Source organism: Hevea brasiliensis, chromosome 14 (assembly GCF_030052815.1).
Source record: "Hevea brasiliensis isolate MT/VB/25A 57/8 chromosome 14, ASM3005281v1, whole genome shotgun sequence".
Lineage (NCBI taxonomy): Eukaryota > Viridiplantae > Streptophyta > Magnoliopsida > Malpighiales > Euphorbiaceae > Hevea > Hevea brasiliensis.
In genome coordinates, this window is record NC_079506.1 from 86076578 (window position 1) to 86185202 (window position 108625).

At 36.4% G+C, this 108625-nt stretch overlaps 4 protein-coding genes and 6 pseudogenes across 6 annotated transcripts; all 10 read left to right on the forward strand.

The window, feature by feature from the left end:
• Positions 1-18880: 18880 nt before the first annotated feature.
• LOC110667106 (cucumisin-like) lies at positions 18881-22735 on the forward strand (annotated as a pseudogene).
• A 3790-nt stretch (positions 22736-26525) lies between these two features.
• Positions 26526-30006, forward strand: LOC110667057 (cucumisin-like; annotated as a pseudogene).
• A 3400-nt stretch (positions 30007-33406) lies between these two features.
• LOC110667053 (cucumisin-like) lies at positions 33407-38835 on the forward strand. The gene is made up of 10 exons (XM_058133669.1): positions 33407-33505; positions 34130-34221; positions 35907-35998; positions 36088-36331; positions 36426-36936; positions 37047-37150; positions 37266-37484; positions 37580-37691; positions 37777-37990; positions 38303-38835. Exons 1-10 carry the CDS (start codon positions 33407-33409, stop codon positions 38833-38835), a joined length of 2220 nt encoding a protein of 739 aa, XP_057989652.1.
• Positions 38836-48131: 9296 nt separating this feature from the next.
• LOC110667059 (cucumisin-like) lies at positions 48132-51678 on the forward strand (annotated as a pseudogene).
• Positions 51679-55211: 3533 nt separating this feature from the next.
• LOC110667104 (cucumisin-like) lies at positions 55212-58539 on the forward strand. Its single transcript, XM_058133670.1, has 10 exons — positions 55212-55307; positions 55400-55491; positions 55640-55731; positions 55836-56079; positions 56175-56688; positions 56802-56905; positions 56991-57209; positions 57305-57416; positions 57501-57714; positions 57838-58539. Exons 1-10 carry the CDS (start codon positions 55212-55214, stop codon positions 58362-58364), a joined length of 2214 nt encoding a protein of 737 aa, XP_057989653.1. The 3' UTR covers positions 58365-58539.
• Positions 58540-61358: 2819 nt separating this feature from the next.
• Positions 61359-64314, forward strand: LOC110667101 (cucumisin-like; annotated as a pseudogene).
• A 16961-nt stretch (positions 64315-81275) lies between these two features.
• On the forward strand, positions 81276-83876 carry LOC110667080 (cucumisin-like; annotated as a pseudogene).
• Positions 83877-84983: 1107 nt separating this feature from the next.
• On the forward strand, positions 84984-91770 carry LOC110667056 (cucumisin-like; annotated as a pseudogene).
• LOC110667079 (cucumisin-like) lies at positions 90876-96880 on the forward strand. Of its 3 annotated transcripts, none has more exons than XM_058133672.1 (10): positions 90876-91097; positions 93408-93496; positions 93740-93831; positions 93947-94190; positions 94285-94795; positions 94896-94999; positions 95076-95294; positions 95405-95516; positions 95613-95826; positions 96218-96880. In XM_058133672.1, the coding sequence occupies exons 2-10, from the start codon at positions 93423-93425 to the stop codon at positions 96748-96750; spliced, it is 2103 nt and encodes a 700-aa protein (XP_057989655.1). In that variant the 5' UTR covers positions 90876-91097; positions 93408-93422; the 3' UTR covers positions 96751-96880. The 3 variants fall into 3 exon arrangements, with proteins under 3 accessions (XP_057989655.1, XP_057989656.1, XP_057989654.1); XM_058133673.1 differs by lacking the exon at positions 96218-96880 and adding an exon at positions 95975-96206; XM_058133671.1 differs by lacking the exon at positions 90876-91097 and having other exon boundaries at positions 93402-93496.
• A 3349-nt stretch (positions 96881-100229) lies between these two features.
• On the forward strand, positions 100230-104221 carry LOC110667058 (cucumisin-like). The gene is made up of 10 exons (XM_058133674.1): positions 100230-100328; positions 100955-101046; positions 101274-101365; positions 101457-101700; positions 101800-102310; positions 102421-102524; positions 102640-102858; positions 102954-103065; positions 103151-103364; positions 103689-104221. Exons 1-10 carry the CDS (start codon positions 100230-100232, stop codon positions 104219-104221), a joined length of 2220 nt encoding a protein of 739 aa, XP_057989657.1.
• Positions 104222-108625: the final 4404 nt, after the last annotated feature.

A 108625-nucleotide genomic window follows, 5' to 3' on the forward strand; every position in this document is an offset into this window, starting at 1 on the left:
CACCCGGCAGAATAATTACTCTCCACTACCTCAAAACAATTATCGGCCATATCCTCCCCCTCCTGGCCAGACAGTCGCAAATATTCCACCTCCTTTCCATCCACACCCGCGCCCACAATACCCTCCACCTACAAATTACCAACCAAGACCATCTCTTCCTCCCGCTCAATCAAGACCACCACTAAACAACCCAAGACCCCCACGAAACCCTGATCCACCTCTTCCCCTCCCACTCAGTGAAATATACCGATACCTTGTCGGTATAAACCAAATCGTACCAGTTCCCCTAGATCCAATTCAACCTCCATACCCCAGGTGGTATGATGCTACTGCCCGTTGTGAGTATCATGGAGGGGCACAAGGGCACTCAACCGATAACTGCGGGGCACTCAGGGGGAGAGTGCACGCTTTGTCGTAAACGGGTGGTTGAAGATTGAGGGAAATGGTTCCCTCCCCAATGTTACCTCAAACCCACTGCCTAACCATAATGCAGGCAGTGGTGTAAATATGATAGAGCCTGATGAAGAAGGATCAACGCTGGAAGTAGACAAGCTGGCTCCTTACTTCAATGAAATTTTTGTTGTGGAAATGAGGGAAGGCTACCTTTGCCCTCAGGTAGCAGGATTGGAAGAAAGTATGGGGTGTCCTTATCATGGAGGGGCAGCTGATCACGAGCTGCAGAGCTGTGAGGGATTTAGGCAAGAGGTTCAGAACTTATTGTCTCTCAAGGTTCTGAGATGCCAGACGAGGTCAAAGATGGAAGAGGGAGTGAATACCACTAGATATAGCCAAAATGCTCCCCCCCTAAACCCAGAATCACTTTCTCACCCCCGGTAGCCTCACCACCGGTAACGGTTATCCGAGCCCCATCTCAGCTCCCTGTTACCAACACCCACGCCATACCTTGGAACTACAATTTCCAAGTCTTCACTCAAGGAGCGTCAAGCAGTACACCGGCTCCAAGCCTTGCTTCACCTCCAGCACCTCCTAAGCCATGTTTCACTCCTCATGCACACTTTCAGATGACTTATGCTGGACCCACCACCAGTGCTACTCCCCAGATCGGTCCCCAACCCGTTACTGCCACAAAGCCTTTCTCCCTTGAGCAAGAGGTTGAGTTCATAACTCGAAGTGGGAGGTGTTACAGTAACGAAGAAAAAGAAAAGAGAAAAGGGAAAGTAAAGGTGGGAGAGTCATGGAAGAATGCAGACGAGGATGTAGAGAAGACAGAGGAAGCAGAGCCTGATGAGCATAAAGAAGAGGAGGAGTTGTTACTCCAAATAATGAAGCAAAGTGAGTATGATGTAGTGGAACAATTGAGGAAGACGCCTGCACGGATTTCACTGCTGTCACTGATCTTGAGCTCAGAGGTGCACCGTCAAGCCCTGCAGAAAATTCTGGATCAGGCCTTTGTAAACCCCGACATTACCCCGGGGCAGTTTGAGAAGATAGTGGGACAAATCCAGGCATCCAGCTTTGTTACTTTCTCGGATGACGAGATAGACCCTGCGGGTTTAAGGCACACTAAGGCTCTACATGTAACAGTGAAATATAAGGGTTGTATAGTAGCCAAGGTACTTATTGATAACGGGTTAGCTCTCAATGTACTCCCTAGCGCTACCTTAGCTAGGTTGCCAGTTGACCAATCGGACATACGTCAAAGTGCTATGGTGATAAGAGCCTTTGACGGTACCAGAAGAGAAGTGTTGGGAGATATTGACTTGCCACTTCAGATTGGCGCATGCACTTTCAACGTCACATTCCAGGTGATGAACATTGAGCCTGCCTATACTATGCTGCTGGGGAGGCCTTGGATCCATTCTGCGAACGCCGTTCCCTCAACTCTGCACCAGAAAATAAAATACATCAGGGACGGCAAAATCGTCACAGTAAAAGGAGAGGAGGCCTTGCTAGTCACCAAGCCGCAATCACTGCCCTATGTGGAGGCAGCTGAGGAGTCATTAGAAAGCTCCTTCCAAGCCCTCGAGTTACAAGAAACCATCTCAGAAAATGGAGGGGCTATGGCTATGGTAGCCAAAATAATGACAAGGAGTGGGTACGAAGAAGGCAAAGGCCTAGGCGCCACATTACAGGGAATCGTTGAACCCATACCAACTATCCAGAAGGTAGGCCGCTGCGGTTTGGGTTATGAGGAAGATGCCCTTATGGATGGGCATTTCTGGATGAGGAAAATGCTCCGGGATCAAAGATTCGATCGGAAAGTGGGAAAGATGAAAGTAGTCCCGGGAATTACGGAGATCTTCACTAAACCGGTCATTCAGCATCCGACAAACACAGAAGAATCACCCGATGATCCATCCATAGATGTCATCCAACTGGATTCCTTGTATGAGGCCCTAGTCTCGCCAATGACTGAGGGGCAAGAGCTGAACAACTGGACAACCGAGGACGTCCCTGTACTCAATTTCGAGTAAAGTACCTTTGGTTATCTACACTTGATCATTTTGTCCATAGTGACAAGTGTAATACTGTAAATGGACCTTTTCTTATGGCACAAACGTTAATGAATTAATAGCGCATTTTAAATCCAATTCTCTCTTTCTTTTGAATTCCATCCTTATAATACATTTTTTTATTCATTCAGGACCATTCATCAATTAACACCTAATAATCTAATAGATTCAGAGATTCCTCTGGTTAATTTTGAAATCCCCATAACTGCCATTACTTCAAATGATTCTGAGGAAGACCCTACACAAGAAGACAGTGAAAAGGATGAGCCCTCCCTCGTGCCTTGTGGAGACGGAACGCGCACCATAAATTTAGGCACAGAAGAAGTAAAAAGGGAACTCAAGGTAGTGGAGAGTGAAGAATTGGGAGATGTGATCAGTCTGCTTAAAGAATTCCTCGACGTATTTTCCTAGAGCTATGATGATATGGTGGGTTTGGACCCTCAGATAGTGACACACAAAATTCCCCTAATTCCAGGGACAGTCCCGGTAAAGCAGAAGTTAAGGAGAATGAATCCCGACACACTGCTCAAAGTTCGGGATGAAGTCAAGAAACAGTATGACGCTGGGTTCCTGGAAGTGGTCAAATATCCCCAATGGATAGCTAATGTGGTCCCGGTAATGAAGAAGGACGGGAGAGTTCGGGTGTGCGTCGATTACAGGGATCTCAATAAAGCGAGCTTGAAAGACGATTTCCCTCTCCCTCACATTGATGTGTTAGTTGACAATGCTGCAGGATTGGGCAGGTGTTCGTGTATTGATGGGGCATCAGGGTACAATCAGATCCCGATGGACGAGGAAGATAAGGATAAAACTGCTTTCATCACTCAATGGGGAGTATTTTGCTATCGGGTCATGCCTTTTGGGTTGAAGAATGCTGGTGCTACCTACCAGCGTGCAATGGTCACATTATTCCACGATATGATGCATAAAGAGGTGGAAGTATATGTGGATGATATGATCATCAAATCCCGGGGAGAAGAAAGTCATGTGCAGGTACTGAGGAAAGTATTCGAGAGACTCAGGAAATACCAGTTGAAACTGAACCCTGCCAAATGCATATTCGGAGCTAGATCGGGAAAGTTGTTGGGATTCATAGTAAGCGAGAGGAATAGAGGTTGATCGGACAAGGTTCGAGCTATTGAAGAGATGGAATCCCCAAGAAACGAGAAGGGAGGTGCGCATTTTAGGAAAGTTGAACTACATTTCGAGATTTATTTCCAATCTCACTGCCAAAGCTGAGCCAATTTTCAGGCTACTCCGGAAGAACAACTCCACCCAATGGGATTCAGTTTTCCAAGAGGCTTTTGAGAAGATCAAGCAATACTTGTCAAGACCACCAGTATTGGTCCCACCCGTGGCAGGAAGGCCTCTTATCACGTATATGGCGATCAGTGAACTCGATGGGATGTGTTTTGGGACAACATGATGATACCGGGCGAAAGGAGAGGGCTATTTATTACCTGAGTAAGAAGTTCAATGATTGTGAGTCAAGGTACTCTTTCTTAAAAAAGACTTGCTGCGCGTTAGCCTGGACAGCAAATCGCCTCAAGCACTAAATGTTGAATCACAAGACATGGCTCATCTCCAGGATGGATCCTATCAAATATGTATTCGAAAACCCATTCGTGCCAGGTAGGATAGCCAAGTGGCAGGTTATACTCTCCCAATATGACATAGTCTATATGACCCGGAAAGCGGTGAAAGGTAGCGTGATTGCTGACCTCCTAGCAGAAAATCCTATCCAGGATTATGAAGCTCTGGATTTTGAGTTCCCTGATGAGCATATTAATGAAGTGGATCATAAGAGGAGGGGCCACCGATGTATGGGAAATGTATTTCGACTGAGTCAATTTGTCCGGGAATGGAATTGGAGCTGTATTGATATCCCCAGATGGAAAGCACTTCCCGATAGCCGTTAAGTTGAGATTCTACTGCACCAACAACGTCGCGGAATATGAAGCTTGTGTGATGGGTCTACAGGCTGCCATAGAAATGAAAATCAGGAAGCTGGAGGTATACGGAGACTCAGCCCTGATTATTTATCAAGTCAAGGGAGAATGGCAAACCAAGGATCCCAAGCTAATCCCGTATCAGAAGTACCTATTGGAGCTGATCAAGAAATTCGAAGAAATTTCTTTCACTCACCTTAGTAGGGACAAGAATCAATTTGCTGATGCCTTAGCTACTCTAGCTGTTATGGCTCAAATCGAAGAGGGTCAGATGGCTCAGACATTGAAGATTAAAGCAAGAAGTGAGCCAGCATATTGCTTCATGATTGAAGAAGAGCCCGATAGAAAGCCTTGGTATCATGACATCCTGGTCTACTGTAGAACCAGAGAATTCCCTTTGGGGGCAAGCAAAAATGAAAAGAAGATGATTCGAAGATTAGCATTGGGATACTTCCCCAGTGGAGAAACCCTATACAAGAGGAGCTCCAACGGCGAATTATTGAGATGTGTGGATGCAAAGGAGGCAAAGAAAATCCTTTTTGAGACTCATGAGGGAAATTGTGCAACCCATGCCAATGGGCACATGATGGCTAAGCAAATCATGCGACGTGGGTATTTTTGGACCACAATGGAAAAGGATTGCGTCGAGTATTTCCGAAAATGCCATAAGTGTCAAATCTATGCCGATCCGATCAATGTGCCACCTCACAAGTTGTTCAACCTCGTCTCACCATGGCCTTTCGCAATGTGGGGCATCGATGTGATTGGTCCCGTAAATCCCAAGGCATCCAATGGGCACAGATTCATCCTTGTGGCCATCGACTATTTCTCCAAGTGGGTCGAGGCGACATCCTATGCGCATATCACACAGAATACGTTTCTCAGATTTCTCAAAAGCAATATTATCTGCCGGCATGGCCTCCCTAATGAAATCGTCACTGATAATGCTAAGAATCTGAATGGTCCAAGGATTCAGAAATTGTGTGATCAATACAAAATCCGACACCTCAATTCCTCCCCATACCGTCCCCAGATGAATGGAGCGGTGGAAGCTGCAAACAAAAACCTCAAGAGGATAATCCGGAAAATGACAGTCACGTATAGGGATTGGCATGATATGCTTCCTTACGCTCTCCACGCATACCGGACTTCTGTGAGAACCTCAACCGGGGCAACTCCATACTCGCTGGTTTACGGCATGGAAGCAGTATCGCCTATTGAAGTTGAAATTCCTTCCCTAAGGATTCTGAAGGAGTCAGGAATTGATGAGTCAGAATGGATCCAGTCAAGGTTGGATCAGTTAAACTTGCTTGATGAGAAAAGGTTAGCAGCAGCATGTCATGGGCAGTTATACCAGATGAGAATGGCTAGAGCATTTGACAAAAATGTTCGCCCGCGCGAATTCCAACCCGGGGACTTAGTTCTGAAGAAAGTACTGCCGAATCAAAATGATCCCCGGGGCAAATGGTCACCAACCTACGAGGGGCCCTATGTAGTTAAGAAGGCATTTTCTGGAGGAGCCTTGATCTTGACCCACATAGACGGTGAAGAGTGTCCGAGACCTGTGAATGCTGACACCGTCAAGAAATACTATGCCTAAAAAAAAATAATAAATAAAAGTAGGGGTGAAAACCCAAAAGGGCGCTCCTAGCAAAATGTGTGAAAGAAGGCGAAAACCCCGAAGGGGCGCTTTCTGTAAAACGAGTGAAGGATGAAAACCCGAAAGGGCGTCCTGAAAAGTGAGTCAAAAAAAAAAACTAGGGGTGAAAACCCGAAAGGGCATCCCGAAAACAAAAAAAATAAGGAATGGGGGGCATGAAACCAGGATGAAGAGGAAACTGTCACGGCATGAGACTTCAGAGAACTTGAAATAATGGCAGTTAAGGGATTTCAAAATCAGCCACAGGGAATATGTGAGATCTATCCTTGTACCCTTCTTCTTTGAAACTTTTTCTTGTTTATGTTAAACCATAATAAAATCACACTTCATTCCCCATGTTTCTATCTTTCCCTTATATTTATCTTTCTGCAATCTCGTTATTTTATGCGCTATTTAAATCAGTTAAAATTTTTGCCATAAGATTAAGATTTGACAATTGATAACCTCACGTACTTTACTATGAGATTTGCAGGGAATGACCAGGAAAAGGGTACACAAAAGGAAAATAAGGATGAAAACGCGAAAGGGCATCCTAGAAGCGCAAAAAAAAAAAAAAAAAAAAAACTAGAGGTGAAAACCCGAAAGGGCATTTCTAGTCATATAGACGAAGGGGAAGTGAAAACCCGCAAGGGTGCTTTTCGGGGAAAAAGTCGAAAACAGAAGAAGGGTATTTGAAAAGTAGGGTCATAGGTCAAGTCTTGCAACTCGTCCTCCATTGATCTTTGGCCTTCGGGTTTCTGTTAAGTACACTTCATTGGGGAAGAACTTCTTGTGTCCGGATTAGGCTTGCTTTGTAAGTGCAATTCAACCTCTAGTTCCTTGATCTAAGTTGATTTTATTTTCCTGCAATTTAAATTTTCTGTTATCAACCTCTGGTTCCTTGATCTAAGTTGATTTTAAATTTCCTGCAATTTAAATTTTCCGTTATCAACCTCTGGTTCCTTGATCTAAGTTGATTTTAATTTTCCTGCAATTTACATTTCCTGCTATCAACCTCTGGTTCCTTGATCTAAGTTGATTTTAATTTCCTGCAATTTAAATTTCCTGTTATCAACCTCTGGTTCCTTGATCTAAGTTGATTTTAATTTCCTGTTATCAACCTCTGGTTCCTTGATCTAAGTTGATTTTAATTTCCTGCAATTTAAATTTCCTGTTATCAACCTCTGGTTCCTTGATCTAAGTTGATTTCAATTTTCTGCAATTTAAATTTTCTGTTATCAACCTCTGGTTCCTTGATCTAAGTTGATTTTAAATTTCCTGCAATTTAAATTTCCCGTTATCAACCTCTGGTTCCTTGATCTAAGTTGATTTTTAATTTCCTGCAATTTAAATTTCCTGCTATCAACCTCTGGTTCCTTGATCTAAGTTGATTTTAATTTCCTGCAATTTACATTTCTTGTCATCAACCTCTGGTTCCTTGATCTAAGTTGATTTTAATTTCCTGCAATTTACATTTCCTGCTATCAACCTCTGGTTCCTTGATCTAAGTTGATTTTAAATTTCCTGCAATTTAAATTTTCCGTTATCAACCTCTGGTTCCTTGATCTAAGTTGATTTTAATTTTCCTGCAATTTACATTTCCTGCTATCAACCTCTGATTCCTTGATCTAAGTTGATTTTAATTTCCTGCAATTTACATTTCTTGCTATCAACCTCTGGTTCCTTGATCTAAGTTGATTTTAATTTCCTGCAATTTACATTTCTTGCTATCAATCTCTGGTTCCTTGATCTAAGTTGATTTTAATTTTCCTGCAATTTAAATTTCCTGTTATCAACCTCTGGTTCCTTGATCTAAGTTGATTTTAATTTCCTGCAATTTACATTTCTTGTTATCAACCTCTGGTTCCTTGATCTAAGTTGATTTTAATTTCCAGCAATTTAAATTTCCTGTTATCAACCTCTGGTTCCTTGATCTAAGTTGATTTTAATTTTCCTGCAATTTAAATTTCCTGTTATCAACCTCTGGTTCCTTGATCTAAGTTGATTTTAATTTCTTACAATTTAAATTTCCTGTTATCAACCTCTGGTTCCTTGATCCAAGTTGATTTTAGTTTCCTGCATTTATATTTCCTGCTATCAACCTCTGGTCCCTTGATCCAAGTTGATTTTAATTTAACTTCTGATACTGATCCCTAGGTCTCTGACTTAGGTATGCTTTAGTTTCGGACACCTAATCGTCCAAAATATGGGTCTAAATCTTTACATAATTCCTACACGGGAAATTTTTCCCCTTAATAGAAATTATGTAAAGAGGGGCAGCTGTCGACACCATATTTTGGCCGATCCCCAGAATCAATAAACCTTGAAACCGATCCCCAGAATTAATAAACTTTGAAACCGATCCCCAGCACTAAATTTTCATTTGCCAGCCAACTACATTTCCAACCTCTCTTTGCCATATTACCGATCTCTCTTCACAGAGAATTGAGTCAACGCTAAGCCTTACCGGACTCTCAATCATTCACCGATCTCTCAAGCCAATTGTCAAATATCCTGACCAGTTAACTACATTCCTGATCACTCTTGTCGATTTAAATTGAACTAACACTAGAACCTTGCCGCCAATATTTATGATCGACCCCTCTTTTAAAAAGTTTAGGAGTAATCAAGCTAAGGTTCTAATCCGGTTTAATGAAGATCCCGATCTTAGATGTTCAAGCCAAATTTTCAATTAAGTTCTGTTTAATGTTGGTTTTTTACCAATCTCATGCATATTGTGTTTTCCGATCTCTCACACTTAGGATAATAATCGCTTCCAGTTATTTCAATATACTCAGACAAACAAGGGTTTAGAAATTTTTCGATCACAACCATTCATCGAACAAAAAGGCATTCTATTTCATTTCATCGCAAAATTTGTACAAGTTATTCGGCTGGGGGATCACCCCCAGCCTGATCTACATTTTGCTCATCCTCTCCTTCCTCTTCACTATCCTCAACCTCACCCCCGGGAGCCAGGTCGGCCATCCAATAGAAGTCCTCTTCTGGGCAACGCTTCTGGAGTTCGGCCAAGAGGTCCTTGTGAGCATTCACATAGGCACCAGCTATCCCTGTCACCATTTCTTCGTCTTTCGCCTTAAGCTCCTCGATAAGTTGGGCGACCTGAGAAGCTTCGTTGGCCCGGAGCGCCTCGACTTCCCTGAGAGCACGATCCCTTTCAGCCAGAACATGATTCTGTTTGGCCACTCTGTCTTCATAGAACTTCGCCCGCCCCTCAACTTGAGATATGTAATCCTGAGCGGATGCGAGTTGGGATCGAAGGGAAGCCATTTCCTGATTCTTCTTCTCGACCTCCTTGCCCAGGCGATGAGCCTTTTCCCGAACTATGGTCTGGTTCACCAGGCACTCCACGTTCAGGCTCATGGAGAGAGTTAAGATATCGTCAAGGCTGTCAGGATAGCTGTCCGATCCTCGAAGGCGGATGGAAGACCCCAAGACTTTGGCAAAACCGGGTTCTCCGACGATCGGTTATTCTTCAGGGACTCGATCAACGTTTGAGCGCCACGAGAAGAGGATCTCACAGAAGATTGAGAAGGACCCCTTTCTGTGCTTGGAGCAACTGGAGGGGGTGGAGCCGGCTCTTCCTGTTGAGGAGGAGATCGGACAACCGATGATCGCGGCCCCGAAGGTCGGGACGGGCCTCCTTGTGTCTCCCCTGGTTCATGGCCGGGAGTTCGAAGCTTTTCCGAACGCTTCATCTCCTTTACTTTCCGGGAGATCTCTCTTTCTTTCTTCCGCTTCCTAGAACCCTCATCACCCGCCATACCTGCACAAAGAAGAGGTCAGTGAGATCGCTAAGGTCCTGAGATCTGAGATGTAGAAAATACCAGTGCCGAGGTCAGAGAGCGGAAGATCGCGATCTTGGCTGGTGAGCAGCTGTATGGTCCAATGGTACAGCTTGGCGGTCACCGCATCTAAACAGGAATACTTTTGAGTGGCAGCCTGATTCTTCAGATCCATCACTATTAAGCTTTCCTCCTGGTTCAGGTTAATACGCTTCGGAAGCAGGGGCCCCTAGTGCCACCAGCTACGGGGAAGTCCTCAAAGCAGGTCGGATTTTTGCTCCTCAGAATGAAGAAGCGGTTCTTCCAATTTTTAAGGGAGGAGGGCAGATCGGTGAAGAGCCCGCAATGAGGCTTCGCCTGAAAGAACCAGTGCTCGTCGTCCTTTCGGCGAGTTAGCCTGTGCAGTTTGGCGAACACCTTAGCCGTAGGTCTGATTCCCTTAGCTCGGCACAGACCTCGGAAGGCTACTAAGATCCGCCACGAGTTAGGATGAACTTGAGCAATGCACACCCGGTGAAGTTTTAGGACCTCCTTGAAGAAGTCATCCAGAGGGAACCGAAGACCGGCCTTTAACTGTTCCTCGTATACCATAACCAGGTCATTCTCTTCAAAGAAGTGATCGGCTCGGTGATCGCCATGGCACCGGATAAGTTCATACGAATCAGGGCGAATATTGTACTCCTGGCTAAACGATTGTAGATCGGACTCTTGTAAGATCGATGGCAGCTCGTCCATAGGGAGATTCTCCCTCCCTGAAGAAGGTACGTGCCTTGATGGTCCGATCCGCCCCCGAGCTGGAACAGAGGCCCTAGGAGGTTCTGTTTGCGCGTCTGGCTCGACCACCTCTTCTTCGTCAGACGACCATGAGAACTGAATGGAAGGAGGACTCGCCGCTCTTTGACCTTCGGCACCACTCATTTTTAAAGAAAACAAAGAACTTAAACTAAAAAGAAGATCAAAGCCCTTACCGGAGTCTGATCGGCGTCGGAAGAACTTGAGCAAACGAGAGAACTTTGAGGTTGTGAGCGAGAGATTGAAAATGACATACAGGAGCAAATGGCTAACCCCTCACCCCTATTTATACTTGTCTGAGCATTTAATGCTCACGAGGTTCTAGGCAACGCATCGATTGGTGGGACTCGCCAGCTGTTCTGACACTTCTCTCAAATATTCGAACATTCCAAGGAGATCGGTTAAATGGAGATCGGCATAATAAGTTGAATATTTTGAATGAAGGATTAGTTAAGAGTCGTTTTGTTAGGAACCAGATCGGACAAATATATCAGAGATCGGAAAATAATCAATAAGATAATAATTGGAGAAACAAGATTTTTATTTCCAAAAGATCGGATTACATCATTTGGGCGATCTCTAGGGATCGGATTACAATGAAGGTCTAACTACATCATTTGGGCGATCTCTAGAGATCTGATTACATTGAAGGATTATATCATTTGGGCGATCTCTAGAGACCGGAGGAACATCCTATCTAAAGAGTCCCAGGTTTATAACTGATCCCAAGGGTGTCGCCGATCGGAGCTTAATCCGCTGTCGGAACACCCAATGTGGAAGGAAACCGCTGTCGGAACACTCAATGTGGTGAGAAGCCGAATGAACTTGAGGAAGCAACCGCCAAGGGTCAGCGGAGCATCAGCAATTTGCTCGGCCAAAATCAATTTGTCGATCATGCCAGTTGAACAACTCGGGATCGGCTCGGTCGAGGTCCGCAATCCAGATCGGTCAATTAACCCAGTCCTCTCACCATCATCAGACAAGGTTATGCGATCACCGGGGTCGTAAATTTTCAGTTGAGGAATAAGGAAGTCCATCGGAGAGGGATCAAAAACCACAATCATGGCCGGAACGACCGCCGGAGCAGCTAGAACTGGAAAAGAAAGAAGGAAGAGAGGAAAATCAGATGAAGGAAATGTCTCTATCGTCAGGGGTATATATAGGGGAAAACGGGCATTTATTGTCGAGCGTAAAACGGCTTAACGCCGAATCGAGGAAATTAATGCTTTGACCAGACCGGACCTGAGAAAGGGAAAGATCGAAATAATAGATCGGAAGATGGGAGACCAGATGAAAGATCGAAAAGAGCATGTAAAAGAGATCAGAAAGAGGGAAGATCGGAAGGCAAAAAGAATAAGACAAATCCCAATAACCGTCGTCAGAATCAGAGCCGAGGTAGTTAAAGCGTTGCAGAAGAGATCTCCACCGCACGCCTAAGAATCGCCCGCAATGCTGACAGGTGCCAGGGTATGTCATGACAGTCCTGTACATCCCAATCCCCACCGTTAATCTCACTGGTAAGGACAAACCCGGAACCCTTGGATCAAGAGAGAAGACGATAATACCGGTTTTCGCTCTTAGCCCTCGATCGTTCGGACGAGAAGATTTGGGACCGTCAGATTGAAAGAAGAAAAGGACAAATATTCTGAAGAGTGATCTCAGCCATTCATTTTGATTCTCTTTAATTCCTGAACATCCGATCATGTCCTTCGAAATCTTGACCCTCCATCTCCCTCAAAATAAATCCTGACCCTTCATGGGGAGCACCCGATTCCTATAAATACCTGCATGAAAAACTGTTCAGGGGACGGGCAAAAAAAGAGAGGTAGTTATTATAGCAGAAGAACTCTGAAACTTGATTCAGTTTGTTACTCTGCTACTTTGAAGTTTTGATTAGAAAGACTTTTGAAACTAGTTTTCTGAAGTGTTTTCTTGAAAAGGATTCTGAATACTGGAACTCTACATTTTCAGTTTGTTCATTATCTGGTCACACTCTCACTTTCAGCCCTTTATCATCTCTGTCTTCGTTCCCATTATTCAAGCTCAATTTCATTTCACTCGGTTTTTATCTTAATCTGATTGCATTTTAGCTAAGCACCCTTCAGTTCACAAAGAACATCAGCCCTCAACCTAATCAGTCTGCTGTCTTATTACTATTTGTCACCCCGTAGTCATTTCAATAGATTTGGCTCCTTACAGGTAAGAGCTCATATTGCCGTTTTGATAAGTGTTTACGTTTACTTTTCGCATTTTCTTTGCTTTTTTTATGCATGTGATTTTCTCCCAGTTCATTTAGTGCCAAAGAACCTTAAAGAATGTTACTCTCGAGTTTATTTCTTTAGCGATCAGTCTATCGTTTTATTAACCTTCGTCGTTTCTGAATGCAAATTTTCTAGTTCCTAGTAGCGTGTAAGTGGTTGGGTAAAATGTAGATAACTGCAACTTAAGGGTCTCTTTTAAGAGAGAGAGCCTGAATAACACGCCAGGAAAATAGCCAAACTATTAGGCTGACGTAAATGGCAATTCGGCAAGATGTCATAAAGTGGAATAAACCAAAGTAAACAAAACAGAATAGATCGGACATTAATAGGTACTGGTAAAGTGACCTTAGGTGAAGTCAGCAAATTTCAGTCCAGCTTCTCTTATTTAGTCACAAAATATCAATTAGTTAAAAGAAGCCTTATCCCCGGCACCTTAGGACGCCAGAATCCTTAGCTTTAGGACCTTATGACATGTAGCTGAAATTAAAATTCGGGAGATCGGAAAGATCCCATTCAGGTTCCTGTTATTTTAAAAGAGATCGGAAGAGAGTTCTTATCTGATTCTCAACTCAAAACTTTAATTAAATAGAGATCGGAGGAGAGTTCTTATCTGGTCTCAAATCAAAATTTTAAATAAATACTTAATAGAGATCGGAGGAGAGTTCTTATCCGGTCTCAACTCAAAATTTTAAATAAATACTTAATAGAGATCGGAGGAGAGTTCTTATCCGGTCTCAAATCAAAATTTTAATAAATATTTAATAGAGATCGGAAGAGAGTCCTTATCCGGTCTCAACTCAAAATTTTAATAAGCATTAAATAGAGATCGGAGGAGAGTTCTTATCCGGTCTCAACTCAAAATTTTTAATGATTTAATAGAGATTGGAGGAGAGTTCTTATCCGATCTCAACTCAAAATTTTAATAAATATTAAAGAGTTCGGAGAAGAGTTCTTATACAACTCTTAAATTAAATTTTAATAAAATATTTCTTTTAGATAAGATTAACCTACAACAGTAACTCACTAAGGTTGTCTCATTTACTTATGTATCTGGGTGATCCAAATTTAGTGAAAAATCAAATGCTCCTTTAGTCAAAAGGATCAACATGTCCATTCAAGCCCTTCTAACTAATGCAAAGTTAAATCTACTTACCCTTATTAAGGGACGAGGTGGGGTGCCTAACACCTTCCCCACCCGTTTACGGACCCCGAACCTAGAATCTCTGTTTTGAAGTGGTTTTATTTCAATTTATCTTCACAAATGGTTTTCTTTAGTTACCCTCAAAACTAAGGTGGCGACTCCTCACTCTTTCCCACTTCGGTGAGCGATCGTCCAGGCGACCGCAAAATCTCTTGCGACAAGAACTAAACTGTAATTTTACATATTGTGATTGATGACTATTTGGATAGGCCCAGGAGGGGTTGTGTGATGTGATTGAGTTATAGATGTATAGTTTGTGGATATAGAAGTGCGTTTTAAACCCATTTATAGGTTGGGTAGGTCCTAGGTATAGGGGAGACTCTGCCGGATTTTCTGCACGACTTAAGACATCTTTGGTCTTTTTCTTAGTTTGTATTGAGTCAAATTTATTAAATGATTGTAATAAAATTGTCAGGTGAGCCGGGACAGCCTACCTCCTCCGCGCAGCCACCATAATGACTGCTGTTAAGTCTGTGAGTAAAATATTAATTTTAATTATAATTTCGATATTATTATATGTTCAAGCATGCCCATGCATCACTTATAAATATGTATCTATGTAGTTAAACTCTAGGCACATTTTATGTTGCATTCACATTTGTTAAAGTGCCATGGATATTGTTGTGGTAATTTGGAGTAGTGTGCGTGAGTTGGCGTGCGTGTGGTATGGTGTTGGCTATGGACAGGACGGGTAGACACGGCTTGAGATCTTCGCTGGGACCCGGTCCTTCGGGGTAGACACAACTTGAGTTCTTCGCTGGGACCCCGATTTGGTTTATTAAGCGAAAGTCCGGCTTGAGTTCTTCGCTGGCACAGGTTGGATTAAGAGGGCTGTATAGGGGATCAGCTCCCATATATGTATTGTTTGACTTTATCGGGTGTGTGAGTGCTCCAAATTACCTTTTTGCTGTTATGATGTGAAAATATTGACGATGTTGCATTTCACTCTACAGGGTGCATTAGCTTTAGATAGCTATAGAGATTGTGGTTAAAATAGATATTTTACTCTCTGAGTCGAACACTCACTCCTGTTCATTATTTTTCCAGGCCACAGGAGGATTATTATTGTGGTTAATCTGCTTTTCTTCTTTGCAGGTCATTTATTAATGTTTGTATAATTCTATTGACTTCTAGAATTTTCGCATGTATTAAAAATATTTATTTGATTTGGGTCTGTAATATAATTTGCCAAATTGGACTTGTAAACTTATTATATACATGTATGTTGGACTGGATGAGGGAGCTGAGCTCCCATTTGACTTTATGTTATTATGAGTATGTGGAGGGTGAGCTGAGCTCTCCAATTGATTATATATTGTGTTTACAGGTCGGGTGAGTCAAAAACTCCCCGTTAAAAGGTCTATTTTATGGCCGGACTCTGTCCGGTTGAATTCTTGAAATTGAGCCCAAATGGGCCTTAGATTTGGGTTAAAGAATAGTTAGGCTTACTACGGGCCTCGGGGGCTTTAGGCTGGCCTAGGTCCTAGTGGCGGTCCGGCCCATAGGTTGGGTCATGACAAATGTGGTATCAAAGCTTAGGCTCCAGATTCATAGGGAAAAATTGTCTAAAGTGTTGGGAAGAGTCTAATAGGAGTCACATGCGGAAAATAGGGTCCACATTCGTCTTGCATTGTCATCTTTGCTTTTAGTTTCTGCTTCATATATTGTGTGTAACTATGAGTCTATAGAGTTGTGTAATATGCAGTTTTGAAATTTTGTGGGCTAATGCCGTTGAATTTCAGGAAAATGCATAGAAGCAAGAGAGCTGCCACTACACTAGAACCAGATGTGCCTGACGAGGTGTCGGCACAGGATGAGGTGCTTACCCCGAGGAGGCGGGGTAGGAGGCCTAGAGCTGCTCAAGTAGAAGAGCAACTGTCACCAGTTCAAGATCAGTCTTTTATAGCGCAGGGTCCCATGGACCCAATGGCAGCTACTCTAGCTGGTTTGCAGAGAACCATCAATATGATGGCACAGTATATGGTCCACCCTCCCCAAGAGGAGAACCTTATAAACAGATAATTAATTTCAAGAAATTGGTGCCTATTACCTATGATGTGTTAGACGATGCCTATCGGTTTTTGGATTCTTGCAAACAGGCAGGGATGGAGTTGCAGTTGACTGATAGGAGGCTCATAGAGTGTGTGCAGCATGTCATGGGGCCTATGCCTAGACAATGGATGAATGACTACATATTACCTCGGATGGAAGGTTTGTCATGGACCCAGTTTGTGGAGCTGTTTATCAACAGGTTTGTGCCAGAAGGTTTCAGAGACCAAAAGCAGTGGGCCTTTGAGGCCTTAAGGCAGAATGGCAGGTCTGTAGATGAATGTGCTACAGAATTTTTGGAACTGAGCAGATATGCCCCTACAGCTGTGGCTACAGAAAGTATGAAGGTGAAAAGGTTCCTAAAGGGGCTGGACAGGAGGTATGCAAACCTGGCCATGATGTCTAATCAGTCCTTTGATATGGTAGTTGATCGAGCCCGACAGATTGAGATTAGCTATACTGGAGATAACAGTGGAAGAGCAAAGAAAAATAGAGCAGAGGGTTCTTCAGGTGTTCCCCACATGGGTACTACGGATAGCGGAGGCCAAGGTCATTACAGAGGAAGAAGTAGGAATAAGAAGAGTGGTTTTAGACACAAATCTCAAGGATTCAGACCAGGGTACGTATCCAGCAGTGGTCACAGTTCGGGGTATAGCAGTTCTGGGTCTAGTTCAGGATCCTCCTTTACACCTTGTGCACAGTGTGAAAGAGGACATTCAAGACCTTGTATGATGGGTTCAGAAGTATGTTTCATGTGTGGCCAACTAGGTCACTTTGCTAGGAAATGCCCTGTGTTCAGCAAGCCACAAATGGGGTCACAGGGTTCTGTTGCAAATGTTCCTCATCAGTTGTATCCTGGTGCTTCTAGCATGGCAGGCAGTCAGTTCAGTGGCTAATAGGGCCGAGGACAAGGGGGACGTGGATTTTGAGGTAGATCAGGAGGTAGAAATCAGTATCAGGGTTCTGCAACCCAGGGTAGGGTTCAAGCTCGGGTTTTCAACCTGACCCACCAGGATGCTCAGGCTTCCAATGTAGTTGTAGCAAGTATTCTTCTAGTCTGTTCCTATGAGGCTCGTGTTTTAATAGATTCGGGTGCTACGCACTCATTTGTCTCCCTAGTGTTTTCCATGAGATTGGGTAGGAAACCTACAACTTTAGAATGCCCTTTGTCTGTAGCTACCCCGCTTAGTGACAACATAGATGTAGATATGGTTTTTCCGGGTAGCCCAGTAGTAGTGGATGGAAGAATCCTCCCAGCGGACTTGGTTCCTCTACCAGTAATGGATTTTGATGTAATTTTGGGAATGAATTAGTTGGCAACTCATTATGCCACTTTAGACTGCAGGAACAAAAAGGTGTATTTCCACATACCTGGTGTGGAAGAGTTTAGCTTTGATGGTGACAGGAGTGTGGCTCCATATAATTTGGTATCAGCAATTAGTGCTAGAAAAATGTTAAGGCGTGGATGTCAAGAGTATTTGGCATTGGTGAGAGATACATCTGTAGAAGGTGTCAACATGAAAAATGTTCCCGTTGTCAGAGAATTCATGGATGTCTTCCTTGAGGAGCTTCCAGGGTTGCCACCAGGAAGGCAAATAGAGTTCTGCATTGATGTTGTATCGGGTACAAACCCCATATCAATGTCGCCTTACAAGATGGCACCAGCAGAATTAAAAGAGCTAAAGGAGCAACTACAGGAGCTTTTGGACAAGGGTTTCATACGTCTGAGCACTTCACCCTGGGGCGCTCCTATTCTATTTGTGAGAAAGAAAGATTGGTCATTGAGGTTGTGCATTGACTATAGACAGCTGAACAGGGTGACTGTAACGAACAAGTATCCACTTCCTCGGATTGATGATCTGTTTGATCAGCTCCAAGGAGCTAGATTCTTTTCCAAGATAGATCTGTGATCAGACAACCATCAATTGAGAATCAGGAATGAGGATGTGTCCAAAACAGCATTCAGGACAAGATATGGTCATTATGAGTTCTTGGTGATGTCTTTTGGACTCACTAATGCACCAGTAGCCTTCATGGACTTGATGAACAGGGTGTTCAGGCCATTCTTAGACCATTTTGTCATCGTATTCATAGATGAAATTTTGGTATACTCTCGGATTCATGGACTTGATAAGTTTACATGTTGGACCTGTAAACTTATTATATGCATGTATGTTGGACTGGATGAGGGAGCTGAGCTCCCATTTGACTTTATGTTATTATGAGTGTGTGGAAGGTGAGCTGAGCTCCCCAATTGATTATATATTGTGTTTATAGGTTGGGTGAGTCAAAAACTCCCCGTTAAAATGTCCATTTTATAGCCGGACTCTGTCCGGTTGAATTCTTGAAATTGGGCCCAAATGGGCCTTAGATTTGGGTTGAGGAATAGTTAGGCTTACTACGGGCCTCGGGGATTTTAGGCTGGCTCAGGTCCTAGTGCCGGTCTGGCCCATAGGTTGGGTCGTGACATATGACAATACCATATCCTTAGCATCTGATATGCATTGTTGGCCAATTTCCTAACAATTTAAGTATTTTGGACATTCATCATTTCCTTGTAACATATCATGTTATTATGTGGAATTTTCATATCCTTTTTCAACTAAACAAGAAAGAGTAACTAGCAGGCTTTGGAAGTAGTTTTCTTTGTTGACGTGCTTAACAAAACATTTCTGAGAACCCTATGGGAGCAAGTTGACATTTTTTGCTTCCATAAAATTATGTTCTGTTCTTTCACATGCACTAAAGTACTACTTAAATGGCACTTCAACTTTCCCATCTTACTTGGTTCCTCCTAATAAGCTTCACCTTTACTCTGGTCACCACTTGCCATGGAACATCTGAAGAAGATCGGAAGGCATTTGATTATATCTCTTATGATTCTTGTGTTTCCTATTGATCAATTTGATGAATTTTGTTAATGCTTTCATTTAGTTATTATTTTTGTCTTACGTACAGCAACTTTTTGAGCATATAATAACACATATAATTGTTGCCTTATTCACAAAAATCATGCATGAATTTGATGACTTTGCTTGCCATAGCTACGTATATACGCTTTCATTCCTTGATTAGGCATTGTTAAATTAATGAAACAGCAAAAGGTTACTTGAATTACTTGATTAGCACTTAGCAATGCTGTGTTGCAGGTCTATATTGTGTACATGGGGGATTGTCCAAAGGGTGATCTTTCTGCAGCATCTCTTCATGCCAGCATGCTACAAGGAGTTGTTCGCAGGTTAACATTTTAACCTGACTTTAGATTGCATGGGCTAAACAAGTCGTTTAGGATGAATTTTTTGAGGTAGCAGACTAGGGTGGTGCCTTGAAATATGTCAATTTCAAATTGATCATGGTTGGTGTGGTAGCATACGTCCTCTATACATGTTGGAGATAATTGAACATTTATTTGAGATGGTCATTATCTATTTGTTAAATTTACATTTACTTTCATAATTATGTGATTCTGTATATAATATGTTTAGGTATTATGGAGATTTTTTAATCCATTAGCTAATGATGCTAATTTATGCAACAAAAATAAAATACGAGAGAAAAACTTACCTAGACTTAATTTATCATGGATTCAAAGGTAGGTTTTATCTATTTTATATGTGAGTCTCACCATATATATTATGCCATGTATTCACAACAGGTAAGACAGACTATTATGGTGTTATATAAATAGGATCTTTTTACTAAGTTTTTGAGTAAGAAGTTGATACCCCTTTCATTACTCATTCAATAAGATACTTCTCCTTCATTAACATAAATTTTTTTTTCAACACTCAAATAGATAAATAAAAAATATATAAAAATAATTGAGGCTAAGGAAGAAGCTAACTCTCTAAAGGATTGCATCCATCAGCGGTGCTTCAGACCTTTTGCTGCACAGTTACCATGGGAGTTTCAATGGTTTTGTTGCAAAATTGACTGAAGAGGAGAAGCAGAAACCGGCAGGTGGGCGTTCCCTTTGATGTACATGCAGATATTATATGTTAACATGTTGTAACAGAAAAGGACACCTGCAAGAATCTTAATGTAATTTATGTTGCTATTATATTTCGGGCATGAAAGGTGTAGCATCTCTGTTCCCTGGTCAAAAGAAGAAACTCCACATAACAAGGTCTTGGAACTTCATGAGTTTCTTCTTGAATTCAACAAGATCTGTAAATGAAAGTGACATCATTATTGGGATGCTAGACACAGGGATTTGGCCAGAATCCGAAAGTTTTCTTAATTTAGATTCTGATCCACCCCAGCCAAATGGAAAGGCACTTGCCAAGAATCCTTCAATTTCACTTGCAACAAGTAAATCCTAACTGCTACAAATTACGATAGGACACATCATGCCCGACAGTATTGGTTTTAACCTTCTAATGTTTTTGCATGCACACGCAGCAAAATAATTGGAGCTCGATACTATATCATTGAAGGAATAACCCAAGGAGAATTTGCTTCGCCGAGAGATTCAGAAGGCCATGGGACTCATACAGCATCAACAGCAGCAGGGCTAGTACTTAGCAAGAAAACCTTACTAGGACTTGGCTTAGGGACTAGGGATTGCTTGAGGAGCAGTTTCTGCTGCCCGCATAGCTGTAGACAAGATATGTTGGTCTTTTGGCTGTTCAGACGCTGGCATTCTTGCGGCATTTGATGACGCTATTGCCGATAGAGTTGATATAATATCTCTTTCAGTTGGAGGGTGGCCTATGGACTCTTTTGAAGATTCAATTGCAATTGGAGCTTTTCATTCAATGAAGAATGGCATACTCACATCCAATTCTGCAGGTAATGAAGGCCTTACTGCTAGATCAATCTCTAACAGTTCACCTTGGTCCCTTTCTGTGGCTGCCAGTACCATAGACAGAAAGTTTGTGACCCAAGTGAAGTTAGGTAATGGAGAAGTTTATTAGGTGAGTATGTATGCTTCAGTTTATTGATACAGGCCAATTGATACATTAATATGCCTTCTCGTTGAATTGGTCATTCAACCATGACAATCATATGATTTGCTTCTACTATAGGGACTCTCCATAAACACTTTCGATCCTGTAAACTCTGTGTATCCCATCATCTATGCTGCAGATGCTCCAAACGTAACTGCAGGATACAATGGTTCTTATTCTAGGTAGAATGAAACAAAATTATATATGCTGAATCCATAAGACTTTGATACGCACTTCCACTTTCTAAGTTTATTACGGACTGCAGATATTGCTACCGTAACACCTTGAACAAGACTTTGGTAGAAGGGAAAATAGTTCTTTGTGATTCTACCAATGATGGGGATTGGGTGGCAGCTGCTGGTGCCGCTGGCTTCGTTATGCAGCAAGGATTTTGCACAGATGTGGCCTTCAGTTTTCCTGTACCAGTTACCCCAGTAACCACAGCGGATTCAGCTAACATTTTGAAGTACTTGAACTCAACAAGGTAATTTCAAAATTCTTTGACTGGTTCACTAGTGAGAATGCAGATGAGGGTTCAATATAGACAATTACATTATGTCAATTTTGTTCGATATTTACCAGTGAACCAACAGCAACAATATTGAAGAGTGTTGAATATGAAGATAAATCAGCTCCATACGTGGCTTCCTTCTCTTCAAAGGGACCTAGTCCAATAACAGATGATATTATCGAGGAAAACTGAAGGATTTCTCCATTTTGTTTCTATTTATCTTATAAATTTTTTTCTCTTCATCTATTTGTGACTTCTTTACCATTTGCAGCCTGACCTAACAGTCCCTGGAGTTGACATTTTAGCAGCATGGTTTGAAGCTACTACTGTGACGGGATCAAAATGGGATAATAGAGTAGTTCCATTCAACATAATCTCTGGTACATCCATGTCTTTCCCGCATGCATCTGGTGCTGCTGCTTATGTCAAGTCCTTTCACCCAACATGGTCTCCTGCTGCTCTCAAATCAGCTCTAATGACGACAGGTAATGGTTTATTTCCAACAGAGCACATCTATTAATCTATCAATTGTGGTTGACCCTTCTTGCTAATTTTTTTTTTGCAGCATATCCCATGACTACTGCTGCTATCAGCGTAACAGATTTTGCTTACGGATCAGGTCATATAAATCCTGTAAAGGCCATTGATCCTGGACTAGTATATGATGCTGGAGAGATTGATTATATTAAATTTTTGTCTGGACAAGGGTATAACTCTACACATCTTCAGCTTGTGACTGGAGATAATAGCACATTTTCTGAAGAAACAAATGGAACTGTGTGGGATCTAAACTACCCTTCTTTCGCTCTATCGACCCAATTAGGGCAACCTGTAACTCGCATCTTTCATAGAACTGTCACAAATGTTAGGTCCTTATCAGCTACTTACAAGGCAATTATAAATGCTCCAGGAGGACTTAATATCCAAGTTCAACCAAACGTTTTGTCCTTCCATTATCCTGGCGAAAAGCAATCCTTCGTTGTTACAGTTGAAACTGCATTAAATACAACTGCAGCTGCGATCTTTGGTTCCTTGACTTGGGATGATGGAGTGCATCAAGCGAGAAGTCCTATTGTAGCATATTATGTCTATCCTTTACCATAGTTTGGAATTGTCATTTCTTCCAAGCCAACCAAACAAATAATGGTCGGGTGCACATCACTCACCTGCAGTTGTAAGATTCAAATACCCACTCCTCCAATCCTCTATCAATAATAATAATAATAATAATAATAATAATAATAATGTACTATCTTTGGTTTCAAATGTAACACAGCATGTGAATAAAACTTTGATAGACTTAAGTGAGTCTCACTTCCATAATTAAAAAGAAATTAATTATTTTTATAAATGTGTGATACATTATTAAATTTGGAGAGGATGCAAGTTACATGTTAATTCATTTTTAATTTGAACTTATATAAGTAATTAATTATTTTATACACCAGACAAGTGAAATGTTACAATCTAACCACTTAGAGTTAACCTTTCATTTTTATATTCTCCAAATATGAGTTAGCACCCTTAGTGTAACCACGTGATTGTTACTTGATAATTAATCTATATTTTTAACCTAATATGAGTCTAATTATACAATTTTATAGTGGTTAAAACTTATAATTTAGTCCAAACTTTGATATCATTTTAAATTTGGAGACGGTGGTAGTCAAATTACATATTAATTAATTTTAATGTAACTTAAATAAATAATTAATTATTTTACACATTAAATCGATTAACTAAATCAATATTACATTCTAACTACTTAAATTTAACCTTTCATTTTTATATGTTCGATGTGGGATTTGTAATCCTAACATAAACCATTTTATAAACAACACTACCAAGAAGAAGATAAAACTATCATGCTGTTAGTATTTGGTAGAATTTATTGGGTGCATAGATTTTCATCATAGGAAAATTATAAAACTATCGTGGATACAATAACATATCAGTGTATATAATAATTGATGTAATATACTCAGTATCCTTGAATATATTATTCAGTCGTAACAGAATCAAATCTATAAAATTTTATTCTTCTGATAAAAGTGAATTATATTCCATTTAATTTTTAATTAATAATTTTATAATTTTTGAGTTTTAATTCTCAATTTAATTCAATTTAATTTGATAAATAAATTAATAATTAATAATATAAAATATATATTATATTTTTTAATTAATTCAATGACAAATAATTAAAAAACCAAATATTTTATTTTATTTTGATTTAATTTGATTTTTTCTCCATTTTAATTCAATTACTATTTTTAAAGTTAATAAAATTTCGGTTTAACTCAAAATTGGATTGATTCGGTCCGGTTCGGTAAACTTACGCTCGCCATCTGAGTTTGCTTCACGCACCTCATGTATTTATAATCTAATTCTAGTCTGAGTTTCGTTCAAATGAGCATTCACTTTCTCTGATGAATGCCCACTAGCTTGTTTGAATAGGTTGTCATTGTGTGAGGGAAAACAACCCGGCGCTTACTGTCTTTCGTTTATAAGTAAACAAGTGCTGCAGCAATGCAGAATGGAGATGAAGATGTGGCCTTTAGCTGCTCTTTATCAGTTTCCACGTTAAGTGGCAGCGATGGAACTGATATTTTGGAGTTTCTGAACTCAACCAGGTATCCCTTCTCTACTAACACTTGTGAGATTGCACTTAAAGATTTTAATTCAGTTTTATTTCTAATGATATTTCACCAATGGCATGAACTGTTATGGAAGACTGAGTAAATTTGTTCATTTAGTTTTCAAGAATGGAAGCCCTAACTTTACCTTCTGTATGTTAACCTGCAATAAATTTTATCTTCCTAATTAGGTTACCACTCAGCAAACCACAAAGAAAAGAACTGAATTTGATGCTTGGTGTTGGCCAAGTTCAATCACCAGTAGAAATAATCCTGCACCTTCGATAAATGCCTAAAGGAATAATTCCTATTGGATGATAATGTTTATTTTCTATTAAGTTTTTAAGAAACAAATAATTTTATCCTATCTACTTTGTCTATAGACTGGCAAAAGTGATTTCCCCATGTAGATGCAGCAAAAATATTTTGTTGCCAATGGCTTTAGGAGCCAAATTTACTGCCTAAGTGAATGAAATATGAAATTTGCAAATACCAGCTGAGAAGTTGCACCTTAGATAACAACAATATATTCTCGTCTTATAGAGATTTTCCAACATGAATGCTTGGCCTACGTTCGAGAAAACAAGCAAATACAGATGACAATGCCAGAGTTTGAAAGGGTAATCTCATATTAATTAGAAGTACAACTGTACTTTTATACTTTCATTGGGGCAGGCATTGTGGCGTTACACTGCTATATATAATTTTTATCTTTAACAGGTTACAGACTTCAGTATTTTTCATTATCGTCGTCTTGATAGTGTCAACACAACTTGTTCAAGAAAAATAAAAAATGTAAAAACCAATGCAGATCAACAGGGCACTTCAAAAAAGCCAAATACAAAAAGAGTTAAAGAAGTATCTGTATGTAGATGACATAATATTAGCACAGAAAAACATATCAATTGATACTGACAATATGACTTGGATGTCTTCAGATTCAATTTTATTTAGGATTATTTTGCTAAATTTGCCTTTTTTTTTTTATTTTCCTTTTGTTATTGTTACAATAGAAAAAAAAAGAAGAAAAAAAAGTAATATCAGATTATACGCATTTATAATCCATTTCCTAGATGTTCAAACTTTTAGATTGATAATGAACTAATATGATATCATAACTTAATGAGCTCTCTGGTTCTACGTTCGACCTTGAACACCTACTCTTATGTTGTTTATCAGTGCAGTCTACCCCTTTCGATTCTTCTACTTGTGATTTGGACATGCAAGGGAGGGGCATTAAGATCCTTATAATCTGATATGCATTGTTGTTCCCTAACAATTTAAGTTTTTGGGACATTTGGCATTTCCTCCTAGCATATGATTATTAAGTGGACTATTTGTCATATGCTTTCTAAATTAAAACAAGATGGTATAACTAGCCAGCTTTGGTAGGCATTTTCTTGGTTGACGTGCTTAACAAATAAACATGTCTGAGAACCCTATGGGAGGAAGTTGACTTGTTTGCTTCTATAAATTAAGTCATGTTCTGTTCTTTCCCGTATGCACAAAAATACTCTTATGCAAGGGAACCTCCTAAAATGGCATGTCAACATTCCTATCTTACTTGGCTTCTCCTAATAAGCCTTACCTTTACTCTTGTCATCAGCTGCCATGGAACATCTCAAGAAGATCGGAAGGCATTTAATTACATCTCCCATGTTTCTTGACATTCTCTCCCTTGTTTCTTGATGTTCTATTTCAATTTGATGGCTTGTGTTAATACTTTCATTTAATTATTGTTTTTGCCATACTGCAACTCATTGAGCATATAAATACACATAATTGGTGACTATTTGCAGAAATCATGCATTTATTTGATGACTTTGCTCAAAATAGGTACTTTCACCCTTGATCAGGCACATTGTTAATTAATGAAGCTTCAAAATAGTAAACCTACAAGCCCTATGGTTTATTGGTACACCTGAAAGAAATTTCATGTGAAGATATGGGTTTCAATATTTTATATATCTTTCATTGAAAGCCTAGAAATGTTGGTTGTTACTGCATTGGTGAATAATTAAGCTCGGTGACCAAAACCATTAGCCTTATATATATTGTTTCTAGGTTCTATCTGCAGGCGGCTTACTTCTTATTCTTTTATTTTTATTTTTTTAATATTTTAGATCTAATTTTTGAACTACAAAAGTTTTAGTTACCCTTATTAGTAATAATGATGAAAATTTATATTATATTTTCACTAGAAAACATATACCACAAAGGTTACTGAATCACTTGATTAGCATTTGGCAATTTTGTTGATGCAGGTCTATATTGTGTAAATGGGAGATCGTCCAAAGGGTGATTTTTCTGCAGCATCTCTTCATGCCAGCATGCTACAAGAAGTTGTTGGCAGGTTAACATTTAACCATACCTTAGATTTCAAGGGATAAAGAAGACACTTATGATGAAAAATTTTTCAGGTAGCACTTGGTTGCTGCCTTCAAATGTGTCAATTTCAAATTGGTCATGATAGTTGTGGTCGTATGTCCAGTAATAGATATCTAAAGAATAAACAAAATAATCAAATTTGTCCAATTATAACAAGTAATTGAGGTTAATGAAGAAGCTAACTTTCTAAATGAATTGCATTGTTCAGTCGTGCTTCAGATTTTTTGCTGCACAGCTACCATAGGAGTTTCAATGGTTTTGTTGCTAAATTGACTGAAGAGGAGAAGCAGAAACTGGCAGGTGGGTGTACCCACTGTTGTGTGTACAAATATTAAATGTTGAAAGTTGAAACAGAAAAGGATACCCGCATTAGATTTAGTAATGTTGATGAAATTTTTGGTGCTATTATTTTCAGGCATGAAAGGCGTGGTATCTGTGTTCCCTAGTCAAAAGAAGAAACTTCACACAACAAGGTCTTGGACCTTCATGGGGTTCCCCCTGAATGTTACCAGATCAACTAATGAAAGTGACATCATTATTGGAATGCTTGACACAGGGACTTGGCCTGAATCTGAAAGTTTCAATGACAAAAGTTTTGGTCCCCCTCCAGCCAAATGGAAGGGCACTTGCCTAGAATCCTCCAATTTCACTTGCAACAAGTAAATCTTAACACTGCAACGTAAGTTACAAAAGAACACATCATGCCTATATTGGTTTCTAATAGCCTTTCAACATTTTTGATTGCACTCACAGCAAAATAATTGGAGCTCGATACTATCACACTGAAGGAAAAATACCCCCTGGAGAATTTGCTTCACCTAGGGATTCAGAAGGCCATGGGAGTCACACTGCCTCAACAGCAGCGGGGGACATAGTTAGCAAGGCCAGCTTACTAGGCCTTGGCTCAGGAACTGCTTGAGGAGGGGTTCCTTCAGCCCGTATAGCTGTGTACAAAATACGTTGGTATTTTGGCTGTTCAGACGCCGACATTCTTGCGGCATTTGATGATGCTATTGCAGATGGAGTTGATGTAATATCTCTTTCAGTTGGAGGGTGGCCTATGGACTATTTTGAAGATTCAATCGCAATTGGCGCTTTCCATTCAATGTAGAATGGCATCCTCACATCCAATTCTGCTGGCAATGAAGGCCCAGGTCCTCGATCAGTCTCTAATTGTTCACCTTGGTCGCTTTCTGTGGCTGCTAGCACCATAGACCGAAAGTTTTTGACTGTGGTGTGGTTAAGTAATGGATTATTTTATGAGGTTAGTATGCATGCTATGGAGGCCAATTGATTAATGTGTCTTATCTTTTAATTGGTCATTGAACCATAACAGTAATAAGATTTTTTTTTTCCCCAAATATAGGGAATTTCCATAAATACTTTTACGCCTGAAAACTCTGTATACCCTGTCATCTATGGTGGAGACGCACCAAATACAACTGCCAGTTACAATGGCTCCTATTCCAGGTAAAAGGAAGGTAAATTGAAGAAGTTGAAACCATAATCCTTTGATATAACATGCAAATTTTATCATGGAATGCAGATACTGCTATCCTGATACCTTGAACAAGACTATGGTAAGAGGAAAAATTGTTCTTTGTGATTCTCTCAGTGATGGAGAGGAGCCAATAGTTGCTGGTGCTGTTGGCTTCATCATGGAGGAAGGATTCTACAATGATGTGGCTTTCAGTTTCCCTTTACCAGTTTCTGCAGTAACTGCAGGGACTTCAGCTGCTATTTTGAAGTACTTAAACTCAACTAGGTATTTTCAAATTTCATTGGCAGTTTGACTAGTGAGACTACAGAGAAAATGTCCCATAAATGGCTAGTATGAAATATTAGTTGAATGGAGTTTGTTTGATATTTTACCAGTGAACCAACTGCAACGATATTGAAGAGCATTGATTATAAAGATGAATATGCTCCATATGTGGTTTCCTTCTCTTCAAGGGGACCTAGTCCAATAACAGATGACACTCTCAAGGTGAATTGCAGAATTCTCCATTTTCATTCTTATATCCCATGCTTTTATTTATTTTTTCTTCCCTCTGTTTGTGAGTGACTTCTTTATCATTTGCAGCCTGACCTGACAGCCCCTGGAGTGGACATTTTAGCAGCATGGTCCAAAGCTGCTACTGTAACTGGATCAAAATGGGATAAAAGAGTAGTTCCGTACAACATAATTTCTGGTACATGCATGTCTTGCCCACATGCGTCTGGTGCAGCTGCTTATGTCAAGTTATTTCACCCAACATGGTCTCCTGCTGCCCTCAAATCTGCCCTAATGACGACAGGTAATGGTTTAGTCTCAACTGAAAACATCTATTAACTTGCACCAATTCAATAAAATTATGGTGTTTAAACATGGTTAAACGATCAACACTTCTATTCTATGTTGCATATTTTGATTTAACTATTTCCTACATCTTTTATGGGTTAAAGTCCTGGAAACAACCTCTCCAAAGAACCAGGGTAAAATACGTATATTGTAGATGACTCTTCCTGACTACTGCAAACGGGGAGCCTCATGCACTGGATGCACCCTTTGTGCAACTAAGTTCTAGTTCAGATTCTTACTAGTTCAGCATTCAAAGTTTTTCAAAATGCTCATCAATTGGGCTCAACTATGGCATTAATCAATCTATCATGCGTGGCTGACCCTTGCTGCTTTACTGTTCTTTGCAGCTTATCCCATGACCACTGCTGCTAACTCTGATGCAGAGTTTGCTTATGGATCAGGTCATATAAACCCTGTAAAGGCCATTGATCCTGGATTAGTATATGATGCTGAAGAGATTGATTATGTTAAATTTTTGTGTGGACAAGGGTACAACGCAACACAACTTCAACTTGTGACTGGAGACAATAGCACATGTTCTGAAGAAACAAATGGAACAGTTTGGGATCTAAACTACCCTTCTTTCGCTCTATCTACCCTGTCTGGGCAATCTGTAACTCGCATCTTTCACAGAACTGTCACAAATGTTGGGTCCTCATCATCTACTTACAAGGCAATTGTAAATCCTACGGAAGGACTTAATATACAAGTTCAACCAAATGTTATTTCCTTCCAGTCTCTTGGCGAAAAGCAATCCTTTGTTGTTACAGTTGAAGCTGCATTAAATACAACTGCAATCTCTGGTTCCTTGACTTGGGATAATGGAGTGCATCAAGTGAGAAGTCCTATTAAAGCATATGTTATCCATCCTTCAGTGTAGTTTAGAATTGCCATTTCTTCCAAACTAAACAAACAAATAAACTCAGTATCTTCTGTATCAAATGTAACACGCTATTTGTAATAAAACTGTCATTGATTCAATACAACTTGTGAAAATTGGCCTGCAAGAATCAACCAACTGCACTACCAAGAAGGAGGAAATAAATGACTTGGGATGAGTTGAAAATAATGGTTCTGTTGGTGTTTGAGAGAATTATTGCGTGCATGGACTACAACTTAGGAAAATTATAGCGCTATCATGGATTCAATAAATGTATCGGTGCAGATAATGTGACGTACAGATACATTCCATAGCTTCAAAATAGACATACCACATTAACATATTTCAGAAAAAAAAAAAATTTCATGTCACTATTACAGTATCTCTAGACATTTCTAATATTTTTTTTTTCTGTTTAAATTTGGTACCAATTCTTGTCTTATTATATGAGACTTGAGTATTTATAAACAGATTTGAGACGAGTATGGATGACATAATGTGTGGAGATTATCATGAACTGCAGGTATTGCTACCTAGTACAACTTTAACAAGACTCTGTTAGCAGGTAGAATTGTTCTTTGTGATATTGACAATAAAGAAAATCCAGCAAATGGCAATAGACAATATTGCAGCTGGAATGCAAAATGGATATGAAGATGTGGCCTTCAGCTACTGTTTATCCATTTCTTGTAACATCCTGTGCGGAAAGGGAAGGTCTCGGCTGGAGCGGTCCTCTGGGAGGGTAAGGCTCGCTGGTGCTCTTATCCAAATGGGGGGCATGAATGAATTGAAACATACATTAAAATGAGAGAAAACTAATTACTAGAAACGCCTTTTGGTGGAATGGCCTGGAGAGTTGGAAGAACTCCGGGGTTAAGCGTACTCGCTTAAGAGAAATCCTAGGATAGGTGACCTCCTAGGAAGTTCTCCATTCCACCTATGGGACAAACTGTGAGGCTCAGGATGGGGTGGGCCAAAGCAGACAATTCCTCTAGTGGTTGAAGCAGGGGCATTGCAGATGGTATCAGGGTCGGACCCTCTCTAGTAGATATGTGGTTTGGGGATGAACCAGGAGGAAGCTGGTGAGCTTGTAATATCCCGTGCAAAAAGGGAAGGTTTCGGCTGGAGCGGTCCTCTGGGAGGGCAAGGCTCATTGGTGCCCTTGTCCAAATGAAGGGCAGGAATGAACCGAATCATATATTGAAATGGGGAAAAACTAATCACAAGAGGCACCTTTTGGTAGAATGGTCTGGAGAGTTTGAATAACTCCGGAGGTTAAGCGCTCTCGCTTAAGAGAAATCTTAGGACGGGTGACCTTCTGGGAAGTTTTTCATTCCACCTATGAGACAAAACCATAAGACTCAGAATGGAGTGGGCTAAAGCAAACAATTCCTCTAATAGTTTGAGTAAGGGCATTACAGTTTCCATGTTAAGTGTGAATGATGGAACTAATGTTTTGGACTATCTCAACTCAACTAGGTACTTCTTCAATTCTCGTCTCTATTTCACCAGTGAGATAGCAGATATTATCTTGATTCAGTTTCATTTTTATGATGTTTTATGATAGTAAAATTTTGTGAATTTGAGTTTGAATATAATTGAGAAGAGTCTACCTAGCGAAAAAATAAAAAATAAAAAATAAAAGGGGCAAGTGTGTATTGAAATAAGCTGTCATGGAAGACTCAGCTACTTTGTTATTTAATTTGCAAGAAATATCAACCCTTTTGGCAATCCACCCTTGCATCAGGTGCATGAAGAAATTATTGCTATTAGATGACAAAGTTCATTTAAAGATTTTATCGTATGAACTTTGTCTATAACCTTTGGCAACAATGATTTCTCCATGTAGATGCTACAAAAATATTTTGTTGCCAATGGCTTTTGGAACAAAGTTTACATCCTTAGGCAATGAAATTTTTCCAAAGCTAGAAAGCTAAACAGTTGTAGTGGCACCTTAGATACCAATGATATATTATTGTCTTTATATAGTGATTTTCAATCACTATTGCCTGGCCAATGTTGAATGCAGCAGGATCACCTGTTAATAAGCAAGTACATATGACAATACCAAAGTTTGAAATGTTCATCTCATGTTAATTAGATGAATCAAAACTGTAGTCATATATACTTTCATTGGGGGCATTGTTGACTTGTGTTACAATGCTGTATTTAACTTTTAGCTCTAACAGAATATAGACTTAAATATATATTTTTCACTGGTATCTTGATAGTTTCAAGATATTGATTCAAGGAAAATAGAATTGATCAACTGGATGTTTAGCAAAATCCAAATACAAAGAAGTTGGTGATTTGTCTATTTCATTATTTGCACACAATATTAGCAAAGCGAAAGATATAAATCGGTCCTGACGGTACGTCTTGGATATCTTATGATACTCTTTTATTTCTGACTTTTGCTTGGGGGTATTGTTATTTGTTACTATAACATAAAGGGGGAAAAAGTCAAACAAAGCCCTATTACTTAATTTGATTGCATAAAGGAAAATTTATAAAAAAAAAAAGGTCAAACAAAGCTTTTTTTACTTAAGGAAAAATTATTATTTAGCCCCTCTATTTTAATAAAATTAATTACTTAGTCCCCCTATTTTAAAAAATAAATTAGTTAGTCCCTAAAATTTTATTCCATTACTCTTTAGTTCCTCTAATCATTTCATTTAGTTTCTGTAGTTTGAAAAGGACAACTATATAGTCCTATTTTCTAAGCCTTGGAATATTTAGTCCCAATAAAAATAATTTCTTTCTCCTTTGAATACATTGATTAACAAATAATTTGATTTAAACTAGAAGGAAGAACTAAAAAGTAAACAAAATAAAAATATAAGGACTATTTAATGTATTTTTTAAAATGAGATGATCAAGTAGTTAGTTTCGTTAAAATAGAGGGACTAAATAGTAATTTTTTCTTAACTCAATTCATCATGTTGAGCTACAGGAAATTAAATTCTCAAAAAACTGTTATCTCATCTGGCAGGCAGAATTGAACATGAGACCTTCCAACAGAAATGCTAAGCCTTTACCACCGGGTTGTGCCCTTAGAGACTGCTGATCATAAGCTTTTATAATCGAATTTCTAGCGGTTTAAAAGATCGTTGATTATTGATGAACTAATATGATATAAGAACTTGCTTTGCTTTGCCCTATGGTTCTGTGTTCAACCTTGATGCTTACTCTTTCCGATTCTTCTACCTGTGCTTCGGACATGCAAGGGAGAAACATTAAAATCCTTGATATTTGATATGTCTTGTTGGCAAGTTTGCTAAAAATTTGACTTTTTGAGATACACTTTAATTTCCACAAATCACATCATACCTATGTGGAATATTTGTCTTTTCCTTTTCAAACTAGAATGGTTTTGGAAGGACTTTCAATTCCTTAGGTTGACGATCTTAACAAAACATGTCTGAGAAACCTATGGGAGCAACTTGAGTTTTTTGCTTCTATAAAAGGACTACTCTATTTTCCACATATGCATGAAACTCCTACACAACAAAGCAATTCCTATTACTCAAATGGCATGTCAACATTCCAACCTGATTTGGCTTCTCTTAATAAGCCTCACTTGTACTCTGTTCATCAGCGGCCATGCAGTATCCGAAGAAAATCGACAGGCATCTAATTATCTCTCATGTTTCTTGCTGTCTTTCTATGAATTCAATGACTTCTACTTTTGTCCAAGTGGAACTCTTTGAGCACATAAACATTTACAATTGTCATCCTAGCTGCTTTCAAGAATCTAGCATGAATTTGATGACTATATATATTCTTAATATATAGCTAAGCTTTCACAATTTTTCTTGCACTGTTGATTAAGCTTAACAATAACACCATACCCCTATGGCTTTATTGGCACACATAGAAATGGGTTCAATATGCTCATACATGAAAGCTTTTTGTTACAAGTCAGTACATTGCTGATTAGTTAAGCTCATTGACTAAACCTCTAGCCTTGTAGCTATTCCTCGTTGGTCCCCACTGTAGGCTGCTTAATTTGGATTCTTTTTTCTCCCCTAGATCAAATGGTTGAACTACAAATGGAATTCTTTCTCTGATAACAATCTTAAATGTTACCACCTCACTTATCCTACGGGCCATCGCATAAGAGCCAACAAAAATTTTAATTTCACTTCATAGTAGCAATAGTGATCATGATATATTATATTTTCACCACAAAACAAATAGCAGATACTCGAGTCAACTCACTTGATTAGCACTTTGCAATGTTGTTCATGCAGATTTATATTGTGTACATGGGGGACCGTCCAAAGGGTGGTTTTTTCGCTGCATCATCTCTTCATGCCCACATGCTACAAGAAGTTGTTGGCAGGTTAACACTTTAACCATACTTTAGAATTCATGGGCTAAAGAAGTAACTTGGAATTTGTTGTGCATTGCGGAAGTGTGTAGACTGCAAATAAATAAAGCAAACACACAAAATATCAATATTTATGTGATTCACCCTCTCTATATAGGGCTACATCCACGGACATCTGTCTTCCACTATCAACAATAATAAATCATCATTACAAGCTCAAAGCTATACTATCCATAAACATAATTACACCCAAGAGAACCCAAATTACATCAAACTGCTCATAGTAAATATATTAGTTAGTCTCTTTCGGTCTTCTCTTGACATAACTAATATATTTACTATTACAACATTACCTTCAACTATATGGGTAAGAACCCTCTCACCAATAGACAATAATTCCTTCCTCTTGAATTCTATATCCTTACTCCACCTTAGGCAAGTGCCCCTCATTAATGGGTAGAGCCAAATCCTCAGCAATTGGCAAAACCCCTCTCTACAATGGGTGACAGCCTCACTCCATGGGCTGAAAGCCAAATAATTTTGTTCACCATTCTCCTATTTATAGTGTTAATTCCCCCAGTCCTAATCTCGCTCAATTTAGGAATAACACTAAAAATAAGCTTTATATAGAAAATATTCCTCTATCTTATTGAGAAATATTTCTCTCACTCAAATTAGGAAAAAGTCTCTCCAAATCCTACTAGGATTTTGAGTCATAATTCTAACAATCTCCACCTTGACTCAAAATCCATAAACCATTGTATACCTCGAATTCTTGGGTTTCATCAAATCTCAATGCTTGAGCTTGAACCCTTCAAATCATCAATCTCGCCAATATTTATCTTGGGTGTAACTTGTTTCTTTCTTCAAAAGATTTTTTGCGCCATCAACCATCTTAATTTTGCATCAAGAGTTCCACCTTAAATTCAACTCTCTACCATCACCATTGTTGCATGTGCAACTTTCTACATGTCGCAGCAGCTCCACCTTTAACCAAACTCACCAAGATCATCCTTGATACCAATTTGTTGTGTACTACGAAAGCTTGTAAACTGCAAATAAATAAAGCAAACACACAAAATATCAATATTTATGTGATTCACCCTCTGCACATAGGGCTAAATCCACGGACATGCCATTTTCCACTATCAACAATAATAATTCTATGTCCTTACTCTACCTTAGGCCGAATTCTCTTTCCACTGCAATGGGCAAAGCCAAATCCTCATCAATTGGCAAAGCTCCTCTCTATAATGGATGACAGCCTCACTTCATGGGTTGAAAGCCAAATAACCTTGTTCACCATTCTCCTATTTACAGCGATAATTCCCTCAATCATAATCTAATTAAGAGTCCCACTCAATTTAGGAATAATACTAAAATAAGAGTTCTACTTTATATAAGAAATATTCATCTATTCTATTGAGAAATATTTCTCCCACTCTAATTAGGAAAAAGTCTCTCCAAATCCCACTAGGATTTTGAGTAATAATTCTAACAGAATTATTATTATTATTATTATTATTATTATTATTTTTTGGCAGCAACAGGTTTTTGCCTTTATATATGTTAATTTGAAAGATTACAGTGTGGTAGTATTTCCTATAATAGACAAAAGAATAAACAAAATAATCAAATATTTTCTAATATGACAATTGAGGTGAAAGCTAACTCTCTAAATGGATTGCATTCATCAGTGGTGCGTCAGATTTTTTGCTGCACAGCTACCATAGGAGTTTTAATGGTTTTGTTGCTAAATTGACTGAAGATGAGAAGCAGAAACTGGCTGGTGGGTGCACCCACTACAAATATTATTTTAAAACAGAAAAGAAAACCCATATAAGATATAGTAATCTTGATGTTACATTTTTTTTCCAGGCATGGAAGGTGTAGTGTCAGTGTTCCCTAGTAAAATGAAGAAACTCCACACGACAAGGTCTTGGACCTTCATGGGGTTTCCCCAAAATGTTACAAGATCAACTCAAGAAAGTGATTTCGTTATTGGAATGCTCGACACAGGGATTTGGCCTGAATCTGAAAGTTTTAATGATGAAGGATTTGGTCCACCTCCAGCCAAATGGAAGGGCACTTGCCAAAACTCCTCAAACTTCACTTGCAACAAGTAAATCTTATAACTGCTACAGAACTTACAGAAGCACATACCAAGCATGTATTGGTTTCATATCTTTTAACTTTTTTTTTTCTTACATTTACAGCAAAATAATTGGAGCTCGATACTATTACGCTGAAGGACAACTCCCCCCTGGAGACTTTGCTTCACCCAGAGATTCAGAAGGCCATGGGAGTCACACTGCATCAACAGCAGCAGGGAACATTGTTAGCGAAGCAAGCTTACTAGGTCTTGGTTCAGGGACTGCTCGAGGAGGCGTTCCTTCTGCTCGAATTGCTGTGTACAAGATATGTTGGTCTAATGGCTGTTGGGATGCTGACATTCTTGCAGCATTTGATGATGCTATTGCCGATGGAGTAGATATAATATCACTTTCAGTTGGAGGGTGGCCTATGGACTATTTTGAAGATTCAATAGCAATTGGAGCTTTCCATTCAATGAAGAATGGCATACTCACATCCAATTCTGCTGGTAATGATGGCCCAGAACCCGGATCAATTTCTAATTGTTCACCTTGGTCTCTTTCTGTCGCTGCTAGCACCATAGACAGAAAGTATGTGACCCAAGTAAAGTTAGGTAATGAAGCAGCTTATCAGGTGAGTATGCATGCTCCAGTCTCTTGATGTAGGCCAATTGATTGATTTATCTTTTGTTTTAATTGGTCATTCAACCCTACCATAATTAATACGATATTCCTCCTATATAGGGACTCTCCATAAATACTTTTACGCCTCAAAACTCTGAATACCCAATCATCTACGGTGGAGATGCACCAAATGTGACTTCAGAACACAATGGTACCTATTCCAGGTAAAAGGAAGCTAAATTAAAGATGTTAAATGCATAATCTTTTGATGCAAACTGTTGATTTACAATCCATGGCATGACAATTTGCCTAACATACAAGGTTGATCGTGAATTGCAGATATTGCACCCTAGGCTCCTTGAACAAGACTTTGGTGCAAGGAAAAATTGTTCTTTGTGATTCTCTCAATTTTGGAAGTGGGCCAATTGCTGCTGGTGCTGTTGGCTCGGTTATGGAGCAAGGATTTTACACTGATGTGGCCTTTGCCTTCCCTTTACCAGTTTCCCCAGTAAGCTCAGAGGATTCAGCTAACATTTTGAAGTACATAAACACTACAGGGTATTCTCAATGTACTTTGACTCGTTCATTATTGAGAAACATATAATTCTAATATATAGTATTGATTCAATAGAGTTCGTTTGATAATTTGCCAGCAATCCAACTGCAACAATATTCAAGAGCTTCGAAGAAAAAGATGAATTAGCCCCCTATGTTGTTTCCTTCTCTTCAAGGGGACCTAATCCCATAACAGCCGACATTCTCAAGGTGAATTGAAGAATTTCACCTTTTCTTTCTTATGTATTGTACTTTTTCCCCCTCTATTTGTGAGTGACTTCTTTATCATTTGTAGCCTGACCTAACAGCCCCTGGAGTGGACATCTTAGCAGCATGGTCCGAAGCTACCACTGTCACAGGATCAGAATGGGATCATAGAGTAGTTCCATACAACATAATCTCTGGTACATCCATGTCTTGCCCACATGCATCTGGTGCAGCTGCTTATGTCAAGTCCTTTCACCCAACATGGTCTCCTGCTGCCATCAAATCCGCTTTAATGACTACAGGTAATGGTTAGATCTGCAATGAGAAAAAAAATATATCAATAATATTATGATGCATAAAAATGATAGACAATCAATGCTTAAACATAACTATTTCTTACATCTTCTCCTGGTTCAAATCCTAGAAACAATCTCTCTAAAGAAAAGTAGGGGGGTACTGGAAACAACTAGCTTCACGCTGGAGAGGCCCTTTCTGCAAGCGAGTTCTAGTTTAGATGCTGATTAGATTCACCACTCATTGAAATTTTTTCCAGATACTATGGTGTTATTCTATCATGCGTGAATGACCCTTCTTTCTTTTACTGTTCTTTGCAGCTTATTCCATGAGTGCTACAACTAATATCGATGCAGAGTTTGCTTATGGATCAGGTCATATAAATCCTGTCAATGCTACTGACCCTGGACTAGTATATGACGCTGAAGAGATCGATTATGTTAAATTTTTATGCGGACAAGGGTATAATGCTACACAACTTAAGCTTGTAACTGGAGACAACAGTTCATGTTCTGAAGAAACAAATGGAACAGTTTGGGATCTAAACTACCCATCTTTCGCTCTGTCTGCACTGTCAGGGCAATCTGTAAGTCGCATATTTCACAGAACTGTCACGAATGTTGGATCAGCACCATCTACGTACAAGGCAATTGTAGAAGCTCCATCAGTACTTGACATCCAAGTTCAACCAAATGTTCTTTCCTTCAAATCTCTTGGGGAAAAGCAATCCTTTGTTGTGATAGTTGAAGCCGTATTAAACAATTCTGCAATCTCAGGTTCCTTGACTTGGGATGATGGGGTGCATCAAGTAAGAAGTCCTATTTTAGCACATGTTATCCATCCTTCTCAGTAGTTTGGAATTGTCAGTCCTTCCAAACTAAACCCAACAAATAAAAGTACCTTTTGTATCGAATGGAATAAAATTGAATGTTTATGAGATTTTCTGTAATATAAAAAACTTTCAACAACCAAACTAATTAATCTTTTAGTTATAGAGAAGACAAAAAAAATCCAACAAAGGCATCACTGCTGCCATAATCGACAAATGAAAAAGAAGTCACAAGTTCCAGTTCAATGATAGGACTAAGGAGCTGGTTTAGTTGTTGATATATTGCTATTATGTAAAATAACTAACAATAACATATACCATATTATTTATAATATTATTAAAAATAAACGTATTATTTAACATATAAAAGAATTAAAAATATAATTATTCTTTAAGTATATAAGAATGAACACTGTAATTATTATTTATAACTTTTTTATTTATTATATATTATAATTCTAAATAATTTATAGATATAACAAATTAATTTAAAGACACAAAAATTTTGTAATTAATAAATTTTACAATATAATATAATCTAAAAATAAAATAAAATCAAATCAATTACGAGCTGATGATTCATCAACTCTAAAAATATTGCTGATATAAAATAGTCTATTCGCTATCAACTGCAGTTTTTAGAGTGTCTATCAAATATCTATTTTATTCAAAAGGTGAATCAAACACCATTAAGTAAAAGAGTTGAAAAGAAAGTGAATTACCACTTAATCTAAAAAGAATACAAAATATTAATGAATCAATCTTTATATTTTTAAAGTCGAACTAATTTATCCTTATAAAAGTTTCATTATTGCATTATTCCTTCTATTACATTTTGCATTTTTCCATTAGTCCAAGCAGTAATGTGAAATTTCAAAAACACCCTTTACCAACAATAATAATTAAAAAATTAAATAAAATAATCAAATAAAGTTGTCAATGAGCTTTTAATTCAATAATACTCGAGTCATTTTTTAAGTTATCTTAAGTTCAGCTCCCAATTGGAGCATTTTATCGCAAAAAAAAAAAAATAATCAAGTTAAACAACATTAAAATCTTTATTTTTTTTGTTTAACCTGATCATCATCCTCTTTCCATCCTCCCCTTACTTATCCACTATCCATTAGAATTTTCCCCTCCATCCTAAACTTGGGAAAGAAATTGCTCCATTTCTCTTTTATTTTTTGACTTTATCTTTAGAAAAATTGTGTTAGCCAAGGTTGAGAAAGAGGGAGGTTGAGATTAGGGGAAGGGTTAGGTTTTAGGAGTTATATGAAAGGCAATTAGGTTCATTCTTTTATTTAATTATTTACTTTTGATATATTTTTCTAAGTTATTTATGATTTATCTTCTTAATATTCATTTGTAGTTTTTTTTTATTATATTTTCAAAATAGGTATAAGAATTATTATTTTCCAAGATTTTTTGATAACTTCACATGTTTTTATACATTTGACTGCTTTAACTAATGAAGAAATGTGCAAAACTTGGATGAACTGATTAAAGTGTTTGTGTAATCCTTGTACAGAGACCAACTAATTTGATTTTAAAAATACAGAAATTAAGTCATGAATATTAAAAACTTAAAAAACTAAATGATAGAAAATGAGGATCCAAATTAAAATTGCTTAGAACATTATAATGAAGGAAAGTACATTTAATAATAATAGTAAAAATGTATATTTTATCATTAATCAAAATTAATATGTATATATTAAATAAAATTTATTAATTTTATTATACCACTCATTAATATGTATTTTTAGTTTCTAGATACTTAAAATAAAAATTTAAATAAAATTAATAATCTATACTTGTGACTTATAATTGCAAAAAATGTATATATTTATCATTAATAATACTCCCTTAAAGGTTTTTGTATGATGATTAAAAAAGTAATTAAATCACTTAAACTATAATAAAATATTCTTTGATTTTGACACAGCGTGAAGCTCAAATAGAAACACACTCCATACACAAGAGTGAAAATAAGGAGAGAAATCTCTGCTGAATTTTTTTTTATTAATAATACTCTTTCTCTAAATTATAAGTAAATAAGAGTATTTGTAGATATTAATCTCCTAAACCTAATAGAATGTAAGACTACTAAATAAGAATTTTAGATAAACTAAAATACAATACGGAGATATAAACTAAATAGGAAAACTAAATCCTAAATAAAGTAGGAAAATATTAATAAGTCCTAAATAGAGTAGGAAACTTCCTAATTAATTTTAATATAATCTCTATAGCTGCTGAAAGTCTTCGCAAGATGTCCTAAATAAATTAAGACTGTTGGAAATATAAATTAGTTAAAAAAACATTCTACCTTGTTGTCCAAGCCCCACATTATACTCCCCCACTTGAAAAAAAAAAACTCATCATCGAGTTAAAATAACTTGCAACAATCCAAAAACATAGCCATAACAACTCTAGTGCTATTCTCCCCCACTTGGAATAATTCCTTCCTCAAATTTTAAAGTGGAAAGGAATGAAGAACTTCTTTGGAAAAGTACACCATATAGCTTTCTTTGATGAAGAAAAAAATGGAGATTTAAACAAGATTGAGTTGATCAACTTCACCCTCGCCTTTGTCTCTATAAGAACATCTGGACAAATAAAATCAAAGGAAACAATAAAAATTAAGGAGTTAGAAAAGTCTTCGATCTCCAGTGCTTGATTTCCTCCAACTCCAATATTGGCTCCATGTTTTGCTTTTCCTCAACTTCTATTGAAGTTTCCATGATATTCCACATTTTCAAAAACACATTCTTGAAGCTTTTCTTGCTTATCGTCATCAGTTTTAGCTTCTAGAATAGTTGGTCCAATGATTTCCAATTGAAGCTCATCATCTTCAACCATAGCAAAAGGAAACTCAATTAAAGTTTCAGGTTTCAGTTCTTCAATTTTAGGCTCATCCACATCAAGTTGTATTGTTGAATCTTGAAGCTCCTTTTGTTCTTTACTTTCTTGTTTCACAACCAATAAGGGCTTTGGTTGGACCCCCCATTGACAATATTGTTTTTGTTGGAATAAAATCTGTTCATAATCCAAATGCAAAAATTCTTATTCTAACAAGTATTTCATGATGAACCATGTACGACCTGGTCCCTTCCTTCTCTTGCTCTCCTAGATTGCAATCATTTCCACCAAGCATAAGCACCTCCTTTCAACCAAAAAACCACCAATTTGACTCTTTTTTTAGGTGCTTTGTCCACATAATGAAAGAATTGGTCCACCTTTGCCATCCAATCTAAGAATTCTTCTATGTTGAGATCCCCATAAAAATAAGGAATATCAAATTTCAATCGATTTTCCTTTTCAAGATTCCCATGCGCGCCTCTTCTCCTCTAACATTGTTGATGCCTTTTGAACTTGATTGATTCATAGTCATCTTTCTCCTCCGAATTATCATAGTAGACATATTGTCTGCATGCATAAATTGGTTGATAAATAAGGTCATCACGAGCTACACCATCTCCTGGCCTTCTTTGGTCAACCCAATTCCAGTTTGTTTTAGTTCCCAAAGCACCAAGGCGATCTATAATTTCTTTGAGGTGTCTCTCAATATGCTCAAATCTGAGATCTATCAATCGCTTTGGATGTCACTCCCATCGTTGCAACAATTTATCCCTATGGTAAAGGACTCTAGTTCCTTGATCACCGTCGCAAGAACCACTGTAATAGCCACCTCCATCAAGGTAAGCCATCTCAACTGGGACGATTTTCCCGCTATGATACTACCTGATTGTGGAAACTCATATAAATTTATTATTTATTATTATTTTATTTTAATTAGCTAACAATAATTTAATATATTTATAAATATATATATATATATATATATTTTATTGGATAGTCTGCTTATTTATTTTTAGATATATATATTATTTTTGAAATTAAATATATATTTGCAATCTGAACAACCCAGTTCAATAATAACTCTTATCCCATTCTACACCTAATAGAACTCTTGAAATATATATATATACCCTAATCATCTCTTCTGCTAAACTTTGCTCTCAAAACCTATTTGTCACCTCCTTTTTCTATCAAATACTCTCAATAGGTATTTTCATTATCTTTTAAATTATTAGTATATATGTACATATATATATATATAAATTTACATTTATAATCTGATGTGCACAGAGAATCCCTAAAATTTTTTTACTTCTCTATTCATCACCTTCGATTCTATTTTCAAGGTAAAAATTCTCATTCTTTATTCAATAATGGGTGAATTTGATTTTATTTTCTTTCATTAATTTGTTACAACTACCCTAGAAATTTTTTTTTTTATCATTAGTATTGAATTGGGTTGATCATAATTGCTATTGGACAATAATTGATTATTATATATATATATATAAAAAAGTTATTTTATTTTTTATTATTATTTAATATTTTTCTTTTATATTTTCGGTATGTAGGAGATTCAAATATTCATTCTGTCAGCTGAAATTGTCTCTCTTCCATTGAAAATAACTATTGTCTTGGAGGTTCCAGGTGAGTGGTAATTATAGTACATGGCATCGTTTTAGTCTCTTTTAAAATTTCTTAGCATTAAGTTTGTTATTAAATAAAATTTTAAATCAATATTTTAACAATTATTTTATATGTGATTTTCTAGAGTTTTATTTTATTATTGAATTTTATTTCGATTTTAATTAAATAATTGATTTTGTCAATTATCTCTGCATTAGATCTATTAGGATTCCGGGAACAGGCCTTTAATGTATTTATATTGATTGATATTTGACTATAAAATTTACCTATGTGTTACTGAATTGATTTGAGATTGATTTGATTTTATTGACTTTCTGAAACTATTGAAATATACTATTGGAATTGTACTATCAGTTATTATTTGCTATCCGAAATTTTTTATTGATTTTGATTGATTTGTACAAATTGATTTTCTATTTTGAATTGGTACCTGTGCCCAGTATCTGTTTCTGTTATCTGGCCCCGCCGTGTGGACTATCACGGTATTAGGTTGCATTGTCAAGTCATGCATCATTGCAGTTTATGGTTTGCATTAGTATCATATGCATTGATATATGTGAAGGAGGAAGAAGGTATCTAATATCTGGTAGCGCACTTACCATCTGGCCTTTGGTGATGTGGGGTATCATCATCCTGGTGCACTGTACCATAAAATTTTTATTGAATGGATTTATTATATATATATGTTTTATGAAGTTATTTTATTAATGATTTTGACAGCATGAGCATGATTTTATTGAATAGAAAATTTCTTGTGAAATTAATCAAGCGTCTGCTGTTCCTATTCCGTTGTGTGCTATAATTATCATTCACTGAGCATCTAGCTCAAACAACGTTTTCTCTCTCTCATTATCCTGCTTTGCATCAAGAGAATTCGCAGTGATCCAAATATTCAGACCATTTTCTGGAAAGGGACAACTTTGATTTGTTCTCATGGTATGCCCGAATTCGTGTTTTCTCGGGCTAATAATTAGTTTGAGTTATTGAACAGTTTAAGTTTTTATTGAAATCTGTAGAGACTCCGCAGTTTACTTATGGGATATTTATGATGTTTATTCAGCAGTTTGTCTATTTGGATTTTGTCTATTTTTGGGATTAGTAAGTGACAATATATTCATTTAAGATACTCTGATAAGGCTTGCATGATTTAAGAATACTTAAATTATGCCCCGGTCACAGTTCAGAATTTTGGGTCGTGACACTGATGTTGCGTGAAGCTTAAATAGAAATACACTCCATGCACAAGAGTAAAAATAAGAAGAGAAATCTCTGCTGAATTTTTGTTAATACTAATATGTCTCTAAATTATATGTCAATGAGAGTATTTATAGATATTAATCTACTAAACCTAATAGGAATGTAAAACTACTAAATAGAAATTTTAGATAAATTTAAATATAATAAGAAGATATAAACTAAATAGGAAAACTAAATCCTAAATAAAGTAGAAAAACATTAATAAGTCCTAAATAGAGTAGGAGACTTTCTAATTAATTTTAATATAATTTCTACAGCTGTTGGAAATCTTCCCAAGATATCTTAGATAAATTAGGATTGTTGGAAATTAAAATTAGTTAAAAAAACGTTCTGCCTTGTTGTCCAAGCCTTGCATCAGATTTGACTAAATTACTTTTTATCTCACCTAATTGAGAGAGAGAGGCGATAAAATTGGTTTTAGGAAATTGTAAAAATAATTATTGTGTTTAGTAGTGATAAGAGTAAAATTGGAAAAAAAATAATTAATACTTCTTAATTTTCTTAAAGCGATAGATAATTTTAGACAAAACAACTTTTGAAAAGTGACAGACAAAAATAGACAGATGAAGTAATTAATATGTATATTGAATAAAGTTCATTAGTCTTATTAATACTATTAACTAATATGTGACTTTTTAGTTTATTAATGCTTAATATAAAAATTTAATTATATATTGCAAAAAATAACATCTTATTTCTATATGTTTTAGCCATATTTTATTATTAATTGTTAATAATTAATACGTATATATTAAATAAAATTTATTTGTCTTACTAAATTTATGGTCATATTATTATCACCAATATTAGTGTGACTTTTCGATTTCCTAATTCTTAACACAACATCTATATGAATCTATATTTATATAAATATTATAAAACTGAATCATAAAATAAAGCAATAACATAAAGCTAAGTTGTGATAGAAAGATAAATAAGTTAATGATAAGTAAATATGAAAAATAATTAATGAACATAATAGCGACTAATAAAAAGCCATAATCACAAATATATAATATGAATGAATACAAGTAAAATTACTATTAAAAAATAATTCCATTGAATTTTGATATGTAGCAAAAATTAAAAGCCTATATATATAAATTTAAAATCATTATAAATATCCATTATCAGGCAATGAAAGTTAAGGGAAAAAAAGTATGCGGAAATGATCGACAATAGTTTCTACAAATATATATTTACAAGGTTTATTAAAATTTTAAGTTTTTTTTTTTTACATTTATCTTTTCTGAATTTAGATACTATATTTTTATTATTTATTCCATTAAATCCATTATCAGATAATGAAAGTTATAGTAAAAAAACTATGCGGAAATGATCGGCAATAGTTCCTACAAATATATATTTACAAGATTTATTAAAATTTTAAGTTTTTTTTTTTACATTTATCTTTTCTAAATTTAGATGCTATATTTTTATTATTTATTCCATTAAAAATTTTTCAAAGATTAAAATGTCCGTGCGGGTAAATATCTAGTTTGAATATAATTGAGAAGATTCTGCTAACTCAGTAAAAAAAGGGGCAAGGGTGGATTTAAATAAGTTGTCAAGGAAGACTCGATTAATTTGTTCATTTAATTTGCATGAAATGGCAACCCTTTTGGCAATCCACCCTTGCTTTGCATCAGGTGCGTGAAGAAATGATTGCCATTAGATGACAAAGCTCATTTGAAATTAATTTTTTAAAAATATTTTATCATATGTACATTGTCTATAACCTTTGGCAACAATGATTTCTCCGTGTAGATGCTACAAAAAATATTTTGTTGCCAATGGCTTTAGGAACAAAATTTACATCCTTTGGGAATGATATTTTTCCAAAGCCAGAAAGCTAAGCAGTTGCAGTGGCACCTTAGATACCATTGAGATATATATATATATATATATATATATATATATATATATATATATATATATATATATATATATATATATATATATATATTGCTGTCTTTATATAGTGATTTTCAATCACAAATGCCTGGCCAATGTTGAATACAGCAGGATCACCTGTTAAAAAGCAAGTACGTATGACAATACCAGAGTTATTGAAAGGGAGATATATTTATCAGATATTCGTGTAGTCATATATACTTTCATTGGGGGCATTGTGGTGTTACACTACTATATTTAACTTTAGCTCTAACAGGATATAGACTTCAATGTATATTCTTTATTTATATCTTGATAGTTTCAAGACATTGATTCAAGGAAAATGTAATTAATCAATTGGACGTTGAGCAAAATCCAAATGAAAAGAAATTGGTGGTTTATCTATATTTGATATTTGATGTGGAATATTTATCTTTTCCTTTCCAAACTCGAATGGTTTTGGAAGGACTTTCATTTCCTATGGTTGACGGTCTTTACAAAACATGTCTGAAAACCCAATGGGAGAAACTTGAATTTTTTGCTTCTATAAAAGGAATGTTCTATTTTTCACATATGCATGAAACTCCTATACAATAAAGCAATTCCTATTAGGGAACCTACTCAAATGGCATGTCAACCTTCCAACTTGATTTGGCTTCTCCTAATAAGCCTCACTTGTACTCTGTTCATCAGCTGCCATGCAATATCCGAAGCAAATCGAAAGGCATTTAATTCTCTCTCATGTTTCTTATTCTATGAATTCAATGACTTGTGTTACCACTTCTAGTTTTGTCCAAGTGGAACTCTTTGAGCACATGAGCACTTTGTAATTGTCATCCTAGCTAGTTGCAAGAATCATGCATGAATTCGACGACTATATGTATGTTGTTAATATATAGCTAAGCGTTCACCCTTTGCACTGTTAATTAAGCTTGACAATAACACCACAGTCCTTATGGCTTTATTTGTCCACTTAGAAACGGGTTCAATATGCTTATACCCATTCATTGAAAGCTTTTTGTCACTTTTTAGTAAATTGCAGATTAGTTTAGCTCATTGACTAAAGCACTAACTTTATAACTGTAGCAATGATGATGATATATATTATGTTTTCACTACAAAAACAAATAGCAGATATGTGACTCAAATCACTTGATTAGCAATTTGCAATTTTGTTCATGCAGATTTATATTGTGTACATGGGGGACCGTCCAAAGGGTGGTTTTTCTGCTGCATCATTTCTTCATGCCAGCATGCTACAAGAAGTTGTTGGCAGGTTAATATTTTGATAATGCTTTAGATTTCATGGGCTAAAGAAGTCACTTGGAATGATTTTTTTTTTTTTTTATTGTGGCAGCACCTCGTTTTTGCCTTCATATATATTAATTTGAAAGATTGCAGTGTGGTAGTTAGATAAAAGAATAAACAAAATAATCAAATATTTTCTAATATGACAATTGAAGTTAAAGCTAACTCTCTAAATGGTTTGCATCAATCAGTGGCACGTCAGATTTTTTGCTGCGCAGCTACCATAGGAGTTTCAATGGCTTTGTTGCTAAATTGACTGAAGACGAGAAGCAGAAACTAGCAGGTAGGTGTAGCACTGCAAACATTATGCTAAAACAGAAAAGAAAACCCATTTAAGATTCAGTAATCTTGTTGTAACTTTTTTTTTCAGGCATGAAAGGTGTGGTATCTGTGTTCCCTAGTCAAAAGAAGAAACTCCACACAACAAGGTCTTGGACCTTCGTGGGACTCCCCCAAAATGTTACAAGATCAACTCAGGAAAATAATATCATTATTGGAATGTTCGATACAGGGATTTGGCCTGAATCTGAAAGTTTCAATGATGAAGGATTTGGTCCACCTCCAGCCAAATGGAAGGGCACTTGCCAAAATTCCTCATATTTCACTTGCAACAAGTAAATCTTATAACCGCTACAGAACTTACAAAAGAACAAACGATGGATGCATTGGTTTCTTATCTTTTAACATTTTGTTTTCTTACACTTACAGCAAAATAATTGGAGCTCGCTACTATAATGCTGAACGACAACTTTACCTTGGAGAATTTGCTTCACCCAGAGATTCAAAAGGCCATGGGAGTCACACTGCATCAACAGCAGCAGGGAACATTGTTAGCACAGCAAGCTTACTAGGTCTTGGCTCAGGGACTGCTCGCAGAGGAGTTCTGCCCAAATAGCCGTGTACAAGATATGTTGGTATCTTGGTTGTTCAGGTTATAACAAGCACGCAAATCTAAGGCGCATACACAAATTGCACAGTCACATGATATTGAAAAGAGAAAAAGAATAACACAGGATTTAACGGTTCAACGTTCAACGTAAGGTCTAAGTCCATGGGCAAGATAAGAGAAAAAAGTTCCACTACGATGAAAAAGCAAGATACAATCAATCAGAATTCTCAGACCCTAATTCCAGGAACCTAATTCTAGTGTGTTTCCTGGTCCATAGGGGCGTTGCCCTGCACTCCCAAGGGAGATCAGTGGTGGGCTTCGGGCCCGGGCCTATCGGCCCGTGCCCTCCGTAGTCGCTACCACCACAGATCTCACTTTTTATCCCAATCGGGTCGCAATGCGAAACTTTCGAGTCTGGTCAAAATTCGGTTCCATGAAAATTATATCCAAATTTCAAGCCACAAAAAATAACAGTTTAGATGCTGATATTCTAGCAGCATTTGATGATGCTATTGCCGATGGAGTTAATATAATATCACTTTCAGTTGGAGGGTGGCCTATGGACTATTTTGAAGATTCAATAGCAATCGGAGCTTTCCATTCAATGAAGAATGGCATACTCACATCCAATTCTGCTGCTAATGCAGGCCCGGATCCTGGCTCAGTTTCTAATTGTTCACCTTGGTCTCTTTCTGTCGCTGCTAGCACCATAGACAGAAAGTTTTTGACCAAATTAAGGTTAGGTAATGCAGCAACTTATAAGGTTAGTATGCCTGCTTTAGTCTATTGATGTAGGCCAATTGATTGATTTATCTAGACAGAAAGTTTGTGACCAAATTAAGGTTAGGTAATCAGCAACTTATAAGGTTAGTATGCCTGAAAGTCTATTGATGTGGCCCAATTGATTGATTTATCTTCTGTTTTAATTGGACATTCAACCTAACCATAATTAACATGATATTCCTCCTATATAGGGACTCTCCATAAATACTTTTTTGCCTGAACACTACGAATACCCAATCATCTACGGTGGAGACGCACCAAATGTGACTTCAGAATACAGTGGAACCTACTCCATGTAAATGGAAGCTAAATTAAAGATGTTAAATCCATAATCTGATGATGCAAAATGTTGATTTACAATCAAATATGTTGCATGAGAATTTGTCTCCATAATCTGATGATGCAAATTGTTGATTTACAATCAAATATGTTGCATGAGAATTTGTCTAACATACAAAGTTGATTGTGGATTGCAGATATTGCAGCCCAGGTTCCTTTAAAAAGACTTTGGTACAAGGAAAAATTGTTCTTTGTGATTATCTCGGTTCTGGGACTGGGCCAATAGCTGCAGGTGCTGTCGGCTCGGTTATGGAGCAAGGATTTTGCATCGATGTGGCCTTTAGTTTCCCTTTACCAGTTTCCACAGTAAACTCAGAGGATTCAGCTGACATTTTGAAGTACATAAACACAACAGGGTATTCTCAAAGTACTTTTGACGGGTTCATTAGTGAGAAACATATAATTCTAATCTATAGTATTGATTAAGCAGAGTCCATTTGACAATTTGCCAGCAATCCAACTGCAGCAATATTCAAGAGCTTCGAAGAGAAAGATGAATTGGCTCCCTATGTTGTTTCCTTCCCTTCTAGGGGACCTAATCACATAACAGCCGACATTCTCAAGGTGAATTGAGGAATTTCACCTTTTCTTTCTTATGAATTGTGCTTTTGCCCCTCCATTTGGGAGTGACTTCTTCATCATTTGCAGCCTGACCTAACAGCCCCTGGAGTGGACATCTTAGCAGCGTGGTCTGAAGCTACTACTGTTACAGGATCAAAATGGGATAATAGAGTAGTTCCATACAACATTATCTCTGGCACATCAATGTCTTGCCCACGTGCATCTGGTGCAGCCGCTTATGTCAAGTCCTTTCACCCAACATGGTCTCCTGCTGCCATCAAATCCGCTCTAATGACTACTGGTAATGGTTACATCTGAAAAATAAATAAATTAAAAAATTAAAAAAATTAAAAATTGACAGCCATTCAATAATATTATGTTGCTTAAACATAATAGGACAATCAATGCTTAAACATAAATATTTCTTACATCTTTTGCTGGTTAAATTCCTGGAAACAATATCTCTAAAGAAAAGCAGGGAAAAGGCTGGGTACTGGAAACGACCAGCCTCATGCTGGGGAGACCCTTTCTGCAACCGAGTTCTAGTTTAGATACGGATTAGATTCACCAATCTTTGAAAGTTTTTCCAGATACAACGGTGTTAATCTATCATATGCAACTGACGCTTCTTGCTTTTACTGTTCTTGGCAGCTTATGTCATGAGTGCTACAGCTAATACCGATGCAGATTTTGCTTATGGATCAGGTCATATAAATCCTGTAAACGCTACTGAACCTGGATTAGTATATGATGCTGAAGAGATCGATTATGTTAAATTTTTATGCGGACAAGGGTATAATGCTACACAACTTAAGCTTGTGACTGGAGAAAACAGTTCATGCTCTGAAGAAACAAATGAAACAGTGTAGGATCTAAACTACCCTTCTTTCGCACTGTCTACCCTGCCAGGCCAATCTGTAGGTCGCATATTTCACAGAACTGTCGCGAAAGTTGGATCAACACCATGTGCATGCAAGGCAATTATAGAAGCTCCATCAGGACTTGACATCCAAGTTCAACCAAATGTTCTTTCCTTCAAATCTCTTGGGGAAAAGCAATCCTTTGTTGTGATAGTTGAAGCTGTATTAAATAATTCTGCAATCTCAGGTTCCTTAACTTGGGATGATGGGGTGCATCAAGTGAGAAGTCCTGTTTTAGCACATATTATCTATCCTTCTCATTAGTTGGGAATCATCGTTCCTTCCAAACTAAACCCAACAAATAAACTTACCTTTTGTATAAAATGCAATAAAATCGAAAGTTTATGAGATTTTCTGCAATGGAACAAAGGATTCACAGCTGCCATAATCGACAAATGAAAAAGAAATCACAAGTTCCTATTCAGTAATAGGACTAAGGACCTGGTTTGGCTGTCCTCGTATCCGAAACTTCTGGTAAAATTATGTTTATTATTATATATTATCATATTATTTATTTTATTATTAAAATAAATATATAATTATTACTTTATTATATAACATATAAATAATTAAAAATATAATTATTTTTTAAGTATATATAAAAATGAGTGTTATAATTATTATTTTTTTTACTAATGGTGTGCAGGCTTGTGAAAAGATTTGTTCTTCTATACAAGAGTTCAAAGCTTTTGTCTTCACAGTAGATTTATTAGTTTTGATAGAGCATTTTTTGAGCACAAATAAATATATTTATTGAATGTTCAGTTTTTTTCTGGAAATTTTAGTCAATTTAAATGTAATTTAAATTTTAAATTTTAAATAATAGAGTACAACTTAAATATGAAATTTTTAAATAAAAAGAAACGTATTCTAACTAAATAAAATTAATTATTATTTTATGAGACTTACTATTAGATAGTTATTATTTTATGTAATCCAATTTTTATTTTGTCCATATTTTATTAGCATGCCATTCTATGTAAATTATTGGAATCATTTTGGTACAATATAATTAAATTATTAAAGAATAAGTTATAAGTTTTGTCCAAAAATATTTTTTTTCTTTTATTTGTATATTACTAACTTTTAATTAAAATTAATTATAATTATTTTCATATTCTAATGGTAGAAATAGATTATTTAAAAGTAAATGTTAATAGTTGAGTTCAATTATTATGGACTCAATGTGAAATGTAATAAGTATTAATTTTTTATATTAAATACAATATAATTTAAACTAATAAAAGAAATAACTTTTATATATTTTGCATTAATTTAATAATAGATTATAAATATATTATGGAAGAAAAATTTTAAAAGTCCTAATATAATTTAAATGGAAATTATCTTTAAAATTTGTTATTTAAAATTTATAAATTTATTGTTTAGCTAATAAAAATAATTTTTGTACTTAAAAGTTGTGACAGGTAATAATAAGATAAAAGTAGTCATTTTAAATCTTTAATTTTAAAATTTATCATCAATATATAAGATTTGAAACAAATTCAAATTATTTTTATCTATAATATTCAAACAATATATTTAATTTAAATTTAAATTCATAAAATCAAATCTCTTAATTCAAATACAGGATTAATTAATTTATAAGTATTACATTATATAATAATGATGAGTCTTATTTAAAATATGATTCTAATGTGTGGATTGAAATGGATATTGACATTATATATAATAAATTATATATTTAAGATTTTCAATCAAGCATATGTTAATGTAAGCATTTGTGTAAAAGTAAATAAATCTTTCTAGCAATTTTTGCAGCATATTTATAATTTTTATCTGCATGCCATATTTCATTTAATTTCTTTAAAAATCAAATTTAATACTTAATTTTCTGCAGAGCCCACCTAATGGCACGATCCCAATTAAGTTACAAGGAGAAGCAGACATGCAAATGAAGACAGAAAATGATCATTAACTCTTGGTTATGTATTACTAAATTAATTGCTTTTCATGGTCTTCTGCAATATGGCAGCATACAATTGCAAGCCTTCTTTCTCCTTTTTCATCATTCTTTAACATGACATGATCATAAAATTAATAAAACACGAAAAATCTTTGATTAAAAAAAAATAAATAAATTCCCATATTATTATATTTATTTTTATTTAAAAAAATTAAAAAAATTCCTATATTTTTAATTTAGATTAATCTAAAACTAAGAAGTATATAGCCTTATGCAGCTCAAAACTTAATTTTAGACTTATTTGGCCTTCACTTATTTGATTTTTTTTTTTTTTTTTTTTTAAAAATAAAATTTTTAATATAAAAAAATTAAAATTTTTTATTATGAAAATGAGAATTAACAAAATAAACAAATAAAATTAAATTCTTGTAAAATTTTAGATAAAAAATAGGGGATTACATTTTTAATACAGAGCTAATTAGAAATAAATATTAAGATAGCTTTGACTTAATTATGAGTAGGTGATGCGTTTACTTTTTTTTTTTTTATGGTGTCACAAAAGAAAACATTCCTCTTCTCAATTATTTTGTTATTAATATTATCAATAATTTCAATTTTATTTTTTTAATTCAACAGAAAAGATATCATCCTCCACGAGATTCTTAATGAATGTTCATTTGGTGATATTTCATTATCATTTAGTTTGTATAATTAAACTTTTGATAAAGTACAAATTATATAATAAGTTTACATGGTGTTGCTGGTCAGGAAAGAATGCTTAATTAAGAATTATTCGGATTATTAACTTAAATTGGTCTATGTAAGTTCATCTTAAAATATGTTTTTCTTTTTTTTTATTGTAAATTAATCTTTACTGGGAGGGAATGATTCTATGCTCTGATTTTGTAGTTCGAATTATTATTATTATTATTATTGATAAAAAGGTTAGTTGGATAAGTGATATGTAATTAATTTCAAACAAACTTTAATTGCAAATTCCAGAAGCAAGAAAATCATGTATATAAATAAGAGAAAAAAAAAAAGCTTTCATTAACAACTAAACTAGCCAATAACATCTGCCGAAGCAGCAGTTAACACAGCATAAATTAATATATCAAAATCTGAAGCAAAATTATATTAAAATTCCAAAAATCTGACTTGATCAGGTCATAAAATGACTGCTGCTAACAAATCATATTATACTATAATATCTTATAATGTTTAGAGTTTCCTTTGGCTTTGCTGCTTTATTATTATTATTATTATTATTATTATTATTATTATTATTATTATTTACAATTTTTTTTCTAATTTTTTTGGGCTTGGTCAAATTACTATTTTTAAAATAAAAAAGAAATATTTGATTAAAACAAATAAAAAGTCAATTTTGAACAGAAAAATGTTATTATTATTATTATTATTATTATTATTATTATTATTATTATTATTATTTTTACTTACGATTGGAATTACCCTCAAGTTAAATTTGCACACCTTGATGATACATTTAGTTTTTTTTATTATTTTTTTAAAATCTTCTCAATAATAACAACTCAAGAATTTCAACTCTTAATTTTGTAGGTAAAGTTTGTTTGAAATCAGTTTCACGCCATTAATTTAATCACTTATTAATTAATTTTAAAGTATTTTAAATGAAGTGAAGGATAATCTAGAAGAAAATGAGATTCAGATACTAACTAATTAGACTAATACAATTGTGTTGATTTCTTTTTGTCGAGGTGAAATTTTATCATCATGAGCTCAAAATACTTCATATCCATGGTGAATTGGTCTATAATAAGACCATTTCTATAATTTCTAATTAAACCGGCTTCAGAAGATGACCATGTTCGCTGAATTATGGAACCTAATTAATTAAGTTCTTTAAAAAAAATATAATAAATCAAATAGCAAAAGATTTTGGGAATGAATTGGTGGAGTTAATATTCATTCTTTATATAAGAACTTGTTCTAATACCAGTATTATCATTGCAAAGTCCTTGTACTTCCAAGAATGGCAAGCCTGAAATCATATCTTTCGTGCCTTCTCTTACTCAGCCTCGCCTCTACCCTTCTTCGCAGTAGCTCAGCTTCTCAGGACGATCGAAAGGCAAATGATTTTTTACTTTAAATTAGTTTCCTTCTTTTGCTACCCTTTTTCAAGATTTGATGAAATTCTAAGAGTCTTACAATTTTATGCAGTCGTACATTGTTTATATGGGTCACCGGCCTGATAAGGATCAAGTTTCCATTTCATCGCGTCACTTGAACATGCTACAAGAAGCAACTGGCAGGTTAGGTTTATATTTTATGAATTAATGGAAACTATTGCATTGGCAACGTAACAAGTAGCAACGTACAAGCAGCATGAAGAATGATATAATTTTTCAGCAATATAAAATTGACCCTGATCTTTCTAACTAAAAATTCATATTATTTCAGAAATTTCTCTCCTGAAAGTCTAGTCAGCTTCAAAAGAACTTTCCACGGTTTTGTTGCTAAGCTATCTGAAGATGAAGTACAAAAGATTGCAGGTTGGTGCAATTTCATTTACATTATTAGAATTCAGGTGATGAAGCAAGAAGAGCGGTGTTTTCTTCAATAAGCTGATACCATCTGTGTAACTCTGGAAATACAGGAAAGGAAGGTGTAGTATCAGTGTTTCCTAATGAAAAGAAGAAACTGCACACAACAAGGTCATGGGACTTCATGGGATTTTCCCAGCAGGTTAAAAGAACGAATCTTGAAAGAGATATCATTGTTGGCATGATTGACACTGGAATTTGGCCAGAGTCCCAAAGCTTTAATGATGAAGGATTTGGTCCGCCACCCACCAAATGGAAGGGCTCTTGCCATGTCTCATCCAATTTCTCTTGCAACAAGTAAACTCCACCACCCATATACAAATATAGCCCATTTTTTTAATATGTTAAAGTAGTTTCTTATCATGTTAGTTCCTCTATATATATATATGCAGTAAAATTATAGGAGCAAAATTTTATAGAAGCGATGGATTATTTGGTCCAAATGAACTTAAGTCTCCAAGAGATTCACAAGGCCATGGAACACATACAGCTTCAACTGCAGCTGGGGAATTAGTTAACATGGCAAGCCTGTATGGCCTTGGCATCGGAACAGCTCGTGGCGGAGTTCCTTCAGCACGGATTGCTGTGTACAAAGTTTGCTGGTCAGACGGTTGCTCGGATGCTGACATTCTTGCAGCATTTGATGATGCAATTGCTGATGGCGTTGACATTATATCTATTTCTCTTGGAGGCTGTACTCCTTTAGACTATTTCAACGATTCAATTGCAATTGGAGCTTTTCATGCCATGAAACATGGGATATTGACTTCAAGCTCCGCGGGAAATGATGGACCTGATCTTGCAACAATCAGAAATTTTTCCCCATGGTCTCTTTCTGTGGCAGCGAGCACCATTGACAGAAAGTTCATCACAAAGGTTCGGCTAGGAAATAACAGAACGTATGAGGTAATGTTTACATAGAATTCTACAAGACTAAGAACATATTTTATTAGTACCCTATGATTGAGATATTTATTAGTCTTCATTTCTGATCATTTACATGATTTCCCTGAATCCAGGGTATCTCCATAAACACATTTGATACTAATAATGCCATGTTTCCTATAATCTATGGAGGAGATGCTCCCAACATCACTGGAAATTTTACAGGTTCTAAGTCCAGGTATAAAAAAAAAAAATTCTTCTATATGACAATATATAGGGTTGATAATGGAAATTAATGAAAGATAAATGAAACTAAAATGCAGGTTATGCTCTACAAACTCATTGGACCCACGCTTAGTGAAGGGCAAAATAGTTGTTTGCGATGAATTGAATTCTGGGAAAGCTCCATTCTTGGCTGGTGCAGCTGGCATTGTAATGCAAGAAAAAGGCCCTAAAGATTTTGCTTTCTCTTTTCCATTGCCTGCTTCTTATCTTGGCCATGAAGAGGGAACTGGCATTCTCTCCTACGTAAACTCAACACGGTATCATGATATATTTTCACCAGAATTTCGTTACGCTAATAAGTAGGCTTATATTGAATTTATTACTAATCATCAGTTCTTAATACAAATTACAGACATGCAGCTGCCACTATATACAAAAGTAATGAGGTAAATGATTCATTGGCCCCTTATGTGGTTTCATTTTCATCAAGAGGTCCAAATCCAATTACTCTTGATGTTCTCAAGGTAATTCACATGATTAAAGTTGTTTAAATGGGCTTCTAAGATGACTAATATACTGATCTTTTTAAGCGCTTATGTATCTTGCAGCCTGATATATCTGCCCCAGGAGTTGACATTTTAGCTTCATGGTCCTTAATTTCTTCAGTTAGTGAAATTCAAGGGGATAATAGAAGAGTACCATATAATATAATCTCAGGAACCTCAATGGCTTGTCCACATGCAACTGGGGCTGCTGCTTATGTCAAATCGTATCACCCAACATGGTCTCCTGCGGCCATCAAATCTGCTCTCATGACTACAGGTGAGTTCTTGAAGATCATTTGCTATGTTGAAGATCACATGTTTTTGTCCTTATTATTATTAATTTTTAGTTTTTAATGAATTATTGATACGTAGTGGCCAACTCTCTTTTCTGTATTTTCAGCTTTTGCAATGAATTCTGAAATCAACCCTGAAGCTGAATTTGCGTATGGAGCTGGACATATAAATCCTGTTAAGGCTATTGATCCTGGATTGATCTACGATGCAGAGCCACTGGACTACGTAAAATTTTTGTGTGGACAAGGATACAATACTAGTCTTCTACAGATGGTTACCGGGGACAACAGCAGCTGCGCTAAAGCAACCAATGGAACAGTTTGGGATCTGAACTATCCTTCCTTTGCACTTTCTACTTCACCCTCAGAGTTTATTAGCCGTGTCTATAATAGGATTGTCACAAATGTTGGTTCACCAACTTCCACATACAAAGCTACTGTGACTTCGCCACAAGGACTTAAAATCCAAGTGAATCCTAGCATCCTATCATTTACTTCTCTTGGTGAGAACCTAGCTTTTGCTCTTACAATTGAAGGGACATTAGATGATTCAATGGTCTCTGCTTCTTTGGTGTGGGATGATGGAGTACATCAAGTGAGGAGCCCAATTACTGTTTATGTAGTGACAAAATAAAATTCAGGAGACGTCACCATATCAAAAAAAGCAATGCCTGCGAAAATACAAGCAGAACCATCACATGTGTGCTTGTAATTTCTTAGGACTAACCTAATAGCTATTAGGTTACACTTTTCTTTTGTATACTCTTTTATCATTGTATAACTTTATTTCATGTACACTTCTTTATCAATTAATACAGATAGGGATTACATCAAAGGTATTGGAGGGAGGGGAGAAGGGGCTTGGCTCCCTCAATCCTTTTTTTTTAATTATTACAATAAATCAAATAGATAAATCACCTGCAACACCCAACTTAGAATATGATATGCTAAATGGAAAAGCATTGACTCCCTCGATTCTTCTAAAATATATATGTAGTAAAAAAATTTTATTTTAATTAATAATCGTAAAAAATAATTTCCATGTTATTTTCTAGTAAAAAAAATCAACTAATTAAAATTTTAATTTTATAATATAAAATTTACATGATATTAATTAGCTATTATTTAAAGAAGAATAATTTATAATTTTATAGTCAAAATTAAATAATGAAAATAATATCACATTTAAACTTTTAGCTTTTTTTTTTCTATATATGCGACAATAATAATAAACTCAAAAATATACTTTTATAAAAAGAACTTTAATTTAATATAAGTTGAACTATTACTTGTCTTTCTATTTTGATTTGCATCAATCGTATTTTAATTTATTAAACTATTAATTATAGTTCTATTTAATTTGTATTTAAACTACTTGTACCAAAAATTCAATTTTATAATATTAATCTGACAACAAATAAAAGTACATATTTATTTTTTCACATTTATAAAACTACTTAAAATTATAAATTTATGACTATTTTTCCTTTTTTACCTTTTCTTATTCATTATATTTAATTATATTCAATTTAATTATATATTTTCGTTTCCTTCCTGTTCATATTTTCTATTTATATTACATTCTTACATTATATTTTAATTACATGTTCATTTTAATTCTATTTTAATTTTATTCAATTAATGTATTTATAAAAAGAGTTTTAATCAATCCTATTTTAATTTGAATTAAAACATTATTTTTTATTTCTATTTTAATTTGTATTAATTCTATTTTAAATTGGATTAAACTATTAATTATAGTTCTATTTTAATTTGTATTCAAATGCTATGTCTATAAAATATATATTTTATTAATTTATATATATATATAATTAATTTTCATTATTATCTTTAAGCAAATATAGCATTGAAAATCAAGTTCTATCAACAATTTATTGTGCAAGGTAAAATTTCAGTTTTTAATTTTTTAATTATTTTTACCTATTGTGCTAATTGTGTAATAGTTTAGATTTTTTTTTTTTTTTATCATGATCATATACATTGGCATGATTTCAATTGTATTCTATGTAACTGGAGGACTCTTTTATTTGTCTTTGTATTTTTATTGGCAATAGGTAAAAAATTAAAAAAATTAAAAATTTACCCTTCTTTCAGTTGTGCCTAGTTCGTCTATTTTCTTTTTCTTATTTTCTTGTTTGTTTTTAATATATAGTTAACTTTTTTTTTTCTGCTCCCTTCAGTTAAATAATTATAATTTCTTACCTTATAAAACTTAAAGAAATCAAACATAAATATGAATATTGTTTATTTATATTCTATTACCATATTTTTTTTCTCTCTATTTAAAACTGATATTTTGGTAACATTGTATCAGTATTTAATAATTATAATCTTTTATTGGTATCTAACATATTTTCCAACTTATATTACTTCATTTAGTACAAAATATTAAAAAATAAGTGAAAATAACTTTAATTTTTCCCAATTAGATTAATACCGTTGTGAGTTAAATTCTTATTACCATAGGTCTATTCATATAAGAACATTTCTATAATTTCTAATTAATTCCCTGAATTAAATGGAACCTAATTAATTGAGAATGGAACCTAATTAATTAAGTTCTTTAAACAAATAAAAATATAATAAAGCAAATACCAAGAAATTTTGTGAACGACTTGGTGGAGTTAATATCAGTTTCTGAAGATAGTGTTAGGTAAATTATATTTTAATTTTTTTTAAATGAGCTTATATAAATTGAATTACTTTACATATTAAAACAAATAAAAAGCAATAGTCAATTTAATATTGAAGCTCGATTATTTGTATATTGCCTTTTCATTTCACATTTTTTGAATATCAATTCTTAATTTTCTTATATAGGAACTTGTTCTAATATCTGTATTGTACCAAACCATATTCTTATCCTTGCAAGAATATGGCAAGCCTAAAATCGTATATTTCGTGCCTTCTCTTACTCTGCTTCGCCTCTACCCTCCTACGCAGTGGCTCAGCTTCTCTGGACGATCGAAAGGTAATTAAAATTTTCTTGACAATGTCTTTCTTTTGCTACCTTTTTTTCAAGACTTGATGAAATTCTAAGAGTCTTATAATTTTATGCAGTCATACATTGAGTATATGGGTCAAAGGCAAAATAAGGATCAAGTCTCCATTTCATCTCTTCACTTGAGCATGCTACAAAAGCCAGTGGAAGGTTAGGTTCATATTATAATTTATGAATCAATGTAAACTACTCCTTTGGCACCGCAACAAATAGAAATATACAAGTATGAAGAATGATATAATTTTGCAGCAATATAAAATTGACCAAAATCTTTCCATTACAATGTTAGAATTAACAGTAAAAAATTTTACAGCAACATTAATTTTAACGTTTACAAAGGTAATATACAACAACAATATAAACAATTACTGACAATGATACATAAAAAAATATGATAGCAACTGTTATTATTATTAAAAAATTTTTACAGTAATAATTATTATTGTCAATAATATTTTTTTTTTTCGTAGAAACCACAACTTCGTGATAAAATATTTGTGGCCATAATTTTATAACAACAACATACAATATGATTCATAAAATGCTGCTATAAATTTATCCTAATAAATTATATATTTTTTATAATAAAAATTTTTGCTGCTTAATTGCAGTGTTGTTATTAAAAAATTCATATTATTTCAGAAATTTCTCTCCTGAAAGTCTAGTGACCAGCTTCAAAAGAACGTTCCATAGATTTGTTGCAAAGCTATCTGAAGATGAAGCACAAAAGATTGCAGGTTGGTGCAATTTTCATTTACAATATTAGAAACTCAAGTCTTACCTCAAAATTGAGGTGTTGAAGCTTTACTTCTTTTGTATTATTTCAACGTAGAATATTTGTCTCTAACACATCGTACTTCTTTTATATATAAATAAATAAAAAGAATGGCAATAGAGAGGACTGGTGCTTTCTTCAATAAGCTGATGGCCTTCTGTGTAACTCTGGAAATACAGGAATGGAAGGTGTAGTATCTGTTTTTCCTAATGAAATGAAGAAACTTCACACAACAAGGTCATGGGACTTCATGGGATTTTCCCAGCAGGCTAAAAGAACGAATCTTGAAAGCGATATCATTGTTGGGATGATTGACACTGGAATTTGGCCAGAGTCCCAAAGCTTTAATGATGAAGGATTTGGTCCGCCTCCTGCCAAATGGAAGGGCTCTTGCCATGTCTCATCCAATTTCTCTTGCAACAAGTAAACTCCAACAACCCATATGCAAATATAGCCCCTTTATTTTTTTTTTCCATGTTATATATCAAGTGAGTTCCTATATATATATATATATATATATATATATATATATATATATATATATATATATGCAGTAAAATTATAGGAGCAACATTTTATAGAAGCAATGGATTATTTGGTGCAAAAGATCTTAAGTCTCCAAGAGATTCACAAGGCCATGGAACACATACAGCTTCAACTGCAGCCGGAGGAGTAGTTAACATGGCAAGCCTGTATGGCCTTGGCATAGGAACAGCTCGCGGAGGAGTTCCATCAGCTAGGATTGCTGTTTACAAAGTTTGCTGGTCAGACGGTTGCTGGGATGCTGACATTCTTGCAGCATTTGATGATGCAATTGCTGATGGAGTTGACATCATATCTGTTTCTCTTGGAGGCTCTACTCCTTTAAACTATTTCAAAGATTTGACTGCAATTGGAGCTTTTCATGCTATGAAACATAGGATATTGACTTTAAACTCTGCAGGAAATTATGGACCTGTGCTTAGAACAATCACAAAATTTTCCCCATGGTCTCTTTCTGTGGCAGCGAGCACCATTGACAGAAAGTTCATCTCCAAGGTTCGGCTAGGAAATAACAGAACTTACGAGGTAATGGTTACATAGAATTCTACAAGACTAAGAACATATTTTTATTAGAACACCTATGATTGAGGTATATTATTAGTCTTCATTTCTGATCATTTACATGTTTTCCCTGAATCCAGGGTATTTCCATAAACACATTTGATCTAAATAATACCATGCTTCCAATAATCTATAGAGAAAATGCTCCGAACACCAAAGGAAATTTTACAGGTTCTAGGCCCAGGTATAAAAAAAAAAAATTCTTCTATACGACAATAGGGTTGAAAATGGAAATTAATTCCAGATAAAATGAAACTAAAATGCAGGTTATTGGACTCAAGTTTAGTGAAGGGCAAAATTGTTTACGATGAACTGGATTCTGGTGTATCTGCATTCTTGGCTGGTGCAGCTGGCATTGTAACGCAATACCACGGCGCTAAAGATGTTGCTGAGTCTTTTCCATTGCCTGCTTCTTGTCTTGGACATGACGAGGGTAGCAGCATTCTTTCCTACATAAACTCAACAGGGTATAGATTCCAAATATATTTTTCACCAGAATTTTGTTTTAGTTCTTGACATTAATAAGTAGGCTTATAATGAATTTATTGCTAATCACCATTTCTTCGTACAAATTGCAGAATCGCATCTGCCACTATATATAAAAGTAACCAGGCAAAGAATTCATTGGCCCCTTATGTGGTTGCATTTTCATCAAGAGGTCCAAATCCAATTACTCGAGATATTCTCAAGGTAATTCGCAGGACTAAGTTTGCTCAAATAGGCTTCTAATATGAATAATATACCAATCTTTTAAATGCATATATGTATATATCTTGCAGCCTGATATTTCTGCCCCAGGAGTTGACATTCTAGCTTCTTGGTCATTACTTCGTTCAGTTACAGAAATTCCAGAGGATAATAGAAGAGTACCATATAATATAATCTCAGGAACTTCAATGGCTTGCCCGCATGCAACTGGGGCTGCTGCTTATGTCAAATCGTATCACCCAACATGGTCTCCTGCTGCCCTCAAATCTGCTCTTATGACTACATGTGAGTTCTTGAAGATCATTAGCTATGTTGAAGTTAATTTTTAGTTTTTAATGAATTATTGATACGTAGTGGCCAACTCTCTTGCCTGCATTTTCAGCTTTTCCAATGAATTCTAAAATCAACTCTGAAGCTGAATTTGCATATGGCGCTGGACATATAAATCCTGCTAAGGCTATTAATCCAGGATTGATCTACGATGCAGAGCCAATCGACTACATAAAATTTTTGTGTGGACAAGGACACAATAGCAGTCTTCTACAAATGGTTACGGGGGACAACAGCAGCTGCTCAACTAATGGAACAGTTTGGGATCTGAACTATCCTTCCTTTGCACTTTCTATTTCACCCTCAGAGTTCATTAGCCGTGTCTATAATAGGATTGTCACAAATATTGGCTCACCAACTTCCACATACAAAGCTACAATGACTTCCCACATGGATTTAAAATCCAAGTGAATCCTAGCATCCTATCATTTACTTCTCTTAATGAGAAGTTATCTTTTGCTCTCAATGTTGAAGGGAAGTTAGAATTAGAAGCTATCATGGTCTCTGCTTCTTTAGTGTGGGATGACGGAGTACATCAAGTGAGGAGCCCAATTACTGTTTATGTAGTGACACAATAAAATTCAGGAGACATTACCATATCAAAAGCAATATATGCCTATGAAAATACAAGAAGAACCATCACATATTGTGATGAGCACTCCTAAGATGCCAAGAAACACAACATCTAAAGATTGAAATCAAGATCTTTAATCATCCAAATAAGGCAGAATTTCATATTGAAAACCCAAGTGTCAATGCACAAATAGTAACAAGCTAAAATATATTGATCATCAAAATAAGACTAGCAAGGGGTTTATGTTGCTAGAATCCAAGTTCTTTCAAGAAACATGGAAGAAACATAGAAGAAACTCAAGCTCCAGCAATGGAGTTCTCTCCCTAATGCTCACACTAAAACTAGAAAAAAATGAAGGCTGCCAAATACAATATGAATATCTTGGGTTATATATAGTATCTCTAAAACCCTAAAATGTGCCAAAACCCTAAAAAGACAAAAATACAAGGCTTCGCAATCAGATGGGGCGTCTTCATAGGGGGGGGGACCATTTGGGACCACTTGCTTTATGGCAGCCCTTTATGTAGTGAGAACCATAAGGTGGCAGCAACACTTTAGGTGGTAGCAGCCTTTTTTTAATGTAGTGGAGACCAATAAAAAGTGTCAGCACATGGCAAATCCAAATAAGCAGAAGAAGCTCCTCCAATCCACTTGGCCGAATGATCTTGTGCCAAGTCATGCTGATGTGGCGAAGTCACGCTGATGTGGCGCCACTTGTCAAGTATCCCATGCCAACTTGTGTGAGAATGATCCACCTAGATTCCAATAATATGCAAGAAAGTCCAACATGGCAATTTTGATCCCCCTTGTGTTCACAATGCTCCAACACCAATGCTTGCAGCTCTCTAGCTTTGGCTCTGGTGATGGGTCCTCTAAATAATGGCATAGGCACTGGTGCTTCTTCATCATCCTCTCCTCCTTTGAAAGAATTCGTCCTCGAATTTGGTCATGCATCAATGCAAGGGGAAAGATCAGTAATGTTAAAAGAATTACTAACACCATACTCACCAGGTAAATCAATCTTGTATGCATTGTTGTTGATCCTTTCTAGCACTTTGAATGGACCATCACACCTTAGTTGTAATTTTGACTTCCTTAGGTTTGGAAATTGCTCTTTCCTTAAATGCACCCAAACAAAGTCACCTGGTTCAAACACAAGAGGCTTTTGGCCTTTATTAGCATGAGTAGCATATTGTGTATTTTTCTTTTCAATTTGTAACCTAACTTGCTCATGCAATTTCCTAACCAAATATGCTTTCTTTTTGCCATCAAGACTATTAATATGATCAATAGGTAAAGGCAACAAGTCTAATGGTGTCAATGGATTAAATCCGTACACAATCTGAAATGGTGAGAATCCGGTAGAAGAATGCACTACTCTGTTATAAGCAAACTCAACAAAAGGAATGCAATCTTTCCAAGATTTCAAGTTTTGTTTAACCATCACACGCAATAAAGTAGTTAAGTTTCTATTCACTACTTCTGTTTGTCCATCAGTCTGGGAATGACAAGTAGTTGAGAACAACAGTTTAGTACCTAACTTACTCCATAACACCCTCCAAAAGTGACTTAGGAACTTAACATCTCTATCACTCACTATAGTCCTAGGTATACCATGTAACCTGACTATCTCATTAAAGAACAAATTGGCTATGTATGTGGCATCATCTGTTTGGTGACACGGTATGAAGTGTGCCATCTTAGAAAATCTATCAACAATCATAAATATAGAATCATGACCTCTCCTAGACCTAGGCAAACCCAAAATAAAATCCATAGAAATATCAGTCCAAGGTTCCTTAGACACAGGCAAGGGTGTGTAAAGACCATTTGGCATTACTCTAGACTTTGCTTTCTTACATTCAACACACCTAGAACACATTCGATCAACATCTTTCCTCATATGTGGCCAAAAGAAGTGTTCTTGCAATATGTTTAAAGTCTTAGCAACACCAAAATGTCCCATCAAACCACCACTATATGACTCCAAAACAACCAAGTCTCGCATAGAGCATTTAGACACACACAATTTATTCTCCTTAAACAAGTATCCATCATGCCTATAAAATTTCTAAAATGCACTTTTCTCATAAGCAACATATACATTACAAAAATCTTCATCATCAATATACAATTCTTTCATGAACTCAAAACCAAACAATTTAGAATCAAGTGTAGACAAAAGTGCATGTCTACTAAAAAGTGCATCAACTACAACATTCTCTTTTCCTTGCTTGTGTTTAATCACATATGGAAATGACTCCAAAAATTCAATCCATTTAGCATGCCTTTTACTCAACTTATTTTGACTCTTAATATGCTTCAATGATTCATGATCTGAATGTATGAAAAACTCTTTAGGCCACAAATAATGTTGCCAAGTTTCCAAAGCCCTAACTAATGCATACATCTCCTTATCATAAGTAGAGTAATTCAAGGCAGCTCTATGCAGTTTCTCACTAAAATATGCTATTGGTCGTTTCTCTTGCATGAGAACCGCATCAATTCCTACACCACTTGCGTCACATTCAGTGTCAAAAGTCTTATCAAAATCTGGCAAACTCAACAAGGGTGCAGAACACAATATATCTTTAAGTTCAGAAAATGCACACCAATTCCTACACCACTTGCGTCACATTCAATGTCAAAAGTCTTATCAAAATCTGGCAAACTCAACAAGGGTGCAGAACACAATATATCTTTAAGTTCAGAAAATGCATGTTCATGTTTCTTTTTCCACTCAAATGCAACATTCTTTTTCACCAATTCATTCAAAGGAGCAGCAATTGTACTAAAATTAGGCACAAATCGCCTATAGAAACTAGCCAATCCATGGAAACTCCTAACCTCAGACACATTCTTAGGAATTGGCCAATCTCTAATGGCTTTGATTTTCTCTTCATCAACTTGTACACCTTTACTACTTACAACAAAACCAAGAAAAACAACCTTATCCAAGCAAAATGAACACTTTTTCGCATTTGCATACAATTTCTCATTTCTTAACACATCAAAAACAAGTCTGAAGTGATGCAAATGCTTGTTTATGTTACTGCTGTAAATCAAAATGTCATCAAAATACACAGCAACAAATTTTCCAATGAAATTCCTTAACACATGATTCATCAAACGCATAAAAGTGCTAGGAGTATTTTTGAGCCCAAATGGCATCACCATCCATTCATACAACCCATATTTAGTTTTGAAAGCAGTTTTCCACTCATCACCAATTTTCATTCTTATTTGGTGGTAACCACTTTTCAAATCTTAGAAAACACACTTGCACCATGCAACACATCAAGCATATCATCAAGGCAAGGGATTGGGTGTCTATAATTTACAGTGATTTTATTGATGGCCCTGCAATCCACACACATGCGATAACTCCCATCCTTCTTAGGCACTAGTAACACAGGTATAGTGCATGGGCTCATGCTCTCCCTAACATAGCCCTTCTCCATAAGCTCCTCCACTTGCCTTTGTAACTCCTTTGTTTCTTTAGCATTTGTTCTGTATGCTGGTCTATTCAGTATTTGTGCTCCAGGTACTAAGTCAATCTGGTGCTCAATCCCTCTGATAGGTGGCAATCCTGGTGGCAACTCATTCGGGAAGACATCTTCATATTCCTATATAAGAGACAAAGCATCACTAGGCAAATGTGAATAAAGGTCAGTAACACATAAATTAACCTTGTCGACAATATATTTTGGCCGATCACCGAAGTCAAGGGACTTTAAAATCGACTCCTAGCCGACGTCCTTCCATCACAAATGACTTTTCCAAACACATCGATTGCTCGATCATGAAATAAATCGATCCCACACTTAGTTAATTGTTTTTCGATCTCTTATCAGAGGGGTTCGAACCAATTTCAGGTCTGCATACCATCCAGTCTTGCCTCTCGATCTCTCTTTACAAATATTGTGGAAAGTCATTTAGCTAATGCTAGAATCGGGTTCCTCACTTGTATGTCCCAGATATTTCTTAAAATAAAGTTAAGGTTTCTGTCCGATCTAATGATGATTCTGATCTTAAGAATTCGAATCAAGTCTTTCCAATTCTAATGTTCTAAAGTTCTACCCAGTGTTTGGTCATGGCTTAGTCCGATCTCATGCTTACAATGTTTTTCCGACCTCTTATACTTAGGTTAATAGTTGCTTTTAAGTTTGATGTTTTAATACGTTCAAACAATCAAGTACTCATACAATTGGGACGCTTTCCGATCTCATCAAGAAATTGAACCAAAAGAGAGGACTTCACTTCATTTCAAAATAAAAATTTACAAGTCATTCGGTTGGAGGGTCTCCACCAGCCTATTCTCTAAGTACATCATCATTTCTCTCATTCTCTCTCTCTCTCTGTGGATCCTTGTTGCTCTCATCTTCGGCCTCTAGGGGGATCTCATTCATCCAGGAGAAGTCCTCTTCAGGATACCGCTTTCTCAGCTCGGCCAGAAGGTCATTATGGGCGTTCACATAAGCGTCGGCCTCCTTCATGGTGCTCTCCTCTTCCTTAGCTTGAAGTTTCTCATCCTTGGCTCGGAGCTCTTCCTCCTTCGCCCGAAGGTCTTCAGCATAACGAGCGAGATCAGCAGACCAACCAGCTCGGGAATCTTCAAGTTCTCGTTCCACCTCCGCTATCCTCTCCTCATAATGCTTCATCCGCTCTTCTATTCTAGTGATGTAGTCGTTAGCAGAGGAGAGCTGAGCTTGTGCAGCTGAGGCATCTTGGACTGCCTTAAGGATCTCCTTCTTTAAGGTGTGGGCTTTCTCTCTGACTACGTGCTGATTTGCAATGGCCTCTAAGCCCAAGCTCATTGTCTGAGGTAAGATATCATCCATGCTCTCCTCTGCCAACCGGTTCCAATCTTCTTGGAAGCAGATGGAAGCTCCCATGACTTTGGCCAGGCCGGGATTTCCCCTTGTAGAGCGGTTCCTTTCCAACGATTGGATCAGAAGTTGAGCACCCCAGGAAAGTGTCCTAACCGTAGGACCTGAAGACTCCCCTTCTACATTGGAAGAGATCGGAGGAGGCAGGGGAGGCAGAAGCTCGATTTGTTGAGGAGCATGAGTGATGACCTCTACATTAGGGATCGTTTGCTCCTGAGATCGGGGAGGAGGGCTCGGCACTTCTACTAATTCATGACGAGGGGTCTGAGCATCAGCAATGGTGGCCCCCTTCATTACCCGCACTTTTTTGGAGACCTCCCTCTTTTGCTTGCGACTCTCCTTGGAAGCATCGCCGCCCGCCATACCTACGCAAAGAAGAAGTCAGTGAGTTCACTAAGATTCAGAAACCAGAGATATGGGTAGTACCAGGGCCGAGGTCAGAGAGCTGAAGCTCGTATTCTTCGTCAGTAATCAGCCGCATCATCCAATACTTCAGTTCGGCGATCACCGCGTCTAAGCAAGAGAATTTCTGGGTGGACGCTTGAGACTTTAACTCTTTCACCATGGCGTCTTCATCCTTATTTAAGGCGATCTTCTTCGGGATCGGAGCGACCAAATGTTGCCAACTCCGTGGGATACCCTCAAAGCCATTTCGAATCTTGCTCCTCAAATTAAAGAACCAGTTCTTCCAATTCTTAAATGAAAAAGGGAGATCGGTAAAGAGGGAGCAGTTAGGCTTAGCCTGAAAGAACCAGAACTCATCATCCTTCTTTCGGGCAAGCCTATGTAGCTCAGCAAAGACTTTAGCTGTGGGTTCCAGTCCCTTAGCTCGGCAGAGGCCCCGGAAAGCTATTAGAGTCCGCCAGGAGTTTGGATACACTTGAGCTACCGAGACGTGGTGGAACTTTAGGATGGCCTTATAAAATTTGTTCAAAGGGAAACGGAGCCCGGCTTTCAGCTGCTCTTTATACACCATGATGAGATCACTATCATCGAAAAAGTGATCGGCCCGATGATCGCCATGGCATTTGATCAGTTCAACGGAGTCGATCCGCAGATTGTACTCCTGACTTATAGATTGGAGATCGGTTTCTCTCAAGACTGAAGGTAACTCATCAATTGGCAAGTTTTCTCTCCTCAAAGACGCCCTTCGCCTTGATCCAGTAGCCGGTCCAGTAATCGGAATGATGGCCATGCTGGTTCAGCCGCCTGATCTAATCACATCGCCCTCTTCTGAGGTCCACAAGACATGGACGAAAGGCGGGCTTGCGGCTCTCTGACCCTCGACGCCATTCATTTTCAGAAAAAACAAAAGAAATTAACCGAGAAAAAGAATCAAAATCCTTACCGGAATGTGATCGGTGCCGGAAAAGCTTGAAAAATGAGAGAATGCTGAGATTGCTAAGGGGGTTCTGAAAATGACACAACGACGCAATTGACTTAACCTCCCCCTATTTATACCCGTTTGAGCATTTAATGCTCACGAAGTCCCAAGCGGCGCATCGGTTAGCGAAATTGGTTCGCTTTCCTGACACGTCGAAGGAAGATTTCAGAAACACAATAATAAAATCAAATTAAAGAGATCGGTTAGCTAGGGTTATCGGATTGAGCAAACTTTCAAAACCACGGATCGGCTAATGGCGATTCATTTAGCGACCAGATCGGATGCACTTATCAAAGATCAGAAAATAAATAGTGCGATAATGAAACAAGATGTTTAAATTAAATTTCATTTCAAAAGATCGGATTACATTAGTTGGGTGATCTCAAAGGTCGGATTACATCAGTTAGGCGATCTCAAAAGATCGGATTATATTATTTGGGCGATCTCTAAAGATCAGCACTACATCTCACTTAGTAACGGCCTATATCAAAGCCTAGTCTTGTGACTGAATCAAAAGATGTGTTTGATCAGAAAGCCGGCCACAAGTATTGGATAGATGTGCAGCTCAGATAGGGTGACTATGACTCTCATGATGGTGAGCGGAGTCATCATCGATGTCATCGATCAGAACTGAAGGGATGCCAGATGTGGTGAGGGGCCAAATGAACTTCAAGAGGCGGTCACCGACATTAAGATTGAAATTAGCAGTCCTCTCGCCCGAGATCAGTTCACCGATTATATCGGTAGACCGATTCGAGATCAGCACGATCATCACTTTCGATCTTGATCGGTAAATTAGTCTGGTTCCCTCACTGTCATTAGATGTTGCCCTCATGGTTCTCCGATCTCTGAGATCGTAAATTTTCAAGCCTATGGCAAAGAAAACAGTCGAAAAAAGATCGAAAGCAGTCACCATAGTCGGAATTGTTACCGGAGAAGTTAGAATAGTAGAAATGGAGAAATGGAAGGAGGAGAAGTGAAGTGTGAAGGAACTTTCTCACTGGTGCATATATATAGGGCCTGAGCATTTATTGCATACAGAAACCGAAGCGGATGCATCGATAACTGAAGAATTAATTGCTTTGACTAGGACAGGTCGGATAAAGAGGAAAGTTCTAAAATGGGAGAGATCGGGAAGCGATGAGGGATCCGATATGAGAAAGATCGGAAAAGAATAGGGTTATAATAGAGAGATCGGAAGGAATAGAGATCGGAAAGCACAAAGAGGATAAAATGACTTCCAATAACTCTCGTCATAATCAGAGTCGAGTTAGTTAAAGCGTTGCAGATGTGATCAAATCTTCACTGCACGCCTCATTTGCAGAATCGCCCACATTGCTGACAGATGCCAAAACAGTTATGGCAGTCCTGTACATCTCAATCTCCACCGTTGATCATACTTGTAAGGACGAACCCGGAGCCCTTGGATCAAAAGCAGACGACAGGTTCGGTGCTTTTCATTCCCAGCCCTCGGATCCATCTTGTATGACAAGACCCTGAGCCGTTGGATTAAGAAGAGAAAGGACGGATATTCTGAATAGGATCCCAGCCGTCCATTTTGATTCTCTTTAATTCTCAGACATCGGATTATGTCCTTTTGAATCCAAACCCTTCGTCTCCTCAGGAGAGATCCTAACCTTTCATTAGGAGCACCCGTTCCCTATAAATACCTGCATGCAATACTGTAGAAGGGACGGACGAAAAAGGTGGTGGTGATTATAGTGGAAAGGCTCTGAAATTTAATTCAGTCTTGCTACTTTGTCATTCTAAGCTTTCAAGAAACTTTAGAAATCAGTTTTCTTAAGTATCTTCATCGAAGGAGTTTTGAACCCTGAAATCTCCATTTTTAGTGCTTGTTCATCGCTCCGAAGGGCCATTTGCTTTACTCAGTTTCATTCCCACCTCCTCGATATCATTATATTATTCTCCTCATCCAACTTCATTCTGAACTGGTTCCTGCTACGTCGAGTAAGTTTTAGTCTTTTGGCTGTCGGTTTCCATCTTCACAAAGCTTATGGATACCAGAGTCAGCTCAACAGCCTCAACCTCCCACAGGTAAGTGTCTAGACTGTCATTTTGCCGAATGCTCGTGTTTCATTTTATCTGTTTTTATTCTTGAAATTTCCATTATGTTCAATCGCATTAAAAATCCCAATGTAGATTATTCAGGCCGATAGTTGTTTCCTAAGTCTACTTCTTTTATTCACTGGTAAACTTTATTATTTCTTCTTAGTTTTCATTTTCCTTTGAAAGTAGGTGTCCTGGTCGTGGGCAACTCGTAGGTAACTTAAAAGATATTGGTAGAAGTATCTTAACGTGAAAGTTTTTTTTTCGAACAAATAAAAATAATAAAAGGTCAAATAGTAGGTCAGAGAAATAAGTTACAAGGTCGGGCTACTAAACAAGCCCAGGAGATAACATAATAGAGCGGGAATCGAGATAAGATCAGGTTCTGGACTAATAACCAAAAGAGATCGGATATTGCCAACCAAAGAGTTCTGATAAGGCGATCACATAGGAGATCGGTGAGAAGTTCAGTCTTGCATTCACCCTCTAGTTATAAGGCTCTGTGGGTTAGGAGAAGCTCTGCACCGGTTTCTTGCGCCCCCACTCAGCCAGAATCCTTAGTCCAAGGTCCTTACGATATGCGATCATGACAAACACTCTAAGAGATCGGGGGAGAGTTCTTACCTGATTCTCATTTAAATAAAACATGGAGATCGGAGGAGAGTTCTTATCCGAGATCCTCTGCTTAAATTTTGAACCGAATACTCTAAGAGATCGGGGAAGAGTTCTTACCTGATTCTCATTTAAATAAAACATGGAGATCGGAGGAGAGTTCTTATCCGAGATCCTCCACTGAAAAACTTCAAACCGAATACTCTAAGAGATCGGGGGAGAGTTCTTACCTGATTCTCAACCAAAATTTTAACAAAATATGTGGAGATCGGAGGAGAGTTTTTATTCGAGATCCTTCACTTAAATATTTAACGAACATACTTTAAGAGATCAGGGGAGAGTTCTTACCTGATTCTCAGCTAAAATTTTAATAAAACATACGGAGATCAAAGGAGAGTTCTTATTCGAAATCTGCCACTTAAATTAAATACATCAAGGGATAGGGAGAGAGTCCTTACCTGAATTCTCTCAACTAAAACCTGAATCAAAACACCACGACTTCAATATATAAAATAAACCTTAGACAAAATCTGCTATCCGACACTTACTCACTAAGGGTTATCTCATGTACTCATGTTCTTGAGTAGCCCCGAATAGTGAAATATCAAAAGTTCATTTTCCCTTATGAAGCAATAACATCGTCCCCCAACCCCCCCAAATTACCAATTTCAATTTATAAAGAGCATAATGTTAAATCTGCTTACCCTCATTGAGGGATGAGGTGGGGTGCCTAACACCTTCCCCACCCATTTAAGGACCCCGAACCTAGAATCTCTGTTTTCAAAGTGGTTGCTTTTTTTATTTACCTTCACAAATGGTTTTCTTTAATTTCCCTCAAAATTATAGTGGCGACTCCTCACTTTTCCCACTTCGGTGAAGAGCTTCGTCCAGGCGACCGCAAAATACCTTGCGACAAACCTCCTTGTACATAAGTACACAAAGAGGTCTTCCTAAATGTAAAGCCTCTCTAACTTCTCTTTCCTTCACATACAAACTCATTCTTTTCTCTTCACTCTCCTTTTGTCCCGAGCTTTCCTTTCTCTCATTTGCTCTCATTTTCTTTTCTTTTGTTTCTCTTTTTCTCTCTTTTTCTTCTCTCTTCTCTCTTCTCTTTCTTTTCACTCTCATCCAGCTCGGCCTCTCTAAGTTTTTCTCTCTAAGTTTCTTTCTTTTCTTCAATGGATCTAAGAATCCTCATTTGATCTTCATGCACTTGAGCTGGTGTCATAGGAAGCAATGAGTATGTTCGACCTTCCTTAGTGACTGTGTACCTGTTCTTCCTACCATCATGCACAACACTTCTGTCATACTGCCATGGACTGCCCAATAAAAGATGCATAGCAACCATAGGCACAACATCACAAAGTACCTCATCATGATACTTGCCAATGGTGAATAGCACCACCACCTGTTTTATAACCCTTAACTTCCCACAATCATTCAACCATTGCAAGCCATATGGTTTTGGATGTGTAGTAGTAGGCAAACCCAACTTGTCCACCAAAAGTGAACTAGCCACATTACAATAGCTCCCACCATCTACAATCACACTACACAACTTGTCATTCACCAAGCACCTAGTATGGAAGATGTTCTCCCTTTGCATTTCATCACCACACTCCATACTCACTTGTGCACTAAGTGTGCGCATGGTAACAAGGATATTGCCATCCATAGGTGGCTGATCTCCCTCATCGTAGCAATCATCCTCATGCTCATCAACATTATGAGATTCTTCCTCTCTTTCCTCTTCACTTTCTAACTCTCCATTTTCCCTAACAACCATCACTCTTTTATTTGGACATTGTGAGGCATAATGTCCATTTCCCAAACACTTAAAACACTTCAATTCTCTAGTCCTAGTAGGAACTCCCTTGTTCTTCTCCTCTACTTTCTCCTTTCCTTTCCATTCTTCTTTTTTGAATTTGGGAACTTCTTTCTCCACCCTTGAAGGACCAGACCAATTCAAATTCCAATTACTCCTAGGAGCCGAATGGTTGGTTGGTGCATATCTAGCCACATTCTTTCTTTTTAGTTGCTTCTCCACTTTAAGTGTTATTTGAAGCATATCCTCCGCCTCCACACAAGGTTGCAGCTCCACAATATTAGCAATTTCAGGATTTAATCCATTCAAAAAGCGAACCATTGTAGCTTCCCAATCCTCCTCAATATCAGCTCTAATCAAAGCTATCTTCATGGCCTTGTAGTATTCTTCGACACTTTTAGTACCTTGAGTAAGTTTTTGTAACCTTTGAAGCAGCTCTCTATGGTAGTAAGGTGTCACAAACCTGTTTTTCAAGATTCCCTTCATTTCATCCCATGTCTCCACGGTTCTTTGCCCATTTCTCCTCCTTCTACTCAACAACTGATCCCACCATACAATTGCATACTCTTTGAATTCTACAGCTGCTAACTTCACTTTCTTCTCTTCAGAATAATGGTGGCACTCAAAAATTAACTCCACCTGTCTCTCCCACTCCAAATAAACATCTGGATTATCCTTCCCATGAAAAGGTGGAATTTGCATTTTTATAATAGCTAAATTCCCATCAACTCTCTCCTCATTCCCATCTCTATCCCAATGATCACCAAACCTAAAATTTCTACCATCCCTTCTTCCCCTAGGCCCTCTACCCCTAGGTGGTCTATACCCTCTTCCACCATAATGGTAGTTGCCATAGTCATAAGCTTTATCATACTCATCATCATTCCATTCAGCTTCTTCATACCCTTCATTCCTATGTTCTACCCGAAATCTACCTTCATTTCTATTCTGATTTCCCACATTTGCTCCCCCATCATTCCTCCTATTTCTATCTTCTCTGTCCCTGCTCATCTCTTCCATAATCCTAGTCATTTCATTTCTCATTCCTCTCAATGCATCCAATTCATCTCTGAAGTCATTCATTTGCAAATTCATCCTTTCAAAGCTTTGTGCTACAGATTCTTTAAAAACTCGATCAACTCCCTTTTTTCTTCATTACCTCCACTACTACCACTTGTCTCTTGGAATTGAGACATGATTTGGCTACAAGAAAAGGAAGTTAGTAGAAATGACTCACCCTCTCAAGTGTTTAGCTTAAGTGTTTTCGCACAAATTTCAGGCTCTTACCATCTTTTGGCACTCACACACTCTTGCCTTTTACCACTCAAGAGTTTGCTTCCCTTGTTCCTTTGGGAACTAAAATTCACAAACAAGCACAAATACTTGCTAATTTTATCAAAAATAATCAACAAACAAAACTGGAAGAAACGAAATTGCAATAACCAGAGAGTGTGACACTAGAGCCAAAGAAATGGAAGACACCAAAGGTAGAAGCAAATGTAAACTAAATGGTATGATTTTTGAAAACTGTATGAGAGACAACCCAATAGAATGATATCAAGCTCAAACTTCCAATTTCATAGCCAACTTTGCACAAATACCAGCAGTTCACACAATTAACCAAAAATATGCACCAATTTTGGTTCACCACACAAACGAATATATTTTGATCTGAAATTTGGTAGACATAGGCAGCCCAATACTGACTAACTACTGGTAAAATTTCAGGAGTTTCTGGATGGGTTTACTAGGTGAACTAAATTTGATCAGGTCTGTCACAAAATTTTGGTTCGGTAGGCAAACAATGTCACAAAATCCCGAAAATTGACACAAAAACTACTGAAATGGAGTATAATCAGCCTGTAAAGTTTCAAAGTTTTCTGGATTGGTTTGGTATGTTAACTAAATTTGATTAGGTCTACCGCAAAAATTAGTTCGATATGCAAACAGTGGAATTTTCACATCAAATTTGGCATGTGAGGTGTCTAGTAATACCCAAAGTTGTTGGTAGATTATCAGGCTCAAATTCAATGTTTAACTTCACAATTCATAATTTCATCACTTATGTCAGCTTGCCAATTTTTTTCAGCACAACACAACTCAGCAATATATGCAGTAGCTAATTCAAGAATTTTCATTTACAATCCAATCTCATTCAATGCGATTCAATCTCAATTCAAATTCAATCAACTCAATCCAATCTCTTTTTTTTTTTTTCTTTTTTTTTTCATCTTTTATACTGATGCAAAGGATAAAAATTGCAGAATCAACTATTGATACCACTCAAGTAATTTGGCAATCCAAATCAAGTTCTACCCACTAGCACACAAGCACATCCCAAGCTTTAATTACCCAATTTAACATATTCAGACTTGATATCATATAACTCAAGAGGCAAATAGCTAGTATCAAAGATAGGTTTCAGCTTGATTAACTCTAATCCTACAGACAAACTCAAGGAAAACAAGATGAACAAGAGATTTAATCTAAGATTAAGGAAAATCTTACACTAAAATTAACACTGCCGAGTTTCAGCCAGCAAGAGTTCAAACAAAAAAAAAAGAAAAATCAGTACCCTAAGATGCAAATTTGATTTGGCTACAAAGAACAAGGTACCAGATGAAGAAACTAATAGATATCTAAAGGTCCAACAATGGCTGACTATTATAGTTAACCAAACAAAAAAGAAAAAGTAGTTTTAATGGATAAATACCTTTTTAGATGCCAAGGCTCTGATACCAAAATGATGAGCACTCCTAGGATGCCAAGAAACACAACATCTAAAGATTGGAACCAAGATCTTTAATCATCCAAACAAGGCAGAATTTCAGATTGAAAACCCAAGTGTCAATGCACAAATAGTAACAAGCTAAAGCATATTGATCATCAAAATAAGACTAGCAAGGGGTTCATGTTGTTAGAATCCAAGTTCTTTCAAGAAACATGGAAGAAACATAGAAGAAACTCAAGCTCCAGCAATGGAGTTCTCTCCCTAATGTTCACACTAAAACTAGAAAAAAATGAAGGCTGTCAAATACAATATGAATATCTTGGGTTATATATAGTATCTCTAAAACCCTAAAAGTGTGCCAAAACCCTAAAAAGACAAAAATACAAGGCTCCTCAATCAGATGGGGCGTCTCCATAGGGGGGGGACCATTTGGGACCACTTACTTTATGGCAGCCCTTTATGTGGTGGGGACCATAAGGTAGCAGCAACACTTTAGGTGGTAGCAGCCTTTTTTTAATGTAGTGGGGACCAATAAAAAGTGTCAGCACATGGCAAATCCAAATAAGCATAAGAAGCTCCTCCAATCCACTTGGCCGAATGGTCTTGTGCCAAGTCATGCTGATGTGGCAAAGTCACGCTGATGTGGCGCCACTTGTCAAGTCTCCCATGCCAACTTGTGTGAGAATGATCCACCTAGATTCCAACAATATGCAAGAAAGTCCTACATGGCAATTTTGATCCCCCTTGTATTCACAATGCTCCAACACCAATGTTTGCAGCTCTCTAGCTCTGGCTCTGGTGATGGGTCCTCTAAATAATGGCATAGGCACTGGTGCTTCTTCATCATATTATAATTTCTTAGGACTAAACTAAGAGCAACTATATTATTTAAGTACATATAATTATATTAATAAATATATTAAAATTTTGGTTAGATTTCTTTAATATATCCTCTATTAATATTAAATTGCTTATGTTATTAAATTATTATTGAAATTAATTAAATTTGTTTGTAATACATATTAAATGGGTACATGAAACTAATGAATTAATTAGTTTTTAAAAAAAAGTGGACCATAATATTTTTTTTTTTTAGGGAGTGGGCCATAATTTAGAATAAGTGAAAAAAGAGAATGAGTTATCTTAATAGAACAGAGAGAATAAAAATTTATAATTATATCTATTCCCTATAGACATTTGTGATACGTCAAGTGAGAAGGTTGTATCTTAAAATTTTAAGATAGTACATTGCAAATGACAAACAAAACCTTAACAATAGTGTTGCCAATAAAATATAATTTATGAGATGTTTTTTGCTAATTTATACAATAGTAATAAATATGTTTTGCTTAAGTGTTGTCAACCATTTGCCTTTTCGGATATTTCAAGAGCTACCAAAAACTTGAAATTAACATAGCAAAAGCCAAAAGGATAAAAATTTTGTGTTAAAATATTGAATCAAATTTGTAGCAAAATATGATAGTCATTAAAAATAATAAATGCTACAAGTGTGTTTCACCAATTGTTCAAGGAAAACAACTTCTCGCAAAAAGCTGCTCACATTTGGAAAAAATTATTTTATTATTTTTCTGTTATTATAAATAAAATTTATCTAATTTAATTAAAATATTAAAAAATAATTTTTCCAACAACAACGACTTCAACATTAATGCCAAACAGATCCTACATTATTTTTTAGTTACAATTGTTCAGGGAAAGGGAATCCATAAGCCAAGAGCTTGAAATCAAGTCATTGGTACAGACATAATACACAACAAAAATAATCCGACATGTTCATCTTTTTTTTCAAAACATATAGTCTGGAAAAGAATTTTTTTTGGCCTGTTTTTTATGTCCAGTGATGGCTAGCAGTATCCAGGAGGAAATTGGCCGGCCTTGGAAGGACTTCCACTGTTTACGGGTTTACCAATGGTTTCAGAACTCACTGTAGAGGGAAAGTCGAATGATTGTGCTTTTTTTACCTCTATAAAAGCCATGCTCTAGTTTGACATTTGCATAGAAATTAGTAGCAAGAAACTCCCAGCTCCCAGTCTCAGGGCACTTGCTCAAATGGCAAGCCAAAATTGCCCACATCCAAGGCTTCTCCTTATTATAAGCCTCACCTGTAGTCTTGTTATAAGCTGCCATGGCACACCTGAAACAGATAGAAAGGCATTCAATTTCATCTCTAATAGTTTTTGCTTTGCTCTTAATTCTATGAATTTCATCAGTCTTTTTATGTTAGTACTGTTTTTGTTTTTGTCATTCTCATTTCATTCTTATCTGCCATTATAGCAAGCTAAACAAGGAAATCACAAGCCCTTTTTCTTCTACCATTTTTTCTGGGATTTGAAGTTAAACATTTATAAGAGATATCGACTTTGGCATAATGAGTGCTTATACCCACACACTAGCTTAATCTTTTCCCCCTAATGGAGAAAAATAAGAGACAGCTCACCTTAGAAAAATTTAGCCATTACACCCACAAATATATAACTAGATCCCACCACTAATTGAAAACTTTAGTAAAGTTTAGAATAACTACACAAATAGACACAACATGTAGCAAACATTATCGAAATATAACATTTGAATAAAACTTGGCAATTTGTGGATGCAGACATTTATTGTGTACATGGGTGACCGTCCAAAGGGTGATTTTTCTGCAACAGCTTTTCATACCAGCATGCTACAAGAGGTTGTTGGCAGGTTAACATTTTAACTAGACTTAAATTTTAAGAGGCTAAAATGTGACCTAATAAGATAACTAGTAATTTCAATTTGGGATTAGTAAGTTTGTCCATCCAGTGAGGTTTAAGAAGGAGCTAACTCTCTTAGTGGATTAATTTAACAGTGGTGCATCAGATTTTTTGGTCCACAGCTATCACAGGAGCTTCAATGGCTTTGTTGCTAAGTTGACTGAAGAGGAGAAGCAGAAACTGGAAGGGCACTATTCAGTTTGAAATGAATAAACCGAACTGAACCACTTTAATTCGGTAATTCAGTTCGATTTTTAAGATAATTCAGTTTGATTTAGTTCGGTTCGGTTCGATTCGATTTTGTATTTTAAGAATTTCAGTTATATCAGTTCGATTTAGTTTTGGAGAAAAAAATCAATTGAATCAAACCGAACCGAATTATTTTATTTATTTTTATAGGGAATTTATGAATTATATGTAATTATATATATATATATATATATATATATATATATATATATAAATTGTTTAATTTCAGTGTTTAATGGTTATTAGGTTCAAACCAAAGTCAAAATCGGACTCAATAACTTGAAAATCAAATCTAAATTAAAAAATTCATCAAAATTCAAAAACTGATCGGTTCAAACCAAACTGAACTGAAATAGAGCGGCGCGGTTCGATTTGGTTTGAACCAAATACTTAGCTCTACTAGAAGGCAGGTGTAAAGAGCACATAGAGGAAAATTTTATATATTCAAACAGAGGAAAACCCACATTAGAATTAATAACTCTGATGTAAGTTTTGGTCGTTTTGTCTTTTCCAGGTATGGAAGGTGTAGTGTCTGTGTTCCCTAGTGAAAAGAAGAAACTCCATACAACACGGTCCTGGAACTTCATGGGTTTCCCCTTGAATGTTACAAGATCAACTTATGAAAGTGACATCATTATTGGAATGCTCGACTCAGGAATTTGGCCTGAGTCTGAAAGTTTTAATGACAAAGGATTTGGTCCACCTCCAACCAAATGGAAGGGCATTTGCCAAGGATCCTCCAATTTCACATGCAACAAGTAAGCTTTAAGCCCTTTGTTTCTGACTTAGACAAGCAAACGCATACAAAAATTTTTAAAGGAATATCCTAACCTTTTGAAATTTTTATGTGTTCGTAGCAAAGTAATTGGAGCTCGATACTACCACAGCGAAGGAGAAGTAGGTCCAGGAGAAATTGCTTCACCAAGAGATTCAGAAGGCCATGGGACCCACACTGCATCAACAGCAGCAGGGGACGTAGTTAGCCATGCAAGCTTACTAGGCGTTGCTTCAGGGACTGCTCGAGGAGGCCTTCCCTCCGCCCGTATAGCTGTGTACAAGATATGTTGGTCTGATGGCTGTTCAGATGCTGACATTCTTGCAGCATTTGATGATGCTATTGCTGATGGAGTTGATGTAATATCTCTTTCAGTAGGAGGGTGGCCTCTGGACTATTTTCAAGATTCAATTGCCATTGGAGCTTTCCATTCAATGAAGAATGGTATTCTCACATCCAATTCTGCTGGTAATTCAGGTCCTCGATCTGAAAGTGTCTTAAACTTTTCACCTTGGGCTCTTTCTGTTGCTGCAAGCACCATAGACAGAAAGTTTGTAAGCCAGGTGAAGCTAGGTAATGGAGCAATTTATGAGGTGAGCATGCAAGTCTCAGTCCTAACAATTTCTCTTCCCACCTTTTTCAAATTTTTTATGTTTATCACTGATCATTATATCATCTCAAGGATTAGTTGTTAAACTATGACAATAAGTTAAGGGAACCATACAAATGTAACTTTCTTCCAATGTAGGGACTCTCAATAAATACTTTCGATCTTGGAAATACTATGTACCCTATCATCTATGGTGGAGAAGCACCAAACCAAACTGCAGGATATGAAGGGATCTCTTCCAGGTAAAAAGGAGCATAAAGAATGTTGAATCTATTGTATTCTGATTTAGCAGCATGTAATTACAATTAGATGAAAGAGAAGTGTACATGTACAATGTCTACACTGAAATGCAGGTTGTGCACCTCAGGCAGCTTGAACAAGACTCTGGTGGAAGGGAAAATTGTTCTGTGTGATGCTGCAACAATTGGGAGTGGAGCCATAGCTGCTGGTGCAGTTGGCTCCATAATGCAAAATGGATTTTTCAAAGATTTGGCCAGTAGTTATATTTTACCGGCTTCCGTATTAGGAATGAGTGATGGAGCTGATATTTTGCAGTATCTAAACTCGGCTAGGTACTTCTGCAATTCATTTCATAGTATATTGGTGAATGCAGACATACTGGTTAAATGATCTAATTTGGGTTTTTTTTTTGGATCCAGCAGTGAGCCAACTGCAACAATATTGAAGAGCATCGAAATTAAGGATGAATTAGCCCCAGCTGTGGTTATATTTTCTTCAAGGGGGCCCAATCCATTAACAAGGGACATTCTGAAGGTAAAATGAAGGAAAAACTATCTATCTTAATTCCTTCTATATCACAGACTCTTTCTACTTCCTGTAACTTCTTAACCATCATGTGCAGCCTGACCTAACAGCTCCTGGAGTGGACATTATAGCAGCATGGTCTGGAGCTTCTACTGTGACAGGATATGAAGGAGATAATAGATTTGTTCAATACAACATAACCTCTGGCACATCCATGTCTTGCCCGCACGCATCTGGTGCAGCAGCTTATGTCAAGTCATTTCACCCAACATGGTCTTCTGATGCAATTAAGTCTGCTCTAATGACAACAGGTAATGTCTATGAATGTTTCCATGAATGCTATTTTCCAAATGGATCTCAAAAGCATAATTTTATGGCATGAATCTACAGCAAGTAACTAACTCCTAGAATTTAACCTTCCATTGCAGCATATCCCATGAATCCTGACACAAACCCAGACGCAGAGTTTGCTTATGGATCAGGTCACATAAATCCTATTAAGGCCACAGATCCAGGTTTAGTATATGATGCTGGAGAGATAGATTATGTTAAATTTCTATGTGGACAAGGGTATGGCACTAGACAACTTCAACTTGTCACTGGAGATCAAAGCGCATGCTCTGCAGAAACCAATGGAACTGTTTGGGATCTGAATTACCCTTCTTATACTCTATCTACCAAGTATGGGGAATCTATAACTCGCACTTTCCAAAGAACTGTCACAAATGTTGGGTCACAAATATCTACTTACAAGGCAATTATAAATGCACCAGCAGGACTTAAAATTCAGGTTCAACCAAGTGTTCTTTCCTTCCAGTCCCTTGGGCAGAAACAATCTTTTGTTGTGACAGTAGAAGCTACAATGATCAAAACTATGATCTCTGGTTCTTTGGTTTGGGATGATGGGTTGCATCAAGTGAGAAGTCCTATAGTGGCACATGTTACCTATCCTTGATTAAAGTTTGAGTACTGCCAGACACAAAATGAACAAATAATAATAATTAAAAAAAAAAGACAGAGTCTTTTGTTTCAGATGCGATGCAATTATGTGTTTTTTGTATCAATCACATACAAGATAGTGAATCAAACAGCTAATTAAATTAAGGGTTTAACTCCTATTATTGAGATGAATATTAACTACTACACAAAAGAATAAAACGAAAATCGATAGAAAGGTCATAGAATGATAGAAGAGGAGGAAGTAAACCCAGTACCTGAACTCTGAATATGCCCAGATGTGTAGGGAAGAATCTAAATTTGGAAGCCATTGTCAGCAACTCAACTTTTGGGAGCCCCCGGATTGTCCATGATAAAAGAAACCAGGGCACCAAACTTCTTTGATTAACCTAATTCATGTCCATCTTTAAGGCTCTGTTTGGGAAGTGCGGAAAATGGAGGTAGGGATTTGAGGGAAAATAAGCCTGCGGTGTCTAGATCTTAAGAAAAAACAATTGCGAACCTCGCATGGCTATTTTTCTCTCAAAAATCCTCTCTCTATTTTTCACCTACTCCTAAATAAAGGTAAATAAATAAATAAAAATAAATTTTAAATTATTTTATTTACAGAACAAATTTTAACATTATGAGATTTTGATATTTAGATAAATTCATATTTTATAAAATAATTACATTATATTTCTACAAAAGTATCCCTCCGTAAATTAAAAGAGTATATCCTATATAAATATGAATAAACCCTATATAAATATGAGTGAGAGTATATATGGACCAAAATAATCTTTGCATTATCACCAAGCTAATCACAAAGAAACAATTAAATTTGAACTACTTGTATCAGCCAAGGTCAATCACCAGTAGAGATAATCCTGCTGTGCCTTTGCATTTTTTTTTTTAATTTTTTTATAAGTAAAAATTTATTAATGTTGATTTTAAATTAATTAAATTTATATGTAGATGCAACTTGTCACCAATGGCTTTAGGAACGCTTTCATAGCTAACTATATACGCTTTCATTCCTTGATTAGGAATTGTTAAATTAATGAAACAGCAAAAGGTTACTTGAATTACTTGATTAGCACTTAGCAATGCTGTGTTGCAGGTCTATATTGTGTACATGGGGGATTGTCCAAAGGGTGATCATTCTGCAGCATCTCTTCATGCCAGCATGCTACAAGGAGTTGTTGGCAGGTTAATATTTTAACCTGACTTTAGATTGCATGGGCTAAACAAGTCGTTTAGGATGAATTTTTTGAGGTAGCAGGCTAGGGTGGTGCCTTGAAATATGTCAATTTCAAATTGATCATGGTTGGTGTGGTAGCATACGTCCTCTATACATGTTGGAGATAATTGAACATTTATTTGAGATAGTCATTATCTATTTGTTAAATTTACATTTACTTTCATAATTATGTGATTCTGTATATAATATGTTTAGGTATTATAGAGATTTTTTAATCCATTAACTAATGATGCTAATTTTGTGCAACAAAAATAGAATACGAGAGAAAAACTTATCTAAACTTAATTTATCATGGATTCAAAGGTAAGTTTTATCTATTTTATATATGAGTCTTACCATACATGTTATGCCATAGATTCACAACAGGTAAGACAGACTATTATGGTGTTATATAAATAGGATCTTTTTACTAAGTTTTTGAGTAAGAAGTTGATACACCTTTCCTTACTCATTCAATAAGATACTTCTCCTTCATTAACATATTTTTTTTTTCAACACTCAAATAGATAAATAAAAAATATATAAAAATAATTGAGGCTAAGGAAGAAGCTAACTCTCTAAAGGATTGCATTCATCAGCGGTGCTTCAGACCTTTTGCTGCACAGTTACCATGGGAGTTTCAATGGTTTTGTTGCAAAATTGACTGAAGAGGAGAAGCAGAAACCGGCAAGTGGGCGTTCCCTTTGATGTACATGCAGATATTATATGTTAACATGTTGTAACAGAAAAGGACACCTGCAAGAATCTAAATGTAATTTATGTTGCTATTATATTTCGGGCATGAAAGGTGTAGCATCTCTGTTCCCTGGTCAAAAGAAGAAACTCCACATAACAAGGTCTTGAAACTTCATGAGTTTCTTCTTGAATTCAACAAGATCTGTAAATGAAAGTGACATCATTATTGGGATGCTAGACACAGGGATTTGGCCAGAATCCGAAAGTTTTCTTGATTTAGATTCTGATCCACCCCAGCCAAATGGAAAGGCACTTGCCAAGAATCCTTCAATTTCACTTGCAACAAGTAAATCCTAACTGCTACAAAATTACGATAGGACACATCATGCCCGACAGTATTGGTTTTAACCTTCTAATGTTTTTGCATGCACACGCAGCAAAATAATTGGAGCTCGATACTATATCATTGAAGGAATACCCCAAGGAGAATTTGCTTCGCCGAGAGATTCAGAAGGCCATGGGACTCATAGTGCATCAACAGCAGCAGGGCTAGTACTTAGCAAGAAAATCTTACTAGGACTTGGCTTAGGGACTAGGGAGTGCTTGAGGAGCAGTTTCTGCTGCCCGCATAGCTGTATACAAGATATGTTGGTCTTTTGGCTGTTCAGACGCTGGCATTCTTGCGGCATTTGATGACGCTATTGCCGATGGAGTTGATATAATATCTCTTTCAGTTGGAGGGTGGCCTATGGACTCTTTTGAAGATTCAATTGCAATTGGAGCTTTTCATTCAATGAAGAATGGCATACTCACATCCAATTCTGCAGGTAATGAAGGCCTTGCTGCTAGATCAATCTCTAATAGTTCCCTTGGTCCCTTTCTGTGGCTGCTAGTACCATAGACAGAAAGTTTGTGACCCAAGTGAAGTTAGGTAATGGAGAAGTTTATGAGGTGAGTATGTATGCTTCAGTTTATTGATACAGGCCAATTGATATATTAATGTGTCTTCTCGTTGAATTGGTCATTCAACCATGACAATCATATGATTTGCTTCTAATATAGGGACTCTCCATAAACACTTTCGATCCTGTAAACTGTGTGTATCCCATCATCTATGCTGCAGATGCTCCAAATGTAACTACAGGATACAATGGTTCTTATTCTAGGTAGAATGAAACAAAATTATATATGCTGAATCCATAAGACTTTGATACGCACTTCCACTTTCTAAGTTTATTATGGACTGCAGATATTGCTGCCGTAACACCTTGAACAAGACTTTGGTAGAAGGGAAAATCGTTCTTTGTGATTCTACCAATGATGGGGATTGGGTGGCAGCTGCTGGTGCCGCTGGCTTCGTTATGCAGCAAGGATTTTGCACAGATGTGGCCTTCAGTTTTCCTGTACCAGTTACCCCAGTAACCACAGCGGATTCAGCTAACATTTTGAAGTACTTGAACTCAACAAGGTAATTTCAAAATTCTTTGACTGGTTCACTAGTGAGAATGCAGATGAGGGTTCAATATAGACAATTACATTATGTCAATTTTGTTCGATATTTACCAGTGAACCAACAGCAACAATATTGAAGAGTGTTGAATATGAAGATAAATCAGCTCCATACGTGGCTTCCTTCTGTTCAAGGGGACCTAGTCCAATAACAGATGATATTATCAAGGTAAACTGAAGGATTTCTCCATTTTGTTTCTATTTATCTTATAAATTTTTTTCTCTTTAACTATTTGTGACTTCTTTACCATTTGCAGCCTGACCTAACAGTCCCTGGAGTTGACATTTTAGCAGCATGGTTTGAAGCTACTACTGTGACGGGATCAAAATGGGATAATAGAGTAGTTCCATTCAACATAATCTCTGGTACATCCATGTCTTTCCCGCATGAATCTGGTGCTGCTGCTTATGTCAAGTCCTTTCACCCAACATGGTCTCCTGCTGCTCTCAAATCAGCTCTAATGACGACAGGTAATGGTTTACTTCCAACAGAGCACATCTATTAATCTATCAACTGTGGTTGACCCTTCTTGCTACTTTTTTTTTTTTGCAGCAGATCCCATGACTACTGCTGCTATCAGCGATACAGATTTTGCTTACGGATCAGGTCATATAAATCCTGTAAAGGCCATTGATCCTGGACTAGTATATGATGCTGGAGAGATTGATTATGTTAAATTTTTGTCTGGACAAGGGTATAACTCTACACAACTTCAGCTTGAGACTGGAGATAATAGCACATTTTCTGAAGAAACAAATGGAACTGTGTGGGATCTAAACTACCCTTCTTTCGCTCTATCGACCCAATTAAGGCAACCTGTGACTCGCATCTTTCATAGAACTGTCACAAATGTTGGGTCCTTATCAGCTACTTACAAGGCAATTATAAATGCTCCAGAAGGACTTAATATCCAAGTTCAACCAAACGTTTTGTCTTTCCATTATCCTGGCGAAAAGCAATCCTTCGTTGTTACAGTTGAAACTGCATTAAATACAACTGCAACTGCGATCTTTGGTTCCTTGACTTGGGATGATGGAGTGCATCAAGCGAGAAGTCCTATTATAGCATATTATGTCTATCCTTTACCATAGTTTGGAATTGTCATTTCTTCCAAGCCAACCAAACAAATAATGGTCTGGTGCACATCACTCACCTGCAGTTGTAAGATTCAAATACCCACTCCTCCAATCCTCTATCAATAATAATAATAATAATAATAATAATAAATAATAATGTACTACCTTTGGTTTCAAATGTAACACAGCATGTGAATAAAACTTTGATCGACTTAAGTGAGTCTCACTTCCATAATTAAAAAGAAATTAATTTTTTTTATAAATATGTGATACACTATTAAATTTGGAGAGGATGCAAGTTATAATATTAATTCATTTTTAATTTGAACTTATATAAGTAATTAATTGTTTTATACACTAGACAAGTGAAATGTTACAAACTAATCACTTAGAGTTAACCTTTCATTTTTATATTCTCCAAATATGAGTTAGCACTCTTAGTGTAACCACGTGATTGTTACTTGATAATTAATTTATATTTTTAATCAAATATGGATCTAATTATACAATTTTATAGTGGTTAAAACTTATAATTTTGTCCAAACTTTGATATCATTTTAAATTTGGAGACGGTAGTAGTCAAATTACATATTAATTAATTTTAATCTAACTTAAATAAATAATTATTTATTTTACATATCAAAACGATTAACTAAATCAATATTACATTCTAACTACTTAAATTTAACCTTTCATTTTTATATATTCAATCTGGGATTTGTAATCCTAACATAAACCATTTTGTTAGCATAATTATAGCAATTAGCATGATTATAGGAGATTTGTGTAGCATAATTATAGCAATTAGTATGATTATAGGAGATTTGTGTAACATAATTATAGCAATTATTATTCTTGTCTAAATTAGCTCATATTCTCATGTATAAATAGATGTAATATCTCTGTAAATCAGACACAGACAAAGACACAGACAAATACATAGACAAATACACAGATAAATATACAATCATTTCCTTCATTACTTGTATTCTTTCTTCTAACATGGTATCAGAATCGTAAAGTTTTTATTTCTAGTTTCTGGGATCTCTTTCTCTCTCTACAACCTGTTCTGGTTCATTCTTTTATTCCTGTTATTATACCAAAGAGCTGTTTCCAAATCCTGATCCAGGTGATTGTGATGTGCTCAATATTAGTCCAACTACACCTGCCTCTGTTGAATCTGCACCAATTGTTGATCCAGTACCTGTGCCTGCATTTGCTCTTAGCACTACTCTTCGCTGCTCCCGCCCGGTTTACGCCTCGTTGAATCAAGACCGATTGTTGATCCAGACTGCGCTACCGCATCTGCTCCTAGCACTACTCTTCGTTGTTCTTCGCGTCCAGTTCACCTGCCTTTGTTGAATCTGCACCAGTTGTTGATCCAATACCTGCGCCTGCATCTGCTCCTAGCACTACTCTTCGTTGTTCTATCCATCCAGTTTACCTGCCTCTGTTGAATTTGCATCAGTTGTTGATCCAAGCACTGCACTGCGCCGCATCCGCCTCCTAGCACTACTCTTCGTCGTTCTACCCGTCCAGTTTGATTCCTGTCTCCTCTATCAGCCAAAACGCAGATATATTCACCAAAACGCATCCTCCCGCTCGCTTTCAGGATCTCTTAAGTAAACTCAAGTTGGCACATGCGCTACCACCTTGAGTTTGAGGGGGGGGGGTGTTAGCATAATTATAGTAATTAGCATGATTATAGGAGATTTGTGTAGCATAATTATAGCAATTAGTATGATTATATGAGATTTGTGTAGTATAATTATAGCAATTATTATTCTTGTCTAAATTAGCTCATATTCTCATGTATAAATAGATGTAATATCTCTGTAAATCAGACACAGATAAAGACACAGACAAATACACAGACAAATATACAATCATTTCATTCATTACTTGTATTCTTTTTTCTAACATATTTTATAAACAGCACTACCAAGAAGAAGATAAAAAATATGAATTAAGATGAAAGAAAGACACAAGTGCTGTTAGTATTTGGTAGAATTTATTGGGTGCATAGATTTTCACCATAGGAAAATTATAAAACTATCATGGATACAATAACATATCAGTGTATATAATAATTGATGTAATATACTCAGTATCCTTGAATATATTATTCAGTCGTAACAGAATCAAATCTATAAAATTTTATTCTTCTGATGAAAGTGAATTATATTCCATTTAATTTTTAATTAATAATTTTATAATTTTTGAGTTTTAATTCTCAATTCAATTTGATTTGATAATTAAATTAATAATTAATAATATAAAATATATATTATATTTTTTAATTAATTCAATTACAAATAATTAAAAAACCAAATATTTTATTTTATTTTGATTGAATTTGATTTTTTCTCCATTTTAATAAAATTTCGGTTTAACTCAAAATTGGATTGATTCGGTCCGGTTCGGTAAACTTTCGCTCGCCATCTGAGTTTGCTTCACGCACCTCATGTATTTATAATCTAATTCTAGTCTGAGTTTCGTTCAAATGAGCATTCACTTTCTGTGATGAATGCCCACTAGCTTGTTTGAATAGGTTGTCATTGTGTGAGGGAAAACAACCCGGCGTTTACTGTCTTTCGTTTATAAGTAAACAAGTGCTGCAGCAATGCAGAATGGAGATGAAGATGTGGCCTTTAGCCGCTCTTTATCAGTTTCCACGTTAAGTGTCAGTGATGGAACTGATATTTTGGAGTTTCTGAACTCAACCAGGTATCCCTTCTCTACTAACACTTGTGAGATTGTACTTAAAGATTTTAATTCAGTTTTATTTCTAATGATATTTCACCAATGGCATGAACTGTTATGGAAGACTGAGTAAATTTGTTCATTTAGTTTTCAAGAATGGAAACCCTAACTTTACCTTCTGTAACAGATTATATCAACCCACCTCAGTTACTCTTTTTTCCTTCATGCCCCATTAGATGTTAACCTGCAATAAATTTTATCTTCCTAATTAGGTTACCACTCAGCAAACCACAAAGAAAAGAACTGAATTTGATGCTTGGTGTTGGCCAAGGTCAATCACCAGTAGAAATAATCCTGCACCTTCGATAAATGCCTAAAGGAATAATTCCTATTGGATGATAATGTTTATTTTCTATTAAGTTTTCAAGAAACAAATAATTTTATTCTATCTACTTTGTCTATAGACTGGTAAAAGTGATTTCCCCATGTAGATGCGGCAAAAATATTTTGTTGCCAATGGCTTTAGGAGCCAAATTTACTGCCTAAGTGAATGAAATATGAAATTTGCAAAAACCAGCTGAGAAGTTGCACCTTAGATAACAACAATATATTCTCGTCTTATAGAGATTTTCCAACACGAATGCTTGGCCTACGTTCGAGAAAACAAGCAAATACAGATGACAATGCCAGAGTTTGAAAGGGTAATCTCATATTAATTAGAAGTACAACTGTACTTTTATACTTTCATTGGGGCATTGTGGCGTTACACTACTATATATAATTTTTATCTTTAACAGGTTACAGACTTCAGTATTTTTCATTATCGTCGTCTTGATAGTGTCAACACAACTTGTTCAAGAAAAATAAAAAATGTAAAAACCAATGTAGATCAACAGGGCACTTCAAAAAAGCCAAATACAAAAAGAGTTAAAGAAGTATCTGTATGTAGATGACATAATATTAGCACAGAAAAACATATGAATTGATACTGACAATATGACTTGGATGTCTTCGGATTCAATTTTATTTAGGATTATTTGCTAAATTTGCCTTTTTTTTGTTATTTTCCTTTTGTTATTGTTACAATAGAAAAAAAAAGAAAAAAAAGTAATATCAGATTATACGCATTTATAATCCATTTCCTAGATGTTCAAACTTTTAGATTGATAATGAACTAATATGATATCATAACTTAATGAGCTCTCTGGTTCTACGTTCGACCCTGAACACCTACTCTTATGTTGTTTATCAGTGCAGTCTACCCCTTTCGATTCTTCTACTTGTGATTTGGACATGCAAGGGAGGGGCATTAAGATCCTTATAATCTGATATGCATTGTTGTTCCCTAACAATTTAAGTTTTTGGGACATTTGGCATTTCCTCCTAGCATATGATTATTAAGTGGACTATTTGTCATATGCTTTTTAAACTAAAACAAGATGGTATAACTAGCCGGCTTTGGTAGGCATTTTCTTGATTGACGTGCTTAACAAATAAACATGTCTGAGAACCCTATGGGAGGAAGTTGACTTGTTTGCTTCTATAAATTAAGTCATGTTCTGTTCTTTCCCGTATGCAAAAAAATACTCTTATGCAAGGGAACCTCCTAAAATGGCATGTCAACATTCCTATCTTACTTGGCTTCTCCTAATAAGCCTTACCTTTACTCTTGTCATCAGCTGCCATGGAACATCTCAAGAAGATCGGAAGGCATTTAATTACATCTCCCATGTTTCTTGACATTCTCTCCCTTGTTTCTTGATGTTCTATTTGAATTTGATGGATTGTGTTAATACTTTCATTTAATTATTGTTTTTGCCTTACTGCAACTCATTGAGCATATAAATACACATAATTGGTGACTATTTGCAGAAATCATGCATTTATTTGATGACTTTGCTCAAAATAGGTACTTTCACCCTTGATCACATTGTTAATTAATGAAGCTTCAAAATAGTAAACCTACAAGCCCTATGGTTTATTGGTACACCTGAAAGTAATTTCATGTGAAGATATGGGTTTCAATGTCTTATACATCTTTCATTGAAAGCCTAGAAATGTTGGTTGTTAATACATTGGTGAATAATTAAGCTCGGTGACCAAAACCATTAGCCTTATATATATTGTTTCTAGGTTCTATCTGCAGGCGGCTTACTTCTTATTCTTTTTATTTTTATTTTTTTAATATTTTAGATCTAATTTTTGAACTACAAAAGTTTTAGTTACCCTTATTAGTAATAATGATGAAAATTTATATTATATTTTCACTAGAAAACATATACCACAAAGGTTACTGAATCACTTGATTAGCATTTGGCAATTTTGTTGATGCAGGTCTATATTGTGTACATGGGAGATCGTCCAAAGGGTGATTTTTCTGCAGCATCTCTTCATGCCAGCATGCTACAAGAAGTTGTTGGCAGGTTAACATTTAACCATACCTTAGATTTCAAGGGATAAAGAAGACACTTATGATGAAAAATTTTTCAGGTAGCACTTGGATGCTGCCTTCAAATGTGTCAATTTCAAATTGATCATGATAGTTGTGGTAGTATGTCCAGTAATAGATATCTAAAGAATAAACAAAATAATCAAATTTGTCCAATTATAACAAGTAATTGAGGTTAATGAAGAAGCTAACTTTCTAAATGAATTGCATTGTTCAGTCGTGCTTCAGATTTTTTGCTGCACAGCTACCATAGGAGTTTCAATGGTTTTGTTGCTAAATTGACTGAAGAGGAGAAGCAGAAACTGGCAGGTGGGTGTACCCACTGTTGTGTGTACAAATATTAAATGTTGAAAGTTGAAACAGAAAAGGATACCCGCATTAGATTTAGTAATGTTGATGAAATTTTTGGTGCTATTATTTTCAGGCATGAAAGGCGTGGTATCTGTGTTCCCTAGTCAAAAGAAGAAACTTCACACGACAAGGTCTTGGACCTTCATGGGGTTCCCCCTGAATGTTACCAGATCAACTAATGAAAGTGACATCATTATTGGAATGCTTGACACAGGGATTTGGCCTGAATCTGAAAGTTTCAATGACAAAAGTTTTGGTCCACCTCCAGCCAAATGGAAGGGCACTTGCCAAGAATCCTCCAATTTCACTTGCAACAAGTAAATCTTAACACTGCAACATAAGTTACAAAATAACACATCATGCCTATATTGGTTTCTAATAGCCTTTCAACATTTTTGCTTGCACTCACAGCAAAATAATTGGAGCTCGATACTATCACACTGAAGGAAAAATACCCCCTGGAGAATTTGCTTCACCTAGGGATTCAGAAGGCCATGGGAGTCACACTGCCTCAACAGCAGCGGGGGACATAGTTAGCAAGGCCAGCTTACTAGGCCTTGGCTCAGGAACTGCTCGAGGAGGGGTTCCTTCAGCCCGTATAGCTGTGTACAAAATATGTTGGTATTTTGGCTGTTCAGACGCCGACATTCTTGCGGCATTTGATGATGCTATTGCGGATGGAGTTGATGTAATATCTCTTTCAGTTGGAGGGTGGCCTATGGACTATTTTGAAGATTCAATCGCAATTGGCGCTTTCCATTCAATGAAGAATGGCATCCTCACATCCAATTCTGCTGGCAATGAAGGCCCAGGTCCTCGATCAGTCTCTAATTGTTCACCTTGGTCGCTTTCTGTGGCTGCTAGCACCATAGACAGAAAGTTTTTGACTGTGGTGCGGTTAAGTAATGGATTATTTTATGAGGTTAGTATGCATGCTATGGAGGCCAATTGATTAATGTGTCTTATCTTTTAATTGGTCATTGAACCATAACAGTAATAAGATTTTTTTTCCCCAAATATAGGGAATTTCCATAAATACTTTTACGCCTGAAAACTCTGTATACCCTGTCATCTATGGTGGAGACGCACCAAATACAACTGCCGGGTACAATGGCTCCTATTCCAGGTAAAAGGAAGGTAAATTGAAGAAGTTGAAACCATAATCCTTTGATATAACATGCAAATTTTATCATGGAATGCAGATACTGCTATCCTGATACCTTGAACAAGACTATGGTAAGAGGAAAAATTGTTCTTTGTGATTCTCTTAGTGATGGAGAGGAGCCAATAGTTGCTGGTGCTGTTGGCTCCATCATGGAGGAAGGATTCTACAATGATGTGGCTTTCAGTTTCCCTTTACCAGTTTCTGCAGTAACCGCAGGGACTTTAGCTGCTATTTTGAAGTACTTAAACTCAACTAGGTATTTTCAAATCTCATTGGCAGTTTGACTAGTGAGACTACAGAGAAAATGTCCCATAAATGGCTAGTATGAAATATTAGTTGAATGGAGTTTGTTTGATATTTTACCAGTGAACCAACTGCAACGATATTGAAGAGCATTGATTATAAAGATGAATATGCTCCATATGTGGTTTCCTTCTCTTCAAGGGGACCTAGTCCAATAACAGATGACATTCTCAAGGTGAATTGCAGAATTCTCCATTTTCATTCTTATATCCCATGCTTTTATTTATTTTTTCTTCCCTCTGTTTGTGAGTGACTTCTTTATCATTTGCAGCCTGACCTGACAGCCCCTGGAGTGGACATTTTAGCAGCATGGTCCAAAGCTACTACTGTAACTGGATCAAAATGGGATAAAAGAGTAGTTCCGTACAACATAATTTCTGGTACATCCATGTCTTGCCCACATGCGTCTGGTGCAGCTGCTTATGTCAAGTCATTTCACCCAACATGGTCTCCTGCTGCCCTCAAATCTGCCCTAATGACGACAGGTAATGGTTTAGTCTCAACTGAAAACATCTATTAACTTGCACCAATTCAATAAAATTATGGTGTTTAAACATGGTTAAACAATCAACACTTCTATTCTATGTTGCATATTTGGATTTAACTATTTCCTACATCTTTTATGGGTTAAAGTCCTGGAAACAACCTCTCCAAAGAACCAGGGTAAAATACGTATATTGTAGATGACTCTTCCTGACTACTGCAAACGGGGAGCCTCATGCACTTGATGCACCCTTTGTGCAACTAAGTTCTAGTTCAGATTCTTACTAGTTCAGCATTCAAAGTTTTTCAAAATGCTCATCAATTGGGCACAACTATGGCATTAATCAATCTATCATGCGTGGCTGACCCTTGCTGCTTTACTGTTCTTTGCAGCTTATCCCATGACCACTGCTGCTAACTCTGATGCAGAGTTTGCTTATGGATCAGGTCATATAAACCCTGTAAAGGCCATTGATCCTGGATTAGTATATGATGCTGAAGAGATTGATTATGTTAAATTTTTGTGTGGACAAGGGTACAACGCAACACAACTTCAACTTGTGACTGGAGACAATAGCACATGTTCTGAAGAAACAAATGGAACAGTTTGGGATCTAAACTACCCTTCTTTCGCTCTATCTACCCTGTCTGGGCAATCTGTAACTCGCATCTTTCACAGAACTGTCACAAATGTTGGGTCCTCATCATCTACTTACAAGGCAATTGTAAATCCTACGGAAGGACTTAATATACAAGTTCAACCAAATGTTATTTCCTTCCAGTCTCTTGGCGAAAAGCAATCCTTTGTTGTTACAGTTGAAGCTGCATTAAATACAACTGCAATCTCTGGTTCCTTGACTTGGGATAATGGAGTGCATCAAGTGAGAAGTCCTATTATAGCATATGTTATCCATCCTTCAGTGTAGTTTAGAATTGCCATTTCTTCCAAACTAAACAAACAAATAAACTCAGTATCTTCTGTATCAAATGTAACACTCTATTTGTAATAAAACTGTCATTGATTCAATACAACTTGTGAAAATTGGCCTGCAAGAATCAACCAACTGCACTACCAAGAAGGAGGAAATAAATGACTTGGGATGAGTTGAAAACAATGGTTCTTTTGGTGTTTGAGAGAATTATTGCGTGCATGGACTATAGCTTAGGAAAATTATAGCGCTCTCATGGATTCAATAAATGTATCGGTGCAGATAATGTGACGTACTGATACATTCCATAGCTTCAAAATAGACATACCACATTAACATATTTCAGAAAAAAAAAAAAATCATGTCACTATTACAGTATCTATAGACATTTCTAATATTTTTTTTTTCTGTTTAAATTTGGTACCAATTCTTGTCTTATTATATGAGACTTGAGTATTTATAAACGGATTTGAGACGAGTATGGATGACATGATGTGTAGAGATTATCCTGAACTGCAGGGATTGCTACCTAGTACAACTTTAACAAGACTCTGTTAGCAGGTAGAATTGTTCTTTGTGATATTGACAATAAAGAAAATCCAGCAAATGGCAATAGACAATATTGCAGTTGGAATGCAAAATGGATATGAAGATGTGGCCTTCAGCTACTCTTTATCCATTTCTTGTAACATCCTGTGCGGAAAGGGAAGGTCTCGGCTGGAGCGGTCCTCTGGGAGGGTAAGGCTCGCTGGTGCCCTTATCCAAATGGGGGGCATGAATGAATTGAAACATACATTAAAATGAGGGAAAACTAATTACTAGAAGCGTCTTTTGTTGGAATAGCTCGGAGAGTTGGAAGAACTCCGGGGTTAAGCGTACTCGCTTAAGAGAAATCCTAGGATAGATAACCTCCTGGGAAGTTCTCCATTTCACCTATGGGACAAACTGTGAGGCTCAGGATGGGGTGGGCCAAAGCAGACAATTCCTCTAGTGGTTGGAGCAGGGGCATTACAGATGGTATCAGAGTCGGACCCTCTCTAGTAGATGTGTGGTTTGGGGATGAACCAGGCTGAAGTTGGTGGGCTTGTAATATCCCGTGCGGAAAGGGAAGGTCTCGGCTGGAGCGGTCCTCTGGGAAGGCAAGGCTCACTGGTGCCCTTGTCCAAATGAAAGGCAGGAATGAACCGAATCATATATTGAAATGGGGGAAAACTAATCACAATAGGCACATTTTGTAGAATGGTCTGGAGAGTTGGAAGAACTCAGGAGGTTAAGCGCATTCCACATATGAGACAAAATCGTGAGGCTCAGGATGGAGTGGGCCAAAGCGAACAATTCCTCTAATGGTTTGAGTCAGGGCGTTACAGTTTCCATGTTAAGTGTGAATGATGGAACTAATGTTTTGGACTATCTCAACTCAACTAGGTACTTCTTCAATTCTCTTCTCTATTTCACCGGTGAGATAGCAGATATTATCTTGATTCAGTTTCATTTTTATGATGTTTTATGATAGTAAAATTTTGTGAATTTGAGTTTGAATATAATTGAGAAGAGTCTACTTAGCGAAAAAATAAAAAATAAAAAATAAAAGGGGCAAGTGTGTATTAAAATAAGTTGTCATGGAAGACTCAGCTACTTCGTTATTTAATTTGCAAGAAATGTCAACCCTTTTGGCAATCCACCCTTGCATCAGGTGCATGAAGAAATTATTGCTATTAGATGACAAAGTTCATTTACAGATTTTATCATATGAACTTTGTCTATAACCTTTGGCAACAATGATTTCTCCATGTAGATGCTACAAAAATATTTTGTTGCCAATGGCTTTTGGAACAAAGTTTACATCCTTAGGGAATGAAATTTTTCCAAAGCTAGAAAGCTAAACAGTTGTAGTGGCACCTTAGATACCAATGATATATTATTGTCTTTATATAGTGATTTTCAATCACTATTGCCTGGCCAATGTTGAATGCAGCAGGATCACCTGTTAATAAGCAAGTACATATGACAATACCAAAGTTTGAAATGTTCATCTCATGTTAATTAGATGAATCAAAACTGTAGTCATATGTACTTTCATTGGGGGCATTGTTGACTTGTGTTACAATGCTGTATTTAACTTTTAGCTTTAACAGAATATAGACTTAAATATATATTTTTCACTGGTATCTTGATAGTTTCAAGACATTGATTCAAGGAAAATAGAATTGATCAACTGGATGTTTAGTAAAATCCAAATACAAAGAAGTTGGTGATTTGTCTATTTCATTATTTGCACACAATATTAGCACAGCGAAAGGTATAAATCGGTCCTGACGGTATGTCTTGGATATCTTATGATACTCTTTTATTTTTGACTTTTGCTTGGGGGTATTGTTATTTGTTACTATAACATAAAGGGGGAAAAAGTCAAACAAAGCCCTATTACTTAATTTGATTGCATAAAGGAAAATTTATAAAAAAAAAAAGGTCAAACAAAGCCTTTTTTACTTAAGGAAAAATTATTATTTAGCCCCTCTATATTAATAAAATTAATTATTTAGTCCCTCTATTTTAAAAAATAAATTAGTTAGTCCCTAAAATTTTATTCCATTACTCTTTAGTTCCTCTAATCATTTCATTTAGTTTCTGTAGTTTGAAAAGGACAACTATATAGTCCTATTTTCTAAGCCTTGGAATATTTAGTCCCAATAAAAATAATTTCTTTTTCCTTTGAATACATTGATTAACAAATAATTTGATTTAAACTAGAAGAAAGAACTAAAAAGTAAATAAAATAAAAATATAAGGACTATTTAATGCATTTTTTAAAATGAGATGATCAAGTAGTTAGTTTCGTTAAAATAAAGAGATTAAATAGTAATTTTTCCTTGACTCGATTCATCATGTTGAGCTACAGGAAATTAAATTCTTAAAAAACTGTTATCTCATCTGGCAGGCAGAATTGAACAGGAGACCTTCTAACAGAAATGCTAAGCCTTTACCACTGGGTTGTGCCCTTAGAGACTGCTGATCATAAGCTTTTATAATCGAATTTCTAGCGGTTTAAAAGATCGTTGATTATTGATGAACTAATATGATATAAGAACATGCTTTGCTTTGCCCTATGGTTCTGTGTTCAACCTTGATGCTTAATCTTTCCAATTCTTCTACCTGTGCTTCGGACATGCAAGGGAGAAACATTAAAATCCTTGATATTTGCTAAGTCTTGTTGGCAAGTTTGCTAACAATTTGACTTTTTGAGATACACTTTAATTTCCACAAATCACATCATACCTATGTGGAATATTTGTCTTTTCCTTTTCAAACTAGAATGGTTTTGGAAGGACTTTCAATTCCTTAGGTTGACGGTCTTAACAAAACATGTCTGAGAAGCCTATGGGAGCAACTTGGGTTTTTTGCTTCTATAAAAGGACTACTCTATTTTCCACATATGCATGAAACTCCTACACAACAAAGCAATTCCTATTACTCAAATGGCATGTCAACATTCCAACCTGATTTGGCTTCTCTTAATAAGCCTCACTTGTACTCTGTTCATCAGCTGCCATGCAGTATCCGAACAAAATCGACAGGCATCTAATTATCTCTCATGTTTCTTGCTGTCTTTCTATGAATTCAATGACTTCTACTTTTGTCCAAGTGGAACTCTTTGAGCACATAAACATTTACAATTGTCATCCTAGCTGCTTTCAAGAATCTTGCATTGAATTTGATGACTATATATATCCTCAATATATAGCTAAGCTTTCACAAATTTTCTTGCACTGTTGATTAAGCTTGACAATAACACCATACCCCTATGGCTTTATTGGCACACTTAGAAATGGGTTCAATATGCTCATATGTGAAAGCTTTTTGTTACCAGTCGGTACATTGCTGATTAGTTAAGCTCATTGACTAAACCTCTAGCCTTGTAGCTATTCCTCGTTGGTCCCTACTGCAGGCTGCTTAATTTGGATTCTTTTTTCTCCCCTAGATCAAGTGGTTGAACTACAAATGGAATTCTTTCTCTGATAACAATCTTAAATGTTACCACCTCAATTATCCTGCGGGCCATCGCATAAGAGCCAACAAAAATTTTAATTTCACTTCTTAGTGGCAATAGTGATGATGATATATTATATTTTCACTGCAAAAACAAAAAGCAGATACGCGAGTCAACTCACTTGATTAGCACTTTGCAATGTTGTTCATGCAGATTTATATTGTGTACATGGGGGACCGTCCAAAGGGTGGTTTTTTTGCTGCATCATCTCTTCATGCCCACATGCTACAAGAAGTTGTTGGCAGGTTAACACTTTAACCATGCTTTGGAATTCATGAGCTAAAGAAGTAACTTGGAATGATTTTTTTTTTCCTGGCAGCAACAGGTTTTTGCCTTTATATATGTTAATTTGAAAGATTACAGTGTGGTAGTATTTCCTACAATAGACAAAAGAATAAACAAAATAATAAAATATTTTCTAACATCACAATTGAGGTTAAAGCTAACTCTCTAAATGGATTGCATTCATCAGTGGTGCGTCAGATTTTTTGCTGCGCAGCTACCATAGGAGTTTCAATGGTTTTGTTGCTAAATTGACTGAAGATGAGAAGCAGAAACTGGCTGGTGGGTGTACCCACTACAAATATTATTTTAAAACAGAAAAGAAAACCCATATAAGATATAGTAATCTCGATGTTACATTTTTTTTTTCCAGGCATGGAAGGTGTAGTGTCAGTGTTCCCTAGTAAAATGAAGAAACTCCACACAACAAGGTCTTGGACCTTCATGGGGTTCCCCCAAAATGTTACAAGATCAAATCAAGAAAGTGATATCATTATTGGAATGCTCGACACAGGGATTTGGCCTGAATCTGAAAGTTTTAATGATGAAGGATTTGGTCCAACTCCAGCCAAATGGAAGGGCACTTGCCAACACTCCTCAAACTTCACTTGCAACAAGTAAATCTTGTAGCTGCGACAGAACTTACAGAAGCACATGCCAAGCATGTATTGGTTTCATATCTTTTAACCTTTATTTTTTTTTTCTTACATTCACAGCAAAATAATTGGAGCTCGATACTATTACACTGATGGACAACTTCCCCCTGGAGACTTTGCTTCACCCAGAGATTCAGAAGGCCATGGGAGTCACACTGCATCAACAGCAGCAGGGAACATTGTTAGCGAAGCAAGCTTACTAGGTCTTGGCTCAGGGACTGCTCGAGGAGGCGTTCCTTCTGCTCGAATTGCTGTGTACAAGATATGTTGGTCTAATGGCTGTTGGGATGCTGACATTCTTGCAGCATTTGATGATGCTATTGCCGATGGAGTAGATATAATATCACTTTCAGTTGGAGGGTGGCCTATGGACTATTTTGAAGATTCAATAGCAATTGGAGCTTTCCATTCAATGAAGAATGGCATACTCACATCCAATTCTGCTGGTAATGATGGCCCAGACCCTGGATCAATTTCTAATTGTTCACCTTGGTCTCTTTCTGTCGCTGCTAGCACCATAGACAGAAAGTTTGTGACCCAAGTAAAGTTAGGTAATGGAGCAGCTTATCAGGTGAGTATGCATGCTTCAGTCTCTTGATGTGGGCCAATTGATTGATTTATCTTTTGTTTTAATTGGTCATTCAACCTTACCATAATTAATATGATATTCCTCCTATATAGGGACTCTCCATAAATACTTTTACTCCTCAAAACTCTGAATACCCAACTATCTATGGTGGAGATGCACCAAATGTGACTTCAGAAGACAATGGTACCTATTCCAGGTAAAAGGAAGCTAAATTAAAGATGTTAAATCCATAATCTTTTGATGCAAACTGTTGATTTGCAATCCATGGCATGACAATTTGCCTAACATACAAGGTTGATCGTGGATTGCAGATATTGCACCCTAGGTTCCTTGAACAAGACTTTGGTGCAAGGAAAAATTGTTCTTTGTGATTCTCTCAATTCTGGAAGTGGGCCAATAGCTGCTGGTGCTGTTGGCTCGATTATGGAGCAAGGATTTTACACTGATGTGGCCTTTAATTTCCCTTTGCCAGTTTCCCCAGTAAGCTCAGAGGATTCAGCTGACATTTTGAAGTACATAAACACTACAGGGTATTCTCAATGTACTTTGACTCGTTCATTATTGAGAAACATATAATTCTAATATATAGTATTGATTCAATAGAGTTCGTTTGATAATTTGCCAGCAATCCAACTGCAACAATATTCAAGAGCTTCGAAGAAAAAGATGAATTGGCACCTTATGTTGTTTCCTTCTCTTCAAGGGGACCTAATCCCATAACAGCCGACATTCTCAAGGTGAATTGAAGAATTTCACCTTTTCTTTCTTATGTATTGTACTTTTTACACCTCCATTTGTGAGTGACTTCTTTATCATTTGTAGCCTGACCTAACAGCCCCTGGAGTGGACATCTTAGCAGCATGGTCCGAAGCTACTACTGTCACAGGATCAGATTGGGATTATAGAGTAGTTCCATACAACATAATCTCTGGTACATCCATGTCTTGCCCACATGCATCTGGTGCGGCTGCTTATGTCAAGTCCTTTCACCCAACATGGTCTCCTGCTGCCATCAAATCCGCTTTAATGACTACAGGTAATGGTTAGATCTGTAATGAGAAAAATAAAAAACATAACAATAATATTATGATGCATAATCATGATAGACAATCAATGCTTAAACATAACTATTTGTTACATCTTCTCCTGGTTCAAATCCTAGAAACAATCTCTCTAAAGAAAAGTAGGGAAAAGGCTAGGTACTGGAAACAACTAGCCTCATGCTGGAGAGGCCCTTTCTGCAACTGAGTTCTAGTTTAGATGCTGATTAGATTCACCACTCATTGAAATTTTTTCCAGATACTATGGTGTTATTCTTTCATGCGTGAATGACACTTCTTTCTTTTACTGTTCTTTGCAGCTTATTCCATGAGTGCTACAACTAATACCGATGCAGAGTTTGCTTATGGATCAGGTCATACAAATCCTGTAAATGCTACTGACCCTGGATTAGTATATGATGCTGAAGAGATCGATTATGTTAAATTTTTATGTGGACAAGGGTATAATGCTACACAACTTAAGCTTGTAACTGGAGACAACAGTTCATGTTCTGAAGAAACAAATGGAACAGTTTGGGATCTAAACTACCCATCTTTCGCTCTGTCTACACTGTCAGGCCAATCTGTAAGTCGCATATTTCACAGAACTGTCACGAATGTTGGATCAGCAACATCTACATACAAGGCAATTGTAGAAGCTTCATCAGGACTTGACATCAAAGTTCAACCAAATGTTATTTCCTTCAAATCTCTTCGGCAAAAGCAATCCTTTGTTGTGATAGTTGAAGCCGTATTAAATAATTCTGCAATCTCAGGTTCCTTAACTTGGGATGATGGGGTGCATCAAGTGAGAAGTCCTATTTTAGCACATGTTATCCATCCTTCTCAGTAGTTTGGAATTGGCATTCCTTCCAAACTAAACCCAACAAATAAAAGTACCTTTTGTATCGAATGGAATAAAATTGAATGTTTATGAGATTTCTGTAATAATAAAAAACTTTCAACAACTAAACTAACTAATCTTTTAGTCATAAAAAAGAAAAAAAAAATCCAACGAAGGCATCACTGCTGCCATAATCGACAAATGAAAAAGAAGTCACAAGTTCCAGTTCAATGATAGGACTAAGGTGCTGGTTTAGTTGTTGATATATTGTTATTATGTAAAATAACTAATAATAACATATGCCGTATTATTTGTACTATTATTAAAATAAACATATTATTTAATATATAAAAGAATTAAAAATATAATTATTCTTTAAGTATATAAGAATGAACACTGTAATTATTATTTATAATTTTTTTATTTATTATATATTATATTCCTAAATAATTTATAGATATAACAAATTAATTTAAAGACAGAAAAATTTTGTAATTAATAAATTTTAAAATATAATATAATCTAAATAAAAAATAAAATAAAATCAATTATGAATTGATGATTCATCAACTCTAAAAATATTATCACAAGGGTTTTGCGGTCGCCTGGACGAACACTCACCGAAGTGGGAAAAGTGAGGAGTCGCCACTTTAATTTTAAGGAAATTAAAGAAAACTATTTGTAACAAAAATTTAAAAAGAAACCACTTCGAAAACAGAGATTCTAAGTTCGTGGTCCGTATACGGGTGGAGAAGGTGTTAGGCACCCCACCTCGTCCCTTAATGAGGGTAAGCAGATTTAATATTATGCTCTTTATAAATTAAAATTTATAATTAAGGGGTTGGGATGACAATGTTAATCCTTTGTATGGAAAAAAGGAATATTTGATATTTCACTATTTAGGGTTGCCCAAGAACACGAGTAGATGAGATGGCCCTTCAGTGAATAGTTGTTATGTAATGAATTTTGTAGGGGGTCAATTTGAATATTGAAGTTATGATATTTTGGTTTGGATTTAAGTTAAGGGAATTCAAGTAAAAACTCTCTCCTGATCTCTTGATGTATTTGGTTAAAAATTTAAGCGGGAGATTTCGGATAAGAACTCTCCTCCGATCTCCACATATTTTATTAAAATTTTTGACCGAGCATACGAGTAAGAACTCTCCCCCGATCTCTTAGTGTTGAGTGTTTAATTGAGAACTCGAGTAAGAACTCTCCCCCGGTCTCTTAGAGTATTCTGTTTAAAATTTAAGCGGGAGATTTCGGATAAGAACTCTCCTCCGATCTCCACATATTTTATTAAAATTTTTGACTGAGCATACGGGTAAGAACTCTCCCCCGATCTCTTAGTGTTGAGTGTTTTAGTTAAGAACTCGGGTGAGAACTCTCCCCCGGTCTCTTAGAATATTCTGTTTAAAATTTAAGCGGGAGATTTTGGATAAGAACTCTCCTCCGATATCTACATATTTTATTAAAATTTTGATTGAGAATTCGGGTAAGAATTCTCTTTCGATCTCTTAGTGTTGAGTGTTTTAATTGAGAACTCGAGTAAGAAATCTCCCCCGATCTCTTAGTGTATTCATCTTGAAATTTAAGCAGGAGATTTCGAATAAGAACTCTCCTTCGATCTTCATATATTTCATTAAAATTTTGGTTGAGATTTGGGTAAGAACTCTCCCCCGATCTCTTAATATGTTGCGTTAAAAATTAGATTGAGTTCGGGTAAGAACTCTCCCTCGAACTCTTAATGTGTTGTGTTAAAAATTAGATTGAGTTTGGGAAAGAACTCTTCCTCGAACTCTTAATGTGTTGCGTTTAAAAAATTGAACTAAGTTCGGGTAAGAACTCTCCCCCGAACTCTTAATGTGTTGCATTTAAAAAATTGAACTGAGTTCGGGTAAGAACTCTCCCCCGAACTCTTAATGTGTTTATTAGAATAGCGTTTGTAGGGACTTTAAAACTAAGGATTCAGGTAAAGGGTCTCTCTTGACCCCTTTCATGGGAATAGAGTACCGAATATGTAAGAACCCCTTGTAATGCTTTTCCTAGCCTACGGGACCTTATAACTAGATAGTGGACGAAAGACCAAACTCTTTGCAGATCTTTTGTCTGATCATTTTATTAGAACTCTTCGATCAGCGATATCTGATCTCTTTTTAATCACTAGTCCGGGATCCGATCTTATCTCGATTCCCGATCTATTATGTCATCACCTGGGCTCGCTCTGAAGCTCGACCTCATAACTTGTTCGTTAATTTGCTTCTAACCTATCCGTCCTATGCTACACCCATCTTCCTTTGTCATTTTTATTTATTATTTTTTTTTTGAACGAAGGCTCTCATTTCAAAATACTCCTGCCTATATTCTCTTAAGTATTTACAAGTTGCCTTTGACTTGAACGTCTACTCTCAAAGCGGTAATGGAAACTAAATTACGATAAATGGAATTTGCGAATGAAATAAAAAACAGAAAATAACTATTGGCCTATATAATCTATTTTGAGATTTAGCTTGACTGGATATTAAAGAAATTTTAAAAGAAAAATGGAGAAAACAAAACAAGGATGTTCGATGAAACAACAGTTCAGACGCTTACCTGTGGGAAGTCGAGGAGATAGATGAGCTGACTCGGGAATCCACAGGTCTTATAGAGATGAGAGCTACCGGCCGAAAGACTAGTACTTACTCGAGGTAATGGGAACCAGGTCGGAATGAAGTTGAATTTGGGAATCAATGCCAAATACTAGAGCTGTGGGAATAAGGTGATGTGAAGATGGTTGCAAAGGGACTGAGAATGGAAGTTGCAGGACTTAGAGCTCCTTTCGATGGAAATACTCAAGAAAACTGGTTTCTGAAGTTTTTCCACACTTCGAAAGCTCATAATGGCAAGCAGCAAGACTGAATTAAATTTCAGAGCCTTTCCACTATAATCACCACCACCTTTTTTTCATCCTCTCTACAGTATTGCATGTAGGTATTTATAGGGAACGGGTGTCTCTAACGAAGGGTCAGAATCTTTGCCGGGGGGGAGACGGAGGGTTCAGATTCAAAAGGACATAATCTGATGACTGAGAATTAAAGAGAATCAAAATGGAGGGTCGAGATTTCGTTCAGAATATTCGTCCTTTCTTTTCTTAATCCAACGGCTCAGGGTCTTGCCTTACCAGATGGATCTGAAGGCTGGAAATAAAAAGCGCTGAACTTGTCGTCCGCTTTTTGATTCGAGGGCTCCGGATCCATCCTTACATTTATGATCAACGGTGGAGATTGAGATGTACAGGACTGTCTTAACTATTTTGGAGACAGGCGGCTAGGTGGGCGTTTCTACAGATGAGGTGTGTGGTGAGGATCTGATCATGCCTGCAACGCTTTAACTAACTCGGATCTGATAATGAAGGGAGTTGATTGAAAATTATTTAGTCTCTCTATGCTTTCTAATCTTTCTTTTCTTCTGATCTCCCTATTATGACCCTTTCCTTTTCCGATCTCTCTCTTGTATCGGGTCCCCTCTCATTTCCCGATCTCTCCCATTCTAGATCCTTTCCTTTTATCTATCTTGCATTGGTCAACGCAATAAATTTTTCAGTTACCGATGCGTCTGCTTCGGTTTCTGTATGCAATAAATGCCAAGGCCCTATATATATATGCCTCGATAGGAAATTATTTTCACATCTCACTTCTGCTTTCTCATTTTGTTTTCAATGCACCCCTTCCCCAATTCTAGCTTTTCCGGCGATAGTTCTAATTATAATGGCCATTTTGATCTTTTTTTTACTGTTTCTTTTGCCCCTCGCCTGAAAATTTACGACCCCGGTGATCGGAGAGCTATGAGCATATCATCCAATGACAGTGAGGGAATCGGACTAATTTACTGATCAAGATCGAAACGATAGCTGTGCCGATCTCGAGTCGATCTATCGGTACAATCGTAGACCGATCTCGGACAAGAGGACTGCTAATTTCAATCTTAATGTCAGTGACCGCCTCTTGAAGTTCATTTGGCTTCCCACCACATCGGGCATACCGACTGCAACTTGGTTCTGGTCGATGACATCGATGATGACTCCGCTCAGTATCATGAGAGTCATAGTCACCCTATCTGAGCTGCACATCTATCCAATATTTGTGGCTGGCTTTCTGATCAAACACATCTTTTGATTCAGCCATAAGACTAGGCTTGGACATAGGCTAGCATTAGGAGTAGCTTCAAGTTAGGTAGAATGTAGTGCTGATTTTGAGAGATCGCCCAAAGGATATAACCCGATCTTTTGAGATCGCCCAAATGTAATCCGATCTTTTGAGATCGCTCACATGTAATCCGATCTTTTGAGATCGCCCAAATATAATCCGATCTTTTGGAAATGAAATGAAATTTTATTTGAATATTTTTATTTTGTTATTGAATTAGTTATTT

Coding starts and splice junctions, on each gene's coding strand:
- LOC110667053 (XM_058133669.1), top strand. CDS start 33,407: ATGGCATGTCAACATTCCAACCTGATTTGGCTTCTCTTAATAAGCCTC. Junction 34,222..35,906: donor CTACAAGAAGTTGTTGGCAG/GTTAACACTTTA, acceptor TGCATTCATCAG/TGGTGCGTCAGATTTTTTGC. Junction 36,332..36,425: donor TCAAACTTCACTTGCAACAA/GTAAATCTTATA, acceptor TTACATTTACAG/CAAAATAATTGGAGCTCGAT.
- LOC110667058 (XM_058133674.1), top strand. CDS start 100,230: ATGGCATGTCAACATTCCAACCTGATTTGGCTTCTCTTAATAAGCCTC. Junction 101,701..101,799: donor TCAAACTTCACTTGCAACAA/GTAAATCTTGTA, acceptor TTACATTCACAG/CAAAATAATTGGAGCTCGAT. Junction 103,365..103,688: donor ATCCGCTTTAATGACTACAG/GTAATGGTTAGA, acceptor TGTTCTTTGCAG/CTTATTCCATGAGTGCTACA.
- LOC110667079 (XM_058133671.1), top strand. CDS start 93,402: ATGCAGGTCTATATTGTGTACATGGGAGATCGTCCAAAGGGTGATTTT. Junction 93,832..93,946: donor GGAGAAGCAGAAACTGGCAG/GTGGGTGTACCC, acceptor TATTATTTTCAG/GCATGAAAGGCGTGGTATCT. Junction 95,295..95,404: donor AAGTACTTAAACTCAACTAG/GTATTTTCAAAT, acceptor ATATTTTACCAG/TGAACCAACTGCAACGATAT.
- LOC110667104 (XM_058133670.1), top strand. CDS start 55,212: ATGGCAAGCCTGAAATCATATCTTTCGTGCCTTCTCTTACTCAGCCTC. Junction 55,492..55,639: donor CTACAAGAAGCAACTGGCAG/GTTAGGTTTATA, acceptor ATATTATTTCAG/AAATTTCTCTCCTGAAAGTC. Junction 56,689..56,801: donor GAAATAACAGAACGTATGAG/GTAATGTTTACA, acceptor CCCTGAATCCAG/GGTATCTCCATAAACACATT.